This window comes from Capra hircus, chromosome 15, assembly GCF_001704415.2.
Source record: "Capra hircus breed San Clemente chromosome 15, ASM170441v1, whole genome shotgun sequence".
In the NCBI taxonomy this organism is placed as follows: domain Eukaryota; kingdom Metazoa; phylum Chordata; class Mammalia; order Artiodactyla; family Bovidae; genus Capra; species Capra hircus.
Genome location: NC_030822.1, coordinates 21127111 through 21271289, shown reverse-complemented (window position 1 = coordinate 21271289; position 144179 = coordinate 21127111). Strand labels below are relative to the sequence as shown.

The following is a 144179-nucleotide window of genomic DNA, read 5'->3' as shown; positions in this document are numbered from 1 at the left end:
TGCTGTGGGGGGCTGCAGGGCCCAGCCTGGAATGTGTTCTCTCATCTGTCTACACAAACAACTTGGTTTTCATATTTCTTCTCACAGCTTTACATCCCATCTCCTGGTCCTCCAAGCTTAAATTTCATCCCATACCTCTCTCTTTATAGTCTTGTACATTGAGACTTCCCTGGTGGTCTGGTGGTAAAGACTTCGTCTTCCAATGCAGGGGGTGCAGGTTCAATTGCTGATTGGGGAGGTAAGATTTCACATGGCTCGGGGCCAAAAATCCAAAATGTAAAACAGAAGCAGTGTTGTAACAAATTCAATAAAGACTTTAAAAATAGTCTGCATCAAAACATTAAAAAAAAAAATCATTTACAAAGCCTTCTATATCAACTAATGACTTGCAATCTCTTAATATCCAAAACATGCAAATCCAGTTCATCCTAAACTTGACTCTTCCCTCAGTCTTCCCTATGGAAACATCATCCTATCTTTTGCTTAGGCCAAAAACCTTGGCATCATCCTTGCCTCCTCTCTTTCCATATCCTCACATCTAATCTATCAGCATTTATCATTTATTCCGTTTTCAGAATGTCCCTCAGTTCCAACCTTTTATTCCTACCATTTATATCACTACCACCCTGGCACAAGCCACCACAATTTTTGACCTAAAAATTGTAATAGGTTCCTAACTGATCAGTCTACTTACCCTTCACCCCTTCCACCCCTGCCCTGGTTGCACAGAGAAATAAAAAAGATTCTTTTAAGATACAAAGTAGGTTATACAGCCATCAGCTCAACACTCTCCAATTGCTTCCCATCTCAAAGTCAAAATTTTCACAATGGCTTTAAAGATTCCCCCCGCCCTGAAAACAGTTCCTTGTCCCATTTCCTGCCATTTAACATCTGACCTCATTGCCTACCTCTCTTCCCCTTGCACCCTCTCTTCCAACCTTGTTGGCCTCTGTGATGGGCTTCAGACTCTCCGAGCATGCTTCTGCCTCAGTACATCTATCCTTGCTGTTCCCTCTGTGTGGACCACTCTTCCCTCAGGTGTCCTGTGTCTAGTTTGTGCCCTCATTTTCAAATGTCACATTAAGAGAGGTGAGAATAAGCTCCAGGTAAAACTTGGTTTTGTTCACTACTGTATCCTCAGAGCCTAGACTGAGGTCTCTTCTGGTGGCATCTGAGCACGTGATTTCTAAGGTAATTATTACCCAGCACCCTTCAAGTCTTCTGGCAGCCTCAACTTTCTTTTGTGTGATTCTGACAGTTTTCAGGGTGGAACATGAGACTCAGACCCGACCAATGATGACATTTCGCATCACTCCCTCCACACCCCAGTCTGCAATACACACAAAATGAATCTGATCAAGGATGATCATGTGACTCAGTCACAGAAGATGAAATGTGATGAAATTTCTCTGACTTGTGGGAAAAGAACACTATTGCTCTTTCCCATTGAACTTGAAGCTAACAAAACATGAAAGGGGCCAGGTCTGCTGCAATCATTTGGTCACTGTGAGGAGTCTGAGAAGCCCTTGAGATGTCTTGGTGAGGGGCAGCCACCCATCTTGAGGACGATGATTCTATAGATCATGAATTTCTCTGGAAATAAGACATGCAAATGACACAAAGCAAGGATATGCATTGTGGTATAACATGCAATGGGTAAAATCTGAAATTTGAGTATGGGTAGATCGTATGGGTAAACAACCATGGGTAAAACATGAAAAATGAGCCAATTTCAAAAACAGAATCTTTATTAAACATGTATGGGGTGAGGGAACCCAGAAAATAAAAAGTGTGATGAGAGGGGAAATTCCGGGATGACGTCTGGCAGGTGAAACAGGAATGGAAGCCAGAAGTACAAACGACTCACAGATTGGTTTATCTGGAGCAGAGGGGACATGTCAAGGAGAACTGTGAGATAAGGCTGGCTGTGTTCCACCTAGGACAGCATAATTGACGAGGGTCTTGAATGCTAGGCTGGAAAGGGGGTGTTGGATGCAGGCAGCACTATGGAGTCTCTGTAAGGTCTTGGGCAGGTGAGGTTGTAATAAGATCGATGTTGGAGGCAGATTATTCTGTCAGTTGAATCCAGGATGAATTGAAGCCGTGGGAATTGGTGGTGGGGAGGCTGGTTAGCATCCTGTTGCAGCGAGGAAATGCATTCTGGAAAATGTCTTAAGCAGACCTGTCATGAGTGTGACCACAGACTCCTTAGCTGTGTCCAAACCTGTGTCGTGGATATGTTTAGAGAACTTTCAGAACCTCCTTCAAGCTATCAGAGGAAATGACCTGAGCAATTGTGGAGGGTCCTTCATTTCAGTTTACTTGATGGTGGCCAGGGCAAGGAGCAAGGCAATTCTGGAACAGCTGTTAAAGATTCTGGTATAGAAGGAATTTGGTGCATTTTGTTATTGTGGTAGCACAGAGTTGGCTCAATAGGATCTCTTGAAGTTTCCACTGCATCTTGTAAAGGAAAAAGATGCTAATTATGCAGTTAACTCACATTAAGCGTGGGATGTATACTAGGGTCAGCCATGATAAGGGTGTGGAGCACAAATGCAGTGTTGGCAGGGTCCAAGCTGGTAAAGTAACAAAACAAAGCATGGTAGATACTGTGGATTCACTGTGGAGAACTGGAGGCCACATTCCAGAAAAGCAGCAAGTACTTAGCTTTCCCTGGCAGCTTTCATCCCCAAATGTGGGCTGACTACTTCACATTTTTACAGAGAAGTCCTCTGTCTAGGGTTGTGTATTGAATTTCCAGTGGTTTAAATAATCATATCTAATTTATTTCTCAAAATTAGTTGAATGCCCATTCAGATTCCCCAACTAAGAAACTTCACGTGTGGGTTTAGTCCCTAATATTGGGTCTCGCCCTTGATTCCAGGGAGGAAGAAGATGAGATTTGAAGCAGGAAGGCTGGGATAAAAATGGCCTTATCCCTCTGCATTCATGAGCAGCAGGCAGCTTCCATTTCATTATCTGTCAAACAGAGATAATCAGGATAATGCATTGATTTAGCACTTATACAATGCCAGGCACTGTTTTAATGGCTGTACTTGTGTTACATAATTTCATTCTCACAATAACCCTATGGGGCAGTTGTTGTTATTTTCCTAATTTCTCAGATGAGAAGACTGAGACACAGAAAGTTTAAGTAGTATTTCCCTGGATCGTGACAATAATAGATGGGACAAGTTGTGCTGTTGGCAAAGCACATTTGTAGGCACCAGTTACTTCCCCTACTTCCCCAGTTTTATTGAGATATAATTGACATATAGCATTGTATTAGTTTTATCTGTGCTATCTGATGATTTGATATGTCTTCATTAGAACATAGTCACCACGATAAGTTTAGTTAACATCCATCACCTCACAGTTGTCCTTTTTATCTTGTGATGAGAATTTTAAGATATGCTACACTCTTGAAAGTGAACATCGTTCAGTCATGTCCGACTCTTTGCTCCCCCATGGGCTATACAGTCCATGGAATCCTCTTGGCCAGAATACTGGAGTGGGTAGCTGTTCGCTTCTCCAGGGGATCTTCCCAACTCAGGGATCAAACCCAGGTCTCCCACATTGCAGGAGAACTCTTTACCAGCTGAGCCACCAGGGAAGCCCAAGCATACTGGAGTGGGTAGCATATTCCTTCTCCAGAGGATCTTGCCGACCCAGGAGTCAAACCAGGGTCTCCAGCATTGCAGGTGGATTATTTACCAGCTGAGCTATTAGGGAAGACCTGCTACACTCTTAGCAACTTTCAAATATATAAAGAGCTGTTCTTAATTATAGTCACCATGTTGTACATAACATCCCCAGAACTTGTCTTATAACTGGAAGTTTGTACCTTTGGCCACTTGCATCAGTTACTATTTTATTAGTAGTGTGATGAAGAAAAAACATGGCTTTCAAAAATCACAACTACTAGCAGCTGCTTCTGCTTCTATGGGTGCGGCATGCTTCCTTTCTTGAAAGGGTTCTTTATTTAGGAAAATCTGGAAAGTCTTTGAGTCCAAATGCTGACGCTTTCCGAGGAATGACTTAAAAGATGCATCTAGGCAAAGAGTGATGCTGAACCAGTCTGAAAAATAGTAGGAGTATTTGGAGGGTCGTGAGGAGTCTGAGCGGAGGGAATGAAGGGCTAGGAAGAAGGAAGAAGGAGGAGGGAGAGAGGAGGTGCAGAAGAAGATCAATTCAAGGCCTCTGGCTGGAGATGGGAAGACCAAGGAGACAGTCAGTGAGGTTGTTCTCAGCAGGACAGGCCAGGGAACTGCAATCCCTGGAAAATTAGGCCAGATTTTCATCTCTAGGACTGCTGGGACTTGAATCAAACACTTAAAGTTGCAAAAGCTGCTTCAGGAAAGCAGATGAAAATGGGCTATGTCTGTTTGGGAGAGTAATAACATGACAGTAATCTAAGTCTATGCCCCAACCACTGATGCTGAAGAAGATGAAGTTGAATGGTTCAAGAAGACCCATGAGAACTTCTAGAACTAACACCAAAAAGATATCCTTTTCATCATAGGGGATTGGAACACGAAAGTGGGAAGTCAAGAGATACCTGAAGTAATAGGCAAGTTTGGCCTCAGAGTGCAAAATGAAGCAGGGCAAAGTTTTGATGATAACACATACTGGTCATAGCAAACACCATTTTCCAACAACCCAAGAGATGTTCCTGCACATGGATATCACAAAATGATCAATACTGAAATCAGATTGATTGTATTTTTTTCAGCTGAAGAAGAAGTTCTGTACAGTTAGCAAAAAAGTAAGACCTGGAGCAGACTGCGGCTCAGACCATCAGCTTCTTACAACAAAATTAAGACATAAATTGAAGAAAGTTGGGAAAATCACTGAGCCATTCAGGTATGACCTAAATAAAATCCCTCATGATTATACAGTGCAGGTGTTGAATAGATTCAAGGGATTAGATCTGCTAGACAGAATCTGGTAGGCAGCCTGAAGAAATATGAAGAGAGATATGTAACATACAGAGGCAGTGACCAATCCCAAAGAAACAGAAATGCAAGAAGGCAAAGTGGTTGTCGAAGGGGGTTTGCATGTAGTTGAGAAAAGAAGAGAAGTAAAAAGCAAGGGAGAATGAGAAAGATATACCCAACTGACTGCAGAGTTCCAGAGAAGAGCAAGGAGAGATAAGAAGGCTTTCTTCAATGAATAGTGCAAAGAAGTAGAGGAAAACAATAGAATGAGAAAGACTAGATATTTCTTCAAGAAAATTGGAGCTATCAAGGGAACATTGCATGCAAGGATGGGCATGATAAAGGACAGAAACAGTAAGGACCTAACAGAGGGAGAAGAGATTAAGAAGAGATGGCAGGAATATTCTGAAGAGCTATACAAAAAAGGTCTTAAAGACCTGAATAACCACAATGGTGTGGTCACTCACCTAGAGCCAGACATCCTGGAATATGAAGTCAACTGGGCCTTAGGAAGCGTTACTACAAAAAAAAGCTAGTGGAGGTGATGGGATTCCAGCTAAGCTATTTCAAATCCTAAAAGATGATACTGTTAAAGTGGTGTACTCAATATGCTGGCAAATTTGGAAAACTCAGCAGAGGCCATAGGACCAGAAAAGGCCAATTTTCATTCTAATCTCAAAGAAGGACAATGCCAAAGAATGCTCAAACTACTGTACAACTGTGCTCATTTCCCATGCTAGTAAGATTATGCTAATGCTCAAAATTCTTCAAGCTTCACTTCAGCAGTACCTGAATGGAGAACGTTCAGATGCAAAAACTGGGTTTTGAAAAGGCAGAGGAATTAGAGGTCAAATTGCCAACATTCTTTGGATCATAGAGAAAGCAAGGAAACTCAGAATAATGTCTACTTCTGCTTCATTGACTACTCTAAAGCCTTTGTGAAGGATCACAACAAACCGTAGAAAATTCTTCAAGAGATAGAAATACCAGAGCTCCTTACTTGTCTCCTGAGAAACTTGCAAGCAGGCCAAGAAGCAACAGTTAGAACGCTGCATGGAAAAATGGACTGGTGCAAAATTGGGAAAGAGTAGGACAAGGTTGTATATTGTCACCCTGTTTATTTCACTTCTATGCAGAGTACGCCATGTGAAATGCTGGCCTGGATGACTCACAAGCTGGAATCAAGATTGCTAGGAGAAATATCAACAACCTCAGACATGCAGATGATACCACTCTAACCGTTGAAAGTGAAGAGAAACTTCACTTGATGAGGGATTTCACTTGATGAGGGTGAAACAGGAGAGTGAAAAAGCTGGCTTAAAACTCAATGTTAATAAAACTAAGATCATTGGCCTCCAGTCCCATCACTTCGTGTCAAATAGAAGAGGAAAAGTGGGAACAGTGGCAGATTTTATTATTGGGGCTCCAAAATCACTACAGACAGTGACTGCAGCCCTGAAGTTAGAAGACGCTTGCTCTTTGGAAGGAAAGCTATGACCCACTTAGACTGCATGCGTGCTGTGCTGTGCTTTTTTGCTCAGGTGTATCTGAGTCTTTGAGACCTCATGGACTGCAGCCCACTAGGCTCCTCTGTTCATGGGGATTCTCCAGGCAAGAATACTAGAGTGGTTGCCATGCCCTCCTCCAGGAGATCTTCCAAACCCAGTGATGGAACCCTAGTCTCCAGAATAGAAAGCAGATTCTTTACCATCTGAGCCACCAGTGAAGCCCACTTAGACAGCATATTAAAAAGCAAAGCTATCACTTTGCCTGCAAAGATCCATATAGTCAAAGCCATGTTTTTTTCCAGTAGTCATGTACAGATGTGAGAGTTGAACCATAAAGAAAGCTGAGAACCAAAGGATTGATACTTTCAAACTGTGGTGCTGGAGAAGACTCTTGAGAGTCCCTTGGATTGCAAGGGGATCAAACCAGTTAATTCTAAAAGAAATCAACCCTGAATACTCATTGGAAGGACTGATACTTAAGCTGAACTTTCAGTACTTTGGCCACCTGATTCGAAGAGCTGACCTTTTGGAAAAGACCCTGATGCTAGGGCAGATTTAAGGCAAAAAGAGAAGAGGGAGCAGAGAATGAGATGATTAGATAGCATCACCAACTCAATGGACATGAATCTGAGCAAACTCCAGGAAATAGCGAAGGACAGGAAGCCTTGCATGCTGCATCCATGGGGTCACAAAGAGTCGGACATAACTTAGCGACTGAACAGCAAGCAGGGCACCCAAGTAGCAATACCTGCTTCCCCAAGTGTGGGGAGAAGGTATTAACACCACAGAAGCCTCCTGCACATCAGGGGAGAGTGAGTGTAAAGGATGTTTAGAATGGGGGAGAGGAAGACACCATTTTAATAAGCAGAAGCCTGTCAGTTGCTTTCAAAGGCATAACTAATACCTAGATCTAAAAGGAGGAAATGGTGGAGCAGTCCTTAGGGAGGCTTTGATTTTATCTGATCATGGTAGAAAAGAGAGACAAAACTATTACACTGTTTTGAACTTGGTGAATTTGTGTAATGCACAGTGCTTATGTTCTTAGGAAGACAAAAATCCGCATGATGGACACTTTTTGTCCTTATTGATTTGCTAAGCACCAGGCATTGCAATTACCTTTAAGAAGCTATTTAACTTACAACAATGGGGAAAAAAAATCTTTGAATGAAAGTGCTATCCATCAAAGGTAAAAAAGTTAAGACTTTTCACAGAGAAAAAGGAGACAGGCATGATCAAAATGCAGTGCTTTTAATCCTTAAAGAAATCAAGTGATCCCAGGATGTGTTGTCTCTAACATTCTTTTCTTTCTTTGCTACCAATCCACCAAGCAAGTGTCAAAAGCTTATATTTCACTGATGATCCATAATCAACTTTGCCAGCATAGAAACAGCCTCCTTTTTTTCTCTCCTGCTTCTGCTTTTGTGTCTCAGACCTGACAGCGGAAACTGGAGGGGAAAGAAGGCTCACACCCATGAATGATGACTTCCTTGCAATATTCCCATGCAGAGCGCACTTACTTCCCAAATCTCTTTTTCTTTTATCAGAAATGCATTGCGTTTGCACTTAGCATACACTCTGCCTCTCCATTTTCTTTCCTGGAAATTACAAGAAGAAACTACAAGCGGCTACCGACCTGAGGGATTGGCATATGTAGAGGGTATTTACAGAGAATCAAATAAAAAAAGATGAGGTTCTTTTAGGTGGAATTTTGTTAGACTGATTGTGAGACGCTAAACTCGAGGCAAAAGGGAGGGAAGAGACTCAAAGTGAGAAAAAGGCACTTATGGAAGCTCAGAATTAAACAAAGAGGTCTTTTTGAGTATTAAGAAACAAAAACAATGGATCCAGAGCCATGGAATGGTGCCCAATGGCCCCAAATGCTCATTTGCTTTTAAGGTTGTTTGGGTTTTAATTAGTGAAGCTTCGCCCAGAGGGATTAAAAATCTTGAACTTTGAGAAGAAAACAACTTTGCCAGGCCAAATGGGAGGAAGGCTGAGTGGATGCAGATGGCAGTGCAGAGCTCTCAGCTTGTTTAGTCAAGGATTAGAACTCTAAGCTCTAAGGCAGGGGGGTAGTTTTATTTAAAAGAAAACTTCAGACAACTTTATTCTGCTTTAGGCACGAGATCACACTTACCAAGAATCAACTTACAGAAATGATGGTTTTTGTTGTTGTTGATTTAATCCTTTTGCATTTATCAAGAATCAGTAGCTCACATATCCCCAGCATTTGGTGCCCTGGATCGTATTGAATGTTACATCATTCTTCCGAAGCGCAAGTGTTTCATATTATCTAAGCCCTCTGCGCATAATGCTCTTCTCTGCTTTTACCTGTGGTCTCCGGTGTCCCCTCCTATCCTTTTTCTCTCTGACGCCTCACCAAATTTCTTGTCATTTACTTAAATCTACTTCTGTGGTTACACTTATCACATTGTGTTGTAATTATCTGATAGTAAAAGAATGGAGGCAGCATATAGGTACATTTTAAATAATAATACATTTTAAAACTTTTATGTACCAACCAAACAACTTCAATAAAAGAACATTGCCAATAACTTAAAACTTCTTTCATGACTTACCATCCCTCTGTTTACTTACACGGCAGAGATTATACTAAAGAAATTTTATATTTGTCAAACTTTTGCTTTTCTGTCTAATTTTTTTCCATATGTATGTATCTTTAAACAACATATTGTTGGGTGTTGTCTGTTTTGAACCGAATGTAGAGAACTACATGTGTTTCTAGGATTTATCAATCTTGATGAATACATGTTGCATTTTTAATGGGGTGAAAATTGGTTCTTGGAGGACATAAAACTTTTACTCTTTAATGTATAATGCAAATATATACATAGAGTATATAAATAGAGTTTGCCTGTAGTATTAACATTTTATGGGGGTTATTAGAAAAAAAGTCTGAAAATACTTTTTAGGGACGTGATAATGAAAAAAACATTGCGAAACAGTCTGTGAGTCATACGCTCTCATTGCTGTATAGTATTACATAGATGAGTAGACTATAATTTATTCTAATGTTGATGGACATACAGGTTGTTTACATTTTTAAAAATTAATAGTGTTGTGCCCACAAACTTGATAACCTAGATGACATGGACAGAGTCCATGAAAGACACAATTTGCTAAAATTCACACAGGATGAAATACACAATCTGAATAGGCCTATACCTATTAAGTAAATTGAATCAATTATTAATAACCTTTCAAAACAGAAAGCATCAGGCCCAGATGGATTTGCTGATGAATTCTATCAAACATTCAAGGAAACAATTATACCAATTATCTATAATCTCTTCCAGAAGATAGAAGGAATATTTCCTAACATATTCTATGAGGTCAGCATTACCAGTATTTGGCGTAATAACAAAAGAAGACAAAGACAATAGGAAAAAAACCCCAGATATTTCTCATAAACATACATATAAAAATTCTCAACAAAATAACAAGTCAAATCCAAAATATATAAAATCTTATATACCACAGCCAAGTATGATTTATACCAGCTGTGTTCAGTTCAGTTCAGTTCAGTCACTCAGTCGTGTCCGACTCTTTGCGACCCCATGAATCTCAGCACGCCAGGCCTCCCTGTCCATCACCAACTCCCGGAGTTCACTCAGACGTGAGACTGATTAAATATCAGAAAATCAATTAATGTAATACATGACATCAACAGACTAAAGAAAAAAATTCACATGATCATATCAATAGATAAAGGAAAAACATTCGACAAAATCCAACATACATTCATGAAAAAAACTTTCAGCAACCTAGAAATAGAAGGGAGTTGCCTCAACTTGCGTGGATGTAAAGAACACGTACAAAAAACCTACAGCTATTTTTTAAAAAAACAAACCTACAGTTAAATTTTTCTTAATAATGCGAAACTTGAAGATTTCCCACTAAGATTAGAAACAAAGCAAGGATCTTTCTTCTCACCACTGCTTTTCAAATACGTACTGGAAATACTAGCTAATGCAATAAGATAAAGGATGATTATTCAAAATATACAAAGAACTCTTAAAACTCAGTGAGAGAAAAATTAACAACCTAAATAAAAATGGGCCAAAGACTTTAACAGACACCTAACCAAAGAAGGTGCACAGACGGCAAATAGGCACGTGAAATGATGCTTCACATCATAACATGAGGGAAATGCAAATGAAAACAAGAATAAGCTTCTGCGTGTGCATGTGTGTGCTTACTTGCTCGGTCATGTTCAATTCTTTGCGACCCCCATGGACTGTTGTTGACCAAGCTCCTCTGTCCATGAAATTTTCCAGGCAAGGATACTGAGTGTGTTGCCATTTCCTACTCCAAGAGATCTTTTTGACTCAGGGATCGAACCCATGTCTCTTGGGTCTCCTGCACTGGCAGGCAGGTTCTTTACCTCTAGTGTCACCTGAGAAGCCACAGAGATGCTGCTGCTGCTGCTGCTGCTGCTGCTGAGTCGCTTCCATCGTGTCCGACTCTCAGTGACCCCAGAGACGGCAGCCCACCAGGCTCCCCCGTCCCTGGGATTCTCCAGGCAAGAACACTGGAGTGGGTCGCCATTTCCTTCTCCAATGCGTGAAAGTGAAAAGTGAAAGCGAAGCCGCTCAGTCGTGTCCAACTCTCAGTGACCCCATGGACTGCAGCCCACCAGGCTCCTCCGTCCATGGGATTTTCCAGGCAACACTGGAGTAGGGTGCCATTGCCTTCTCCAACAGATCTACTACTCCTTGCATATTAGGAGGCCCAAAATCCAGAACACTGGTGATACCCAAAGCTAAAAATGATGTGGCTCAACAGGCCCTCTCATTCATTGCTTGTGGGAACACAAAATGGCATGGTCCTTTTGAAAGAGAGTTTGACAGTTTATTACAAAAGTAAAGGTACTCTGGAGGAGGACATGGCAATCCACTTCAGTGTTCTTGCCTGGAGAATTCCATGGACAGAGTGCTGGCGTCCTGGTGGGCTACCGTTCATAGGATCCCAAAGAGTCGGAAACGACTAAAGCAACTTAGCATGCATGCAAATGTCCTCTTAACATACCACCCAGCAATCACACACCTTGGTATTTATCCAAATAAGTTGAAAATATATGTGCACACAAACCAGCCCACAGATATTAATATCAACTTTATTCATAATTGCCAAAACTTGGAAGCAACCAAGATGTGTAGGTGAATAGATAAATAAACTGTAGTATATCTAGACAGTGGAATATTATTTAACACTGAAAGGATATTTTGAGAATATTATGCCATTAAAAGATATGGAGAAACTTAAATGTGTATTACTAAGTGAAAGAGATCAATCTACAAAAATATTTTATATGATTCCTTTATCATATTGTTCATGGGGTTCTCAAACCAGCCATTCCTTATTCACTGAAAGGACTGATGCTGAAGCTGAAGCTCCAATACTTTGGCCACCTGATGTGAAGAGCCAACTCATTGGAAATGACCCTGATGCTGGAAAGATTGAAGGCGAGGAGGGCAGCAGAGGATGAGATGGTTAGATAGCATCATCAACTCAATGGACATGGATTTGAGCAAACTCTGGGAGACAGTGAAGGCCAGTAAAGGCTGGCATGTTGCAGTCCATGGGGTTGCAGAGATAGACACGACTTAGCAACTGAACAACAACATATGATTCCACCTATTATGGCGCTCTTGAAAAGACAAAACTATGGTAACAGTGAAAAGATCAATGGTTGCCAGGAGAGAAATGGATAAATAGGCAAAGCACAGGGGATTTTTAGGGCAGTGAAAATACTCCATGTTGATACTACAATGGTGGATACAAGACATTATACATTTGTCCAAATCCAGAGAATGTACAGCAAAAGTGAGCCCTACTATAAACCATGGGCTTTTGGTGATAATGATGTATTAATGTAGGTTCATAGATTAAAACATGCAGCCTTGTGTTGTGGGATGTTGATAGTGGAGGAGGCTGTGTGTGTTTTTGTATGTGGGCAGGAACTCCAGGTGACTCAGTGGTAAAGAAGCCACCTGCCATCCATCAATGCAGGAGTCATAGAAGCTGGAGGTTCCATCTCTGGATCTGAAAGATCCCCTGGAGAAGGGAATGGCAACCAACTCCAGTATTCTTGCCTTGAGAATCCTAGGGGCAGGGGAGCCTGGCGGGCTTTAGTCCATGGGGTCACAAAGAGTTGGATGTGACTGAGCACATAGGCACACACAGGAAGCATATAAGAACTCTTTGCTTCTGCTCAATTTTTTGTGAGCTTCAAACTGCTCTAAAACGTTGTCTATTGAAAAACAACTACAGTGTTTGTCTGTTCAGTGGGGAGTCTTGTACCAGTTCTGTTGGTGCCTATGTACATTAGGTAACTTAGGAAATGCTTAGAAAATGATTGATTGTTTATATGGTACTTGCATGTCCATATTTATTAAGCAATGCCAAATTATTCACCAAAATAGTTGTCTCATTGTACACTGCTATCAGCTGTGTATGAATTCCCGTTACTCCACAGTCTCACCAAAACATGGGATTGTCATATGTGAAGTTTGCCATCCTGTATGTCATATGGAAAATTTACTGTGGATTTAACTTAGCATTCGTTGATTGTTAATAAAATGGAAAATCATTTTATATGTTTACTCAAATGCAAGTTTCCTTGTCTGTAAACTGCTTATTTCTGTTCCTATTTTTAGTTGTGTAGTTTTAATGATTGGGAGGAATTCTTTGTGTTCTGAATACTGATCTTATTCTGCTAATAACTGCTACAAATGCTATTTCCAGCATGTGGTTCTTTTTTTTTTCACTGTATGGTATGAATAGAATTTATTGATTTTAATGTAGTCAAATTTATTAAACTTTTACTTTTAATATCTGCTCTTATTTGTTAACATTTTCCCCTCTACTTTCTTGGGGTTTTTCCTGTTCTAATTCGAAGGTCTTAGTTTTTAGCCTTCTTTGTGTTCTTATAGACATTTATAAGGTATTAAATTTCCCTCTAAATATTATTTTACTCTATCCATTATTTTCAGTTGTATTTTTAAACTTGCATTGTAATGTCTTTTACCCATGCCTACTCTCACAATGTATAAGGTTATTCTAATTATCTTTTTGTCATTGATTTGAAATGTATTGGCATGGTTAGGAATGTGGTCTGTAAGATACTCTGATATTTTATAAGCCCTCTTTTATGGCCTAAAATGTGATCTGGTGCCTAGGTGTGCTTGGGAAAAATGTACGTTCTCTAGTTATTGGTATGGTGTTCCATAATGTCTGCTAGATAAGTTTCTTAATTATATTGTGTAAAGCTTTCATATTTTATTTCTTGAATGCATGAGCTATCACTTATTGGGAGAAATGTGCTAAGTATCTCCTAGTCTGATGGTGATTTGTTGACTTCTCTTTTCAGTTTTGTTGGTATTTACTACACATATGTGATTGGTTATTAAGCACATACAATTTAGAATTACGTTATATTCTCCATCTCACTGTTGCTTTTTGCCTTAAAGTCTGTTCTGTATAATGTTAATATAATGACAGTATCTTTCTTTTTGCCACTATCTGCCTGGAGTATCAGTCACGGTTTGATTAGGAAAACAGAAACCTCCTTAAGTATCTGAACAGAGGGACTTTAGTTTAGGAAAAGAGCTATACATATAATAGAAAATCTGAAAAACCCAGCAGAGATGATGAGACAGCTTGGAGATCAGCAACAGCAAGAAGCTGCAACCACACATAGGGTTGGGAAGCCACGGGGGGATAAAATGGTATCAGAGCCCAGAAGTCATGGCCACTGAGCAAAAGGGGAACCACAAGGACCAGGAGGGGGCTGCAGCAACAGAGGAGATACCCTCACTGCTGGAGACTGTCTTAAGGAGAAAGTAGGGAAGAAGCCTCTGGGGACTGACTTTCACTGTCTGTTCAAACTCAGCTTCTCATTGACCAAACATGGACAAAACCCAGCAAGCCTGGAGAAGACAGCTGTATCACTCTGATTTGACCAGTGGGAGTCCCTTTCACTGGCTTCTGTATCTTTTTGACATGCTCCCAGTGTTCTTTGAGCACTGCCTTGATTTATGACACAAAAGATGTTCCAGACTCATCTCACTCTTTGCTGCTGCCCTCCAAGGAGATCTTCCTCAGCCTGCTCTGGCTCTGATGTCTCATGCAAGGCCCCTATCCTGAGTAGCACTCTCCTTACCTCCCTGGACCTGATACCTCTTGTTTCCCCAGAGCAGGAGAGTGAGGCCAGGAGTCTGAGGGGAACAGCTTGGGACATTTTCAAACCTTATCCCAAAGGTCTAGGTGTGGCTCCTGTGAACTGCATAGATGGAGTCTGTTTTTGAGTCCAATCTGATCATTTATCTTTTTTAAACTACAGAGTTTAGTTCTTTTTAAAATTGACTTTGATCACTAATACATGTAAATTCCACCATCTCAGCAGCAGCAGCAGCAGCTACCATTTTGCTTAGTACTTTCTATTTGCCGCCCCCACTTTTAAAAAATTTATTTCTTATTTTTTTCCTTTTTCACCTTTTCTTACATTGAGTCAATGTTTTCCCCTTTCCTTCATTCCATTTTTTCCCCTTTCTGCTAGTTTGGATGTTAAATATTCTATCTCTATCCTTTTAGGGATTACCCTGGAACATTTAACATGCATTTTTGGTTTCAGTTCAGTTCAGTCGCTTAGTCGTGTCTGACTTTGCGACCCCATGAATTGCAGCACTCCAGGCCTCCCTGTTCATCACCAACTCCCAGAGTTCACTCACACACACTACCATCGAGTCAGTGATGCCATCCAGCCATCTCATCCTCTGTTGTCCCCTTCTCCTCCTGCCCCCAATCCCTCCCAGCATCAGAGTCTTTTCCAATGAGTCAACTCTTTGCATGAGGTGGTCAAAGTACTGGAGTTTCAGCTTTAGCATCATTCCTTCCAAAGAAATCCCAGGGCTGATCTCCTTCAGAATGGATTGGTTGAATCTCCTTGCAGTCCAAGAGACTCTCAAGAGTCTTCTCCAACACCACAGTTCAAAAGAATCAATTCTTCAGCGCTCAGCCTTCTTCACAGTCCAACTCTCACATCCACACATGACCACAGGAAAAACCATAGCTTGACTAGATGGAACAAGATTTAAAAATAAAGTTCTTCTTTTTCCACTTCTTTTTCTATTTTCTCTTCTCTTCTCTCTCCTTCCCTCCTCTTTACTTCCTGTTTCCTCTGTTTTTCCTGCCTTCCCTTTCCCTTCCCTTCTCAAGCCATTGGTCCTAAATCTGTAAGGTGGCCATAACGAGACAGATGTTTCACTGGACTGGAAGTGGCAGAGCTCAAGGGAATAAAGACAGTAGCTCAATGGTTGTGCAGGGGTGGGCCCATGTGCCGTGAAGGCCCAGGTTGGAAAGAGTGTCCCTGTAGGAGGGTTTGCTAGAACAAGTCTTATGGTCTGCTCGGAATGAGTATGGTTTCCTTATGAAAGGGCAGTTTGTTAAGGGGTATTGAACTTGAGTGAGTGGGTTGGGTATACCCTCTGGAAGGTAACCTAAACAGGGAAAAGAGATATCTATGTAAGAGTCAGAGGTGTTGGGTAGGTAAAGATAGGATTTTTACCTACCCACCAAGGTATGTAGTTGAAATCTACTACCTTCAAGGTGTTGAAATCTGAGAGGGTGAAGAGGGTATTCATTGAAACGGGAAAGCAGCCTGCAAGGGTGGTAAAATCCTAGCTGTTAAAGAGGTTTTCCCACCAGGATGGGGGCTCTGCATAGGACATCAGAGCCAGAGCCGGGGGAGGAAGGTCTTTATGTGGGGGCTACAAAAAAAGAGAACACAGTAAGCCTGGAACATCTTTTTGTGCCATAAAGTAAGGAAATATTCGAGAATGCTGGGTACATTTCAAAACAGCACAGAAGTCAGTTTCAAGGGGCTCTCATTGATAAAATCGAGGACAATCTGAACGTCAAAATAAATAGTGAACATCATGGGTTTAATGAAATTTAATAAAAACTTAATAAAATAAGCCTAGGTCCATAGGACATAAATCACTGAAAATTTGATGAGGAATCTGCTATTTAACAGTTTTATTACACTTTCCAGCAGGTACTTATTAATCACCAAAGGAAACAAAAGTAGATTTCCACAAGCTTGGCATGTTCAGTTGTGTCTGACTCTTTGTGACCCCATGTCCATTGGATTCTCTAGGCAAGAATACTTGAGTGGGTTGCCATTTCCTCCTCCAGGGGATCTTCCTGACCCAGGGATCAAACCCATGTCTTCTGCATTGGCAGGCAGATTCTTTACCACTGAGCCACCTGGGAAGCCCACAAGCTTGGCAGATATCACTTTAATCAAATGATCAGATTTAGCATCTCTAGAAAAGGACAGCCACAGGACAGAGGGCAGTAAGAGCACAGCATCACTTCTGTGCTATTTCTGCCAAAGCTGCATTAACTTAGATGGGATGCTAAGGAAACATCAGACAAATCCAAATGAGGGACACTCTTTAAAATCACTTGTCTATAATTTTTAAATATCAAGGTCATGAAAGTTGGGGAGGAAATGATTGAGACCTAATAACTAAATGCAACCCATGATTCTGAACAGAATCATTTCACTATAAAGGATATTATTAGGACAACTGACAAGATCTGAACAGGTTTGAGGATTAGAATTGTAGTGTACTGATGTTAATCTACTGATTCTGATGGATAATTGAGGCTTTAGGAGCATATTCCTTTTCGTACAAACCACACACTTAAATCAGGGTGAATGAGGTATCAGGTCTACTACTTACTCAGAGGAAAATATTATTTATAGTGCCATTATAATTCTTCTATAAATTTGAAAATAAAATTTTTTTAAAGATAATTGATATTTTTACCCTTCTTTGAATCATTTTGCAAGAGTTTAAATTGCTAACTCCTTTTTTATTTAAATACTACTGTGCAGGGTTTTCATTATATTTTTTTAACCCAATGGATTAAACATTTTCATTACTTTATACATCAAGATTCCTTTAGATTTTCTGAAATGTTTATATTTTCTTTGCTACCAATTATGTCTGACACCACAGACCTTCCTTCTGAGATTATTTTCATTCTCTCAGAAAGAAATCTTTCAGGACCTCTTTTAGTGAGAGACCATCTGTTGGTGGCATCCATACTTTTTGTTTACCTGAAAATATTTGTACACAGTCATAACTTTTGAAACATAGTTTTGCAGGTTGTGGAATTCTAGAGTGGCAATGACTTTCTTTCAGCATAGTGAAGATATTATTTCTCTGTCTTCTGATGTCTACTGTTGCTTTAAAGACGTTGTCATTTTAATGGTTGTGTCTTTGTACTTAACCTGTCCTTTCTTTCCAGATAGTTTTAAGGTTTTCACTTTGTTCTTTGGTATTTTACAGTTTCACTTCAAAGTCCATTGGACTTTCTGAATCTGAAATTGATATCTTTCATGAGTTTTAGAAAACTGTCTCTCCCCAGTTGCTTCTGTTAGCAGCTGTGGAACTCCAATAGGCATTTATGCTTCACTGTTTTCAAATTTTGCATTACTAAAATTGTCAATACTCTTCTATTTTAAAGCATATTAAATAATATAATTTATCAGATATGTCAGATAACTCCAACGTCTATAGTCTTTGTAGGTCAGATACCATAGTTTGTTGTTTCCATTGACTTTCAATCATGGTGGCTTATTCACTCATATGTTTAGTCATTTTTCATTATTGGCACATGTTCCTTAGAACAATTTATCCATGGTAACTCTTTTGAATTCTTTAAAGTCTAGTCTTTCAAATAGTATTTCCATTGTTTCTGCCAGATGTCTGAGGATACTGTCATCTGAGACCTTTTAAACTACACTTCACCTTGTGGTTTTTTCAGGCTCCAATCTGGCAGAGTGTGGGTTTGTGGTAAAAGATCCTTAGGAGAAACATTTCTCTTACTTCTACCCAAAGCCAAGATCCAGAAATATATATACTCCTACAATTTCTGTCTTTTTAAAATTTCCTTTTATTTTTCAAGTTCACATCTTACAGGGTTTCTGTTGGATTTGTGCAAGAGTTAGAAGTCCTTCAAATCCTTCTCTTCCCATCCCCTTCCCATTTTCCAGATGAGGAAGCCTCCCATATAGGATGTTACTTTGTAAAGGAGAAAGAGCCTGGTAAATATCAAGACCAAATTCTTCACTACTCTAAAGCAGTAAGGTCTAGAAATCATACTTGATTTGATTTAAAACAAACAAAGCAACTTCCTTGTAGCTCATATGATAAAGAATCTGCTGCAGTGCAGGAGACCTGGGTTCGATCCCTGGGTCGAGAAGATCCTCTGGAGAAGGGAATGGCAACCCACTCCAGCAATCTTGCCTGGAGAATCCCATGGACAGAGGAGCCTGGTGGGCTACAGTTCATGGGCTTGCAAAGAGTCGGACACAACTGAGCGACTAAGCACGCACAAAGTAAATGAAATACTGCCTGAGGCCCTAATCAAGAAAAATATGATTTTTCTCACTTTCAGCATGAGGTAGTTACTTTTGCCTTGATCTTCTATAGCAATATGAATCAAAGAATCTAAACAAAAGAATAACAATAACAGAATAATAAACTGGGGAGATAAGACCTCTAGTATAAGGGAGCGGGTGATGACAAAGTACTTTCCCCCAAACCATCAGTAGCTATTATGCTTCCTGCTGTAATCTCTCCCAAATCTTTACACAAAGAAGACTTAAAAGTTGTTGCCAACTAGGTTGTAAGTTATTTGAAAGCAAGAATGATATCTCCTGGTTCTACAAAGAAAAGTGAAAACATACAGAATACTTGATTGATTGGTAGGGCATCTCCTGTAACCTTTACTTGAGAAGAGACTACTAAATGGACAAAAAGCATCCTGGCTTTGAGTCAGGTCTCCTGGTTTCAAATCCACACTCCATTTCTTGCAAAAAATATGACCTTAGGTGATTCTAAGCTCCATTTTTGAGCTATGAAGCAGCAGTGGCTTTGTAATGAGGGGTTCCTAAGCTAATTTGGGTGAAGTGATTATTATAGAAAGGACAGTTTAGAGAATCTGTCAAGGAAGCAAGTTGTAGAGAAGTTGCTCAGTCGTGTCCGACTCTTTGCGACCCCATGGACTATTATACAGTCCATGGAATTCTCCAGGCCAGAATACTGGAGTGGGTTTCCTTTCCCTTCTCCAGGAGATCTTCCCAGCTCAGGGATCGAACCCAGGTCTCCTGCATTGCAGGTGATTCTTTACCAGCTGAACCACAAGGGAAGCCCAAGAATACTGGAGTGGGTAGCCTGTCCCTTCTCCAGCAGATCTCCTGACCCAGGAATCGAACTGGGGTCTCCTAAATTGCAGATGGATTCTTTACCAACTGAGATATCAGGGAAGCTGTAGAGAAGGAAGCTCTAACTACAGTCTTGAAAAACGGTGAATATTTAGATTAGTCAGGAAGAAAACATAAGAAACTTCTCACATAGATACATTCAGCTTCCTAATTCCAGATGGATTAGAAGAGCTTCTCAAGCCACTCTGCATTTCAACTTCTCTCCGGATTCATGGAGGAAAACACCAAGTCTTACATTCTCAGACTGTGGATTCATTGCCTGGGGTCAAATCATAGAAGCAGAGGTCTACCTGGCTTATTGGCTATGATAAAAGAAAGAGGAAGCCTCAGATTTTTTTATCTGAAAATTGGGAGAATACTCACTGTACAGTTTTGAGAGGATTAAATGAAACAACTTATGCAAGTGTATAATATATACCAACTACTCAATCAATATTAAATTTAAACTCTTCTTATTACTAATATGATCACTTCCCCCTAATGTTTCCTCCTCAAATCCTCACTCTCTGGAGTGTGGCTGCTCCTGCTAGCTCTGCCTTCCTCATCCACCCTTTGCCCTGGGTGGAAGGACACATTCCCTGATTAAAGGGGGAGATCCTGCGAAGACTGACTATGGAGGCAAGTCCACAATAGACAGAGAGACAATGCAGTCTTGTTCAGGGCAACCACCAACAGTGATGACAACAGCCATCAATAGGCTGGGGTCAAAGATCAGCAGTCCCTCTGTCACTCCATTCTTTTTCTGGCTCCTGATGGAGTTCACAGGAACTCAATCTCAAATCTCAAATCCAATCAAAGCCCGTCCACACAGGTCCAAGCTAAGGACACAAAGTGAACAAATTCACAAGGCAAAACAAAGCCTACACTCAATCTTCTGAAAACTAAGTTCCCCATCCCTTTGGCAGTTGTGGGAATATGGTGCAGCCACCAAGCAAGTGGGAGACATGGGGGAAAACCGGTGATTCAGACCTTGGTGATAGGGATTAGGGATTAGCAAGAGAGCTAGATGGAGATGCTGGACACCCTCAGGAAACACCAGAGTGAGAGCAGCCACAAACCTCCAGGTGAGCATCTGAGGAAGCTTAAAACGCAGGATGTTTCTGACAAAGCTCCTTTCTTGTCTCTGCCTCTTGGAAAACAGGAATATCGGCTCCCTCGGAAACCATTAGTGTAGTTGATGCCCTTCCTATCCTCCTCAGGGCACGAGCATGACATTTGTCCTGGATGCAGCTGGAATCCATTCTTTATGGTGCATTTTATCCCTTGATGCCATTGTCTGCTGGGAGATTGCCCGGATACTGAACGTGTGCAGGCAATACTTTTCAATTACTGTACATACGTTCTGACAATCTGTGCGGCCTTCACCAATTTGCTGTACAATTTGTCTTGATACTACCCACAAAGCAGGCATCTTGATAGTATGGACAACGTAATGTCTCTCTTTAGTTGCCTGGGCATCCTTTTATAGGCTTCACTCTCTAAAAGAGCTATGCAGATCATCACGTGGAAGAACCCCGAGTGGTCTCCACTGAAAGAGGATGGGAATGGCAATGCAGAACTGTGGACAGGGCCCCTGGGGTGAGTTTGGTTTAGCAGACTTTCTCCTCTGGAAAAGGATGCATTCAGATCAGGGAAACCCAGCAACTGCATCAGTACAAACAACTCTGCTAGGTAAGCCTGGTACTCTGCTTCCCCTTAATGTGCTTGTTCAGTTTGTCTTGGGATAATCACATTGTGAGAGCAACTGTTTCCAACCTTTTTGCTCAATATTTTAAATATATGACCTCATTTAATCCTCACAGTAACTAGATAAGGTTAATAGAGTTGTCTCTACAGATGAGAAAACTGACACCCAGGCTTCAGGAACTTTGTTAGAAGGTAGAACTCCAACACAAGCTTGGGAGAGTCTAAATTATATGCTTTCAACCACATTGATATCAATCTAGGTTTCTCGAGATACCAAATCTGTCCTCCTCTCTGTTGCAGCTCAAAGAGGTCCCTCAATGGCTGAGGCTGCTACAAAGGGTCTTAGAAGCACAGAGGCAGATCTGGTCACTACTCAGAGTTGTTTGGATACAAAATGATGTATAATTTTCCTGTTACATTTCTGTACTTACGTTGTTTCAGACAAAGTTATTTCTCCCTGTTCTGACCTATCCCATGTATCATCACCAGAGGAGTCTGGTCTAGTCAGTTCTCTGCTTGGAGACTTCTCAATGCCTTCTGATCATCCCCAGGGCCAGGCCACTCTTGAATGTCTAAAGCTGGCCACATCCTGCTTTCCCAGGCTGACTTCCTACATCTGTTTCCCAGCCCTTGGGTTTCAACTCTGCTCTGTGACTCTCTAGAGCAGCCAGGGTATGAGACCAGAGAAGTTCTGCTTTCAATATTTTGTGGGTCTGCAGAAAGTCTGACTTCAAGAAGGGTTCAGAGGTTTTACAAAGTTTGTAAAGTACTTCTCTAACCCAACTGCTCTGTGGATCATTCGCCTGGATGAATGACTCTCCCTACTGTACGTCTCTGCTCAATCTCATTCTTCTCTTGAACTGTACTTCCTTCCAACGCTATCTTTCAATATCTTACAAGTCCTTCAAGGCATGGTTGGAATCTCACTGCCTCCCTGTCCTTGATGTTCTTCCATAGCTCTGTGCCTACGCTGCTCCTGTAGAACTTGCCACATCAAACCCTGCGGTGTGGTTATTTGTGCTCACCTCATCTTGTCTCTCCCACTTGACTCTGATGGTCCGTCGCAGGGTTGGGCAGACAAAGACCATGCCCCTATTTCCCTCACTTCTATGTGTCATCTGAGCATCTACTATCATGTTCTGATCATGCCCGGTAGCTAATAAATATGTGCTGATTTGAACTTAACTGATATTGGTGATTCGGTATCACTCGAAGCAGTGAGTTTTGTAAACTGATTGGTAAACACCATCTTTAGTTCTTGAAAACTTTCATGGTTTATTTAAGTCCCATTCAAAAAAGATATGCTGCAGTCCTAACCCCCAGTACCTCAGAATGTGACCTTATTTAGGGGTAATCAAGTTAAAATGAGGTCATTAGGATTAGCCTTAATCCAATACAGCTGATGTCCTTGTGAAAAGGAGATATTTGAAAACAGAGATGACGCGTATAGAAGAAAGATGATACGAAGACACTAGGGGGAAGATGGGCATCTATAAGCAAAGTAGAGAGACCTGGGATAGATCTTTCCTTCATAGCCCTCAGAAAGAACTTGATTTTGGACTTCTGGCATTTAGATGTGTGTGACAAATTTCTGTTGTGTAAACAGCCCATTGTGTGATACTTCGTTATGGCAGCTCTAGCAAAACACTAGAGAAGCCAAACGTTATAGGGACCAACAAAAGTAGCCTGTGCCAGCCCTTCTAAATCTTTCGAGCACTCAGCAGTAAAGCAGTAAGTGCTATTTTCATTTGCTTCCTTCAAAGGATCGTTAGCCAGGCATGGAGGTGCCTGCGGTTGTGTGTGTATTTACAGATATCCTTCAGCATATTGCTTTCTTCAACTGGTGGTCTGCTGAGGCATGGTGCTGAGCTGGGACATGGCCCAAGCTCATTCATGGCTTTAGTTTTCTCTCTTTCCAAGTTTCCAAATTCCTTATGCACAAGAATGGTGACTTTCATTCTCTTTTTCCCTCCCTGGCATGTCTCTATCTCTGTGGACACATTGTGAATGTCAAAATAGCAGAGACTCTACACCTCCTCTGAATTCCCGTATCCTGTCCATCCCTTCTGATCCTCGTCACTTTCTGAGTCTCCTTACAGCTATGTGTGTGTGCTTATTTCATCTTCCTCTCTAGATTATAAACTTTCTAGGCTGGAATCCATGAATGAACAATACCTAGTACTCAGTTATAAACGCATATTATACAATGACTAGGTAAGTGGAGTGGAGGAGAGAGAAGAAAGCAGCGGCTAGATCCCTACCTTGGAAATAATAGAGAGAAAAAGTTCATCCAAAAAGAAAAAAAGGAGGTGGATCATCATTCTTTGACTCTTGGTTTAAACACACGAGGCTGAGGTATGCCTGGGGCTCATTTAAAATTATTTACAGCCACTATGTCAGAATCTAATGGATAGAACCTAAAGATATATGAGGGAACCGATCGAATATTCATTTTGGCTGTCACTGACTACGCAGGACTTCTAAGAAAAACCACTCATATTAATAATAAGAACAATAATAATGATGATGATAATAATAGCTAATGTTTATTGATCTCTTGCTCTGGGTCAGCCTCTATTCTAAATGGTGTTTATACACATCATTTAATTTAATCCTCCCCAAAACTGTATAAGATAGATGACATCTTTAAAATATAGCTTCATGAGATGTTAAGTAAAATACTGAAGGTCTCAAGACAGGAACTGGTGGAGGTTCCAACTGGAATTCCAGTCCAGCTGGTACAAAGCCAGAGAACAGACTCATGACCTCTGCAACAAAGACTATTTGTCAAAGTTCCTTGACAGAAGCAGCCAAAAGCTTTAGTCCTGTTGGCAAGGTTGTCTTTTTGTGACAAAAATTATGAGAAAAATTTTGTTTTACAGTGTATCCTGTTTTGTTTTGCAATGTGTAATTTCCTATACATCTATCTGTATCTAACTAAAGAAAGAGAAGCAGAGATTTGGATGGGGACATCTTGGTGAGGATAGAATACCAAATATTTCAGGTAAAGTTTGGTTTTTCATTATCTACCAGTGTCAATAAATGTTCATTTAATTGAATGCATTCAGTTTTCTTGAACAGTCACGATTTATTTCTGGATGGCAGCCTTTGGATGCTGTTTGCTCCTCATGATGATTTAAATCAAAAGACCAGAATCACCATCATCATTGAGACTGGATTTGAGTGAGAGCAGGGAAAGGAGGAATAACTTCGAATTGTATCTCATGGAGTGGCCCTCACAAACAGTTTAGGGCTTTTGGTTTAGAAGTCAGTGCATTCTTTTTTTCTTCCCTAGAAAATCATTTGTTTATTCAGCAGATATTTGGGAGTACCATGCACCAGTTGCACCCTCCAGGGATACAGTGGTGAGCAAGACAGTCATGTTCTCTGTCCTCACTGAGCTTACAGTCTAGAGGGGGAGACGGTGCTAAACAGTGTAGTCCTGTGTAACAGGAGCAAAGATGGCAGAAATAGGGTGCAGCAAGAGCAGGTGGGGGTAATTTCCCAGGCCTACGAAGTCAAAGAAACCTTCATAAATTCTAGGATCCTTTGGTAAATTTTTTGAAGAACTAAAATTTTTTTAGATGAAAATGAAATATTACTGCATAAAGCATATGACTCAAAGATCCTTTTGTTAAATTTGAAAGATGGCAGAAGGTCTTAAATGTGTCCTCTTGGCAAATGGCTAGTTAATCAAATAGGATAACGCCCACCTCTTGGAGGGTCATTTCAATAGAATTGTCACCAGCTGAGGAGGGAGTGCACTTTCTTCCTCCACCAAATGGATGTTTCCTGAGTCTAGAGATGCTGAATGCTGGAAGAGAGTTTTATTATATATCTAAATCTGTCCTGAATGACACCAGGGAGCCTGTTGATTGCTTATTTAGATGCCTTTGCGTCACATTTTCTGCTGGTGTATTTATCTTTTAATCACATATCACAGTAACTGGAGTTACCTGGTAGGAGTTCCTCCATACCAACTTTTCCACCCTTGGATGCAATTTCAGAACAGCACCCCATCAGAAAGAGCAGCAGGACTCTATTAGAAAATCTCCTATCTAATACAGAAATGTAGGTCCTTCACCACAGAATCTTCCAGTTCACAAACGCTGAGCATTTCAATAATATTACAACCCAATAATTCAGTGCAATAATTCTAGTTTTTAAACAGTATAGTGGATTCATCGCCAATACATAGATCTGGCTTTCCGTGTGTTGAGATGCCACCTAGTGGACTGAATTACATACAAAAAGTAAAACTTATCTTTTATAAGTTAACAATCTAGCAGTTTCTTCCTAACATTTGAGGTCCCAGAGACAAATCTGAGCTAGGCAGAGCTCTTAAGTTTAAAATGTAACATCATATCTTCAGCATAGGTTCAGCTTGAAAGGGATCAGATTTGAAATTCCCTTTAAACATTCTACCAAGGGAGATATAAAAGGAGAGTATCAGAAAATATCGGCATCAAAAGAATTGGTTTTGAGTTATCATTGGTGGTAGTTGAAAGACACGCTGATGCAAAATAAAAAGTAGCCTATTTTATCTAAGGTGATAAAGATTTGGAGCAAATGGAAAAATCAGACTTCAGAATTCAAAGTAAATAACAAATTTAAACGATTCACAACCTCTTATAGGATTAGGCACCTCTGAAGTTCCTCTGTGTTTGGTGAGGGCTGATGTTCGAAGAATGTTTATTGACCATTCACTGTGCTGAGCTCTAAGCTGGAACTAAGAATAATGAACCAAATAATGGACAGAAAGCAGAGAGTTATTACTTCAGAACATTCTGGATTTTGCCACTTAATTCTACAGCATGATGTCACTGTTTCACTCATGTTTTCTTTGGGATAATACTAATGTAATTGATTGTTCTGTTCCTCAAGGACAAAGAGCACTCTGCTAGATGATATGAGCTCACTGACTTTCTAGAATTCTAGGACTTGTTGGAGGATTGTAGCATCTACAGCAGGAAGCTTGTTGAAGCAGTTTGATCTTTCCTTTGACTAAAGATCAACCTTACCATCTGCTACCAAGGGCTCTGGGAGTATTCTTCGTACTCACCTGGAGTTGGCTGTGAGTTGCTCACCTTTCACAGCTGGTGTGCTCAAATCGTTTCCGTAAGGACCAGGCCTCAAGCACTGAAAAAGGCTTATGTTAGCCACTGTCATGTCTGAGTCTTTGCAACCCTATGGACTATAGCCCACCAGGCTCCTCTGTCCATGGAATTCTCCAGGCAAGAACACTGGAGTGGGTAGCCATTCCCTTCTCCAGGGGATCTTCCTGACCCAGATATCAAAACCAGGTCTCCTGAATCGCAGGCAGATTCTTTACCATCCATGACACCAAGGGCTCCCTAAAAGACATAGTGCCAATGGAAAAGACCAATGTCCACGAGTGAAAATCCAGTGAACACCTTCATTCAGATCACCCCCGGGATTATTTGAGTGAAGGGGGAGAAGTTAAAGGGCTGAGCTGAATGGCTTACTTTTCTGTCATCCTGGTGGAAGAAATAATTGCCTTTTGGCTCCCCAAACCACTCCATGGAAAACAAATCAAAACTCCCAAGAAATCTGAATCTAAAGCCCAACCTGATGCTTTAAAGAGTAAAAAAAGAGTTCATGAAAGTGTAGGCACAACACTTCCTACTCCCCCACAACCTGCCCCTACTTTTGATACACTGTTAGTCCTAGGATCCAGCAGTACAATCTCTGTCAAAGATGTATCACGCAAGTGACACGAACCAATAATGAGAGCCCGAGCACTGCAGGTCAGCAGACAGGCTGTTAAAGGTTGGTGAACTCTTGGTGAGAACGGGTCAGGAAGAATAGCAAAAAAAGCAAATAGAGTGCCAGCAACATTAACAGAAGTACAGTGAAGTAGAGAGTATGAGAGCTCTAGTCTCAGGGACACCCAGGTTTGAATCTCATTGCTACCACTTACTAGTGGTGAGAATTTGGGGTGAGTGACTTAACTTCTCAGAACCTCTGTTTCCTCATCTGTAAAGGAGATAACAACAGAATCTTTGAAAGAGATGTACAGAAGAAATTAAGTATCATAAGTAAAATGCTTATCAGTTTTAAATTTAGCTCAGTTAGGTATTATTATATGACTTATGATCATTAATACTGCTGCTGCTGCTAAATCACTTCAGTCGTGTCCGACTCTGTGTGACCCCATAGACGGCAGCCCACCAGGCTCCCCCGTCCCTGGGATTCTCCAGGCAAGAATACTGGAGTGGGTTGCCATTTCCTTCTCCAATGCATGAGAGTGAAAATTGAAAGTGAAGTCGCTCAGTCGTGTCCGACTCTTAGCGACCCCATGGACTGCAGCCCACCAGGCTCCTCCATCCATGGGATTCTCCAGGCAAGAGCACTGAAGTGGGCTGCCATTGCCTTCTCCACCATTAATACTGTCATGGGCTTTATTTGGATGCTGCTTGGCTACTGCTAAATGACACAGTTTAAGGGAGGTACAGTGTGATAAATGAGAGAATTCAAAGAGCTTTTGACCAGCTAGCTATATCATGAAATTATGTTGCCCAAGGTCTAAGAAAGTTATGCTGGAAAATCATCACATTAGACTTCAACTATTGAAAGGCCTCTCAAGTGGAAGAAGGGTTAGGCTTGTTTCTTGTAGGCTCAGAGTGACTAAAAGTCAGAAGCATGTATATTTCAGGTAGCTAAAGAAGTTTTCGCCTTAGGGTGATCTGTCTGGGAAGGTGGTAAATTTCCTGTCTGTGGAAGTGCTTAAATCTGGATGACTAGTTGTCATAGGTATTATGTTGGGGGGAAGGAGAGAGGGCTACATTTCAAGCACTGGACAAGTATCTGGCCGAGGAGATTGTCCACATCTCATTCAATCCTGAGATTCTCTTGTTCTAGGATAATGAAGAAGAAGATAAATAAGAAGAAGAAGACAGAGGCAAGAGGAGGAAGGCAGCCATCCTTGTTTTCTTCCTTTACTCCTTTGCTTCTGGGTGATGTGGGATTTAGCAAAGGCCACCACTAGCCCCTAAAACACTTTGGTACAAATTAGAAAAGTGGTGCAGTGGTGAAGAATCTGACTCCCAGTGCAGGGGACATGGGAGACATGAGTTCAGCCCCTGGCTGGGAAAGATGCCCTGGAGGAGGACACGGCAACCCACTCCAGTGTTCCTGCCTGGAGAACTCTATGGACAGTGGAGTCTGGTGGGCTACAGTCCATAGGGTTGCAAAGAATCAGATATGACTGAGGGACTGAGCAAAAAGGAAGGAACTGCTCTGGGCTGATGTACTCTTTAATTGCAGGGCTCAGCGAGACATCGGTGTCTTCCGTGAAATTGCAAGAAGGAGCCTCCGCCTCTGGGCAGGAGTGTGGTGAGAGGAGATGAATTCCAGCCCCCGCTTGCCTTCTCAGCTGGGCACTCCTGTGTAGTGGATAGCCTGTGCCACTGTGTGTGGCCATCTGAGCTCTAATCGTCTGGTCCCTTCACTCAAGACAAACTGGCAGGTGCCTTCAAGTCTTCTGCAGCCCCGAGGACCTGGGAATGCGCCGCCAGCAACATGATCATTATGCTCGAGGACACGTGGCCTAAAGTGAAAATTCTATGGAATGTGTTACAGAAGGCTAGATCAGGAATGATGGACATTTATGGGCTTTGGCTGCCAAAGTAAATATTCCTTTATTATAATATCCTAATATCTTCTCGTGTCCATGATTGAAGTAAGAGTGTAATTTCAGGGCTGATCTTCTACAGATTTTCTTTTTTCTGCCCCCTTGCACAGTCAGGATTGGACATGTAAACTGAGCTTAGTCAAATAGGTGTCATCTCTTTGGAGACTTGGGATTTGGGCTTTGTGACGTGCGAATGATACAGAGCCACTCACCTGCCTGGCTGTCCTCGACGCCAGAGGCTTCTGTGTCCCCTTGCTCTGCTTCCTGCCTTCTGCTTCTTGGGCTTCCTATTTTCAAGGCCGGTATCCCCCCATCCTGTAAGGCTCCTGCTAATCTTCCAGTGATCTCCTGGTTGCTTATTTGTCAATAGTAAATTTCCATAGCTTGCAACCAAGAACTCTAACTAAAATACCAACATACAAGTTGATAGTAGCAGGCATTGATTAACAATATGAAGGGCTTCCCAGGCGGCACTGGTGGTAAAGAACCTACCTGCCAGTGCATGAGACGTTAAGAGATGTGGGCTGGATCTCTGGGTTGAGAAGATCCCCTAGAGGAGGGCATGGCAGCCCACTCCAGTAACCTGGGGAATCCCATGGGCAGAGGAGCCTGTCAGGCTATAGTCCATAGGGTTGCAAAGAGTCAGACACAACTGAAGCAATTTAGCACACACACGTTAAAAATATGAAAGTCTTGCAAGTCAAAATCTCCACTGCTAAAGGTCAAACTCTTTCCATGTTGGGATTATGTATCACCTGCTAGTCCAAACTCCATTCCTAGAATAACAGTAGTTATCATGTTAATGTTACATTTACAGAGCATTAATTGAGTGTTAGGCTAAGGGTTTTATATACATCACCTCATTTAATTCTCACCACAACTCTTTTAAAATAAATACCAATATTATACTCATTTTTAAAAGATAAGGAAATTGTGGTTTAGAATAATTTACTCAATATCAATTTAAGAAGTGGCAGAATCAGTATTTAAACCCAAGTCTGGGTCACTTCAGGACCTGTGCTTATACTCACTCTAATATTCTGCCTCTTGTTCCCCATTATTTACTTATACATAGTGAATACTTGATCATTATTTCTTCAAATAATGAAATAGTCACAATAAATCAAATAATGAAAGTGAAAGTGTTATTAGTCCCTCAGTCATTTCCAACTCTTTGTGACTGTACTGTCCGTGGGATTATCCAGGCAAGAACACTGGAGTGAATTGCCATTTCCCTTCTCCAAGGGATCTTCCTGACCCAGGGATGGAACCCAGGTCTCCCACATTGCAGGCAGATTCTTTATTCAGATACTAGGAAGTTGAAAAAAGCAGGTATTTACAAGCGATGAACTAGCTCTAAGAAGTCTTAAATTCAGCTCACGTACGTAGCCGTGTCTCAGCATTTGCTCTTTACATGTTCCAGTCAGGAGACCATGCTCCCCCATTCCTGGCGCTTGGAAGCAGTTGGACTACCTCAGCTGGTCTTTCCTGCCTGTTAAATATCCCCTGGACTGAGCCCTCTCCAAGCTCCCAGCAAGTTCATTAGTTACCTGAAAATACCTACCTCATCTGTCATCAACACTCAAATGGCCTGCGGGATTTTTCATTTCCACTCCATTTTCCAAACCCTTTCTAGCGTTTACCTCCCACATCTGGAATCAATCCTGACCAGAAGCAAAAAGCTGAACGGTTGGGCTCCTCCTGGGGCAGCCTTTCTCCAGAGGAGTGACAAGAATATGTCGCAGATGAATTAGCCATTCTCTTCTAGAGGAAGCCGCTGTGGCAGAGGCAGTTTTCATGCATTTTAATTTGCTCATTTACCCCCTTCGTCTTTACTTGTTTAAGCAAAATATTTAGTTTAACATTTTCAGTCATTACAGCCTAAAACACGCTCGTGCTTGAATACTAGATTTATTTGAGTTGCAAATTGTGAGAATCCTTTAAAAATACCTCAGCTCATTATCCTTTTATCTGTCTCTGTAGAAAAGATGTTAGATAGAGTCTCAGAAAACACTGCTGACTTTCAAGCCTCCTACCGCCGCCCACACCCCTGTTTCTGTCTGTCTGATACCCACTCCAGAGAGAGAGAAAAGAGTGTATCAGTTTGCCAATTACAACGAAGTCAATTACAGGATTTTGATTTTATGCTCTTTTCTTTTTCTAAGCAGCCTGGAGGCCAACATCATAGACTTCTAGAACTGCTTTCAGGTGACAATTTTCAGATCCTTGCGAAGAGAAGCTACTTTATTTGAATTTTTCTTCCTTCCTTCGTTCCTTTCCTCCCCCACACCCCAACTTCTTTCTTTCTTGGTGGGGACTGAATAAGAAAAGGCCACCTCAGGATATTAAATTCTTTGGAAATATCTTCACGGATAAAAAAAAAAATTAAAACCCCCAAAACAAATGGTGATGAAAGCTGCTTTCTGACAGCCCCTAGGAGAATATGCGTATGCATATGGAAAAAGTCAATCTCTTGATTAGATAAACTGCATTATTTTAGTAATATGGCACATCCTGTCCTTATTTTAAATAACCAAAAGATTGTTTTTTAATAGTTCTAGAGGAAACAACAATTAGAAACATCCAAGATGTCCAATATATACCAAGATTCAGCCCTCGGCACCTGCAGGGAGATTATCTCTGCTGATGAAGTGAAATATGACTATGGATAATAGAAAGTTACAGAAAACGTGAGAAAAAAAATAATGAGAGGCAATCAGGAAGCTCGAAGTTTTCTATAAAAGAATTCATGATTTAAGAGAGTGAATCTGAATATTTTTGTCCTGTTTTCTTCAAAGTCGGGAACTGAGCTGGGAAGAGGTTTTGAAGCAGAGTTAGCTTTACGAAATTGGAAAGGGTCTTGGCCGGTGCCGGTCAAGGTGCTAAGAGCCTTCTGTGCCGTGATGGCCTCCATTGTGCAACCCCGCACGTGTGCTAGGCACGGTGGGGAATGCAAACCAACGCCCCCACTCTCCTTTTCTTACACCACCGGGCAATGCAATGGGGAAACCGCTGAGAAAGCAAATCCAACCTCCGGATTGAAGGAACAAAAACAATGTGAACAGTGAGCTCTTTGAAAAGAAAACTGCTTCCCTATGGTAGAAAATAAGGGGCCGGGGGCCCAGGCACGGAGCCCAGCAAGCAAGGAAGGTGGGCCCTGGGGAGTGTGATATTACACAGGAACATAATGGAGTAGACTTCATACTTGTCTAATTACTGGAGCTATTAGAATCTCTATAATTTAGATTCAGGCAAAAAAAAAAAAAAAAAGCTTATATAAATGCACACACGTGCTCCTGATTGGATTTTATGAATCCACTCCTCTAGATTCTGAAAGGACACCACCCTGCTGTGTACATGTGGCCACTAAACCTGCATGACCTCCTTCCTCTGGCCCTGCCCCAGCCTCCAGACGAGTGTACTCTGTTACTGTAATAAGCAGTTAGGTTAGATAAGGCGACAGGTGATGGGATCATCTGTGTTGAAGCCAAATTAGAATGCCTCGGTCAACGGATTTAATCTAAACCAAATGTTTTGGGATTCTGAAAGCTCCAGCAACAGAGAAAGTGTAAGTTTTATATTCGCCCAAGTTCAAACAGAGAGCAGACAGAGAGCTTCCAGAAGCTCAAAGAGTGGTAGCAAAAAAAAATGTTGTTTCTCCTGAGTTCAATCAAAGAAACAAGTAGAGTTGCTCTCTTTTTTCTTCAGCCGTACTCTCTTTTTTCTCAACCCAGAGGAGGGTTATCCTCTGAATGTCAAACTGAACTTGATCAAAGAAGTTCTTAGCACATAGTAGGTGCTCAAATTAATTAATTAATTAATTTAAGAAATTAGTACTTCTCGAATGGACAAAGGGAGTGGTGGTCAGTGTGGGAGTTTAGGGCCCAAGCTTTCAGCATCAGGCTTTACTTTGCCCCTTCTTCAGTGCCTCAGTTTCCAGATCTGCAAAATGGAGCTGATACTACTTGTGAGGACTGAACTGGTTAATGAATGTAAAGAACTAGCATAGTGCCTTATACAAAGTGGGTATTTTCACAGCTGGTACTCACTGCCTCTGGCATCTGCACGTCCACCTGTGGGTGACATGTCCCCTTCTGACAGCCTGGTGGTGATGGTGGAGGTCAGTGATGACAAGGTTTTCTTGAGCCACCGAGAGAAAGAAACAGAAACTCAGCAACATTTCTGCAGACATCTCAACATTGGTCAGACTTCACCTCTTCCGGAAGCCAGCACACCGAAATGTTTAGAGTCTTCTGTTGAATCCGATAACATTTGCCAGGTTGTAGTCAAGATACAGATAGGATAGGTGAGTTTCTCAAGGTCACACAGCTTGATGAGAACAGCATACGTAATTCCTTACTTACTAACTCCAGGTCCACTGTGCTCTTCCCAGAATTGTAAAAAAGGAGGCTTTCAAAGTAGCAAATTAGCTACTATTCTCTGGAAATGATACTTTTATAACGCTGCTCCTCAATCCTCTGAACAAATTGTTTTTGACAGTCATGTGCATTTGGATATTAACTTGTCCAGTCACTTTCTATCCGTTTATCCAATGTTCATTTCTTCATAGCATTTATCCCCAGTTGTTTCCTTACCTCTTAATTTGCTTTCTTTTTAAATCAGTTGTGTGCCTTCACTAGGCCAGTAAGGTCTCCGAGAACTAAGAGTGTCTCATTCGATATAGCCTCTAGAGCAGTGCTGGAATATCACAGAAATTTCATTATCATTACATCAATAACCAATTCAAATTTCCTCTGAGTATAGGGTATTCCTTGCTGCTCGAATACTGAGTAAACCAGAATCCTCTAAATATATGTTATCAATACACCCCTTTAAAATAATTTTTGCTAACTTTCAACTACATAATTTGACCCCTTCTCCCCTAATGAGGCGGAGAAGGCAATGGCACCCCACTCTAGTACTCTTGCCGGGAAAATCCCATGGACAGAGGAGCCTGGAAGGCTGCAGTCCATGGGGTTGCTAAGAGTTGGACACGACTGAGCGACTTCACTTTCACTTTTCACTTTCATGCATTGGAGAAGGAAATGGCAACCCACTCCAGTGTTCTTGCCTGGAGACTCCCAGGGATGGGGGAGCCTGGTGGGCTGCCGTCTATGGGGTCACACAGGGTCAGACATGACTGAAGTGACTTAGCAGCAGCAGCAACCCCTACTGAGGATCAGAAGTTACCTTCTCCCAACTTACTTGACTGTCATATAACCCTTCCCCCACTGGCCACAGGGCAAGTCTGAGATGTCTTAGTTTGCACCCATGAATGAAAGCAAGCCCATAATTTTGATGCCTTAAGTCCTGGAGTGTGATGGTCCTTTACTTCTAGCAATGGAGAAGTCCCCTCCTTCATTTCAGCATTAAAATTCTATAAAATAAAAATTATCTTGGGATTTCCCTGGTGGTCCAGTGGCTAAGATTCTGTGCTCCCAATGCAGGGGGCCCGAGTTCAATCCTTTGTCAGGGAACTAGATCCCACAAGCCCCAACTAAGGATCCCGTGTGACACACGAAGACCCAGTGCAGCAAATAAATAAATGACAAATATCTTATTTGAATTATTAGTCTGTGAGCTCTTTCTCCTACAAGAATACAACGGTGCTTACTTCTTTTATATCTGCATGAGATTGTATGCCTAATTTTGAAGATTACTCCTTTCTTCAGGTCAAAAAAGGAAAAACTGATTTTTCATGCTTTATCTCATCTGATGCAAAAAACAGCTTTTGGAGGGTAGAAGGAAATATTATTCTCATTTCACAGATGAGAAAATAGATATGTCCCATGGGTAGTAAGAAGCACAGTAAGGGTTGAAACTCAGCTCCTCATTTGATGCTTAACAAAGATTTAATGAGCACCTACTGTGTTGCAGACTCCATGCGGGGCTCTGGGAACACAGCAGAGAGCACTCAGGGCACTGTGCAGGCATCTTTAGTTTCAGATCCATTGTCTTCTTCTAATCGGCGAACTCCAGCCAAGGACAGTGAAATTAAATCAGAATCCAACTTATTTTCATATAAAGATTTTACTGTTTTAAGGAAGTTTCTAAACAAAACCTTAAATGGGGGTTAAATAACATTTTAACATTGTTTCTGACTGTACAGCACACATTGACTAAATTGAGTGAAGTAGAGTTGTAACATGACTTGGAATAAAATAATCCAAGCATCTAAACATTTGACAATGTCACTATTTTATGGAAGAGGAGAAAGCACAAATGGGGGTTCTCAGGACACCGTGTTTCACTTCAGCTTAGCAGCAGTGACTTCGGCCACTCATCTGCTCAGTTTCAGCTCCCAACTTCCAAGGCTGTCAGCGTTCCCTGTTATTCTCCCGACAGACAAAAGGGAAACAGCATGTATTCCCTTCTGTCTAAAAGAGTAGCAAGTAAAAATGGCTTTGTGATTGTAAGAAACATCGACTTAATTAGCTTTTTCCTTCCAGGTAATAAGTGCTTTCTCCAAGGAATGCCCAAAATGAACAACACTGTTTGAAGAAGTTTATCTTTCCTTATCTTTTCCCACTTAAGATCCGTAGATGCAAAAACCACAGTCAAAGATGTTAAAAAATCATTGCGGTTTATCACTTTTGAATACAGCAAGGTAACATTACCACAGTGAAAGTTAGAATCTGCCTCTGCTGATGTTTTGAAATGTTCCACTGAGAGGTATGGATCCTATGTCCCCCTGCAAACCTTAAAGGTGTCAGAAATATTTTCTATCAGTTCCTTGTTTGGAAGTTCACTAATGTTTTTCTGGTGGGTCTGTGAACACCATGAAACGGCATGAGAAAATTATTTTTTGTATGTCATTTTGTAAGTTTATGGCTTTTCCAAAAATGCTCAAAGGAGTACATGAACCAAAACAGTATGACTCCTTTACAACCATCTACTGAGGTTTTGAATGTTGTCAATACATCCATAAGTCATTTCACATAATTTTTGGATGTTTCTTCTAACTTGGCATTTGAGACCAAAATGTATAATCATCATAGACACACTTTAAGAATATGTGATGCCTAGTTTACACCATGAAATTTATTTCATTTGCTCAATTTTGAAGTGTTTCTTGCCTCTGAAAAGCAGGAAGGACTAACTGTAACTCGATTTAACTTGACTCTGAGGATCATAGCTCCTCAACAGCTGACTGAAATCCAATTCTATATAGCAGACCCTCTATTCTTGTACTGCTGTAATTTTGGTTTGTGGTTTAGCACAAGGGTGGAAGTTGGCTGAACCTTGTCTTCCCATCACATTGCTCTGGTAGTGGGGCTGCTGGGCATTGTCACTGAGCCCTGTCCTGAGTAAGTAAAAATAAGGTTCTCAGGCGATGGCACCCCACTCCAGTACTCTTGCCTGGAAAATCCCTTGGACAGAGGAGCCTAGTAGGCTCCAGACCGTGGGGTCGCGAAGAGTCAGACACGACTGAAGCGACTTAGCAACAGCAGCGGCAGCCCTCTAGGCAATTATCATCTACTTGGAGAGAAAAAACATGTGCTCAGTATATAGACATCTTTTCCCCCAACAGTCCATGCTATAGAATGGAAAATTTACTGAGTGTATACAGGTTTTCACTAGAATACAAAATCCCTGTGGCTAACACTGCCCATTAATTATGTCTTAATGTGAATTTATGGATAACTAATCAGTGTCTGCCCATGAAAAACACAGTTATTTTGAAGGATAAATTCTAGCACTAAATTTTTAAGTAAACTACTCAGATTTCTTTTGGATGTTCCTGAATTCGAAGTCTTCAGCAATCTAAATAATTGGACTTTCTATCACGGTTTTCTGTTTCCAAGTAGGTGGAAAAAGTTTTCTTTCCTGTAAGGGGGAGAGGGAGAAAGAAAGACAAGGGGGGGAATAAATATATTGTACACATACACACATATATACACTTATTTATATACAAATGCACATATATATGAAGTTCAACAGAAGTTGCTACTTTAAAAATATTTGTCAGAATAGGTGCATTAAAAGTTGATAAGGTTTGTAAAATTTATAGAGGCATTGCCTTCAAGGCCTGATGTGAGTTATGAAATCTAATTTTGTTTTCATAGCTCTGTGATAAAATTTTATCATTGTTATAAAAGGGGTCTTTACTAAGACTGACCGGAAATCTGAACTATCTGGCCAGGCAATAAAAACACATTCCTTAGCTGCAAAGTGTCAGACAAGCAAGGTTTAACTGAAATTGATCGATAAGTCTTCCTTTCACAGTTGAGTGCATTCACTTTACCTCATAGGATAATAGTTTTCTTTTTAATGGTTTTTCCATTAATATCAGACTTCAGTGTTAGTAAGAAACAAGAAAGACATAAAAGGGAGAGAGACATGCCATCAAGAGAGAGTGTTGCAATCTTTAATGGTAGAGCACCTGTGCTCAGATGAAGTGCTTGTGTGAGTGAGGGTTCAGACTTTCATTACTGATTGTTATGGGTGGAATTGTGCCTCCCCACCAAAAATCCACATGTCAAAGTCCTAAACCCCAGTATTTCAGGATGCGCTCTTATTTGGAAATAGGGTCGTTGCAAATGTAATTAAAGAAGATGAGGTCCCCTAATCCAATATGAGTGGGGACTTTTGGACACAGGACATGTGGACGGTGCCACATGAAGATGAGGCAGAGATTGGGACGATGATTCTAGAAGTCAAGGAACACCAGACTGTCTGCAAATCACCAGAGGCCAGAGCAGAGGCAGGGGACAAATCCTTTCCTCACACCTTTCAGAGGAGCCAGTCCTCCTGACACCTGGAAGTCAGAATTCTGACCCCAGAATTATGGGAAGAGAAATTTCTGTTGTTTAAGCCACTAGCCTATGGTACTAGCCCTAGCATCTAATACACAGATGACTACAGCCATTAGATCAGAGAAGTAAGATACCCTAGCGGGCTTATCATGTCCTGATAAGCCAGTGAGGCTCCTCTCCTATGAACAAGGCAGTGCCCTACACTCCCTCAGGTTGGGCGTCCAAATGTAGCTCATTATGCCTAACTCAGCTGTCATCAGGGAAATTTTCTAAGCAGGCAGTGACTAAACCATAAAACTATTCTTTAAAGGCATCCAGTGAAGTCACTGAACCCAATTTTAGAATTGCCAATAACCATATCTGAAATTTCTACAGGCTATGTGATTAGACAGATCTGGGTACAAATATCAGCTCTTCCCTTGACCAGCTGAGGGCTTTGGCAAGTTATTTCACCTTCTCAGGAGCTCAGCTTCCCCATTCTTAAAATGTAAAAGTAGAAGCAGGAAAAAACCACCTATTTCCAAGGGTGGTCATGAGTATGGAATGAAAGCAACAACAACAGTATGAAATCCAGCAGGGTGCCTGGCCATGTGCATACGCTCTGACAGTGTTAGTGACCTTCCCCATCCATGTTTATAGTTGATCTTATTTGATGCTTATACCAACAGGCTTGCCCAACAGTGCAGGAGGCAAGATTCTACTCAGGTCTTGACACCAAGATCTTTTCCTGGAAGGAACCACCTCTGCTCCTCGGCCTCCCTCTGTCACTCTGGTGAAATCTGGGTTTGAACTCTGTGGGTGCGGAGAATCTGGATGCAGGTCCTAGTAAACACCTGTATAAAGACTGCCAAGCAGAGAGACAGGCTCTCTGGTCAGCTGGAAGAGTGGCTGGCACAACACTTGTTGCCCAGTCTCATCTAGCGACTGAATCAGAATCAGACTTCTAAAGCTGAGTGGGACTTTAGAGATGGAAGAATCGACTCTCCTTATTTTATGGATGAGGAAGCAGCAGGTCCAACGGTTCCAGCTGGCATCAAGTTGAATGGTCTTATGAACAGCAGTTGGTGTTCCTTCCATTCTATGGTTTCCCCTCCTCACAGAGCCAGCCCAGAAATGAAAGAACCAGAATAGATCCAAAGACATGTAAAATACCCTCAGAATAAACCTTTGCCTGAAGAGAAATGTAGCTTTCGTGGAATTGAGGCCCTTCCTAGCTCTATGATGCTTAGACCAAGCCAAGGTGAAAGTGGACTTCAAAACGGAGCTGGACCGCCGTTCATTCAAAAAAGGGGCAGTCAGTCTGCTCTCTGGTGGGGGCTGAAGCTTGCTCATCTTAGCCCTGAGCACTTAACAGCTCCTGGTGGAGCTCACCTCAGCAGCGGCAGAGTAGGCCGAGGGGCCAGGGGGTGGCGACTCTTGTTTGCAAAATCTCCTGAATTGGCTGACTCCCATTTACATGCTGTTTCTGGCAACAGAGATCAATCTGGGTCACCTCTCTGCCACTGAGTAAGTATACTGAAAATTATTACCATTTCAGACAAATGTTTAACTATTCGCAGATTATCTGTGACACCACAGGCCAAAGTCACAACAGCCTAACCTGGGAGTGGGGTTACTTTACCTTGTGATTTATGGAATGAGAATTATGGGTGCTCTGTGGGACTAATTTAATATGAAACATTCAGATGTCTGTCTTATAATGCCATTCATCTTTCCTTAGCCTGCCTGCACCAGGGGGCATGTGGTTCAGAGAGCATGCTCTCCCTTCTCAGCCACAAATCATCACACTTGTGCAAGGGGGTGACATGTCTTCTCTCCCAAGCTGGGCTGCCTGCAGCCGAGTCAGGCAAGCAGTTAAGGGTCCGTCTGGGTGATGATGGGAGAAGAGTGTTTTCCATTCTAGCAGGCCTTAGGAGTGTTTTAAAAGTTACAGTGGGCAAAGAAGGGAACATAATCAACGTTGCTTTGGTTTCACTTGTTGAAAAAAGAAATATAATCAGCCTATACTGTCTCATTGCGTACAAGACTCATTTTATAAGAAAGCTATGTGCTATATTCTGTAGGTGGATGTGATGTGTGTCTTTTCTCAGATTGCTATAACAAAGTGGTGGTGGTTTAGTTGCTAAGTCACGCCCAACTCTTACAACCCTGTGGACTGAAGCCCACCGGGTTCCTCTGTCCATAGGATTTCCCAGGCAAGAATACTGGAGTGGGTTGCCATTTCCTTCTCCAGGGGATCTTCCCAACCCAGGGATTGAACCCAGGTCTCCTGCATTGCAGGCAATATTTTAACTGGCTGAGGCACCAGGGAAGCCCTATAACAAAGTTCCATAAGCTTATAAACAACAGAAATTTATTTCTCACAGGTCTGGACCCTGGAAGTCAGAGATCAGAGTGCCAGTGTGGTCACGTTATGGGGAAAGCTGTCTTCTGTGCTGACCTCTCATTATATCCTCACAAGGCAGATAGCAGAGCAAAGAAGTAAGCTCCTTCGTGACTCTCACAAAGGCACTAATTCCATGCAGAAGGGCCCCATCCTTATGATCTCACCTATTTTTAATTATCTCCCGAAGATCCCACCTCCTCATACCATCATATTGGAGCATAGGGTTTCAACATACAGATTTGGAGTGGGGGACACAAACATTTAGTCCATAACAATGCATGTGAGGAGAAGAAAGTTCTACAAGCAAATCAAACTCTGATTCAATGCTTCTACTAAAAAGCAGGAAGTTTTTTTAACTAACCAGTTATCTTAAACCTTACATTCATTCAACAAACATCCCTTAATGCCTACTATATTCAAAGAGGAAACAGATAGAACAGGCTCCATCTTAAAAACAGGACTCCATCTTGGGCCGGACTGTGGACTTTGAGCTATATGCCCAGTATCTATGGAAATGACATACCAACTGAAAAACCAGACCCCCTGGATGGAAGAGCCCAAGGGCTCATACCTAGACTCTCTGTTGCCCAAGAGAATACCCTAATTATCTGTGTAACCAAACAGAATCATAAATTCTATTATGCTTATTGGGTATGACCACAGGCCTATTGATAATTGTCCACTGTTAATTAACTACCTAGGCTTAAGGCATATGAATCATGGGTTAACTCTGGCTGTATCTTTCTTTTCCTTTGTTCAGACTAGTTTCAGGGAATTTGGGGAGGTGGGTTTGGGCCAAACATACACTTAGAGTATATAAGGTTTTCACAAAAACTGGTCGGGGTCCTTGGCTAGGAGGAGACTCTGCCTTGAGCCCGCCGGTGTCATAAACTGCACTCCACTATCTGCATTGTCCTTCTGAGTGAGTTTGTTTCCCGGAACGCATGGCTACAACAATATGATATGGAATATTCAGGCACTGGAAATATAGATGTGAACAAGCTGGCCTTTCATTCGAGGAGTTTACCAACCAGCGGAAGAAAGGCTATGTCAACAGTAGTAAGTGCTACAATTGAGGTAAGCAAAGGGGGAGCACATGGAAGGCAGTTCCCAACAGAACTGGGTGTAAGGAGGGGTCAGGGACTTTTCCCCAGAAAGCTGTCGGAGGAGAATATGTATAGGTAACACACGATCTGAGGGAACCAAGGGCACTTTTACGATGAGTGGAATACAAATCTCTGTGAACACAGGAGTGACAAAACAGACTGCACGGCGAGGGGAGCATAGTCTTCCCAAGGCGTGGGAGGAGTGTATTCTACATTTAGATGACAGTCCAGGGCCACTGGAAGTTTTTAGGCAAGATAGTAACATGATTTGATTTTCATTCCAGAAAGATCATTCTGGCTACTACTTGGATAAAGAATTAGAGAGGAGTGAGGCTGGGGTTACACCATGACTAGTTAGAAAAACCACCAGAATTGTCCATGGAGGCAATGGCAGAAGTGTAAGTAAACAACTTTGAAGCACTTAAAAGTCCCACAGATGCATCCCATTTTTCTCATAAAGGCAGCTGCAAGTTGCTGAAATGAAAATTGACTTTTGTTGCCATGTCCGGAGTGAGACAGAGGGCGGGGCTGCAGCCTGCTGCTCATGCTGTCTTGCGCACTGTGCTGATTCTTCCCCACTGCCGCTGAGAATGCCTTCCTAGGATGCCTCTTAAACACACAGCTTTAGTCCAATACATCACTGTGGCCCATATCAACTTTTTCATGGGAACTGGGCAATATCTAACAGGGAATGCCACTCCTTGGGTGTCCTGGAATGTAACAAGGATTGGCAACTCAAACACACTTGATGACAGTCAAGTTCAGTGAGTAGAACTCACAGTTCAGCATTGAGGAAGTTGCTAGCCAGGCTGACCTTGCAGAGTGGAGAGAGAAGGACGTGTGATAACAAAAATCGAAATCCACAATGGAATCCAGCCTATCAAAATGATTGCATTAAACAAGAGGCAAGGAAAAGTCTGATTTAAAAAAAAAGGTATTTGATTTTCTGAACTGATTTGAGAAAATTCCCTAGATGACAGAGTGTCTTAAGTTTTGCCAGGATGTCTCTGCAAAATCCACTTCCTCAGACAGACTTGCTTGTATTCAAAAGTATAACTTAAGAGTCTATCCTGATATTGTAAGCAAAGTCACAGATTCCATCTTCAAGGTCATGTTGCTTGTATAGCGAAGACCACCAGTGTTACACCATCGAAGTCAAATTTGAGGATGCACCCAAGGACAAGCTTCTTATTGACTGAAGAGGAATAGAGTCAGCCTAGCGGATACCATGCTAATTTCATCCCTCAGGGGTGAAGGGAGAAAAGAATCATAACAAGAGCAGAATTATGGGTTTTATACTGCAAATACCATGGAGCCCCAAATGCCAGCCAGGTCCACAGCTTCCTGAGGAAGGATCAGCCCACACCACCATTGCCTACACAGGCAAGCTGTGCTTTGTATCATGGGATCCCTGACATCCTAATCTAACGGAATGAGTAAAAGGCAGCTACTGGCTGGCCTCCAACCATTCAGTCTTCCATCAGGAGACACAAAGGAAGTAATTCAGAGGGTAGAGTGGCCCTAGAGCCAAAAGAAATACAAAAGGGAGGCAGGAAACAGAAGCCGGGAGGCAGCAGAAGCCCTGAGAGAAGACAAGTGAGCGTCTTAGGAAACTCACAGATCAAGAAGGACAGGTATCACTTAGCTTGTAGTAGGAGAACGGTTCTCATTCTGAAGATGTAGTTAAAATTCTTTGAATCCATTATTGGAAAAAAATATATATAGCTCTGTAGAATACACTATTTAGGACAACTTTAGCTATTGTAAAACATAAAATCCCAAGTAAATACATTCCATTGACTTAGTAAAATTTCATTGACTTAAAAAAAAGTACAGAGGAAAGCAGAAGTGAGGAAGAGGAAGGGTGAACTACGAGGTGCCCATTTGGACAGAGTCAGGCTGTGTCTCTGGAACAGAAACCACCATGAAGCCTGTGTACTGGGCTCTCCCATGCTTTCCCCTTTCTTTGTTAATCCTCCTAACAAACCTCCACCTCTGGAGGTAAATTGAGTGTGTCTCTAACGTGTAACCTGAGCAAGCTTAATTTAACATACAACGTCTAGTGCAGCTTTCATGTTATTAATAGTTCCCTTTAACCACTGCACTTAAAATAGAAAAACCCAGACCAGTTAGCATGACCTACAAGGCCCTCCACAGTCTGGGCTGGTGCCCACCCCTCCCACCTCAACTCATGCTTGTCACCCCAACATCGCAGCCTGTTCACTGTTTAAGTAGTCACCCACCTACTTCATTCACCTTTACATGCCCAGTACCCAGAACAGTATCTGGAGGTAGAAACATATGAATTAGGTCTTCGAAAAGCTTATTTGCTTTACAGCTTCTGTCTTCTAACGAAAGTATCTCCCAACCTATATGGATTTCATTTATGGGACAAGAGAACTACTCTCAAAATTAATTTTTCTGAGAGCCCTTGTTATTGAACTGAAATAATATCCCATGGAATTGTACACTGTTAGATGAGCCTGCCAGGGATATGGGTGGCTCAGGCTTCTGTATTAACTAAACCTGGAGGAAACAGACAAGAGAGGCTCAGCCTTCCCCATAGTAAGCAGCTCCTTCACTGGAGAAAGGGTTGTATGTGCTTAGCTGCTTAGTCATGCCGGACTCTTTGCAACCCTATGGACTGTAACCTACCAGGCTCCTGTGTCTATGGGATTTTCTAGGAAAGAATACTGGAGTGGATTGCCATTCCCTTCGCCAGGGGATCTTCCCCACCTGGGGATCGAACCCATGTCTCCTGCCATCTCCTGCATTGCAGGCAGATTCTTTATCTGCTGGGAGAAAGGGTTACTTTGGTAAATAAGACCCCTGTCCCTGTTCCACAGCTCTCTCAGTTTGTACATACAAAAATGCATAAGAAAACCCCAGGAAGCTGGATATTTCCCCACCTTCAAAATTATTCTGCTCTTCGATTCATGTACCATAGCCCTGACATTATTTCTGTGACCTTTAAAATAGCAGATGTTATCAGCACTGACGGCAGCTTATTTAACATGGGAGGCTTCAGCACCTCAAACTCCCTCGTGTTTCCTCCAGTGTCTACGTCCTGGTTACCATCTCTGGGTGGTTAGTTTCCAACTCCTTTCTTTCTCAAGGAAACAGTGAGGAGTAAACCTGACAGCATTTAGACTCCAACCCCCACACAGGCAGTAATTGCTTCTCTGCCTTCATAGCCCCTGAACACCAAGGTAAAAGGGGCCACATTGTTCTCAGAATTGGTGTTTAGTGCTTGAGCCATGCCCAGCTCACAAGCACAGAACCCTGACTGAGTTTCCACACGTGTGGTCAGCTACCATCCTCCATGACTGGGGCTTGCTACCTGCAGACTCCTTGCTCCACTTCAGGGGTACAGAAGAAAAATTTCCGCCACTGAGCCTGGGACTCTGTATTTTATCAAGCTCCCCAGGCGACACATGCTCAGGAAGCTCTGAGAGTCATATTACGGAAGCATCCCTCGCTGATCCACAAATTGCTACGGGGAGAGTTATTGTTAAAATGAAAGACAGGATTTAAAGGCCCTCAGAAGAGAAAAGGGGCTTCCCTGGTGGCTCAGACGGTAAACAATCTGCCTGCAATGCAGAAGACCCAGTTCTATCCCTGTGTCAGGAAGATCCCCTGGAGTAGGAAATGACAACCCACGCCAGTATTCTTGCCCAGATAATTCCATGGACAGAGGAGCCTGGCAGGCAACGATCCACGGATTGCAAAAAATTGAACACAACTGAGCGACTAAGACACACAGAGAAGAGAAAAAGTAAGGGAGATTGAGGAGAAGACCGAAAGGCAAGGAGAGAGAAGCACTGGAAAGAAGCAGGGAAAGAGTGGGAGCGATGAACACAGAGAATCAAATCTTATGCTTTGGGGGTGCTAATCCTAGCAGTTCTGTAAGGCTCCCACCTCTCCTCCATTCTTTCTGGCAGAGTCTGCAGGGTAATTAAGGAGAACTGCTGGTGGTGGCATCTAGACATTGACCCCTCAACTGTTCTAGCTAGGGTCTGCCCAGAGCTGACATTTTTGGACAATTTTGCTGGGGTTAAAACCCCAAGTTTAAAACTTCTAGGGCTGCTAGAGACAGTGTTCATTGCTGGGTCATGTCCAACTCTTTGTGACCCCATGGACTATAGCCCGCCAGGCTCCTCTGTCCATGGAATTCTCCACGCAAGAATACTGGAGTGGGTAGCCATTCCCTTCTCCAGGGGACCTTCCCAACCCAGGGCTCTAACCCAGGCATTCTGCATTGCAGGCAGATTCTTTACTGTCTGAGCCACCAGGGAAGTCTCGGACTGCTAAGTCAGGACCTGATCGATCCAGCGGTTGACTGAACCATCTATATACCCCTAAACCAGCACAAGAATGCAGCGGACAATGAATGATAGCACATCCAATTCAGAATCACCACTGTACTTGCCGTATAAATATAATTTCCTGTCTCCTTTCTTCCTCCCTCCCCCAACCCAGTTGCACCCTGGGCATAAGCACTTCTTCTCTCCTCATATATTTCTATTTGCACACATGGCACAGGGTGACAGCCTATTGATAGTGTTTCATATTACAGACTCACAGACCTAGGAAATACTGTAGCTGGCAGCAGGCAACCACTGAATGTCCGTCATTACTTTACTCTCATCAGCACTCACCTGAGTGGTCTTTGTTGATTCTGCTTTGCGTTTGCTTTTGGCCAAGCAGCCCCAAACCAGGCCTTTTACTTAGAATTCTCGCTTATTGCTTTTTGAGAACAAAACTGCTGCTCTTTCTTTCTGCTAAACCCCACTTGAGGAAGCGTTGAGATCTGCTCAGAGGCAGGAGGGAACTAGAGCCACTGATTTAATAAAAACAACTGAGGATCACCACTGGGTCCAAATTCCATTTAACTGAGGACATTTACATCTGATTTGTGAAGATCTAGAATAACATGGACTTAAGTGGTTTGATCACTTCCTTCTAAATGATGTCAGAAAAAAACATACTGTTTGGGTGAATTTTAAGTCTCAATAACATTCAGCAGCACACGGGGCTACTAATAAAGGCTAGCTTACAAATGCTGCTGCCACTGGCCACAATTTCTAAGTGATTCTCTTGCAAAAGAGAGCAGAGGTATTTTTACCTTTTTGTTGTGGTTTGCTTGTTTGCTTTGTTTTCTTGATCCATACAAAAAAAATATTCAGTAATTATGAACAATCAAGAACAAAATGGAAATTCAGGGTTATCACGCCACCAAACTACATCTGGATTTTGAATCACTTCTAACATGTCCTGTTTTATAAACCTGCCATAAGTACACAGATATAACACTTATTTATAAGTGGTGCCATAATTTCAAAATGTTTGTCAAGCATTCAGACCCATTGTTTTCAGTTAGTTTACTTAAAAATATGCAGCTTCATCCCAACACTTAATCAGGTAACAAAGGCTAGAGGTGGGACAGAAACATCCAGAAAATTCTTTGTCCCAAGGACAATCACAAACGCGGGTACATGGTTGATTAACATCTGGATCAACTTAAGGGTGTTTGCAAACCAGCAGGAAATAAATTTTGGGAGAACACCACAGACTTGAGGATGGTTGCTTTAGTATTTAATAATAAATGATTTCCAGCTATAGAAAAATATTGAAATGTGACTTATATATATGAGGCTGATTCAAATTTGATAAGCATGTCCCCAAAGGAAATTACTGGGTTTATTAAAATCCTCGGAGGGTTGAATTGAATTAAAATAGTCTTATCCTATAGTTCTTGCTGAAGGTAGAGTAACTGCCCTCCAGTCCACATGGTTGGTGATCATAGAAGGGCAAAAGAGCAAACTGTTGTGTATGCAACTTGAAATTTTGCCTCAGTGTGCTCTGCTTTTAGTGGTGTCAGTCCACATGATCCAGGCGATCATAGAAGAAGGTCAATAATAAAGAGCAGCGCAGTTCTTAGTCTGAAGTTAAAAATGGCTACGAACTGCCAAGATACTCTGCGTAAGCCATCGTCAACAAAGTACATGTCACTGCCTTGCTGGTAATATGTGATGTGTTGATGACTGTTATATTACATCTAAAATCACATTTACGAGTAATAGAGAAGTTCAGTTAAGAGTTTTGCCTTACGTCTCCTGGTACACTGATACAGTGTTGTGTGATATTACCAATTTTCGCTTCAGACATGTTCACACACAACAGTGAAGACTTCACAAGAATCTGCGCATTTGATCCATGGTGAAATCACAGCATTTTCATAGCAAATCAACTTTTCCTTGGCAGCAAAATGATAGGTACTTTTTCACCTAGAGAAATGCCCTTCTTTTCAAGGAATCTGGAAAAAAATAAAACTAGTTCTATGTCTCTGGGGATTGTAATCCAGTTTTTATAAGAAGAGGCCCAGCAGGTAAGAATCCTACTGGCCCACTTTGTGACCAGGAGCATGTTCCTTAACCCTTCTCGTTCAACAAAAGGAAAAGCGAAATAGGGGCACATGCGATCTTTCTTTCATATGTATCACAAAGGTGTCCTGGAATGCCTTCACATCTCTAACACTGCACAACACATAGAGAAGAGGTCTGCAAAAGGGCAAATTGTTGTGTATGCAACTTGAAATTTTGCCTCAATGTGCTCTGCTTTTAGTAGTGTCAGAGGCAGCAGGAATTTATTCATGCGACCTGACTGATTTGCAGACTGGGAGTAAATGCTAGGCCTTTTGCAGCGATTACCAAGAGCCCCCTTCAGTAGAAATGATCTACTGCCTTCCTGCACCACATTACAGTGGTGGATTGAGGAGTGAGCCCAGATGAGCCATTCTGTACACTTCTAGCCAGGCTGCGATTTATACTCAGATGGAGATGCCAAAGGCTTTCAGAGGAAAAAAGAAGAGCATTTCTCTGGAACATTTTTTTTACCAGAACTAGAAACCAAACTCTGGTGTGTCACTGATATTTTTCTTAAAAAATAATTCTTTCTTCATAGCAGAAAGAAATTAAAAGGTAAATTATCTTCCTGTAGTATTGTTACATATGACTGCTAAGGATCTCCCTTGACCCCTTAAGAAAAATCCCCACGTGATTTTTTCCCTTCAAGTGGTGCATATATCCTTTCCTTAAGTTTCGGTATTCAGGACACAGTCCACGGCTTTTGGTTACTGAGCTTACGTCAGAAATGATCCAGCTTCACTCTGTGAACAACATCTAGCTGTGCTCGTGAGGAGTCCTATTACCACAGGCCAAACCAAGGGGAAGTGGGAAGAGGAGAAAGCAATTCATGTGGGGTTTGGTGGCCACCAGCCATTTCATTTTCATTTAGCAAATGTAGGATTTTAGCATGGAACCTTGAAAAATGAAGTGGCTGAGCCAGAAAAATGTCGGTTTGACTCAAATTTAGCATTAGGTAGTCAAAGAGTCTTTGTTACTATCAAATTATATATACATATATATATAATTTATATATGTAATATAAATGTATTTATATATAGTACATATGCTACTTGACCCTACTAAATATAACTATATATATATACACACACTACAATTATCAGTCTGTTTTATTATCAAATTATATATAAGAATAAAAAATATTTTGCTGTTGTTGTTTAGTCACTGTATCATGTCTGATGCTTTGTGACCCCCATTGACTGTATTCCACCAGGTTCCTCTGTCCATGGGATTTCTCAGGGAGGAATATTAGAATGGGTTGCCATTTCCTTCTCCAGGGACTCTTCCAGACCCAGGAATCGAACCCAGGTCTCCTGCACTGAGAGGCAGTTCCTCTACCCCTGAGCTGCCAGGGAAGCCCATGTAAAATGAATAATATAAAATTATTTCTATATATATAGTACATATACTACTCTTGATCCTACTAAATTTAAATACATATGTAAATATATATACACACACTACAACTGTTAGTCCATTTTATTATTAAATTATATGTAAGAATAAAAAAGTATATATAAAATAATATATGCTATTTGATCCCACAAAACTATTTTTCAGTAATAACAAATATTTTCCTTTTTCTTTTCCTGGGAGAAAATACACCTAGGATAGATCACTGTCATTGCTTTGTCGAGTTTTGTTGTCTTTCTAAGAACAGATTTGAGGCATCAAATGCCACTGTGTAAAATGGAGCGAGTATGGTATAAAATTAAGAACGATGGCTAATCATCATATCACATCCTAGCAAACACATAAGTTTGTCCACACACCTACCCCAGTGAAACAGAACACAAACTAGGATGGCTCCGCCAGGAATTCAGCGCGTGAAGGTACCAGGGAATGCAGCTTTGTGGATGGCGACAGCATGATGTCTGTGGCTTGAGGGCCCTGCTGCCTGCAGATTCGGGCATAATTTGCTCTGATCTCCACCAGTTGCTTTAACTCTGTTAAAAAAATTATTTTGAGAGACAAGTCAATGTATTTACAGCAAATAATTAAAAGTTCAGGATGACGAAAAACTCGAAGATCCTTCAGAAACCCTCAACTCCCACGCCAGACTCTCTCATTACACACTTGACTTGCTTATCACATCAGATATGTGTTAACATTCTTTGGATTTCTACAGAATGGCAGTTGCTAGAGAGGGCTTCCTTCCAAGCTTTTTATAAAGCCTGAATTGGAAGCTAACCTAGAAGTGGTCTAAAAATTGAACCCACTGAAAAGATGGTAAACACAGCATTGAGAACCATGTTCAGAGTTGAAGACAAATGGCATAAAGCACTCTTTTAATTTTGTTAGGGGTTTGTGTGAAAGGCACCATTCTAACAGTGTCTGATTTGTTTTGCCAAAACAAATCCATTTTTCAAAGACCAAATGTGATTCTTTGGTTACTTTCACATGCTGAATGTTTTTACATTATAGTACATAAAATAAGTTCTTACTAGGCGTTTAGTTTTGAAAATCCCAAGCTGCCTTATTTTCTACTACATACTTAAGTCAGTAGGTCACAGAAGAATTATGAACAGCATGATTCATTAAATGTCCCTTCACAAGAGTATATATATACATGTATATATATACTAGTAGCATTTCTCTCTTTTTTAAAGCATTCTGAGTGTTTAGACGTCTACCAAATGATTATTTCTCATTTAATTATTTCAGGAAAAACAATAAAATGGCAGTTCATATAATAAAATAACTTTCTAATAGCAACTAAGTTAGACTCTCTGCTATCAGTTAGATTTTCTAGAACATATATCACCCGCTGAAAAGATCTTAGACAACTGGGGGAAACTACTAACACTTTCACCATTAAAGGAATATGAGGACCCATTTTAAGAGGAGAAGAAACAGCTCTTTCACATCATAGTAATTGATGTGGTTAAAGAATTGAAGATGCAAAAATGAATGTCTATTTAGCCTTGTCAAAGGTCTACAGAGCTAACACGGAAGAAAATGGTAGGAAGAGTAATGTTTGCATTTTCAGTTTTCTCTTTTCCTTTTTCAGTTTTTATGTGTAACAAGCTTGGTTCTGGGAAGGTAGCCTACATTTCTCTCTGTGTTTTGGATACCTCTCTGGCTAGGTTGGAAAAGGCAATGGCAACTCACTCCAGTACTCTTGCCTGGCAAATCCCATGGATGGAGGAGTCTGGTGGGCTGCAGTCCATGGGGTCACTAGGAGTCGGACACAACTGAGCGACTTCACTTTCACTTTTCACTTTCAAGCATTGGAGAAGGAAATGTCAACCCACTCCAGTGTTCTTGCCTGGAGAATCCCAGGGATGGGAGAGCCTGGTGGGCTGCCATCTCTGGGGTCACACAGAGTTGGACATGACTGAAGCAACTTAGCAGCAGCAGCAGCAGCTGGATAGGTTTCCTGTTATTTATCTGAAAGGCCCAGTGAATACAGTGGGGCCAGGAGGGTGAGGTCCAGTTAATAGAAGGCCATCCCAAGAGTACAAAAGATTAAGCATAAATAACAAAAGGACTAGGAAGGTAGCTTCTACAACACCACTTACTAGTCAATTACTTCAAGTGTGTTCATATACTTAACTAGATCCAAAACTCTTTCAGGGAAGGAAACCTGGCTTACATTTCTTTTACTAGCTATGGAATACAGAAAGCTGTCAATTAGTACTTCCTGTTAAGAACAACATCACTGGTTCATTCTAAGTAATTCTTCTAAATAATTACATAGTGAGGGTCACCAAGAACTGGGGTGAGGTGTAATGGTGAATGATGGGGACAAATACAAAGAATATAAAGATTAATGCCCTTCTTTGATGTAGGATGGTGCTGGGGGAATCTGTGTGGTATCCTCAGAATAGTGTTAGGTATTTACATAAATCCTTGTCTTCCTGCATTTTAGTTTTCATTCCCATATTTTTGCCCTTTCTAGGCTAAGTGTAAAGATAGGATTGCAACTGTTTTAAATTTTTTTGGTTTATATATCTTATATATGACATAGGTCCATCTAGTCAAGGCTATGGTTTTTCCAGTGGTCATGTATGGATGTGAGAGTTGGACTGTGAAGAAAGCTGAGCACTGAAGAATTGATGCTTTTGAACTGTGGTGTTGGAGAAGACTCTTGAGAGTCCCTTGGACTGCAAGGAGGTCCAACCAGTCCATCCTAAAGAAGATCAGCCCTAGGTGTTCTTTGGAAGGAGTGATGCTAAAGCTGAAACTCCAGTACTTTGGCCACCTCATGTGAAGAGTTGACTCACTGGAAAAGACCCTGATGCTGGGAGGGGTTGGGGGCAGGAGGAGAAGGGGATGACAGAGGATGAGATGGCTGGATGGCATCACCGACTCGATGGACATGAGTTTGAGTGAACTCCAGGAGTTGGTGATGGACAGGGAGGCCTGGCGTGCTGCGATTCATGGGGTCTCAGAGTCAGACATGACTGAGCGACTGAAGTGAACTGAACTGAACTGAATAATAATTTTATGGTGGCTTTTAAAAGCGATAACCTAACATTAGTTATTTTTAAAATCCCAGGTAATTCATTTCTAATGTTTTTTTCCCACATCACGTGGCATGTGAGACCCTAGTTCCCTGGACCGAGGATTGAGCCTGTGCCCCCTGCAGTGGAAGTACAGAGTCTTAACCACCGGACTGCTATGATGTCCCCTGAATCTTCTGATTTCTTTTAAAATGTTATCAGTTTTTCAGGATATCCTGAACATTCTGTCTTTGTTAATGTAGACCTACCCCAGAAAGGGGTTTTAAATTCCTCAGGATAAGTAGGATGAAAGACAAGAATTGGTTTAATACCAAATGTTATATTCTCTTCCATTTCTAACATTTATCAAAAAAATTATTGAAAGATAGGCAAGATAATAAACAAGCATATATTTACTTATTAGTAAACAAAATAAATCTGTAAAGTGTATATTTGTGTTTTAAAGAAACATTAAGTTTTAAATAACTTGCAAAGTAGGAAATCAAGGATGCCTCACTTTCCTTGGGTCCATGCTAAAAAATGAATACCTTCAAAGGAGGCCTTTTAAAATTTCTACAACTAAAGCCCCTTGGATAAAACTCAAGACTAACAGAACTTTCATTGAATGCTTTAGATCAAACAGTGGTAACAGTGAGCTTCCAGCAAATAAATACATGGAATTTAACTTTGGTAATATGGCATACAAAAGTGTGGAGTAGGATAGTCATTAAAAATCATCATGATGGGATATAAAATTTAGTAAAAAAAAAAAAAAAAAGCTCTTTGAAGAAACAAGTGAATGCTTTAATTCTTCAAAAACATGATGGAAAAGAAATCATCACTCATACCTCGCTGCGTTCTAAAGCTACGCCCTGTAGACACACAGATGACCATGTCTCGCTCTACGTCATCCCACGAGTGAATTGGCTCTCCATCGGGGGTGTACAGTGCTCTGGCCGGGTGGGCCAGCTTGAGACGAGAGGAGCAGTCATTCAGGAGCTGAAACACAAAGAGACACATGCTGGGTGGGTGTGTGATGTCACAACATGTTTAAGTATTAAAGAATCAACTCCTTGAAGAGAACTATATCATGATATAAGTATTCATTTTATTTATAATTGCTAGAAAGAGGTATACTGAGTAGCAAAGGGAACTCTTCCCTATACTTTGTAATGATCTATACGGGAAAATAATCTTAAAAGAAGAAAGAGTGGATATATGTATATATCCTGATTCACTTTTCTGTATACCTGAAACTAATACCACATTGTAAATCAGCTATACTCTGATAAAAATTTTAAAAGAAAAGACAGAGGTATAGAAGGAGATGAGAAGGGTTTACAAATGTTCCCTAATGCAGTTAGACAGTGAGGAACTTCAGTGCTTGTCAGTGGATTCGTCCTTCTTGTTCTCTTCAGTTCAGTTCAGTTGCTCAGTCATGTCTAACTCTTTGCAAGCCCATGAACCACAGCACACCAGGCCTCCCTGTCCATCACCAACTCCCAGAGTTTACTCAAACTCATGTCCATTGAGTCAGAGATGCCATCCAACCATCTCACCTTCTGTCATCCCCTTCTCCTCCCACCTTCAATCTTTCCCCGCATCGGGGTCTTTTCAAATGAGTCAGTTCTTTGCATCAGGTGACCAAAGTATTGGAGTTTCAGCTTCAACATCAGTCCTTTCAATGAACACTCAGGACTGATCTCCTTTAGGATGGGCTGGTTGGATCTCCTTGCACTTCAAGGGGCTCTCAAGAGTCTTCTCCAACACCACAGTTCAAAAGCATTAATTCTTCAGCACTCAGCTTTCTTCATAGTCCAACTCTCACATCCATACATGACCACTGGAAAAACCATAGCCTTGACTAGACGGACCTTTGTTGACAAAGTAATGCCTCTGCTTTTTAATGTCCTGTCTAGGTTGGCCATAACTTTCCTTCCAAGGAATAAGCATCTTTTAATTTTGTGGCTGCAGTCACCATCTGCAGTGATTTTGGAGCCCCCCAAAATAAAGTCTGCCACTGTTTCCATTGTTTCCCCATCTATTTGTGATGAAGTAATGGGACTGGATGCCATGATCTTAGTTTTCTGAACGTTGAGCTTTAAGCCAACTTTTTCACTCTTCTCTTTTACTTTCATCAAGAGGCTTTTTAGTTCTTATTAGCTTTCTGCCATAAGGGTGGTGTCGTCTGCATATCTAAGATTATTGATATTTCTCCCAGCAATCTTGATTCCAGCTTTTGCTTCATCCAGCCCAGCATTTCTCATGATATACTCTGCATATAAGTTAAATTGTTCTCTATTTTTCCATATAGAAGAGACTCCTTTCTGTTTAAAAAATGGCTCAGTGTGAAAGATCTTGACTTGAAGAATCTAGATTTGTGAGAATAGCTCAATTATTTTTTTCCAATAAGCAATGCGTTAGAAGGACAAAAGCACTGACCTGGTTCTGGCCTCTGTCTGACCTCAAACAAGTCAGGCAATGCGCATACAAAACAGTCTCTTCAACTATAAAATCAAATTTTGGTCTAATACGTCTTGGATTCTATGATTCTATTATCATCAAAGGTTTTTTTTTTAATTGGTAAATTAAAAAGCTATCTGTTAGAGCCTGATTCAATTTCTCTCAATTTTCCCTGAAACAGTAAAAAAACACATGCACAGATGCAAAGTGTCAACAGTTTTAAAAAAGATCACTCAACCTGTTGCCAGACCCTGAAGAGTGGTTCCATTAGTGTGCAGAAGACTTTAAGACAGAACATATAAGCGAGCAGGAGGAAAGTAAGACATTTCCACACACCTGCCTGACTTCTACCTATCATCCAGGCCAGACAGCAGCTCTCCCAAAATGAAAGGGCCAGGTTCACATAGCTCCAGTCACCTAATACTTCTTTTTATACATCAAATTAGGGGCCACAGCTCACAGCAATTGAGTTGTAGAACTGGGCAACTTATGGTATCTTGCGTCTGGAAAATGGTTCAGAAATGTGAAGAAAGACAAGAGAGTGATGAGATAATGCAATTCAGAGACTGAATTTTTCACCCAGTATTTTGAGCAAGGGATGGATGCACTGAATTGAGCAGTAACAGAAATTATCCCAGAATACATTCCTGTTGTAGAGGGAGTAATCAGACAGGAGCAGTGGGAGGAAAGACTTAAATGCAGTCCCACACCCCTTGCTGAATAATAGCCAGTCAGCAGCAATTTGATTCTGATTCAGGATATACAGGAGGATCCTACAGCTCCCAAGTCAAAATTTAGGGGAACAAAAGAAAACTAATGTCTCCTTTCAATAGAGCTCTCCTTGTACAAGGAGATATAAATAGAAAAATGAACCTCAGCAATAAGAGGATTGTGAAAATATTCTACAACATAAACAGTAGCTGTACGCAAGGCGAAGAGGTTTTTTAAGATTTAGAGCACAAATACATTTTAGAGTATCTGTATTGTGCTCCCCCAAATTTTAATAAAATATGACTTCCACAGAGACACACACAGAGAAGTGAGATGACAACAGCTTAAAGGAAAGGAGCGTTGCTGAGATGTAGACAGAGATAATGATGGTGATGGTGACGATGGTCATCATAATAATAGCAGTTTAGATTTACTGGCACATTTCTATGGGCTAGAAACTTATTTAAAAGTTTCCAAGGATAACATAATTTTATTTTGTGGGAATAATTATTATCCTCTTTTTCTTGGTGAAAAAAATGGAGAACAGAGAGGCTAAATATCATAACCAAGGTCACACAGCTGGTAAGAGAAGAAACAGAGTTTTAAATCGATATGAATACAGAGCTAAATGAGAGGCAACAAAATAAAAGATTCAGTAGTAGAATCAAACTCTGCCTTACAAACAGAAAAAAAGCAGACTGAATAGTATAGAAAACCAAATTGTATTAGAGAGGACTAAGTTGAGAAAATCTCCTAGGATACAGAGAAAGAATAAGACAAAATTTATAAGAGAAAAGTTAAACAATGTCACATCAGGACATCAGATATTAAACCTATACAATATAGGTATTAGTGGAGAAGAACTCAGAATATATAAACTTAAGGAATTATAAAAAAAAAAAACAGACGAAAATCCTCTTTTTTCAAACATGTCTTCATATCAAATAGGTTAACCCAAGATACGGCAAAGTTAATGAAAAAATGACTAACATTTAACTTTAACTGGGTTAAAAGTATGAATTTCAGACAAGGGGGGAAAATTCAGTTATGTTTAGACCTGTTTTCTGTAATACTGACTACTAAAGAAAATGAGCCTTTTAGGGGAAAAGGTTTCAGTGTAAGAATTCAGTTTCCAGCTAAATTAATACTTTGGTTACAGGAAACAAAAGATATTCTTATATGTAGAAAAATTCAGAAAACATATAGCTCAGATACATTTCAGATTACTTAAAAAATGAATGAAATTCCTTCACCATGGAAAAGTCATAGTATAAAGTGACTAATATTAAGCAGTAAGATCACTAGAACATGATACAACTGTTATAAAAAATGGTTAGAAAATAAATCAATTAAAAATTTTAAAATAAGTTTTTATAGGGAAAGTAAAAATGTAAAACATCACTAAAAAGGGACATGGGAAAGGAAAAAATAAAAAACAAAAAATTCCAACTTTCTAGCTATCTATGGAGGGGAAATGATCCTGTTTCTTCTTTTTTTTCCATTGTTAAGAATATTTAAGACCTTCTAGAACTAACACCCCAAAAAGATGTCCTTTTCATTATAGGGGACTGAAATGCAAAAGTAGGAAGTCAAGAGATTCATGGAGTAACAGGCAAATTTGGCCTTGGAGTACAAAACAAAGCAGTTGAAAGGCTAATAGAATTTTGCCAAGAGAATGCACTGGTCATAACAAACACCCTCTTCCAACAACACAAGAGAGCACTCTACACATGGACATCACCAGATGGTCAGTACCAAAATCAACTGATTATATTCTTTGCAGCCAAAGATGGAGAAGCTCTACATAGTCAGCAAAAACAAGACTGGGAGCTGATTGTGGCTCAGATCATGAACTCCTTATTGCCAAAATCAGACTTAAATTGAAGAAAGTAGGGAAAACCATCAGACCATTCAGGTATGACCTAAATCAAATCACTTGTGATTATACAGTGGAAGTGACAAATAGATTCAAGGGATTAGATCTGATAGAGTGCCTGAAGAACTATGGACAGAGGTTCATGACATTGTACAAGGGGCAGTGTTCAAGACCATCCCCAAGAAAAAGAAATAAAAAAGGCAAAATGGTTGTCTGAGAAGGCCTTAAAAATAGCTGAGAAAAGAAGAGAAGCTAAAGGCAAAGGAGAAAAGGAAAGATACACCCATTTGAATGCAGAGTTCCAAAGACTAGCAAGGAGAGATAAGAAAGACTTCCTCAGTGATCAACGCAAAGAAATAAGAGGAAAATAATAGAATGGGAAAGACTAGAGATCTCTTTAAGAAAATTAGAGATATCAAGGGACATTTCATGCAAGGATGGGCACAATTAAGGACAGAAATGGTATGGACCTAACAAAAGCAGAAGATATTAAGAAGAGGTGGCAAGAATACACACAGAAGAACGATACAAAAAAGATCTTCAAGACCCAGATAACCACAATGGTGTGATCACTCACCTAGAGCCAGATATCCTGGAATGTGAAGTCAAGTGGGCCTTAGGTAGCATCAGTACGAACAAAGCTAGTGGAGGTGATGGAATTCCAGTTGAGCTATTTCAAATGCTAAAAGATGATGCTGTGAAAGTGCTGCATTCAATATGCCAGTAAACTTGGAAAACTCAGCAGTGGCCACAGGACTGGAAAAGGTCAGTTTTCATTCCAATCCCAATGAAAGGCAATGTCAAAGAATGTTCAAATTACCACACAATTGCTCTTATCTCACACGTTAGCAAAGAAATGCTCAAAATTCTCCAAGTCAGGCTTCAGCAGTACGTGAACCATGAACTTCCAGATGTTCAAGCTGGATTCAGAAAAGGCAGAGGAACCAGAGATCAAATTGACAACATCTGCTGGATCATGGAAAAAGCAAGAGAGTTCCAGAAAAACTTCTACTTCTGTTTTATTGACTATGCCAAAATCTTTGACTGTGTGGATCACAACACACTGCGGAAAATTCTACAAGAGATGGGGATACCAGACCACCTGACCTACCTCCTGAGAAATCTGTATGCAAGTCAAGAAACAGTTAGAACTGGACATGAAACAACAGACTGGTTCCAAAATCACGAAAGGAATATGCCAAGGCTGTATATTGTCACCCTGCTATTTAACTTATATGCAGAGTACATCATGAGAAATGCTAGGCTGGATGAAGCACATGCTGGAATCAAGATTTCTGGGAGAAATATCAATAACCTCAGATATGCAGAGGACACCATCCTTATGGCAGAAAGTGAAGAACCAAAGAGCCTCTTGATGAAAGTGAAAGAGGAGAGTGAAAAAGTTGGCTTCAAACTCAACATTCAGAAAACTAAGATCATGGCATCTGGTCCCATCACTTCATCACAAATAGATGGGGAAATAACGGAAACAGTGAGAGACTTTATTTTCTTGCACTCCAGAATCACTGATGATGGTGACTGTAGCCATGAAATTAAAAGATGCTTGCTCCTTGGAGGAAAAGTGGACATCACATTAAAAAGCAGAGACATTACTTTACCAACAAAGGCCCATCTAGTCAAAGCTATGGTTTTTCCAGTAGTCATGTATGGATGTGACAGATGGACTATAAAGAAAGCTGAGCACCAAATAATTGATGCTTTTGAACATCATTTGAAGAAGACTCTTGAGAGTCCCTTGGACTGCAAGGAGATCCAATCCGTCCATCCTAAAGGAAATCAGTCCTGAATATTCATTTTAAGAACTGATGCTGAAGCTGAAACTCCAATACTTTGGCCATCTAATGCGAAGAACTGACTCCTTGGAGAAGACCCTGATTCTGAACGACTCAAGGTGGGAGAAGAAGGGGGTGACAGAAGATGAGATGGCTTCATGGCATCACCGGCTCAATGGACATAAGTTTGAATAAACTCCAGGAGTTGGTGATGGACAGGGAAGCCTGGCGTACAGCAGTCCATGGGGCCACAAAGAGTCAGACAAGACTGAGCGACTGAACTGAACCGAAGGATATTTATTTTTACTACTATATTTGTTGTTGTTCAGTCATTCAGTCATATCCAATTCTTTGCAACTACTTGGACTGAAGCATACCATGCTTCCTTGTCCTTCATTATCTCCCAGAGTCTGTTCAAACTGATGTCCATTGAGTCAATGATGCCATCCAACCCCCTCATCCTCTGTCACCTGTTCCTCCTCCCGCCCTCAATCTTTCCCAGTATCAGGAACTCTCAACAGTCTTCACCAGCACCAGAGTTCTAAAGCAGTAATTCTTCGGGACTCAGCCTCCTTTATGGTCCAACTCTCACGTCCATACATGATGACTGGAAAAACCATAGCTTTGACTCTATGGACCTTCGTCAGCAAAATGATGTCTCTGCTTTTTAAATACACTGTCCAGGTTTGTCATAGCTTTTCTTCCAAGGAGCAAGCATCTTTTAATTAATCAATACAATAAAACAAAATCAAAATAAAAGAAATGGTTCTTCTGAAACAATAGGTAAAATCATCACCATATGAACTTAATATGATATCATTGTTAGAAAATTTATGTAAATGGATGAGAAATTAATAAGAAGAATGCTTAATAAAGTTGTCAAGCACAAAATAAATTCTAAAGCATTGATTGTTTTTTGTTGCTATTCACCAAAGATATGTATTTAAGAAATACAGTTCATTCCAACATCAACACTACTCAGAGTGACAATTAATTTAAAATATTAGGCCATTATAAAAATTTTAAAATTTTATTGAAGGATAAAAATATTTATATATATATAAAACAATGTCACACAATTCAATCTGGCTGTGAGGATTGAATATTCTAAAAGGTGTCAATTCTTATGAAAGTAATTAATAGCCTAACATAGCTATAGTCAAAACTTTTGTAGGATGATTTTAGGGTGCTGAAGTGCAATTACAAAATTCAACTATAAAAATCAACAGGGCGTCCCTGGTGGCTCAGTGGTAAAGAATCTGCCTGACAGTGCAGGAGAAATGGATAAGTCCCTACTCCAGGAAGGTTTCTCATTCTATGGAGCAACTAAAACCGTGTATTGAGCCTGTGCACTGGAGCCCAGGAAACTGTAAGGACTGAGCCCACAGGCTGGAACCACTGAGGCCCACGTGCACCAGAGCCCGTGCTCTGCAGCAAAAGCCGCCTCAGTGAGAAGGCTAGGCACCTTAACTAGAGAGCAGCCCCTACTTGCCACAACCTGAGACAAGCCTGGGCAGCAATAGCCAAAGACTCAGACCAGCCAAAGCACGTGAATAAATAAAGACATTTTAAAAAAGACCAGCAGACAAGGATGATTAAGTAGAAACCGAAAAGCACAACAATAGGAAACTCCTATCAGATTTTAAAATAGATTAAAGCTATAATAATTCTAAAAGTATCAGCTTAAAAGAAGACGCTAATTAGAATTCAGTATTTATAACCATAAAGTTTGTATTCCAACTCAGTGGGAAGAACAAAATGATTATTCGGGAAGTAGGGCTGAGATAGTAATTTTAAGCCCAAAATAAAGTAGAGAAAATAGCTTCACTCAAATTTTACACCAGAAAAAAGTTTTACACAGTTTAAAAAATAAGAGGGAAACAGACGATTATAAAAATCTTAAGAAAAAATCATATGAATCTTTTTTTTTGGTCTGTTTGTTGTTTTTATTTTTTATTATTATTTTTAATATAAATTTATTTATTTTAATTGGAGGCTAATTACTTTACAATATTGTAGTGGTTTTGCCATACATTGACATGAATCTGCCATGGGTGTACACGTGTCCCAATCCTGAATCCCCCTCCTACCTCTCCCCATCCCCTCCCTCTGGGTCATCCCAGTGAACCAGCCCCGAGCACCCTGTCTCATGCATTAAACCTGGACTTGTGATTTGTTTCACATATGATAATTACATGTTTCAATGCCATTCTCCCAAGTCATCCCACCCTCGCCCTCTCTCATAGTATCCAAAAGACTGTTCTATACATCTGGGTCTCTTATGACACAAAACAGTGAAAGTCGCTCAGTTGTGTCCGACTCTTTGCAACACCATGAACTGTAGTCTACCAGGCTCCTCTATCCATGGAATTCTCCAGGCAAGATACTGGAATGGGTAGCCATTCCCTTCTACAGGGAATTTTCCTGACCCAGGGATCAAACCCAGGTTCCTACACTGCAGGAGATTCTTTTCCATCTGAGCCACCAGGGAAGTCTTATATGATATAAGGATAGTAAAATACTATTGGAACTTGAAAAATTAAGAATAAACTGTAAAAATACATTAATTTCTGCACATTAAAAAATCTCTCAGACACCATGGCAAACTGGAAACTTGTCATAATAAATCTGACAAAGTTATGCATAGCTTATTGCCATAGAAAAAGAAAATTTATATTAGTGTGAAAAATATTTACAGACTACTAATAAATGGTAAAAACCAAGCAAAACAAATAAAAATCACTGTTACAAGTAATGAAGACATATAAATTGAAACACGGATATAACATTCTCTCCTGTCAACTTGCAAATACATATTTCTAAATGACTGCAATTAGCATTGTTGATTACTCATGTAAACAGCATGTTAGTAGGAACTCTCATTCAAACTTGTGGGAGCATCAGGTGCTGAAATATTCCTAGAAAACAATCTGAGGATAGCTGTCAAAATTCTCCAACACATCTACATGATTCGACCTAGAAATTCTTCTAAGAATTTATTTGGCAGAGATAATCAGAAATTTTAAAAAGATTTATGTGTAGATAATGTTATTTGGATTATGTTTTATGATAGCAAAATTAGAAACAATCTAAATGGCAAACAATAGAAAACTGGATGAGTAAGTAATAATCCAACCATTTGACAGAACATGATGATGCCATTGCAAATAATGTTTTGTTAAAGAATATTAAATTATGCAGGCAAAAAGTTACAAGAGCTTGTTTGATGAATAATAACACATATTAATGTAATCTAACATGATGACAATGGCAAACAAATGTATAAATATATAGAAACCATGTGAATAGATCTATTAAAATTGTAATAATTGTGGTTATTTGTGGGAGTCAGAATTTTCATTTCCTTCTTGGTGCTTTTTCTGTTTCTAATTTCAATGCAAAAATGACTGTATGCTGTTCTACAATTAGAAAATAGAATAATCTATTATTCAAATAATCCAAAACTTCATATTAATTACAACAGATTCATGTGGTTTCATACAGTTTTGCAGTTTTCCTAAATTTTCCATAGTAATAGTCGCTATCTTCTGCGTAGGCTGCCAAAACGAATACCACCATTTCCGGAGGCTGCTAAGTCAAGACCAAGCTGTGGTTTAATATGGTTTCTGGTGAGAGCTCTTCCTGGCTTAGAGACAGCTGCCTTCTTGTATTGTTCTCATATGATGGGAAAAAAGAGAGAAATTTCTCTTTTCATTCTTATAAACCACACATTATTTCAGGTTAGGGCTCCACCCTTAAGGTCACATAACATTAATTACCTCTTCAAAGCCCTGTCTCCAAATACAATCACATTGGAGGTTAGGATTTTAGCATAAGAACTGAAAGTGGGGGAAAGGGGGACCACAATTCAGTCCTAGCAGCTATTATTATGTGTTTTTTTCCGCTCCAAGGCAACCAAAGGGTACGATAACTGAGTTTCTACCTTGACTGGGAGAAGTGGGGAGCTGTCCTAGAAATATGTAGATAGGTCTCTGGAAGAAATTCCTGCAGCTTGAAAAAACCCTGATGTTGCTGCTAAGTCACTTCACTTTTGTCCAACTCTTTGCAACAGATTGTAGCCCATGAGGGTCCTCTGACAATGGAATTCTTCAGGCAAGAATACTGGAGTAGGCTGCCATTTCCTTTTCCAAGGGATTTTCCCAACCCAGGGATCAAACCCAGGTCTCCTGTATTGCAGGCAGATTTTTCACTGCCTGTGCCACTCCGGAAGGCCCTGAAAAAAATCCTACATAAGGATAACTCTTCTATTTTCCCCTACTTTACCACTAAAATGTCACTGCTGCTGCCGCTGCTAAGTCGCTTCAGTCGTGTCTGACTCTGTGCGACCCCATGGACGGCAGCCCACCAGGCTCCGCTGTCCCTGGGATTCTCCAGGCAAGAACACTGGAGTGGGTTGCCATTTCCTTCTCCAATGCATGAAAGTGAAAACTGAAAGTGAAGTCGCTCAGTCGTGTCTGACTCTTAGAGACCCCATGGACTGCAGCCCACCAGGCTCCTCTGTCCATGGGATTTTCCAGGCAAGAGTACTGGAGTGAGGTACCATTGCCTTCTCTAGTCTATAGAAATTGTGTTTCCTGTTTATAATTAGGTGGGTGCCCTCATGCTAAATTGCTAAATTCATGCTAAATTGCCTGTCATGTCCTACTGTTTGCAACCCTATGGACTGTAGCCTATCAGGCTCCTCTGTTCATGGGATTCTCCAGGCAAGAATACTGGAGTGGGTTGCCACACCCTCCTACAGAGGATCTTCCTGACCCAGGGATCGAACCTGCATCTCACGTCTTCTGAACTGGCAGGCATGTTCTTTACCACTAGCGCCACCTAGGAAGCCCATTATAATCAAGTGAATGAATGTTATTTAATAGAAACGTATACTAAATACAAATAGGAGTTAAATCTATAGCCGTTTCACTTGGTTTTCACAAAGATCTATTTTACACCAGACTCAGTTAATGAGTTTACAAAAATCTTTAAAAAAAATAAATTTGAGAGGAAAAAAAGACATTTCAGTACAATTAGGTTCTAAAATGTCCAGTTAACTTTTGACCTTTAATGATGTTCTTAATTCTCAGCTTTTCAAATATATGTAAATTTACTCAAGTTCCTCCTTTAAAGTGGGTAATATAAATTACATGTTTAAATTCGACAATAACAAAAGCTCATAATAAACGAGCAATGCTCTTTACACAATTCTTCACCTATTTTGTGAGTTCTCATAGACCCGGTACTCTCAGGGTGGTACACATGGGCACCACAGAACTATTTCATACTCCCTGAGGACATGAGGCACTGCCCTCTACAAATTAAAAACAAATGTTTCTCATTCATGCAGCTTCCACTCATGCATTCAGAACTCTGCTTGGCTGTGAGAGAGCACATTGGTTTTGAAATTCTGTGGAATCGGAAAGATATTGCAGGGATGGGAGAAGACAGATGCTACAGGGCCATAGAAGGAAGGGCTTGGACAGGCATAAATCAGAGAAATATGATGGCCCTGAAGAAAGAGCCACTAACCCTGTGGGGCAGGGGACACACTGATGACAAATGACCCTGCAGCAGCTGGAGATGAGAGATGCTCCAGCCACGTTCAAAGACTGGGTAGGAAGCATGTGGTTAAATCATCCAGAATAGCCACAGCAGTGAAAGAAGTTGAGGGGAAAACCTGCATTAATGGGATTCAAACACCATCTGGGGGTTTCATTGTAGAAAGTAGAGGGAAGCACTCTGAAAAGCATTCTGTTCCTCATTCTTCGGGTGAAAGTACCAGCCACTGAAACTCTGAGCTTCTCTGGAATTGGCATTGTTAGCCAGATTCACCCAGTAAAATCTGAACCCTACTCTTCCTGTAGTTTCACACCCACAGTCCATTTTCCTGGAGTATTCTTTACAGGCTGATGGCCTGAAAAGATACTTTTCTAATTGATCACGAAGAATCTCAAACAGATCCCTAAAAACAAAAACAGAATGGAAAAGGAAAGAAAAGAGATTAGAAAGAACATTTTTTAACAAAATGAAAGAGGAAATAATATGCAGAAAGCTTTCTAGACATTGCCTAAGTATCCTTCTATATACCAAGGCCACATTAATCTCCTCCAAACATTGCCTTTACTATGCCATTGCCTGATTCAGAGACAACTAGTGGCTCATGTCTGGGGTAGTGTAATGGACTTAGTCTGGGGTAGTGTAATGTCTTAGTCTGGGGTAGTGTAATGGACTGAATTGTGTCCTCCCCCAAACTCATAGGTTAAGAGACATTAGAGTGCGCTCTCTCTCTCTCCACGTAAGCACAGAGGAAAGGTTGTGTGAGCACACAGTGGTGAGAAGTCAGCAATCTGCCACCCAGAAAGAGAGTCCATATCAGAAACCAACCCTGATGGCACCTTGATCTTGGAATTTCCAGCTTCCAGAGTGTGAGAAATACATTTCTGTTGTCTGGGCCACTCAGTCTGTGGTTTTTTGTTATAGCAGCCCACGGAGAATATACAGAGAGTATATGGTGTCCACCATACACGCTTTTAAACAATTTCTCCAGTTGTCTGTATCTCTCCCTATTTCTTAGTTCAAGTACCATCTATTAATACGTATTTGGTTTATGAATCTAACACCCATACCTCTGTGTGTGCTGCTCCTCATCCTTACTCTGCCTAAATGTTGACTCTTCCCCATTGATCAAATTTCATCAGAGGTCCTGATCAAGTCCACTGTGGAGCTTTCTCCTTCACCCCAGGTGGGCACGATGTTCCCTCCTCTGAACTACTGTTGAACTTCCTGCATGGACTACTGATCTGACCTTCATCACATGCTGTTAGCACTTCTCTAAAAGGAGTGGCAGCTCCCTTAGCAAATGCATTCTTCTTACAATCTGGGTTCAGCATAACAGAATATGGTACACATAGAAAAACACATAATAAAGAAAGACCGTCTCTATTAGATCACCAGTAATAAGACCATCCAATAAACACTTCCAAAAATAAAATCCATTCAGTCTTTTTCTTTAATGTGTGTGCATACATGTTTATAGAATTCAACTCTATATGCTCTATGTTATGCTTCTTTCATTTAGTATATCTTCAACATCTTTATTGTCATTATTCTTTCTAAAGTTGATTTTATTTATAATATCCCATTCTACATACTATAATTCATTGAACCAACTCCCTATTTGTGAGATTATTTCTAATCTTTCTATGCTGTAAATAACCTATGATAAATACTATTATCAAATAACCTTTGCATAAATTCAAGAAAATATCCTTGGGATAGGATTCTATAATAGAAGTGCATTTTCATATGATTTGTATAGCCACATGGTCCTGCAAAAAGTTGCACTCCTATTAACATGAGAGTGCCCATTTCTTTACAAACCTAAGTAAAGCTTGATGTATTTTCAAATGTTTTGCCAATTGTAAATATGAATGCAATGAGAACAAGGCTCATGTGCTATTTTATGTCTCCTATTGCTACCACTACTATTGAGGTTAACCTGTCAATTATACTACACTATAAACTTTTCAAACTCTTTTCACACACATAAATTAGAGTAATACTTTTCAGCATCTAGCACAGTGCCCTTTATGTACAAAGCTCATAAAATAATTGTATGATCATGGAATAATATGTATGGAGTGCCTTTTACATGCTACATGAGAGTCACATAAATCCAAAAGTCATTCCTTCACTAGGTGTATGTAATTTTTTAAAAAGTTACTGTAAGTTTTTGCTCTCCTGAGTTTTAAAATCTATCTTTAATCCTATTGTCTCTGCTCTACTCTTTATTTACTAATCATTTCATATTCCCTCACTAACATATGAGTTCTTGTTGCAATGGTTAGGTACAATTTAATAAACCGTGATTTTCTGAGAAATGCTTCAGCTTTTTTACAGAAATGGTTCTAGGACATTCTCTCCTAAAAGAGCTCTCATTCATTTTTTAAAAATCACTTTCTTTTTCTTCATGTGTATAAAGTCCCTTTGCTTATATTCCTAGTTTTGAATGCATTGTCTGCATTTTTCTCTTTCTCAAGCACAGCAAATCTGTTGTCAACTTCTGAGATGTAATTGCTTTCACAGTTGTTATTCAAAGTCCTTGTCAAAGTAGAGTGGTCTCCCTCACACTTTGAAATCACCAACCGTGAGGGGCACAGCCCTTCTGCAGTGCCCCTGATACTCTAGGTGCCCCCAGCAGCCTCCATGAACTCCTCCAGGCTCATCTGTTGCACTGTCTTGCCTTTTCCTCCATCCTCCACCAATATCTCATCCTTATGTGACTTCCTCTTGTCCCAGAAAAAGTTATAAAAACATTTCACAAAATAATAATAAGAACATTTTTACAATGTAAGATATCACTACAACAAATAAGAATTTTTGAAATTCTACCAAAATCCATTTCCTAGGTACCTAAAGTTTTTATTTAAAGATGAAGACAAATATCAAATTTCAGAATTGTATCCTGATATTGCAAACAATAAATGAACTGTTACTCATCTTTTCCTTAGTCAGTCTTTTAATTTTGGAAAGCGGAAAGTCTGCCATAATTCTCAGACTCTGGGCATCAAGAATATGACAGGTTTCCTCTAGTGAATACTGTGGTTTTCCCCACAGAGAACATATCTAGAGGATAATCATGCTTTTGTGAACCAGTCTTAAAATGGAAGAGGAAAACTATTTTAAATTATTTTCAAGTTTAGACTTTACTCTTTGACTGCTGTGGGTTTAAACGTTATTGTTCTCTGCCAGCCAAGAATCATATTCTGGTGCACACATTAAGTCACGCAGAGTTGTACTCCAGATTTTCACACACATAAATTCATTCAATCATCATCTCAACCCTGTGAGGAAAGTATTACTCTCCCATTTTACAGATGAGAAAATGAGGTTTAGAGAGGTAAAATAATTTGCCTGATCTAACAATCTAGAAATGTCACAGTTGGAATTTGAACCTAGCCTTATGAAACATTCTCCTTTCACACTAAATTTACCTCTGAAATAGTTTTGCCCCAGGCATAAGTGCCATCTTCAAGTCTGCCTCCATTTAGGTAAATCCATACTCGTTTTGCATTGGGCTGTTTATACAGGTTGCTCTGCTTGAATGCTATACATTTAGGTGCAATGAGAGAATTTCTCTTGGATTGCAGTTCTTGGACTTCAGAAAGGTGTGCCTGTTAAGAAAAGTAGAGTGCCATGGTTAGAGAACTGTCTGTTTTGTGTGTGTGTGTGTGTGTGTGTGTGTGTGTGTATGAAGGATATGATGAAAGACAGGAATATCCTATCATTGTACATCATGTTGAAAAAAATTTAGGAAATACATTACCATCTCCTATCACTGATTCTTCTGTAATTCCCCTTGCTTCAGTGAATCACTATAGGCAATAATAGCCATTAGAGTAGTACAATAAGGCACTTACTTTGGCAAAGTACTTAACTTTCATTTATAATTTGGAGAAATGAATAGAGATGTGTTTTTGGATTTGTGCATGGTGTTTCTCCTACTGAGTGATTTCTCTGCATCTAACAAATGAGTTTTTTTATTAGAATCACAACATCATTTCCTTTAACCAAGAAACGCTTAAGGGAATGTACATGACTGTTGTTTAAATCTTTACTCTCTCTTTTAAAATACAGCAACCACCCTTATACTCTGCCAGATCCCTGCCAGGCAGCTTTTCATCCTACTTCAAGCATGTCCTAGTTCAATGCTTTGCATTCATTCCCTGGTCAGTGATTTATCCTTCTTAGCTTGGCAAGAAGTCATATTTCTAGCAATGTCAATTTCTTTTTTTTTCTAGTGACCTTGACTTGGGCACACGCCTAAGATTTAGATTGAACACATTTCACGATTTGAGAAACCCCATTAAATAAGAACACATCATTTTGATGAAAAACTTCACAAAGCAAAAAGTTTTTCCCAGTCTCTATCCCCAGCCCTCTCTCAACAGCTGACCTTTCTTGTCTTGACTTTTTTATTTCTGGCAATCCTGACTGATTAATCAATTGGACTCAAACTGCTTTTTTAAATTCCTCACTTCTGAATGTCTCCATTGCAATTAGTATTTTGCTCCTTCCTCTTTTTACAGATTGAGACATACCCTTAGGAGTGATGAGCAATGAAGCCATAAGGCTCAACTTGACTACACTTATTATAATTACCTTTGTACATATCCACTGGGCCTTTTTCTCGTCTTTGCTAAGGTCATAATTTCTGGTCTCCATTCAAACAAAACAGACTTTCCTAGGAGCTGGCTGTCTCTTAGATAGCTACTTTCCAAATGCCAACTCAATGCTTGGCATATGCTTATGTGGTCATAACTGACCAGATGCTAAGAATAAATTAATGGCATAATGTAAAAAAAATTTAATACTGTAGTTTTAAAAGCTTATAAAAGAGGCTGAGCCTTTAATGTCTGGAGTCCTAAACAGCATACCTCTGTATGTCTTATGAGGTCCAGGAGTTTAATTTCCTCTTGAGTCTGCTCAGTCCAGCCTCCTTCCACTACCACCAGCTGCACAGGGCTTTTGTTGGGAACCATGGTGGCTGGCTGACATGCTGCTACCCGCCGCCCTGGGGAAAGAAGTCACTAGAAATGTTGTTTCTGATGATAGGCGTTCAGATTTCAAATAAATTGGTTTGGCTTTCTATGCATAAATCATTCCACTTGGGAGCAGAGGCTAAAATACTAAATATATCATAAAAGCGAAGATGCCTAAGGTAATAAGATCTAACAATGGCTCTTCATATGGGAGCTGGAGGCTTTAAATAGCCAGGATATGCATACTCACTGTACAGATAGAAAAGAAAGATAACATGCTGACTTCCACACTGGCCCCAGCCTCTCATCCACGATATGGTTCAGTGGTAATTTAGTCAAATAGAATCCATGACCTATATAGCCCATCATCTCTTCCAGTCATGGAACATATGTTTTGTTCTCTTCACTAATAATAAGCCTTTCCCCCACAATTAGCTTAGCAGCCTGGGGATTAAGTATTTCTAAAATAATATTAACCCAAGAGACAGGAGGCCTTTTTTTTCCTATCTAATAATACCCTGCGAGCACGATTAGTTTCTGACACCTCTGCTGTGTCCTTTGCGCTCTTAAGAAGCTGTAATAAGAGAAAATATTTATTAGAGTACTGTATTCTAAAGAATCACAGGCATAAGTTAATAAGTGTGGTGATTTGTATTTATATATTCTTTCAGCTAGATGACTTTAAATCATTATAAAAGAGGTTTAAAGGTCACACTTATTAAATTGTTTCCTTTTTCTGGGTTGAAGATATACTCAGCACTGAGTCTCAGACTCAGAGAAGTTGATCTCCCAACTTCTTAAGGTACAAATAATGTTTTCTCTGGTATATCCCTTCTAGAAATTGATGTTGAACACCAGCTATGAGTCAGGCATTGTGCTAGATGGTGCCAATCCAAACATTTAGGAGACCAAGCCCTTACCTCAAAGGCTTACACTCTGGAAAGGAAGCCAAATGTCAAGGAAATGATTACACCAATAATTGATTGTAAGTGTGTTGCACCCCTGAAGTAAAGGGTGTGTAAAAAATCATGTAACAGGCCTTTCTGACCTAGTCTGCTGTGTCAGAGAAGGCTTCTTTGAGAAAGTAACACTTAGATGGATAAAATAATAGAAATACTGAAATGAAGTCGAGTCCTAATTTTGTTGCCAGGGGACTCTTAAAATGCAGGTTTTCATACCCTGACTATGAACACAGCCCTCTGGAAATAACTCAGTATTTGTAGAGGATAAAGCATTGGTGCTTTTATAGCTCAAGTTTGTGAAAATAGATCCAGCAATAAAAATAGGTGGCAGCAATGACTTTTCAGGGAAATCAGAACTCTATGTACCTTATTATCATTCATATGTAATTTATGGATGTGAAGAAAACATAATTGAATCAACAGCCAATGAATAACAGTGACAATGCCATTAGCCAGCATGCTTTGGAGGAGAACATAGTGGCACCAGAAAAATACATAACACACATTTATGTTAAATATAGTTTTTAGCTGACTCTATTCATAATGTGCTGGTAGCATTAATTTAGGACAGATAAATTCTTATGGATAATATCTCAATAAATATTTTATTTGTAATGCATTTTGAACACTAAAATTTTGCTTAACTAAAGGCAGTTCTCTGATAGCTTATCATTTACACTGTTGAGAGCCAGGATTTGAACAAGAAACAGCAAAAAACATTATGCATTATTTGGTATTTGCCAACTTGTTTCTAATGATCTTAAGAAAATGAAAGGACTTGCCAGTATCTTTAGCCAGCATGTTTTGGAGATGTACAATGCTTTAAAAGGACATAATGTCATCACAAAAGGTGTGGGTTTGGGGAAAGGTTTTCACAGCCAACTATTATTTATGTAGGTAGGAATAATAAATAGAAACCCCAAAAATGCACTGAACAAATTGTTTTTTATTTTTGTTATATTTTCCATATTTTCTGTTTTATTTACATGAGATTGGGGGGGGGGAGAATCATGTGTGTGTGCTGTGTGCTAAGTCACTTCAGTCATGTCTGACTCTTTGTGACCCCATGGACCGTAGTCCACCAGACTCCTTTGTCCATGGGATTCTCCAGGCAAGAATGCTGGAGTTGGGGAAGTCAAATCTAACTATTAGAGCACATGAGTACTTTGCTGTTCTTTCTGACTCTAAGTCTCACCTGAATAGCTCTCTTCGGGCCTCTTCTTTATTGGGAGGGCCCATTGTGGTTCAGCACCATACATGCCTAGAAGGATTAGCCCACCTCACTTGGGATTTCAGTTGGCAGTCCCATTTAGCTCTCACACTAAATACAATGTTCCAGCATTGCCTTTATATGTAACAAAGGTGATATTTTGGCCTGATCTCCCAGCCCCCAGTTTTGTTTATCAGTTTCTAAGACCCTAAGTGGGAAAATGGACAGCCTTCTCAATATTTATTGAATATTTATTCTGCGTTAAGCATGTATAAATATTTGACATCTATAACTTAATCATAAAAGCTGTACAAAGTTATTACTAGTATTTGATTAATATTAGCAAAGATAATGCTTACAAATGAAATGTAAAATCAGCTTAGTACAGTATATGCTCACTGAACATTTGCTGCATTTACCAATGGCTAAAATAGTAAGATATAATCAATTTCATCACTATTCATATCTTCCAAACCTCCTCTTTCATCCAATACTCAAGAAGCTCACAATCCAACAGGGACTGCAGGTAACTGAATTTAAACTTGTTCTTATCAATTCTCATAATCCCAACAATTATTAATAGAAAAGACCATCCTCAGAATAGGTATTTTAATAAGACCTATTCTGAATTTACATTTAATAGCAGAAAATGTGACAGACAAGATTTATCTAAGAGAAACTACATTAATGGATTCCCCCATAATGGAAACCATCTGACCAAATAGACTGTTTTCAACAGTGATATTGTAGATGATGCCAACTGAATTTTAAAATGTCTTTTTAATGCTGAATTATAATAAAAGTTAAAGACATAATATAAAATCAGAATTCAATAAAAGCAGCTCTGCCAGGTACTATTTTTAACGTTACTTTCTATTGATTTAATTGGATAAAAATTTAAATAGAGCTTAGAAAACTCACTGGGGTAAGTGGTTGAAATTCCGGTTATTCTTTAATTAAATAATTCCACAAATACTCAGAGGACAAATAAGAAGGGTATAGAAAAATTTATAATGTAACATAGGAGAAACAGTCATATGATCCAGTATGTAATAAAATGATAAGGGCTATCAGATGGGAGGTTTAAGATATGATAAACCATACTATTCCTAACCTAGAATGTTAGGAAAGTAAGGGGAAAAGTAAATTATGAGAAGCAATCCAAAAGAGCAGGAGAGAGCTAAATTGTGTCAAAAGGAAACTAAACTGTATCAAAAGTTCAGAGTTAAGAAAGCATATAAGTCTGCTGCTGCTGCTAAGCCGCTTAAGTCATGTCTGACTCTGTGCGATCCCATAGACGGCAGCCCACCAAGCTCCCCTGTCCCTAAGGACTCTCCAGGCAAGAATACTGGAGTGGGTTGCCATTTCCTTCTCCAATGCTTGAAAGTGAAAAGTGAAAGTGAAGTCACTCAGTCGTGTCTGACTCTTTGTGACCCCATGGACTGCAGCCTACCATGCTCCTCGGTCCATGGGATTCTCCAGGCAAGAATACTGGAGTGGGGTGCCATTGCCTTCTCCACCTATAAGTCTGGGGGACTGAAAAAAAAAAAAACTCCACATGGGTGGAGTGGAATGAATAAGGGGATGAAGAAGTTTCCAGAGAACCAGATCGTGAAGGACAATATTAAGGGCTTTCACTTTTGCCATAAAGATAATGAGGTACTTTGAAGGGTTTTATGCCTGGAGTAGTGTAACTCCTTTGCCTTTCTGCATTATCACTCCAGGTCCAGAATGTCACCTTTATGCATAGGATGGATACTACTATCAAGATGGGAGGCAGGGAGAGCAGTTAGAAAGCTGGTGCAGTAACCTAAGGAATAGGCAATAATAGCTTGAACTTGGATAACGGTAGTAGGAATTAAGGCCAGCAGAACTCATTTGAAAATAACATATTCAAAACAATAAGACTTAAGGATATTTGCTTAAAGATAGTAAGAGAGGGAGATGCCAAGGATGACTCCCAGGTCCTTGGGCTGGAATACCTCAGTGGGTTGTGGCAATGTATACAGAAGAAATAAAGGAGGCATTGGTGTGATATATAATATGATATGAAATAAAACAGTGATATGATGGCTTCCCAGGTGCTTCAGTGGTAAATAATCCACCTGCCAATGCAGAAGATGCAGGTTCAATCCCTGGGTCAGGAAGATTCGTGGGAGAAGGAAATGGCAAGCCACTCAAGTATTCTTGCCGGGAAAATCCCATGGACAGAGGAGGCTGGCAGGCTACAGTCATAGGGTCACAAAAGAGTTGGACACAAGTTAATGACTAATCACAACAATAACACGGTCATCACATGGGGATATGACAACTTTAGTTTTCATAGACATGTTCATGGTACCTTCAAATGAAGATATCCAGAAGTTAGAGTGGTAGAGGCAAGCAGTAGAAATAGATGCTTCTCAATTAGATGCAGCAATTCTTTTGGTAAAAACTGAAAAACAGCCATTTCAACCCAGAGTGCACTTAAAATGAATTGTCTTATTTATTGAAGTGAGGTTCACATGTTTCTGACACCAGACAGTACAAACACTCAGGAGCTGAAATCCTGCTATGGCAATTACAGAGCCTGAAAGGGAGTCCTTCTCAGACTAAGTCCAGAATTGCACTTTCATCCTCAAAGAATCATTTAGTGCTTCAAGTACTGGGAACAATATAAGATCAGAAACTTAAGATTCTGTGACAAAAAGAATGAAAGAAGAAGACTAATAGTGTCAATTTATCACTTTGTCTCTGAATAACATATCTTACGCTGCATAAGAGAGAGCCCTTCTGAGATAAAGACACTAATCTTTGAAGAACTTAGATTCAGTCCTTACTCAGATTAATTTAGCAAAACTTCTTCCCAAGAAATACTCAAGAAATAACAGAAAGCTTTGTTAATGACTAATTCCAAAGTCCACAAAATGTCAGTTCAGGAACTGTTTCAAAATCAATAAGCTGGTTACAGGATCCACACATCCTCCAAATTTAAAAAATGCATCTATATAAATCATGTGATATTCATATTAATATAAAATTTACAAGTATAAAAGTCAGTACTGAAAAGATATATTATTAAGTTTTAGACTCGCTCAAGTGATTTTTGTAATATAAAATATTCAGTTAAACATCTGGTATCTAACGGTAGAAAAAAAACTACCAGAAAATTGAGACTACACTTAAACATTGTGATACTTGATATAGTTCTTACTGACCTTTTAACTGTCTCATTTTGTGTTTCATGACATCTAGATCAGCCAAAATTTTGTCCTTTTTAAGCCAGTTCTGTTTTTCTATTTTTTCTGCCTTCTTCAAAGCTAGAATAATAAAAATACATGATGTTTTATTTTGCATTCTTTTTATCAACAATAATTTATCATGCAAGCCAATAATTTATAAAAAGAAGTTTCTGCTTCAAGAAATAGATTCAATTAGAAATAAGTAATTAAAAGGTAAGGGTCATTAAAAGAAACCTCATTTGAAAGATGACAGGGCTTAAGGCATTTTTTTATGGAATGCAGGGGGAAAAGAAGAACAGTGCTGTTTTATTATATAGATTTACCATATGCAATAGCCATATTTCATTTTCTACTTCCACAAACTATTTGGAAGTGATGAAAGCCTGGCTTGGAACCATTCATTTTTTAAACATCCACCTACTGCCTAAAGGGTGCAATTCTTAAAAATGAAAATGTGCAGACAGGTCGTCTTCAGTGTGAATTAAACTCATTTGTTATTTTCTAACGTATACCATTATTCTCAGTCTTATAGACCAAGAATCTCTTTATCAACGAAATTAGACATTTTCTATGCAGAATACTCCATTCCAGTAAGAAAAAAATAGGCAATTGTGCAAATATAAGAGTACAGCTATCCTTGTGCACATGTTAATTGATGAACCGCCTGTTCTTTGCATAGATGCGATGTTATTAGGTTGACATTGTACACATTTAATTTATTTTCCTATGGTGACAAAAAATTTCTCTCTCCCTTCATGCACTTGCTTGAAAGAAAGCAAAAACAAAACACTGACCATTTGGAGACAAAAATGGTTCACCACAAGATACCCAGATGGCAATAGGATTTCTGAGGATGAGGGTGAGCAAAGATGGATCTATACCATCCAAACTATCAGATGTCACAGACTTTGGAGATGATTTGGTTTTCACTTTCATTCTTGAGTTTCCTGGGAAACAAATGATACATTTATCATTGTTCAATGAATAATGAATAAATTTGCTTGCTGAATCATTTGTTTTTTCAAAATATTTCATTCTTCATTAATGACTTGATTTAAGCAGGTAAACACCAAAACCAGATGCAAATACATAAATTTTGATCAGAAACTTCAATGCAAGTAAATAATTTAAACTAATTGTATTGTAAATACACATTTTAATTCCTTTCTTACACTGTATCTAGTTATGAAAAAATAAGAGATAGCTTACCCAAATATCTACTCTGAAGTAGGGTAAAGAGATAAAAAAGCAAGGAAAGGGAGAAAGGAGCATAGGAATTGACCGAAGCCAAAGATAAGGGGCTTTAGAGAATTCATCAATTAAATGATTAATAGTACCTATCTCATTCTTTTGTTGGGAAGATTTAAAAAAGGGAAGTGCTTAGAAAATATTAGTCTATTTAATTAGTTTATTTAATTGTGCAAGCATCCAAAAATTCTAGATAATATTTTTATTATCACCATGATACTAGACATGAATACCACATTGTTTTTCTTTGCTTGAGATAAAGCACTATTTGGGCTCTGAGCATCCCTGTGGCTAAAGCAAAGAGGAGAACACCATTTCAAGATATGAATGGCTGACAGAAAGAGATGAATTCCTGAAAATACACTTTTCCAGGTCCTGAGATCTGAGAGAAACACTTCAGGATCTTCATAAAGGGGTTATTTGTCATTCAGCTAATAGTATCCTTCTATACAAATTAACACAAGCCGAGAATTTACTATGTACTGGGCATTTCACTAAGACCTCTACCTACATTATCTCATACAATTCTAAAAATGATACTCTGAGGTAGGTTCATTTCTCTTCTGCACAATAACTGAGACTTCATCACATAGCCAGGTGGGGGCAGAATCAGAATTAGAATCCAGGCCATCTACCTCCAGAGCCGGTGTCCTTAACCATCACCTTTATATTAATAGTAAGCCTGATACTGAGTTTTTGATTGATGTCTGTTTCTTTTAACTTCCTCAATGCAAACTAATGGCATAACTCCAAGTCATGATTCAGTAAAGGAGACGGCCAGCTAATCTAATGCACCTGAATGATTCAAGGATAACCTTTAGAATATGAGGGGAAGGGATGGTCATACCCTTTTGGTAGACCTGCTCAAAATCACATTACTTCCAACCAGGTTTTAAATAAGAATTTGAAAGAAGAATGTTCGAAATTGTAAATCTTCCAGAACCTGGAGAACAGATGTTCCATGTGCCAAATAAAGGCAGAACTATATACTTTAGTGATCAGACAGGCATTAAATGTTCACATAGTTATTTCTTTAAAACACATTAGAAAACAAAACAAATAACATCATTATAAAATCATTAGAAAAAAACATTGGTCTCTGCCTCCAGTTCCTGGCACTGAACTCCCCAAATTCTCGCATTTTCCTAAGTGGTAGAGAGCACTAGTGTCAGCTTTTGTTCTAATTACTGACATAGAGCTCCAGACTTCTCTGGAGTTTCCCGGATGCTAGCAGTTTCTCTGGTTCTAATGAGATGAGTCCTGGTGGACTCCGGATGGGGGCTGGTCACCAGGAAGTCCAAGCCATGCTCAGAAACTTGGAAGTGTCAGCCCTATTCCCTGTTCTTCAGAGAGGGACAGAAAGTGGAGTTGATGATGAATCCTGCCTACATGGCTCATCGTTAGTTCCACTTCTAGTCCCTCTCAGAAGTCTCCATGAAAAACCCCAAAGTACAGGGTGCAGAGAGCTTCTGGCTTGGTGAGCTCATGGAGGTGTGTGGTAAGTGGAGTGTCAGAGAGAACACGGAGTCTTCCTTACCCTATGCTTCTCTTTCATCTGGATGTTTTATCTGTACCCTTTATCATATCCTTATAGAATAAATGGACAAACAGTAAGTAAATGGTTTCCTTGAATTCTGTGAGCTGCTCTAGAAAATTAAGTGAACCCGAGGAGGGTGTCATGGGAACTTCCAATTTATTGTCAATCAGTCAGAAGCACAGGTCTGGACATCTGAAATGGGTGAGCAGGGAGCAGTGTTGTGAGACTGCACCCTTAACCTGTGAGATCTGACCTTATCTCCAGGTAGATAGTGTCAGAATCGAGTTAAATTGTAGGACATGCTGCTAGTGTTTTACAGTTGGTTGGTGTGGGGAAAAAATTTCACATGTCTTATGTCTGATGAATGTGATAGTAGTATGAGAATAAAGAAGAGACACATAGGCGGAAGAGCGGGTTTTCCTTCCTTAATCCCACACACAATAATGATAACTAACATCATTAAATTGGTAGAGCATCAACCAAGCATTGATCTAAATGATGTATATTCATATGTATATGTATTCATAATCATATATACTCTTGGGAATATACATTCATATTTATGAGCACTGAATGAGTATATATATATATATATATATATATATATATTCACATGTCTATTAGTGTTCTCATTTTACAAATGAGAGGACTGAGGGACAGAGAGTACCCGTGATCATTCAGCTAGCAAGTGATAGGTAGGAGCGGAACCTTGACAGTCTTAGGTCCAAAACCCACATTCTTAACCTTGAAGCCATGCCTCTCAATACTACAATGGATGATAACTGCTGAATCACTGCTAGCAAGACTCTTGTTCATGTAGCAATTATTGTTGGGGATACAGGCCCTGCCTTCAAGTTGTACACAGTCTAACGAGACGCACAAAGACGTAAAAAGATAAGTATAACACATTGGTCTAGGAGCTGCACTATGGGGACATTTGCTGGTGCTTCTGGGAGTTTCTAGGAGCAGTGGAGATGGGCAGAGGCAGGCTAGAGGAGTCAGAGAACAGCAGGTGTAGAGAGGATACTTTCTCTTCTAATCGTGGGAAGAGATTTGCTCTGATCTAATCCAGCTTTCTTAAGTGGTGTTCAGCTGGTTTTGATTCTGAATTTAAGAACCAAACCACTTAACAGCAGATTCACGTTGTTGTATGGCAGAAACCAGTATGACACTGTAAAGCAATTATCCTCCAATTAAAAATAAATTTTTAAAAAAATTATAAAATAAAAAAAAGGAAAACAGAACCTGCTCATGTTGCACAAAGTAGCCAAACTGTCAAACATATTTTATAAACACCAGGAAATTTGTTTATTGTCTTGATTCTGAAACCAAATTTGCATTAAAAAATTTTGTTCTTAGTATTCTGCAAGGTAAAAATGATATGAAAATTTCATAAAAGAGTAGCTTCCTGTGATTTTTTTAGTTCTCAAAGGAGTGACTGAATGAAAGACGTACATATAACTTTCATATGACCAACATAAGTAGAATCAGCTAAATCCTGTAGCATGTAACCAACCTTTCATACTTTTAACAGGTATCTCTTTGGTTCCAACAGGGTCTGCCTCTTCCTTTGGTTCCTCAGAATCTCTCTGAATAAAAGATTCATCCATAGCCCATAAAACCAGATTGCGCAAGGAACTTATGGTGGTTCCATCTTTGGTATATATTTTGGAGGCTGCTCTGGCCAGACCAAGTTGTTCTGTACATTCTGTAAGCAGCTAAAAACACGGACTATAAGGAACTGAGAAGAAACAGTGGTAGAACTGGGGATAATCAGGCAGAGTGTGTTATTTTTAGAATTCTGAGAAAATTCTTTAATTTGAGAAAATAGAAAGCAATAACTACCAACTTGATCTTTGATTAGAGATGATTTTTGATATTAGATTGTCCTATGTAATCTCACAAATTAGTCCAGTCCAGCTGTGAAAATTCTTAGCTCCAAAAATTGAATGCAGCAGCTGATGTGTGTTAATACATTTTATCATCAGAAGTATTTATTTCCTAAGAAATGTTAACCTAGAAATTGACTTTCAACCATGTTGCTTTATAGTGAATAAAATTATTCCAACACTTCAGATGAGCTGCTTTAAAATAAATGAGTTCTTGACTTTCAAACCAAGAACTGACATATTATTACTTCCATTTGGCAGATGGGAAATTGGGCTGAAAGGTTAACATTTTTCCCCAAGACCACAAAAGCTAGGGTCCCAGGGTGGATTTTGGAGCTGGTGACTTTTGTCCTTTGCCTAGACCATTGAGCAACAATATTTTCATTTAAAAAATCTCTTCAGACTCAATCAAAGGGGTGAGTGAATAATTGTGTGTATGTGTGTGTGTGTGTGTGTGTGTGTGTGTGTGTGTATGTGTTAATACTTGCAAAGAAATCTCCAGGGTAACTCCCCATCATATTTAACATTGCATATAAAATACATTGATAAAGGTATTGGCCAGAACCTACAGACATAAGACCATTACCAAGCAACTGAAGGACAAAGCTGGGTTTGGACCCCAGGAATGCTCCGTCCTCCCCAGGACCGTGGGGAACGGCCTCTAAGACAGAAGCCACATATCCCCTCCTAGCACAACTCCTGCGTCTCCAATCTGAAAATGACCCTGTCACCAAGCAAGTGCTCAGCTTCTCCAGATGATAAATGAGGTGGGATCTCAAAATATTCAGATGACGTACAACTTGAAGTGGGAAAGGAAAGGAAGGAAGAAAAAACTTTCTGTCTGTCACAAGAGTGAAGAAATTCTGGTAGCTTTGCCTTCCCCTTGCCTTTTTTTTACCCTTCTTTGCTCTGGAGCCAATCTGAAAACTGTATTCTGTTTTCTCATTTTTCTAAGTCTATAGCCAAAGAAATACAATCAAAAAGAACATCTTTAAGAAAACAGGGATCTTGATCTCATCAGCTTAAATGGGTAAAACTGGTCTAGGATATTTGTCACTCAATCCCGCTGCTTTTTTTTTTCTTGTCAGAAGAATCACCATTATCATTGCCTCTAAGGATGGGAGAAACATTTAAGTGATAGCCACTTACCATGGGGAATGTTCCAGCCACAATTAACTTTCCATTTCGATATCCATCTCCATTTTTGTATGCAATTATTTTCACTGCCTTCTGGTTCGTAACTGCCATGCCACAATGAGATACAACTTGCGTGCAGGTCTTCATCCGTAAAGATAATAGATGCTCTTCATAATAACTCAAAGTGTTTTCAGCCTCACGAGAAGATAAATCAGTCTGATTTTTTTTTTAAAGAAAAACAACCATAGATTGACTCAAACTTTTTTCCTTTTTAGTGTTATGTTGTTATACTTTAGCCTTTTAATTTGTGTTTGTACATGTATGCAGCATCTAAATTTTGAAATGCTCACTTCATATGATCATATATCATATAGGTATTTGATGCTGTAGTCAGAAGGACATTAGGTCCAAACTTCTTGGTTCTCCTCCCAGCCCTGTCACTGAGCCTCTAGGTGACTTTGGGACTCTGGCTTGTGTTTCTGGCCTTCTCCTGTTTTCTACTTTGCCTTGGAGAAGAAGGATGCTAGGGCCAGAGAGAGCCTGGGGATGAAGCAATGGACAGCAGGACAAAAGGTATTCTCTGAATCTTTAACTTTAGGATGATGTCATCCTAGGGTGGCAGATATAGATGTATGGGGAGGGGAATGAGCGTAGCCTTAACCACGTGGCAATCAGGGTGGTAAACACCACACTTCACCTTCCCTATTCATCCTTAGTCAAGAAGCTGGCCTGAGGGAAAAGCTGTGTCTGAGATGGTGTAACACTGGGGATTCTTTTCAATCAGCTCACCCACCCCCCACCTCCTTTACACCACCCCATTATCACCTCAGCAAAGCCAAATGCCTGCAGGCTTTCCCGGAGGACTGACTCCCCTTCTCCTTCAGAGTTACTGAGGTTTCAGTTGGTGTCTCTTATAACTGTGTCAGGTTTAGGGCAGAGAGGACGGCGATCTGGGAACAAGTTGGGCCAGCCTGAAGAGCAGACCAGGTGGAAGGTTCCTACCCATAAAGAACTGCTCCTTTTTATATAGGTGTGTAAGTTTCTCTTTAGTTCTACTTGCTTCTAAACTTGAAAGAAAGGATTTTTTTAAAGGTGTCATTAAAAATTTTTTTTGATATATCATTTTATTTTAATTAGCTAAAAAGAAGAAGAAGAAAAAAACCCCAAGATTGATGGCATTGAAAGAGAAGAAAGCATACATGGATAACTGATATGGAGACCAGAATGAAATACACATAAAAAAGCTACTACAAGAATCATTTTGATTAAGGACTGTATAATGTTGTTGTAAACTAGTGAGGTTTTGAAAATACTGTGAAAATATAGATTTTAAACAAGGCTCCAGAATGAAGAAGAAAGAAAAGAACTAGAAAAGAACTCACATTCATAAATACTTCAGAGGGATAGGTCTTGATAAGGGAAGCATGTTTTGTGTTTTTTTTTTAACTCTTTAAAAAAAACGTTTATTAATGCCAAATTGTCACTTTTAGTATCATGTTCTAAGACTTTGCCTTTGAGTTTTTTGTAGAAAATTTTACTTGTTGGTTTACAGTGTGGTGTTACTTTCTGCTCTACAGCAAAGTGAATCAGCCAGATGTAGACCTATATTCCCTCTGTTTTGTAATTCCTTCCTATTTTGGTCACCACAGAGCACTGAGTTCCCTGTGCTATTTAGGAGGTTTTCATTATTTATCTATTTTATACATAGCAGTGCATATAGATCAATCCCAATCTCCCAACTGAATGGTGCCACTTTAAATTAAGGAAACAGCAAAGCAGTAGAGACTTTTTTCCTCCATGATGTGATTAGTATCAGACACAAATGCACGAATTCAGGCATCCAACCTGAAGAGCCATTAACAACAGCACATCAAATGAGCCCTAAAATGTTCTATTATAGCATAAAAGGAGTTTACTCCATGGATGGAGGCAAAAAGCTGCTCCACCAAGTAAAGATTTGTAGTTACCTTCTCATCTAAAAGCAACACGGAGAGTAGTGCAAGGTGTCAGTAGATGATTAAAGCCTCAGAAGTGCCCAATTAACTTCAGAGTGTGTATCGAACTATTAACAGACAATGTATTTTAAGTGACGACGGGGAAAAGGAAATCAATGCAGGTGGAATGGTAAAGGGGCATCAGTAAAAGATGAATTAGATGAATTAGATGAGTGGAGATGAACTTGAGTGCAAGGCAAATAACGAATGCATCAAAGTTTCCAGACTCATGCCACACATGTATCAGCAGAGCTCAGATCATTACACACCTTGGCCACATCAATGACCTTGAAAGGCCCACGTGAGAAGGGCTTCTGGGTCTCGGAGGCCGAGGCACACAGGAATGGGAGCCCTGGAAGCAGCTGTTCCAGTCCCTTCTCTGCTCTCACAGATTGTCCACATGCCAAACAGAGCATCGCTTTCTTCTTTCCACTGGGTGATAGGTAATAATATCCCTGGAAAAGGATAAAGATGTTTTGATTTGGATGCATCTAAATTATGACAGCATTTTGTAGAATATTTTGCCATACAAATAAAGCACTGTTATAATCTCCAAATGCTAAATTTGAAATCACAACACGAGCACATTATTTCACTCCCTAATTATTATATTTTTTAAAACCACATTATTTCCAAACACTGTTGATTGAAAAAGCCTGGAGGCAATGACAGTTCAATATAGATGAGTATAATTATATTCAGAATCAGAGTTTCTTGGAGGAATGGTCCATTCCACATTTGGGACAGGATATACAGCAAGTCCTGTACATATGAACCTTCCAGTTGTGAACATTCAAAGGTATGAACGTGTTGCTGTATGCCAGCTGTTGTACCGTACTACTGTACTTTTCAAGGTACTGAACTGTAAGATTAAAAATGTTTCCTTTATTTTTTGTGTTTGTTTTTTATGTGTTATTTGTGTAAAAAGTATTATAAATCTGTTACAGTATAAGAATATATAGCTGATTGTGTAGGCTAACTTTGTTGGACTTATGAACAAATTGGGCTTATGAATGTGCTCTTGAAACAGAACTCACTCGTATGTAGGGGACTTACTGTATCCTAGGTCTCTTGTAGTATCCAGAAAAATAGAAGCCATCTCAAAGTAAAGGTATTATGTCAAAAAAGACACAGGAGCCACCATGATAAACATTCCACTGGCTCAAAGTGGGGCAATTTGGGGGCAAAATAAAATGATAACTGAAAAGCTTCAAATATGTTTGAATATGTAAAATCCCATGAGTTCATAATGATGTTAAAAATATAAGTAAAAAAAAGGCAATAAACAAATAAAAATAAAACCACTTCTTATTGGAGTCCATTGGAAGAAAATGCACCAATTTACAACTCTGAAATCAGCCTTTAGAAAGTACAGAAGATTATTTGCAAAGACGGCCATAATATAACCATCCTATTCTTGTATGTCCTTTTGAAATGTCATTTTGCTGCTCCTCCAATCAAGAAATAGTTTCTTTCTCCTTTCCTCTTTCTTTGAATCTGGGCAAGGTCACATGACTTGCTTTGGGTAATGTAGCATTAGCAAATGTGATGCAGGCGGATGCATAAGGAGCGCTGGCACACTGGAGCTTGTTTTCTTTTGGCTGCATTTGGAAGCCTGAGCCCACAATGTGAGCTCACTTGAGCTAGCCTACTTAAGAAGTCTTGAGGAGGGAATTCCCTGGCAGTCCAGTGGTTAGGACACTGCACTCTCACTGTCGAGGGCCCAGGTTTAATTCCTGAATGGGGAACAAAAGAAGCATTGAAGAGAACCAAGGCCCCCCAGCTGACAGCCTGTCAAACACCAGTCATGTAATTTGACCATTCAGATACCCTAGAACTGCCAAACTATTGGTATACGACCAAATAACTATAGTCAAATTAGTGACAGTGCAGAAAGACCAGCAGACCTGCCCAGTAAAATCCAGCCCAAATTGTTGACTCAGGGTATAAAATAGTTAAGTCACTAACATTTTAGGTGATTTGCTATACTATTCTAATAGGTAAGTTATATAGAACAAATATTTATCCTACCATCCTTTACAAACCATAATTCTAGGCAGTCAAATACCTAGCTGAAGAGGTAAAGTTCTTCCTTACATGAAAAATTTAGCTAATATATGTTGGGAAAAGTAATAGAATTAAACAAAATTGACCCTTTTGAAACTTCTAATGAAAATATTGATTTAGGCAATGATCACAGAAAGGCAACACTAAATGAAAAGTCACTGGGAATTGTTCTTTGATGTGAGATTAGGTTGTAATCACCTGAACCCGTGGATAACCGTTACCATTAAAAATGGAAAATCCACACCGTGTCCCTGCATAAGTGATAAATATGAAACACACAGTAAAATCTTTGAAGATTCATGGCCAAAAAAGAGCTGAATATAAATATAATTAAACTGCAGTGTTAAATCTCTCTTACAGGAGTTATGGGAGCCAGAGAAACAGGTTAAAGGATGTCACAGGAAGTGAACAGACAAATCCAAACAAGAGGAGGTCTTCTATAGGATGGATTCTGCGACCAGTAGCACATAGGGATTGTTTGAATCCTGACTCCAACTAACCATAAGAAGAATGTTTAGGAGAAACTGGGAAATTTCATTATTAACAGGGCATTAATCCCAGGGACGGAGGAGCCTGGTGGGCTGCCGTCTATGGGGTCGCACAGAGTCGGACACAACTGAAGCGACTTAGCAGCAGTAGCAGCAGCAAGAGGTCAAAAAACTTTTTAAAAATGAAACTGAAAGTCATTCAGTCATGTCCAACTCTGCAATCCCATGGACTGTAGCCTGCCAGGCTCCTCTGTCCACGGAATTCTCCAGGCCAGAATACTGGAGTGGGTAGCCTTTCCCTTCTCCAGGGGATCTTCCCAACCCAGGGAGCTAACCCAAGTCTCCCACACTGAAGGTGGATTCTTTACCATCTGAGCCCAGGGAAACCCTGGAGGCCAAAAAAGGTATCATTAATTTTGTTAGATGTGACAATGGCATAATGATTATAATTTAAGAAAATGTTCAAATTTTATAAGTGCAAGATCAAGTATTAGGAGAAATGATATCATGTCTAGGATTTGTAAACATTGCAAAACATTGATAATAGTTGAATTTGGATGATAGGTACATGAGAAGTCATTGAATTAGTCTGTCTACTTTGAAATATGTATGAATATTTTAAAATTCACTCTCTAATTTGCTTTGTTCCTCACAAGGCTAGGACTTCTCTGGTGGCTCAAACTGTAAAGAATCTGCCTGCAGTGCAGGAGACCTGCGTTCAGTCCCTGGTTTGGGAAGATTCCCTGGAGGAGGGCATGGCAACCCACTCCAGTGTTCTTGCCTGGAGAATCCCCATGGACAGAGGAACTGGGGTACAATCCATGGGGTTGCAAAGAGTTGGACATGACTAAGTGACTAAGCACGTCACAAGGCTAAAAGTTAAGTACAGCCAGAGTTAATAGCATCATTCTCAATTTACAGATGATAAAACAAAAGCTCACAGAGGGGTTTTTAATTCAAGGATACCCAAGTAGTATGCTGCAGAGCTGAAACATAAAGCTGTGACTTCTGACTCCAAGCTTTTGGCTTTGTCATATTTGTCTACTCTATTTAAATACTGAACATTACCTTAATTCAAAGCCAACATTTAGGTGATACTTTTGAAGATACAGTTCTTAAGTTCCACTATGAATTTCTCTACATGCACATCTGATTTCCATTTTCCTACAAATTACTTGGGGGCAGAAAATTAACATATTTCCTTTCAGATGGAATTCAATGAATACTCACACAGAATAATTTGTACAGAAAAACATGAACTTCATGATAAATCATGCGCCAATGATATTCCTTATTACACTAAAGAAGCCCATTGAAAGCATCCAGAAAATGTATTTTCAATCATTAAGACATCAATTCCCATGACTGTGGGGCTGCTGACTATTTTTATGTTACCCAAATTATTTTACTTTGGCAATGGTGCATATACACAATGTAAATTGAATTTTTGGTTAATTCATTCAAGCTTACTACAGACTTTAAACTGCTGCTGGAAAGGAAAAATGAAATATGTGGGGGTAGCTCCAAAGGATAGTCTGTGTCTACAGGATGCAAACGGAATTTAAAAGTTGAGCAAGTCAACAGCTGGCTCTGTACACAGAATACCAAGCAAGTGGTTTGCCTGATATTTTTCCTCTATAAAATCTCCATGACTTATTGAAATGACTAATTTGACCTGTTCATGTGACCTTATACAAACATGGCCTACGACATGGGGCTTGTTTGGTCAATAATGACTGGAAGAAACACAAGCTGGAATCAAGATTGCCGGGAGAAATATCAATAACCTCAGATATGCAGATGACACCACCCTTATGGCAGAAAGTGAAGAGGAACTAAAAAGCCTCTTGATGAAAGTAAAAGTAGAGAGTGAAAAAGTTGGCTTAAAGCTCAACATTCAGAAAACAAAGATCATGGCATCCGGTCCCATCACTTCATGGCAAATAGATGGGGAAACAGCAGAAACAGTGTCAGACTTTATTTTTTGGGGCTCCAAAATCACTGCAGATGGTGACTGCAGCCATGAAATTAAAAGATGCTTACTCCTTGGAAGAAAAGTTATGACCAACCTAGATGGCATATTCAAAAGCAGAGACATTACTTTGCGGAATAAGGTCCGTCTAGTCAAGGCTATGGTTCTCCCAGTGGTCATGTATGGATGTGAGAGTTGGACTGTGAAGAAGGCTGAGCACCGAAGAATTGATGCTTTTGAACTGTGGTGTTGGAGAACTCTTGAGAGTCCCTTGGACTGCAAGGAGGTCCAACCAGTCCATTCTGAAGGAGATCAGCCCTGGGATTTCTTTGGAAGGAATGATGCTAAAGCTGAAACTCCAGTACTCTGGCCACCTCATAAGAAGAGTTGACTCATTGGAAAAGACTCTGATGCTGGGAGGGATCGGGGGTAGGAGGAGAAGGGGACGACCGAGGATGAGATGGCTGGCTGGCATCACTGACTTGATGGACGTGAATCTGAGTGAACTCCGGGAGTTGGTGATGGACAGGGAGGCCTGGCTTGCTGCAATTCATGAGGTCGCAGAGTCAGACACGACTGAGTGACTGAACTGAACTGAACTGATATATATAATAGCTACTGTGAATAAATGATTCAGTTTCTTTATCAATCTTAATTTAAATAATTTATTGATATTATTGCCAACATCTGCTGGATCATCGAAAAAGCAAGAGAGTTCCAGAAAAACATCTACTTCTGCTTTATTTTCTATGCCAAAGCCTTTGTGTGGATCACAATAAACTGTGAACAATTCTGAAAGAGATGGGAATACCAGACCACCTCACCTGCCTCTTGAGAAACCTGTATGCAGGTCAGGAAGCAACAGTTAGAACTGGACATGGAACAACAGACTGGTTCCAATAGGAAAAGGAATACGTCAAGGCTGTATATTGTCACCCTGCTTCTTTAACTTCTATGCAGAGTACATCATGAGAAATGCTGGACTGGAAGAAGCACAAGCTGGAATCAAGATTGCCGGGAGAAATATCAATAACCTCAGATATGCAGATGACACCACCCTTATGGCAGAAAATGAAGAACTAAAGATCCTCTTGATGAAAGTGAAAGAGGAGAGTGACAAGCTGGCTTAAAGCTCAACATTCAGAAAACAAAGATCATGGCATCCGGTCCCATCACTTCATGGCAAATAGATGGGGAAACAGTGGAAACAGTGTCAGACTTTATTTCGGGGGGCTTCAAAATCACTCCAGATGGTGATTGCAGCCATGAAATTAAAAGACGCTTACTCCTTGGAAGGAAAGTTATGACCAACCTCGACAGCATGTTAAAAAGCAGAGACATTACTTTGCCAACAAAGGTCCGTCTAGTCAAGGCTATGGTTTTTCCAGTGGTCATGTATGGATGTGAGAGTTGGACTATAAAGAAAGCTGAGCGCAGAAGAATTGATGCTTTTGAACTGTGGTGTTGGAGAAGACTCTTGAGAGTCCCTTGGACTGCAAGGAGGTCTAAAGGAGATCAGTCCTGGGTGTTCATTGGAAGGACTGATGTTGAAGCTGAAGCTCCAATACTTTGGACACCTCATGCAAAGAGCTAACTCATTTGAAAAGACCCTGATGCTGGGAAGGATTGAGGGCAGGAGGAGAAGGGGCCAACAGAGGATGAGATGGTTGGATGGCATCACCAACTCAATGGACATGGGTTTGGGTAGACTCCGGCAGTTGGTGATGGACTGGAAGCCTGGCATGCTGTGGTTCACGGGGTCGCAAAGAGTCAGACATGACTGAATGACTGAACTGATACTGATTGATATTATTAATATTTATTATTTATGTTATTTATTATTTAAATGATATCATCTATGTAAAAATAAAGTTGCATCAGTATATAATATACAGTAGCTTTCTAGCATATAATAGTTACTTCATTTTAATTTTCTTTTTCTAAACTGGCCAAGCAAACATGGTCTAGCAAGGAAGCTCTTACTCTAAATCTAAACTGGAATTCAAGGGGGAGACTATGAACTCCCTGAATTCTCATACAAAAAGTTTTTGTTTACACATGTGCATTTTTGGGAAAAGAACATCCATAATTTCACAAGACTTTCAATGAGGTCTGTATCTCTGAAAAGGTTAAAAACTAACTACTTATTTGGAGGCTTTGGGCAGAGGGTAGGTTTCCCCAGACCTAAGAGAGATAAACCTTTCTTTTTTTTGAGAATCCCAGACTTGATATATTACTGTACTTTTCAAATTAACCACATTAATTCTATCAGATAGGTTATTACTTAACTATTAGGAAAGGAGAGTTCTCATCTTTTAGAAGAAATGTTGAAAATTGGAAGGTTTTATCCTTATCTAACAAATAAGAACTCTATCATACCTATAATATACCTAAACTTAATAATAAAACCATAATACAATCAGATATTCAGGTAGTATTCAAATTTCTACGATTTTCTCACTTTCTTACAATTTATTTGAAACAATCAAAATAAGGTCAATACATTATGATTAGTTAAATATCTAAGTCTCTTTGAACCCTTATGACCCTCATTTCTCTTTTTTCTTTTATTGTAATTACTCATTGCATATTTCCTCCAATTAGATTTTGGGGCACAAGAATGCTTCATAAGTGGTACAATGCATTTCTATCAAGGGGCAACTGTTACGACTCTTTTTGTAGTGTTAGTAGCTAATGATGGTCACTGCCTATATCCATTAATGTATTAAAGTTCACAACATAATGATATTCTGATTTTCTCATACTTTATTCATTTATTATCTGGGATATTTCTATGAAGTGAAGATTCTCCTTGTCAACTATATTGTTATCCTGAGGTATGGTTCATAAAGAAAGAAAAAAAAGAGCTTGATTCTTCATTTACTGGTTTTAAAAGTAATGGATTCATTTCTTAGCATCATCTAATTGTGACCACTTGAGCTGTTGCTGTTGCTTAATGTCAGCATGAACATATCTAATGTATGTCAATCCGATGCATTCAGTAGTCATATTGATGCTTACACTGTCTTATCTTTGGAGCCTTTTCAAGTTGACTCAATTTTTTTTTAACATGACATCAGCACTCTTTGCCTGCATGTTAGCTAACAGCTATGAGATCACAGACAAAGGAGAAAAAGTCAGAGGGGGTTAGCTTAGTGGAAACCAGAGACATGCAAAATGGTATGATACGTTTAACATCTCTTATTCAGGAGAGCCAGAGAACGATGAGCGAAGAAGCAGCAGGCAAGTTTAGCGACTTTTGAGGAGCAGAGTAAAGAGGGTCTTGCAGGGTCTTGTAACATGTATTATGAGATTTCAATATTTTGTAGGCCAGTGGTTATCAACCAAAGCAAGGTGCTTTGACCCACAAATATCTCAGACATCTATAAAACATGGTACAATTCCTTAATAGTAAAAACTAAAGTACCAAACTTTAGAAATTATTTAAAACTTAGAGTACACCATACTTAGCCCTACGCTTGGTATAATGTAATATAAAGTCACTTACAATCACTGGCATTTTTAAAACTTTTAATTTTGTATTGGAGTATAGCCAATTAGCAATGTTGTGATAGTTTCAGGAGGACAGCAAAGAGACTCAGCCATACATACACATCTATCCTTTCTCTCCCAAACTCCCCTCCCATCCAGGCTGCCACATAACATTGAGCAGAGCTCCCTCTGGTACACAGTAGGCCCTTGTTGGTTATCCATCTTAAATACAGCACTGTGGACCCCTCACCCCAAACTCCCTAACTATCCCTTTTCCCCATTCTTGGCATTTTAACATGCTTTCTGGAGTGGAGTGGTATTGAGTGTGACAAGCACACCTATGGAGTGAAGTGGGAGCCATTATCCTCCTTCATGCACGTTCTAGTGAGTGATGATGAACCGAAGTCAATGATGGTGAAGGGAGTCAGTGAAACAATATAAGTCGAGGGTAACATCAACATTCCTTCTTTCTTGACCAGAATCAGAGTCTGATTTCATTCACAAGTCAGTGTTTAATTTGTGTGAACTTAAGGTTTTCTGGGGAAAGAAGTTTCTTTCTTTATTAAACTAATCCATCCCTCCCTCCTCTTTTTTGTAGGAGGATGAACCACTTACTGGCTGATCAACCTTTTCTTCTCTAGTCACAGAAGATGTACAAACACCAGCATAGTTTGCAGCTGTGATCTCTTTATCCAGTGAAGTGCTATGAAAGGCCATAAAAGCTTTCGTACTTTTCATGTAATTCCACTTTTGATTAGAAGCCCCATTGTTATGTGGGTTGTATTTCTGAAAAAAAAAGGAGAGAGAAAAATATGGAGTCAAGTAGAAGAATTTATGATTTGTGTATAGCAATCCTAGTCTTCATTGCATAAATTCAGAAAATACAGACAATTACTCAAAACTCTACTATGTAGTGATAACTACTCTTGATATTGGATGATTATATTTCATATATACTTGCACTCTGATTTATAAAAAACAAATGGAATCAGAAAATACACAAAATTTGATAACTGCAGTAGTTTTTTTGGGTTTTTTTAAAGTATACATATTTTATTTGATCTTAGGGTATTTTACTTTACCAGTATTCAGCAGTTAAACATGTAGATTGTTTCTCAAATTTTCTTTACTATAAGCAAAAGAGCAACCAACAATCATAAGATAAATCTTTGTGTAAATCCATAACACTTTGAGAACAAACTCTTGAAGAAGAATTGCTAATAAAGGAACAGGATCATTAAAAAATTATGATGTATAATATAAAGCTTTATCATATCAAAATTTTTTCTAGAAAGGTTATTCTAGTTTACACTTCAATCAGTATTATATAAAATGGTCTCTTCACACTCTTGCCAAAGCATTGAAAATTTAATAAATGAAAAATAGTACCTCGTTGATATTTTAATTTACAGTTCACTGACTACCAAGAAGGTTTTTTTAAAAATATGAGTATACTATATTTTCAGGTGGGTAAAGAACCCACCTGAATTGTGGGAGAGGCATGAGACAAGGGTTCAATCCTTGGGTCAGGAAGATGCCCTGGAGAAGGGACTAGAAGCCCACTGCAGTATTCTTGCCTGGAGAATCCCACTGACAGAGAAGCCTGGTAGGCTACAGTCCACAGGGTCGCAACGAGTAGGACGTGACTGATGCGACTGAGCATGCACACACACTCTATTTTATGTATTAGAAACAGCATACTTATCCTGATTATAAAACTTGGTTTGAGCATAAGTTAAAAAATGAGTAGTTTCAATTTTAGGGAATTTAAACCAGTAGATTAGTTCTAACCAAACATATCATGACACTTCAAGGAACTTTATAATGAATAATACTTAACTTTACCTAAGAGAGATTGATAGTGAAGAGGAAAATAAATGAGTCTTAAGAATTGATTTAATAGGTCAGACAATACAGCATCCCTCAGAGGTATGCAAAACAAAGACTATATTTCAAGGAACAGGGAAAGGGTTTAGTAACATTAACCTAACAGGCGTCATTTTTATTATTTTACATGAACATTGATATATTCTTACAAACTGCTTCAAGAAATAAAAATGAAACAGCAAGTAAAGAAAAAACTCTTGAAAGGTAATACAAATTACCTTGAGATCAAACTCATTTCTTATAAAAATGAGAACCTTAGGGGAAAACCTCCATATCTATAATTTTATGAAACTGATTAAGGTACTAAATTGCATCTGCATGAGGTTTTACCTCACTGTCGTTCACGCCAAAGAGGCACCTTTCAGGGGAAAATGTGATGTTATACATACAGTATCTCACAGAATAAAATTTTAGACCCCCATAGACTGTAAGCTGCCAGGCTCTTCTGCCCATGGAATTTTCCAGGCAAGAATACTGGAGTGAGCTGCCATTTCCTCCTCTAGGGGATCTTCCTGACCCAGGAATCGAACCCGTGTCTCTTGCATCTCCTGCATCCGCAGGCAGATTCTTTACCATTTTCAAGCAGATTCCTGAAGCCCTATCATCAAGATAGACAATTTAATTAACCTTTCGTATTTGTTCAGATATTTTACCACTTGAGTTACAGGGAAGTTATTATTAACAATGTGAAAGTCGCTCAGTCGTGTCCAACTCTTTGTGACCCCATGTACTATACAGTCCATGGAATTCTCCAGGCCAGAATATTGGAGTGGGTAGAAGATCCCCTTCTCCAAGGGATCTTCCCAATCCAGAGACCGAATCTGCCTGCGATGCAGGAGACCAGGTTTCAATCCCTGGGTTGGGAAGGTCCTCTGGAGAAGGGAATGCCAATCCACTTCAGTATTCTTGCCTGGAGAATTCCATGGACAGAAAAGCCTGGCAGGCTGTAGTTTGTGGGGTCACAAAGAGTCAGACATGACTGACTGACTTATACACACATATTTGTTCAGATTGCTGTATCTCAGTTTTGGATTCAGGACCTGCAAAACAAGTTGCCTCACTGCAATTAAAAAATGGCATAAAACAAATTCTATTTGGAGACAATATATTCTGTCCAACAAAAACATGGCAAATACTGTGGAGGACACAGAAAGTAAATGCAGAGAAGGGACACTCCTAAACTTTCTCTCCTCCTGTGTATCAGTCGTCTGTGATTCTTTGCAAACCCATGGACTGTAGCCCACCAGGCTCCTCTGCCCGTGGAACTATCCAGGCAAGAATACTGGAGTGGGTTGCCATCTCCTCCTCCAGGGGATCTTCCCGACCCAGGGATTGAACCTGCCTCTCCTGTGTCTCCTACATTGGCAGGCAGATTCTTTATCATTAACACCACCTGGGAAGCCCACCTACCAAGGAAAAATTACATGCCCATCTAGGAGTGTCTTTGGTAAGTAAGGGTGACAGACAAACATGGGAGAAAAAATCAACTCCATAGGTCTTTACCCAAAATACAAATGAAGCTAGCCTTCTCTGGACTCTAAAAATTGCTTGGCTGCTCTAAATATTTGCAAAATGTTGAAAGTGTATTTCAAATGGGTCTCTTAGTAGAATTAACATTGATGAGCTCACATCCTCGGGAAGACTTCTCTGACCATGGTCTTTACTGCCAGTTGCCAGGTGAGAGGGAACTGGCTTATGTTTCCAAATCATTGAACTTAAAATATGTGCCTCTAACAGGCTTCCCAGGTTGCACAGTGGTAAAGAATCCACTTGCCAGTGCAGGGGTTACAAGAAACGCAGGTTTGATCCCTAGGTGGGGAAGATCCTGTGGAGTAGGAAATGGCAACCCACTCCAGTATTTTTTCCTGGAAAATTCCAAGGACAGAGGAGCCTGGTGGGCTACAATCTATGGAGTCACAAAAAGTTGGACACGACTGAACACACACACACAACAGCCATTCGCCTGACTGCACCCACTTCTGAGACACTATGAATGCTTTGGGGATAATCTCTCATGCTTGCCATTGGATTTGATTTGAGTAACTTGCATAGCTCCTGACATGCAGCAAGCCCACAGTCACCATCTGTTGGATTAAACTAAATTAAGGGCTACATAAACATGTTCAATTTGAAATCTAGGCGGATTATTGTAAATATTTTAACAATGGCATTCACGATGGGTTTCTATGACCTATCTTTCTCCCAACAAGGAAGCAAGGAGCTTTCCTTAAATTTAACCAAATAAAGGGTTGTAATTACTCTCTTAGCCTTTGTATATCTTACCTGAGCAATAACCGGGTAGCCACAGACTTCATCTCTAGCCTTGGTCATAGACACTGCCAGCACAAGATCTGGGTTACTCACCAGGTGAAAAGTCCTTGGGAAAACAGGATTAGGCACATTACATTACAGAGTAGCGTTACCAGTTTAGAGCGCCCCCTGTGCTACTTATCTGTGCATTGCTTCTTAGCGCCATAGAGTCTCTGTGATAATGGATGTGAATCTTCTAGGCATTTCTCCCTACCATGAGCAGGAAATTAAGCTTTCTTGGTGGAGAGTGCTGGAAGAATATGGAAGGAGAAAGGGGCTCTCCTGTTCTTTCTGGCCGTTGCCTGGGGTCAGTGTCTGAAGTGAAGTGAAGTAGCTCAGTCGTGTCCAACTCTTTGCGACCACCGTGCCTACCAGGCTCCTCCGTCCATGGAATTTTCCAGGCAAGAGTACTGGAGTGGATTGCCATTTCCTTCTCCAGGGATCTTCCCGACCCAGGGACTGAACCCGGGTCTCACGCATTGCCGGCAGACGCTTTACCGTCTGAGCCACCAGGGATCAGTGTTTGGGAGTGGGGATACCCAGGGATGCTCTGCCAAACCAGGTGCCCAGATGACATGGTCCCTTAAACCCTCACAGCCCCGGCCTGGTGATCATCCGCTTGTGGCCCTCTCGACATGGACACCACGAGCTCCAGGCCTTCTGCTGCACCAGCAACCCCATATCCTCTGCGTTGCCATGTGTCCAGCAACAGCTGTAGCCCACGTATGTTTCAGAGGGTTGCTTCCTTCTTACCCAGCAGCCACAGACCCGATCTGACCAGACAAACTGGCCGGTTTCTCTGCCATCCAGTGCACAGCACCCATGCTGCGTTCTGAACTCCAGGCTGGGGATGGATCCAGTTCCAAGTTTGTCCTCAACTCTCTCACCCCCAGAGTCCCATACAGAGGGATTTTTAAAAAATCTGATAGTCATTTATCACAGTTTAATAATTCTTTATGTTAAAGAATCCTGTATAAATTTTCTCTCTCTAGACTGTACCCAGACACTCTCCTCATCTGTTTTGCTGTTGAAGAGGTAATGCAGCAGAGAGATTAAGAACATGGATTCTGGAGCCACAATGCCTGAATTTAAATCTTGAATATACCTCAAGATTTGCTCAACAACATTGTGTCTCAGTTTCCTCATCTGTAAAATCAGATAATGGAGCATACCTCACAGGGCTCTCATCTTGGGAATATAATGGGTTAATGCATAGAAAATGCATTGAATATTGTCTGGCTCATGGAACTTAATATGAGCTACTATTATTGATGACTGATTTTTTTATAGCCTTCCCTCAAATTCTTCTTTTCTACATGAGTATTTCCTAAAAGTCCAAGATTTATGTTGAATATTTTCAAGTTATATTGGCGTTAAAAATAAAGCCTCCTTGACTGAAAAAACAGACAAAATTATAGAGCTACCCCCCCAATTCTTTTCCTTATGTCACTTAAAAGCAAAAATAAACCAAACATTCAAGGATATTGTCTGCATAGCAAAAGTCTGCTCTTTATGTCTGTCAACATAGTTGCATTACAGACCAGCAGTGGCATTCCTGCTGTGGAAAGTATAGCTAGTCCTGAGTATAAAATTTAATGATGTGGAAGTGGAAGAAAGGGGGAGAAAGTGGGGGTGGAGAAGATCTGTTGTAAAAATATAGTATTTTTACTTTCAAGACTTAAAAGGTGCTAGATATCTAAATCTCTGAACATAAAACATTCTCATTGTAAAGCATATGACCGACTCACATTGTTGTACAGCAAAAACCAGCACAACCTTGCAAAGCAATTATATTCCAATGAAAACATTTTTTAATAAAACAGATGAGATAGGAAATACCCCAAACTTAAAAAAAAAACCAGAATTTGAAACATCGTTTATATTCCTACAAGACTATCACTATTAAACATACAAAGTGTTTCTTCCTTCTATTCTTAGTTAATGAAGTGTTATTTTAAATCCAAAGTGGGTATTTGATTTTATTTGATTTTATCAAATACCTTTTTAGCATTTATCAAGTCTGTGCACGGTCCGAGTGCTGCTGTTCAATATTGTTCATCTCCGTAGCCTCAGCATGTGGCCTAGCTTGCATCTTGCATTTTCATTGGCACTCAGTAGTAGTCAAATGAATGAATGGTTCTATATTTCCTGCAACTACTTATTGAGGTGGTACCTAGATGAGTTACCTAGCTTTCTCTGTTTCTGCTGCCTAGAACAGACGTTACCACTTGTGTGTATCAGTTCCATGCTCAGCCATGTCAGTGTTGATTTTTTTCTTTCTTCTTTTTGGACAATAGAACGTCACTTGCTCATAGCAGGGGTGCTTACATTCTGCAGGAACTCTGAGCTTATGGATGTCTACATAAAACTCACTATATGCCAAACAACAGTGTGAGAAATTTGTGTCCCAGCAACATCCAGCATAAGGTACAGCCTCTTCTACTAACCAATGGCACAAGTTTGTGCAAACCAACTCAGCCCCTTGAGCTTCAGTTTCCCTAGCTTTAGAACAAGTGAGGAGGATTTTCATCCCTGAGTGTTTTTTCATATTTCCCTTTAGAGACCAAATGACTCACTCAGATTGTGCCAGGGTTGAAAATGGAAGAGAGATACCAGATTATCTCTAAAGTTGACCTGGCATTTTTTTCTGTGTGGCTGGAAACCAAGTAAATGTGTCTCTGGCAATTTCCTCCCTCCTGTTGGTGCCCCTTTACTCATTTCTTGCTGACTGTCCTGGACCATGTGGTCTTCCAGCTAGGCCTTGTTCTCACAGTCATAATTTCCCTTAAGAGGTTTTGCTGATAATTGCTTAAGACGTCAGATTTCCTAGTTGTTTTCTATTTTAAATAGGCCACAATGAAAAAGCAATTCAAGACCCAAAGGACCGAATGAAAGGTAGAAAATTCTAGGCACGGAGATAGCACTTGGTGCCTCCCACCATGCTGGCAAACTACCGGGCCAGTGCTCTATTGGTACAAATTCTGATTGGGCTGTTGCCTCAAAAAGTGCTAATTTACTGCCTGGGAAAAATATGGGTGATCAAAAGACTATGGTTCACATAAGTGGGATTTTCTATAAGTTTTGCTACATACTGTAACCCAGGGTTCTCGAGGCCTCACCAGCTTATCAGAACAAATGGGTTTCAATAACTAATTACAGGGAAAAAAGCAAAAGCAAAATGACAAGGCAAAATGTAGAAGAAAGTTCAGAATTTCTGTCACTATACAGACACATTTTCGCCATGGGACATTTATTCCTCTGAATCAAGCCCATACCTAATCAGCAAGACTTCTGCAAAACCTCTCCTGCCCACGTGCTTAGATGGTGACCCACATGTTCATGAGCAAACCCGGTCCCAACACTGCTCCCCATCGTGGCTCCACTTCTTCTCTCTAGACTCCGCAGTTTCCAACCAGGGATCAATCGATACTGCCATCTCCCTCCAATTGTTCCTCTCTTCTACAGTTTGACATGGGGAGGCCTCAATATGACAGTGTTGCGGAGTGTTCTGGAAAGTGGAAGGAAATTGGAAGACACCATCCCCTTTTGTATTACACGTGGTTAGATTTTTCAAAGCAGTGATGGAGTGCATAGAGTTATAGGCAAGCTTCCCCTTGTTTTTACTTAAACAGCCTGTCCTTCCCCTCTTCCTGATTTCCCAACAGCACTCAGAATGGAAACAAAAACCAGTACAGACACTGAACGAGACTGAGCAGGACTCAGAACTTGTCCCCTCTTTTGATGACCAAGTGTTTTTTAATGAAACATCAAGTGTGGCTTGGGGTCACTTCTCTCATCTCCCATGCCTGACAGCTCCAGTTCTTCCGCCATGCTCAAATTCCAATTCTTAGGCTCAAGGAGTATGACTACTATAATACAGAAAGCCAAGGCAGTAAGATGCAGCTCTAAATTCCAGAAAAGTAGAGATGGGTAGCACTAGCCTCATGAGCAAGAATTTTTATCTGTTTAGTTCTTTGCTGAAAGTGCCAGCACCTAAAACACTGCCCTTGATAATCCTTTGCAGCTAAATGAATGAATTCTGGTCCCATACAGAAAACTATTCACAGGGACAAAAGCCTGCTTCTTAGCTCCCCCGTCGCAAAGACAGCTTAGCTAGGATGAATGGGGCGAAAGAACACACTCACCAGGTCTGTCTACATGTTGGCTTTTCAGCCGTCTCTAAAACAAGGCCACATGTGTTCCCTGCTGGCGGCTCTGAATCTCAGACCAGGGAGCAGAGGAAGGCTAGTTCCTTTCCGGTCCATGCTGGCCCCTCTGCTGCCGCCTGCTGAAGCGTATACAGTCTCTCTAGAAGCAGCGGTCCCCTAAGCCTTCTGCATCAGACACCCTTCAGAATCCAACAAAAACCACAGCTGTTTCCCAGGAAAAAGAAAAAGTATTGCACAGATATACAAACACATTTTCTGTATGTAGTATTTCAAGAGAATGAAGAGGGCCCTGGAGCCCCCACGATATAACACGAATGATAGACTTGGAAGCAAATCATCTAAAAACCAAGGAGTTGTTCTCTCTCTTGCTAAAGAAATGTTCAAGTATGCACAAAACCAGAGAGAAATGTAAAAGAAACCACCACAGACTCAACAGTTATCAACATTCTGCTATTCCTGTTTCATCCACTGCCCCTTGCCCACTTTAAAAATTTTTGCTTTGCTAGAATATTCTAAAACAAATCTGAGCTTTCAGGTTTATCTGTAAATACTACAATGTACATCCAAGTGATCAGGACTTTTTTCTAAAGAACATAACCACTAAACTATTATGACACCCTACAAAATTAAAGCCTTCTTTAATATCACGTGCTACCCAGACTGTTTTAAATTTCTTCTGATTGTCTAGGAAATAACCTTTCCGACAGTGGTAAGCTTCAAGCTAGATCCATACAAGGGCCAGTCATGGCACTTGGTTGATATATTTGATTAGAGCAAGAATTCAGTTCAATTTCACTGTGTGAGTAGAAGCCACATCAGTCAGTTATCTGATGGAAGTGGTGGAAGGGAGGGAGGGCATGCATGTGAGGAGGTACAGGAGACTCTGTTAATGAAAAGTACCTCACAGTTTTTAAAATAGGACTTTTTAGAATTCTTACTTGATTTTATGATGTTTTCAAATCATAAAATCAATTAGACAAGCACCTAGTTTTCTCTTGACCTTGGCTCATTAAAACTATGAACCCAATAGGTTAGGCTTCACGTTCCTTATCTGAATCCAGAGTGGATGGGTTGCATGTAGACTACTGAGCACTTACATTTGATTTCACTTTTTCTTCCTTGAGTAGGTTAAGAAAAAAATCATTGGCTACATTAAAAAGAAAATCCAAAGTCCTCAAATATACCCCTGCCTGCTCTGTGGGGACCATGCTGGATCTCTTTGGCTCGCATTCACCTCTTGATATATTAACGCCCAAATATGATGGGTTTACCTGCTGTCTTCCTTGCGCATCCAGCGTTGATGACTATCATCTGCTTTTTTCTCCACCAAAACCACCTCCACGCCTGAGCGCAGGTTGGGGCCTCGCACCCCCAAGACTAGATGAGGAGCAGCGTAGCTTATAATTTGCCCATCTCTGTATTCAAACTGCTGGTGGCAAAGTTTCTGCAATTTGCTCTGTTTTGGAGAATGGCTGAGATAAAGAAAATCCCATTAGTGGCAGAAAAATGTCCTGTGTTCTGATGTGCTGCAGATTGCAAGTTCTGTTGGCGAGAGACCTGCCGTGAACCAAATTCACTTGTAATGGGGAACATTATCATCAGGAGAGCAGCGAAGCCATTTGCTTTGCATTGTCAAGCTGATGTAAAAAGTAGAATTCTGAGTTTATTTTGTAATAGGAATATATGTTTATCCAAGAGAATATGAGAAATTCATCAGCAAAGAAAAAAAAATCATTTTAGATCATTTAAAGAGAAAAAGAAGTAGGAGGCAGAACAGGGCAAATAGAAATCAAAACAGAGAGAAACAGAGGAGTTCTGTACGAATGATGATCATTTCTATCCTCTGTCTACAGAATCCCTGGCAAATAGAATCCCATTCTCCAAGCTTTTTTCATCTTCCCTAACCCTCATAGAATATTATAAACCAAAATGATGATATGCTAACAAGTTAAAAGAATGTCTTACTTAAATATCTCTTAAGGCATTAGACAGACTTAATAAATCTATCAAACATAACAATGCATTAGCAATTAATTTATAAATGTCTATTAAGTCCCTACTTTGTGCATGGACCAATGCTAAGCACTGAAGTGCTGAAACTTAAATTTATGTAAATTGCTGTAATGTTAAGTAAATACACAAAGATTATGGAATAATAAAAAGTACTATAGATTTCTGTCATTTCACTGGACACTGACCAGAGAAAAAAATAAAATTAAAAGGCAAGAAATTGCATTTTACTAATTTCTTAAAGACATTGGGGGATTTTACACGCTTATTCATAAGTTCATTCACATACTCATTTCACTAAAATACAGGCTCTGTCCTAAGTTCTCAGGAGGCAAAGATGGGGGGGCTTACCTTTTAAAAGAAAACACACAAGTGAACAAGAAATTACACTATGCAGCTAAAGCGAGAAGGTACTTCCCACCTGTACCTGTAAATACTTCAGTCAAAATCACAGTAAACACAGAAATGTGGGTGTGGTGTAGACAGCGACTAACAGCGACTAAGTCTTCAGGAATAAAGTGAGTGACCCCAAGACCAGGTATAAATATTTAACAGGAACCTTACAATTTTTTACCTGTATTTCTTCTCCGGTTCCATGTTTTCAAAGAGCTCGTCTTCCATTTTCTTTGGAAGACTGTCAGTCTCATCAAAGTTATGAGAAGGTTCCTGCCAGGCATACCTGAGAAGTGTGTGACAAGCCTTCATTCTGAGATGGGCTCTTGCATGTGAATCTCTATCAAGGTTGAGAAGTAAACAGAGGTCTGAGAATTCTGATTTATACTCACAGGATGTTCTCTGAGGTGCAGTCTGATTGTATCCCAAAGGATGTTAGAGGATCTGGAAATCATATTTCCATAATGGTTCCTAACATTGCAAAGTCACATCCTACTAACACACAATTTAGAATTTTAATACAAAACTACCAATAAAATTTCTCAATCACATAATGAACAGCATTCATCTTTGTCATATTTACTCAGGAAAAAATGGGGCCATATGTATTATATTTCAAAAATAAGATTAGGACTACTCCATAGTTTTAGAAATTCTTAACAAACAGGTAACGAGACTCTTGCCTACTCCATAAATGTAGCATAATTCTGTCTGAAACAGACAGCCTAAATTACTAGGTTTCATAAAATTTACTCAGTAGGCAATGTTAAGGAATCTTAATTAACTTTTCCTCTCAGTAGAAAAATCTAGAGAGACTCAAATAGCACCAGCACAAACATGCCAGGTTTTGATAGAGAATAATATACAAAAACACTTAAATAGTCATAGTCTGAATAACTGAGTAGGCCTCCTGGCTTCTTATTTAGATGAAATCGTGAACAGACACATAGCCACCATGCAGATGTGACTGTATCAAGTTCCCAGGCACAGTTCAGGGTAGAGTTGCTTGCGTGGGATCATGATACAATCCGAGGACCGCTCTGCTGAAGGCAGGATACATTTACAGGCAAAGCAGCTTGCATACTTCAGTACTCTAAATGTGCATAAGTGTAAACAAATTCTCTGGGGGAAGTTGTGGTCACCAAGGTGCTTGTGGTAATTTGATGTAACTGCAAGCAGTATCAAAGTACCCAAGTCTCCAGGGACAAGTCCTGCTTTAGAAGAGCAGGCCATACACTTTTCAAATGTAGCAAAAGTATTACATGTGGATATGAAATCGGTGGGTAACAACTGCCTCATTCAGAACTTCAGCAGAAACAGCTTAAGTAGAACTATCTCATTAACAATTAAAGAGAAATAGTGCCATCTTGTGTTGAAAATAGAAATTGCAGCTTTCCCACCAACTTGATCTGTTTGATGAAAATAGACCAACAACAAAAATAAAGTCAGTTTTAACACAGTCAGCAAGGTGTAAACAAGATTTTCCCTCCAAGTTGAGATGTTTTATCTTCTAACTTGGGCAGTCTGTATGCTCTTCAGCTTCCAAGCAAATGAAGTACAGTACAGTCAATTTTAGAACAGCCATTAAAACAGACACCTAAACAAACATCTTGCTTTATTGATTCATTTATGTCCGCTAGTTAGAACCGGACATGGAACAACAGACTGGTTCCAAATCGAGAAAGGAGTATGCCAAGGCTGTACATTGTCACCCTGCTTATTTAACTTATATGCAGAGTACATCATGTGAAATGCCAGGCTGGATGAAGCACAAGCTGGATTCAAGATTGCTGGGAGAAATATCAATAACCTCAGATATGCAGAGGACATCACCCTTATGGCAGAAAGTGAAGAAGAACTAAAGAGCCTCTTAATCAAAGTGAAAAAGGAGAGTGAAAAAGTCTCATGGAGCTTACATTCTAGTGGGAAGAAGAGAGATAATAGACAAATAAATGAATAAATAAGCAATTTAAGTGTTACGGGTAGAATAAAACAGGAAATTGTGATAGAAATTGGGTAGGGTGGGGTAGGACCTACTTTAGCAATGGAGTCAGAGAAGGCTCCTCTGAGAAATGATTCTAGAGTTGGGACTTGGACAATGGGAAGGAGCCAGCCATGTGAAGACCTGAGGGGAGAACACTCGAGAACAAGTGGAAAGGCTCCAAGGCAAGAACATACATGGCTCATTGAGGAACAGAAAGAAACTAGTGTGACAGGCATATACTAAGTGAAGGGAAAGGTCATACATTAAGGCTTAGGAAGTGACCAGGGCCTGGATACAAGGCCCTGAGGAAATGAGAAAATTCCTTTCAAACTCCAGGCTCCGAAGGCCTTTTCTTCCACAAAGCATCAATGCAGAGGTTAGTGCCCTCAGAGTTTCTTTTCCATTTTGTTTCTTATCATTCTTATCAGAAATCTTTTTACCAAACTGAACTATCAAAAGTGTTCCTTCCAGATTTATGTTCTAGCCTCTTGCTTTACAGATGTCCCTCCTTAAATTATTCCTTCTCTTTTTTAAATATGTGAAAATCTCCATACAAATGTATGTAAGAAAGTCTAGGGAAATTTTGTGTTTGCTTAAAATAAGATGAAAGGGGTTCGAGTGATCAGAAATGGTTCAAAGAACAAGTGAAAGTTAGCCTGGAAAAGAGACAACCCAAATTAATGACACTGAGTTCCAAATACTTCAAACAGGTGAACCCATAGAACAGAGACACTCTAAATCATTATTTCAACATTAAAATGGGCTGCCTTGTGAAATAGTGATCTCCCTATCAACTAGGAGTACTCATGAAGAGACGTACAATGTACAGGACATTCCTACATCATTTTTTTTTTTAACCTGAGGTATAACATATAACACTATCTTAGTTTCAGGTGTGCAACATAATGATTTGATATTTGTATATATTGTGAAATGATCGCCACAAATACATGTAGTTAACATCCATTCCTGCTGATAGTTACAAACTGTTTTTCTTGTAATAACTTTAAGATCTGCTCCCTTAATGACTTTCAAATACACAGTGCAATATTACTAGGTATAGTTACGATGCTTCTGCATTGCGTTTGTCGAATGGACTCAACCACTTTTAGATCAAGGATTCCAGGCCTTGATGAAATCTATGAATCAGAACAAGAATCTTTGCTCTCAAAGATATCACTTTTTTTTTCTTATTTTCTGTTTACTTTTCCAAAGTACAGTATAATAACTCAGAGGCTAGATGATACATTCTTTAGAAGAGCAACAAGAGGGGATGTTAGGAAAGTTTGTGGCCCATTCCCTAATGACTGAGCAAGATATCATATAAGTCAAATCACTCTCTCGGTGAAAGGCTTTCCTTTCTGGTGCCTTTTTAGTGTCAGGATGTAGGACCAGATGAATTACCCACTAAAATGAGGAAGTTTGATTACTGACATAAAAGTTAATATTCTTATACATGAGGATAGAAACAATCTCTTAAAATAATGGGTAACGATGATGTATGAATTAATTCTCAATCACTACAATGGTAATTGACCAGCTATTTCTGGTTTCATAATTTGGAAACTCATTCGATGATTCCTTCATTTATTCAGTAAATGATGACAAAAGTCAGTTTCCCTGGTCTTCGCAGAACACATGTGACAGTTTCTGCCCTCAAGGAATTCCCAAGTTGGTAGGTGTTGGTGACGGAGAGGATAAGGATCTGATAAGTACATTGCTAGCACAATCATTGTCATGATTGATTTCAATGATAAAGAATCCTTCCACCAATGAGGATGGGGCAAATCAAGGTGCCTCAGTTGGAGAGAAATGAGTATGTGGTCAGGCCTACAGCAGTGCGTCAGTGGAGTAGGCAATGTTTAGCTGACAGCTTGCAGCTGCTGAGCTGAAGCGTGGAGTTCACATGGTGGAAAGAAAACGAATGGGGAGGAGATGGGCATGTGGGCACGAATGAGGGTTACCACAGGCCTGGAAGAGGGTCAGAAGGGCTTGGAATTGCAGACTAAACATTATTTTCTGTGTGCAGTAGGTAGCCATTGAAGAACTGTATAAAAAGGATTGTGCTTTAGAAAGATGATTGTCCACAGATGAAACTTCAAGGTGAATTGGAAGGAGGAGATTATGGAGATAGAAACCAACCAGAAAGCTATTCCAGCAATCCAGGATGGTAACTTACATTAACATACATTCAGCTGGAATCTCCAGTAAGGAAGAAACACGATTGTTCCTAAAGTCCATGCTGATGGAAACAAAACATGATGAACTCCTCAAATAAATATCCCCAGTTCTAAGATTCTAGTCTTTTAAAAAATAGTAGCATCAAAGGCTTTTTCTGCATCTATTGAGATTATCATATGGTTTTTGTCTTTCAATTTGTTAATATGGTGTATCACACTGATTGATTTGTGTATATTGAAGAATCCTTGCATCCCTGGAATAAACACAACTTGATCATGGTGTATGAGCTTTTTGATATGTTGCTGAATTTAAAATTTTGTTGAGGATTTTTGCATCTATGTTCATCAGTGATACTGCCTGTAGTTTTCTTTTTCTGTGTTGTCTTTGTCTGGTTTTGGTATCAGGGTGATGATGGCCGCATAAAATGGGTTTGGAAGTGTTCCTTCCTCTGGAATTTTTTGAAACAGTTTTAGAAGGATAGGCATTATCTCTTCTCTAATGTTTGATAGCACTCTCTCATGAAGCCATCTGGTCCTGGGCTTTTGTTTTTTGGGAGATTTTTTATCACAGCTTCAATTTCAGTGCTTGTAATTGGGTTGTTCATAATTTCAGCACTGCTTCATTATTAAAAATCTTCAAAAAATGGGCATAGAAGGAACCTACCTCAACTTGATAAAGGCCATACATGATATGCCTACAGCAAACATTATTCTCAATAGTGAAAAACTGAAAGCATTCCCCCTAAGATCAAGAACAAGACAAGGGTGCCCACTTTCCCCACTATTATTCAACATAGTTCTGGAAATCCTAGTTACAGCAATCAGAGAAGAAAAAGACATAAAAGTAATCCAGATTGGAAAAGAAGAAATAAAGCTCTATTTGCAGATGACATGATACTGTACATAGAAAACCCTACAGATAGTATCGAAAATTACTAGAGCTAATCAATGATTTAGCAAAGTTGAAGGATACAAAATGAATACACAGAAATCATTTGCATCTCTATATACTAACAATGAAAAATCAGAAAGAGAAATTAAGGACTCAATCCCATTCACTGTTGCAACAAAAAGAATTAAATATCTAGGAATAAACTTACCTAAGGAGACAAAAGAACTGTACACAGAAAAGTATAAGACACTGATGAAAGAAATCAAAGATGACATAAACAGATGGAGAGATATTCCATGTTCCTGGGTAGGAAGAATTAATATTGTGAAAATGACTATATTACCAAACACAATCTACAGATTCAATGTGATCCCTATCAAATTATCAATGACATTTTTCACAGAACTAGGACAAAAAATTTCACAATTCATATGGAAACACAAAAGACCATGAATAGCCAAAGCAGTCCTGAGAAAGAAGAATGGAGCTGGAGGAATCAACCTTTCTGACTTCAGATTATACTACAAAGCTACAGTTATCAAGACAGTATGGTACTGGCACAAAAACAGAAACAGACCAATGGAACAAGACAGAAAGCCCAGAAATAAACCCATGCTCCCTTTGGGTACCTTATATTTGACAAAGGAGGCAAGAATATACAATGGGGCAAAGACAGCCTCTTCAATAAATGGTGTGGGAAAACCAGACAGCTACATGTAAAAGAATGAAATTAGAACACTTCCTAATACCATACACAAAGATTAACTCAAAATGAATTAAAGACCTAAACATAAGACCAGAAACTATAAAACTCTTAGAGGAAAACATACACAGAACACTTGGTGACATAAATCAAAGAAAGATCCTTTATGACCCACCTCCTAGAGTAATGGAAATAAAAACAAAAGTAAACAAGTGGGACTTGATTAAACTAAAAAGATTTGCACAGCAAAGGAAACTATAAGCAAGGTGAAAAGACAACCCTCAGAATGGGAGAAAATAATAGCATATGAAACAACTGACAAAGGATTAATTTCCAAAATATACAAGCAGCTCATACAACTCAATACCAGAAAAACAAACAACCCAATCAAAAAGTGGGAAAAAGACCTAAAAAGATATTTCTCCAAAGACAACATAGAGATGGCTAACAGACACATGAATAGATGCTCAACATGGCTCATTATTAGAGAAATGGAAACCAAAACAACAATCAGATATCACCTCATACCAGTCAGAATGGCCATCATCAAAAAGTTTGCAAACAATAAATGCTGCAGGGGGTGTGGAGAAAAGGGAATGTTCTTGCACTGTTGGTGGGAATGTAAATTGATGCAGTTACTATGGAAGACAGTATGGAGATTCCTTAAAATACGAGGAATAAAGCCACCATATGACCCAGCAATCCCACTCCTAAGCATATACCCTGTAGAAACCAAAATTGAAAAAGACACATGTATCCCATTGTTCATTGCAGCACCATTTACAATAGCTAGAACATGGAAGCAACTTAGATGTCCATCAACGGATGAATGGATAAAGAAGTTTGGTACATATACACAATGGAATATTACTCAGCCATAAAAAGGAACGCCTTTGAGTCAGTTCTAATGAGGTGGATGAACCTAGAACTTATGAAGTAAGTCAGAAAGAGAAAGAGAAATATTGTATTCTAACGCATATATATGGAATCTAGAAAAATGGTACTGAAGAATTTCCGTACAGGGCAGCAGTGGAGAAACAGACATAGAGAACAGACTTATGGATATGGGGAGAGGGGAGGAGAGGGTAAGATGTATGGAGAGAGTAACATGGAAACTTACATTACCACAGATAAAATAGATAGCCAATGGGAATTTTTTATATTACCACATGTAAAATAAATAGCCAATGGGAATTTGCTGTATGGCTAAGAAACTCAAATAGGGGCTCTGTATCAACGTAGAGGGGTGGGATTGGAGAGAGATGGGAGGGAGATTCAAAAGAGAGGGGTTATATGTATACCCATGGTGGATTCATGTGGAAGTTTGACATAAAACAACAAAATTCTATAAAGCAATTATCCCTCAATAAAAAATATATTCAAAAAAATAGTAGCATCATAACAGAATTATTGGATATAGATCATTGTGATGGTTGAAAACTGAAGCTCCAGCTCTATCCTTTTGCCAGGAAACTAATTAAATACCAGCTCTTCAAATGCCATTAGTTTCACAAACTTGACGTGGGTTCCCTGCATGGGCTCTGCACTGTTACCGAGCTAATGAGCTAAGTTCAAATAGGAATAGGTAGCTTTTCTGGCCACACTGATTACTTACAGAATTTCACTGGAAGCATTTTCTGATGTTAAAGCATTTTTTTGCATTTGCTTTTCCTCTGGTTCTATAATTTGCTTCTCTTTTCCAAAAATTGGTTTCCTCACAGCAAGCTTGGCTCCAGACACAATGTCACTTTGGACTTCTAAAACAAGAGCTAAACAAAAATGCACAAATTGCAAGGACATATTAGTTATGATCTCAGAGCTTTAGGATTTTGAAAACACGTGTTAAAATAAAAATGCAGAAACTTTCCAGCTGTTGTGTCTAAGAGAATACATTCTAAGTGTAATTGATAGCTGCTCTTTAAACTAATAAATTGAATTTCACTTAATTTAATTTTTGTAGATTCTTTCCTTTCAAGATATTTTCAGTCAAAAGTGCTAAAAATAGGTCTTTCCAAAAATGAGCTAGCTATTGTAAATTGTAACTATTCAAATGGGTTACATTATCTAGACATATGCCTTTAGATCATTCTCTGGGATCCCAGACACCTCAGTGAAAGTTCCCAATGCCTTGAGAGACACATGAAAGTGTAATATATGGTGTTCAATATATGCAATAAGATACTATATTAAATTTTATTAATGAATGTTCTCTTTTTCCTTTCTATGTTTAGGATCTTTGTCCTGGTCCTGGGGTATCCTTCAGGGAAGATGGAAGACCATGAGGAAATGAGCAACATTACAAGAGGAAAGCATAAGTACAAATTCAGTTTTGACATTCAAGCACAAGACTATGGCCACGCAGGTCAGGATGACACTGTCATGATTTGGGATTTTTTTTTTTTCTAAAGGCCTTTAGCTCCCATTTAACTCATCAGAGTTTTAATCTCAGAGTTGAGCTGGAGGAACCCTGACGTTTCTGGACCTGAGGGAATCTGTGGTGGAACACAGACAAAGGTGGACAACCAGCCCTGGGTGTCAGGATTGCCTCCCATAGGCGTCTGAGCTAGGTGAGGAAACACCGACGACACCGCCCATTGTTCAGGACACGGTGATGAGTTGCCTCTTGAGCTCTCCTCACCCTTTCAATCTACGTGAAGCTGAATCTGGTTTCTGGGATGTGCAGCCATGACCCAGGATTTACTGACAGCCACGCGGGGGAGCTTTGCAGAAGTGGCTGCCAGCCAGGGGTTGAGAGGTTTTGTGGCAAGGTTTGCAGAGACAGCTACCCAGCCACAACCAACCTGCAGAGAGCATAGGAGAGGTGGAGCCAGGTAGGAAGCACTACCCCATCCAAAGCATTGTCTGGGCCAGAAGAATGGCACTGTCACCCACCCATGGACTTCAGCCAGCAGGGCCCAGAAAGCAAGAGGATCTGCACCCCCAAGTTCCTTCCTTCCATCCTAGAGAAGAACTAAAGTGAGAGTCTGGAGACTGGGACAACTGAAAGCCTTCCCTAAAGGGCCGATTTAATTAAATGGATGGGACAAATGTAAACCCAACAGTACATTTAAAGTTTTCCTTGTTGGGGGTGTACCTGGGGTTCACAAAGAAGGCCCAATTTGTTAAAGACAAAATAAAGTATGCCTTCTTTGCACATTCAAAGTACAGTGTGAATTAAAACTGCAACTCTTAAATATAAAAATTAGCCTAACACTAAATAGTAAGATGCAGGGGTGAAATATAATCTGTATAAACAAGCAAATTTCTTTCTAAAAAGCCATATCATTAAGGGTTTTTTTTTTTTTTTTTGGCTGTGTTTGTGTGTATATATATAGAGAGAGAGAGGGAGAGAGAGAGAAGGTAAATAATTCCAATACTTACCCTCTATCTTATGCATACTGCAGAAGGTTTGAATTTTAGAAATATCTGATGCTAGGTTCCTTAGGAAGATTTGCTTCTTTTGCTGAGCAATGGACAGGTCAGGATTGATCCAATGTTCGCCACATGAAACATACACCTACCAAAGAAATAAGTCTCTAATCTCATACAATTGCTCATGGCAGCATCATTACATCCCAGACTGGAAACAATCAAAACATCCTATAATCAGTGAAATACGGTGAAACAAACTATGGCCCCATACTCAGTGATAAAAGGAATAATGCTCAGTGATAAAAAGGCCCAATCTATTGATAAATGCAACAAAACTGATGGATCTCTATGGTTTTGTACTAAAAGAAGTACTTCTCCATATATCTTTGCAACTTCCTATGAATCTCTATGAATCTTTAATTAATTCAAAACATTAATAAGAAGTTGTAGAAAAAATAAAGGAGATAAAGAAAAGAAGGAAGGGAGGGATGTGGGGGAGGATAAATAGGTATAAATCAGGGGTTTGTAAACTATGTTGTGCTAAGTCACTTCAGTCTTGTCTGACTCTTTGTGACCCCATGGACTGTAGCCTGCCACACTCCTCTATCCATGGGATTCTCCAGGCAAGAATACTGGGTCGGTTTGCCATTTCCTTTTCCAAGGGATCTTCCTGACCTAGGGATCAAAGCCGCGTTTCTTATGTCTTCCGCATTGGCAGGCTGGTTCTTTACCACCTGGGAATGAATGAATGAATGAAAGTTGCTCAGTTGTGTCCGACTCTTTGTAACTCCATGGACTGTCCATGGAATTCTCCAGGCAAGAATACTGGAGTGGGTTGCCATTGCCTTCTCCAGGGAATCTTTCTGACCCAGGGATCGAAGCTGGGTCTCCTGCATTACAGGCAGATTATTTACCATCTGAGCTACTGGGAGGGCTGAGGTCCAAATCTTGCTCACAGCCTGCTCTTGTAAATAAAGTTTTATTGGAACACAGCTATGCCCACTCATTTGCATATCTGTGACTGCTTTTGTGCTACAGTGGCAAAGTTGATATTTCAATAGATTCCATATGGCCTGTAAATATTAGGAAGTGTCAGTTCACAAAAAACTCCAACAACCACTGGTATGAATGAACTTGTAGTATATGCATCAAACTGTTAATGGACATTTCTAGATGCTGAGATGATGGATGATACTTTTACTTTTTGCTTATGTGTACTTTTTAAATGTCCTCAAATAAATACATATTTCATTGAAGTGAGAAAAAATAGAGTAATATATTGAGAAAGACTTGGTAAAAAAAAAAAAAAGAAACTCAATTCTGCCTTTTTTGAGGTCACTTGCTGATCATGCATACTTTCTATGTCGACCCAGCGGAAGTTTCCTGAAAAATATCTTCTTTCTGATATACAAGGTTTTTCTTCTCTCACAGACACACTTAATCATGTGACTGTTCATGTTTCAACCTCCATGTCGGTGTCTCAGAACAGTTGGACAGATTCATTTCTAGCAAATGTGTTGGATCTTTTAACAATCACTCCTAACTCCATCTCATTCTCCTTTCACTCCGGCACCCTCTGCCCTGGTGGCCTCAATGACTTATCTTTAGATTTATCTTTTTGCATCGTATGCTTTATTGCATCATCCTTAAATTCTTTCCAAAACAACACAATGAATAAGCACAGCAGCAAAACCAAAAATATTAGAAGGAAACAAACAAGACACCTGGCAGGGATAGAGTCAGGATTCAAAACACAATCTAGCAAGCTCCAAGAACAGAGGCTCTCCACTCCTCCATGCTGCCTCTAATATTAGTCAATGGTACTTGGGCTTAAAACTCTTTCAAGGGGTCTTGACATTCAGAGCCTGAGTCAAGTTCTAACAATTTGGTACAAGCTTGGTTCTCTGTTCACAGAATTTCAGGCATCCATCAAAGTGGGTTTTCTTCTCGAGCTGATACTTCAAATTCCCTAAGTGGGAGAAAAGGCTGGGCAGCTAAAATCCTTTCACTCCTTAGCATTCTTCAATCACTCAAATTGTTGTTGTTGTTGAAACGTTTCGTCACTAAGTTGTGTCCAACTCTTTTGTGTCCACATGGACTGTAGCCCACCAGGCTCCTCCATCCATGGGATTCTCCAGGCAAGAATACTGGAGTGGGTTGTTATTTCCTTCTCCAGGGGATCCTCCAGACCCAGGGATCAAACCCTTGTCTCCTGCATTGGCACGCAGAGTCTTTACCAGTGAGCCACTTGGGAAAGCCAAGCACTCAAATAGTGTGTGAGAAACTAGATACAAGGTTTTTTTTTTTGTTTTTTGCTTTTTTTTTCCCCCGAAAAGGTGAAATTATCATTTAGGAAGAAACTGTTTAAAAACCACATTTTGAAAACCTCAAAAACAACATAGAATTTACCTCCTTAAAAGAGCAGGGCAGAATTCACAAGTGGGTAATAATTTGGTTCTCTCCACTTTCTGCCTTCATTTATTTATAAGGTGGTTGTGATGTGCATTAAATGAGTTCTGTCATATACAGCCCTGAAAATCAAGCCTGACACATAGAAAGCACGCAACAATAAGCTATTTGTAGTACTTTCTGATGTTTGCTGAATTAAGATAATTGTGAGAAAAAAATAGGAGGAAAAGATGGTGCTTGAAGTCTTATATCAAAAAATATTTTTCTTTTAATAGTACCAGTATAATAATATTCCTAGTTTCATGGTCATGTTTTTACCAGTTCATCTCTTTGAAGTTCTTTTAGGGTGAAGATTTCCTTCCCTTTTTCATTGAACAATCTCCGAGCTGCAGAAGGTAAATTTAAAATTTCAGTGCACCTGTAATAGAGACACAAAAATTGACCTTGTATGTGGAAAGTTTCCAGCAGAGAAGAGAGTAAATCAAAGAAATCAAGGTGGGTCATTAACTACAACTAGCTTTATAGGACTGTGGGACAGTTGAGAGCTCAGTCCTGGAATCCATCAGATGCCTTTTGAATCTCATTCCCTCTCTTCAGGTGTAGGACTTGTGCATATTATTAAACTCTCTAAGCCTAAATTTCTTACCTGTCAAGGTTGTTGTGAAAATTAAGGGTTGATTATGAAATGTCCTTATTAGCACAGTGCCAAGCATGATTGACAAGCAATAAAAAATATATATATCATTATTGACTTTTCACTCCTCACCACGCCCCTGTGAAATGAAAGTCGTTCAGTCATGTCTGACTCTTAGCCCATAGAATTCTCCAGGATAGAATACTGGAGTGGGTAGCTGTACCCTTCTCCGAGGGATGTTCCCAATCCAGGAATCGAACCCAGGTCTCACGCATTGCAGGCAGAGTCTTCCCACATTACAGGCAGATTCTTTACCATCTGAGCCTCCAGAAAAGCCCCAACATGCCCCTATACTTTCCTATTTGTGGGTCTTTTCTCTTGTTCTTGTTTCCATAGAAAACACCTTCCTCAGCTTTTGCTGTTGAAGTTCTGCTCTTTTTCCAAAGTTACATCCATCACCCAGTAGGTCCTCATCTCTCTCCACAAGAAGTGATTCCTAATAGCCCTTTAAGTCCCTTTAAAATAGGAATTTTTTGCCAGGTTAAACATTCAATAGTGATATTTTTCCCCCCCTCAGACAAGCACTGAGCGAGCCTTGTTGATATCGAGATGAATGATACAGCTGCCCTGTTTCCTGGGAGGCTTCCTCTCTAGTCAGGAGGAGAGACTGGTCAGTAACTGAAGTGTAATATGAACTAGTGGAGTTGTCAGAGGCACCTGGCCAGGGTGCTGTGAGAACACAGAGGAAAAACAACAGATTCCTCCAGGGAAGCCTCAGCAAGGGAAGTGACATTTAGCGGTGGACTTTGATGAATAAGGACTTCCCTGGTGGCTCAGAAGGTAAAGCGTCCGCCTACAATGCGGGAGACCTGGGTTCAATCTTTGGGTTGGGAAGATCTCCTGGAGAAGGAAATGGCAATCCACTCCAGCATTCTTGCCTGGAAAATTTCATGGATGGAGAAGCTTGGTAGGCTACATTCCATGGGGTTGCAAAGAGTTGGACACGACTGAGTGATTTCACTTTCACTATCACTTTGATGAATAAACAGGAGTTCACCAAGTATAGGATTAGGACTCAGAGAAGTTTTACATGGCTGGAGCTGGGTTTGTGGACAGGAGGTGGAGCCAGATAAAGCTGGTAAAGAAGATAGGAAACAATTGGGAACCACTTAAGATGCCAGACTAATGAACGTGGCCTCTATCCTGTAAGTATCAGGAAGTCACTGGGGGTATTATGGCAGAGGAATGGTGCAGTCAGATCTGCTTTTTAGAAAGAGAACTGTCAGAAAAGCGGAAGCTGTGCTGGAGGTGGAGAGGTGGAGTTCATATAGTCATTTACGGTAGAGGTAAGGAGGTAGAATTGCGGGGAAGAGAAAGAAGAGCTAAACAGAATGATGGGGCGTGCCCGAAGAACGCTGTTTTCTATTAAAATGTACTGGCTATAGTAAATGAGTTAGAAGCGACTTTGTGCTCATCAAGAAAACCCAGTTGTATGAAAAATATTTCTCAATTTTATTTCCTTAGATGGCATAAAGAAATTTAAGCCAGTAATTAGGCTCCCATTTTTCTGAGAGGTCTTAGAAGAAAATAAGCCAGTGGGAATTCAGTCTCTGCTTCTCCTGTCACAACCCTGGAGGCTGATGGATTGGTGAGGACTGGGCTAGGTTTCTCATCCACAGGAGTTGTTGGGGTGAAGGGATGGGTGGGGGATGGGGGACTGTAAGAAGATTGAGCCCCAATTGAAAGATTTGCTTAATTTTCTCTGGATGGTGCCCAAAGATTCTGCTATCTACCCTAGATTCAAGCGTGACCTAAGAAGAGTTACCATCATCATAACCTGCTCCCACTCACATTTTCCTGGGAGAATTTTGGACTACGGCAGTATTTAGTTTAGGACAACTGGGAAAAGAGAGTGAATAGGAAGTTGGCAGATTTTTCTTCCTTCCATTCTTGGAAACCCTATTTTAATAGTGCTGAATTTAATTGGTCTGAGTAGCTGTGTTTGGGGTTGCACAGAGTTGGACACAACTGAAGCGACTTAGCAGCAGCAGCAGCAGCAGCTGTGTTAGAGATTAGCTGCTTCCTCTGTGTTGAATTCCTCTAGCTAGTTCACATGCCAGCCAGTATCAACGGAGAGAAAAGAAAGGAACTGACTCTTAAGTGCCTAAGAAGGAATGTGGACTTTGGAGTCAGTTTGACTGGGTTCAAACTCCTGCCTTCTCATGAATAGGCTCTGTAACCTTGGAGAAGTTACTTAACTTCTCTGAGCCTAATTTTCCCCATCTAAGGTAGACAGAGCAGTACTTCTGTCATAGGGATATCATATAGATTAAATGTATGAATCCCTGTAAAGCATCTGACACATAAAAGTCAGCAACATGTTGTTAAAATGAGCCATGCACTGCAAGCACTTCATATCTGTTCTCTTGCTTAATTCTCACACCCTTTCTGAGAAGCCCATTTTATGGATGATGAAACTGAGCCTGGAGCTTAATCAAGTTCCTCACCCAAGGTCACAAAATTAGTGAGTTCAAAAGCTGAAATTCAAACCTGAAACTCTCTGGGTCTTTTTACTGCAGCATATGGCCTCCTGAGAGGGCATTATCATAGAATAACAGGGAGAAATTGAGACTGAGATGCTCAATGAGGGGTTTGGGATTTCTCTGCTGCATGAAAGCAAAGGTGAAATCCTCTGACTCTGACACCAGAAGTTAGGACTGATAACCATGTGCTTTGATTTACAGAGAATCTAGAAAAGCAGAGTTTTATCTCCAACTTCACTCTCTCAGGACTGGTTTTTCCCATAGTCCATGTTGCCTGCAAATTGAGATATCAACAAAATGGTATATACCTATTATTTTTAAATGGGGATTATTATGCTTATTATATTAGATTTTCCTTAGGCTTTGCAGATGAAAGAGTCACTAGCAACAAAGATTCCCAAAACTGTCTAGAGTGAATTATTAAATTACTGAAGGATGGCATAATTTTCCTTAAATTCTGTACAACTGTCATCTCATATTGAAGACATATTTTACAAAAAGTTTATATCAAGTATTCTGCTATTGAACAGTTATCAAAGTCTATGGGAATAATTCTTATTTGGGTAAGAAGACACTGATCAAAAGAAAATTACAATGTACTTCACAAACATGATATAGATTCAGTTCAGTTCAGTTCAGTTCATTTGCTCAGTCATGTCCAACTCTTTGCGACCCCATGAATCGCAGCACGCCAGGCCTCCCTGTCCATCACCAACTCCCGGAGTTCACTCAGACTCAACGTCCATCGAGTCAGTGATGCCATCCAGGCATCTCATCCTCTGTCGTCCCCTGTTCCTCCCGCCCCCAATCCCTCTCAGCATCAGAGTCTTTTCCAATGAGTCAACTCTTCGCATGAAGTGGCCAAAGTACTGGAGTTTCAGCTTTAGCATCATTCCTTCCAAAGAACACCCAGGACTGATCTCCTTTAAAATGGACTGGTTGGATCTCTTTGCAGTCCAAGGGACTCTCAGGAGTCTTCTCCAACACCACAGTTCAAAAACATCAATTCTTTAGCGCTCAACTTTCTTCACAGTCCAACTCTCACATCCATACATGACCACTGGAAAAACCATAGCCTTGACTAGATGGACCTTTGTTGGCAAAGTAACGTCTCTGCTTTTCAATATGCTATCTAGGTTGGTCATAACTTTTTTTTCAAGGAGTAAGCGTCTTCTAATTTCTTGGCTGAGTCACTATCTGCAGTGATTTTGGAGCCCCAAAAATTAAAGTCTGTGACACTTAAGTGATTTAAATAGACAACTAGTCTGTCCTCGGTACAAATAAATTCAAACCAAAGTGCTATAAAATTGTGAAATATATTTTTAATGGGAAAAATTAACATTTATAGAGTTGGTAGTTCAGAAACTAGGAGAAAATCACAAGACCTAGAAATCTGGGGGAAAAATATTATCATGTATTCACATAGCTTATAAACCTCACAGAAAAAACTCCAGAATCATTATATTAACAATTGTTTTCCTATGTAGGTACATATGTATTTTGTGTTATAATCATCCAGGCACTTGAATGGAGTATACCTTTGCGTTTAGGCTATTATTTACCTCTCCAAAAGCTGGTGAAATCCAGTCTGGTTTGTTTCTGCTTCAGAATATTTAGTGACAAATTTTTTCACATTCCCTTTCTTTTTAGGGTCAACATATCTGGAAAAAACAATCCAAGATTAGACTGATATGTCAGTATACATTGCCATTTATCATTCAGCTTGTTATAGTATGTGAATAAATCATAAAGTTTTAATTTATCATGATTTACCCTAAAAGGAGATCAGCCCTGGGATTTCTTTGGAAGGAATGATACTATTGGCCACCTCATGTGAAGAGTTGACTCATTAGAAAAGACTCTGATGCTGAGAGGGATTGGGGGCAGGAGGATAAGGGGACGACAGAGGATGAGATGCCTGGATGGCATCACTGACTCAATGGACGTGAGTCTGAGTGAACTCCGGGAGTTGGTGATGGACAGGGAGGCCTGGCGTGCTGCGATCCATGGGGTCACAAAGAGTCAGACACAACTGAGTGACTGAACTGAACTGAACTGAACTGAACTGAAAAACCAACAGTTAAGAAGCAACAGTTAGAACCAGACATGGAACTTGGAAAAACAAACTGGTTCCAAATTGGGAAAGGAGTACATTGAGGCTGTATCCTGTCGCCCTGCTTATTTAACTTATATGCAGAGTACATCATGAGAAATGCTGGGCTGGAGGAAGCATAAGCTGGAATCAAGATTGCCAGGAGAAATATCAATAATCTCAGATATGCAGATGACACCACCCTTATGGCAAAAAGTGAAGAGGAACTAAGGAGCCTCTTGATGAAAGTAAAAGAGGAGAGTGAACAAGCTGGCTAAAAACTCAACATTCAGAAAACTGAGATCATGGCATCCGGTCCCATCACTTCATGGCAGATAGAAGGGGAAACGATGGAAACAGTGATAGACTTTATTTTCTTGGGCTCCAAAATCACTGCGAATGATAACTGCAGCTATGAAGCTAAAGGACACTTTCTCCTTGGTTGAAAAGCTATGACCAACCTAGACAGCATATTATAAAGCAGAGACATTACTTTTCTGACAAAGGTCTGTCTAGTCAAAGCTATGTCTTTCCAGTAGTCAGGTATGGATGTGACAGGTGAACCATAAAGGAAGGTGAGCTCTGAAGAACTGATACTTTTGAACTGCAGTGTTAGAGAAAACTCTTGAGAGTCCCATGGACAGCAAGGAGACCAAACCAGTCAATCCTAAAGGAAATCAATCCTGAATATTCATTGGAAGGACTGATGCTGAAGCTGAAGCTCCAATACTTTGGCCATCTGATGCGAAGAACTGATTCTTTAGAAAAGACCCTGATGCTGGGAAAGAGTGAAGGCAGGAAGAGAAGGAGACGACAGAGGATGAGATGGTTGGATGGCATCACTGACTCGATGGACATGAGTTTGAGCAGGCTCCAGGAGTTGGTGATGGACAGGGAGGCCTCATGTGCTGTGGGCCATGGGGCTGCAGAGTCAAACACAACTGAGCAACTGAACTGAACTAACCCTAAAAAATATGCCTTTCTTTAAAAATAGGGTTTCAAATACTATCACAATTAAATATTAAACTTCACAGTTATACTATGAATAATTTATATAAGAAAATAAATTTTCAATATCTGAATCCTTTTCCAATAATGTTGAACACTCAAGATGTGAATTTATCAACAGTGAAGAAAATGCAGAAATTACGTTAATTTTGCCTTTGATGTTTTAGTCATACACTGTTCATATTCATATGTTACTCAGATACTGTTTCAGTATCAATCCAAACCTAAAATGTTTTCAATTAAAAATTAATAATGATGATCATAGAAAAAGAATTGGAATACACATTGTTCAAATTTTTAGGTAAGACTGTTCTGTAGTATTAGAATCTTTATATTATATTAAATGAAAGATACAGTGTTTAGATATAGCTATTCATTCAGTCATTGATTTGAAATGTAATCAAATATAAAATGTTATGTTAGTCACTCAGTCATGTCCAACTCTTTGCTACCACGTGGACAGTAGCCAACCAGGCTTTTCTGTCAGTTGAATTCTCCATGCAAGAATACTGGAGTGGGTTGCCATTCCCTTCTCCACGGTATCTTCCTGACCCAGGGATCGAACCCAAGTCTCCTGCATTTCAGGAGATTCTTAGCCACCAAGAAAGCCCAATCAACTATAGTCAATTATTAATTTATTTACTCATTCAACAAGCACTAAATTTGTGAGCCCTGAATCATATGGTGAATAAAATAGCTTAATGATCTATTAACTGAGACACACAGTTCCATGACCAGAGCAGACAGCACATATATGGACGAACAATACACACCCCCTGTTCTCTCTCTCATGGATGGAGACATAAGCAGATAATCACAGCACAGATAATGCCAGAAGCAACCCTGGTGAAAAGCCCATAGTAGTCAGAGCAACAGAGTTCAGAGAAGCTACAGGTAACTCAGGAGTGGGGATGGGATGTCAAGTTTAGAGTCAACAACTAGAAATGAAGTCCAAGCTCATTCTCAATATACTTTTATTAATAAGGCAAATGAGAGGTGTTAGAAGTTGAGAGGATTTAGGAATGAGAATTGGGGGTAATGGTGATAAAGAGCTATACAAATACATGGAAACAGGTCATAAAGGGTCTTAAAAGCTATATTAAGGAGTTTGAGAGAATCCTAACTTACTAATAAGTAATATCTCTATACACTGAAATTTTATAATATGTAAAGTTTATAACTTATGCTGAGCCTTTCCTTTAACAATTCACTAAAGTATTTATGTTTAAAAACTATAAAATTTTCCTTGTTTAAGGTTCTGAGAGATGAAGTTTACCTGAGACATAAGAAATCATGATTCTTACTTTATATGAACTTGACACTGTTATCAAGAACTAATGGAGAAGATCTTGTTAGTAAGATCATGACAACTCAGTATCTTCATGATCTTCCTTTGTAGATGGAGGAACCAACAACAAACGCTCCCTCAAAGCTGTCTAACATGAAGTAGTACACAACTAAAGAATAGCATGCTACCAGAGCAGAATTGAGGCTTCCCTGGCGGCTCAGCTGGTAAAGAATCTGCCTGCAATGCGGGAGACCTGGGTTTGATCCCTGGGTTGGGAAGATCCCCTGGAAAAAGGAACAGCTACCCACTTCAGTATTCTGGCCTGAAGAATTCCATCCACTGTACAGTCCATGTGGTGGCAAAGAGTCAGACACGACCAAGCGACTTTCATTTCACTTCAAAGAAGAATTCAATTAAAATGGATCTATGTTTCATCATTCTAACCTGATTTTGCTAGTGAAGACAGTAGACTGCCCAACTCTTTTATAAATAAGTTTCAGGTTAATGCAAGTAATGTATGCTTATGTATCATATCATTTATTTCTTTTAGAAGCGACATACTGCATGGATACATTAAAAGTAGCACAGCAGGGCTTTCACCTTGCCCAACTCTGGGATACTATTCACAGAGAATACGTAAACAGTGCCCTCTGGAGCTGGGCAACACAGTCACCCTGTAATGTTAGCCAAAACACTCCTTATTAAATCTTTCTGTTACCAGTGCCTACATATAGCTTGGAGAGAAGTTAAAGGAATGCTATTGATGATCCTGAAGAGAATTTTCTGAATCAGTGAAGAAAAATGAAATGATATTCAGTAGAGTTTTAATGTCAAGTGTATGCCAGCATATTTTAATCATTTAGGAATAATTAATTCATGTAGTGGAGAAAGAAATGGCAACCCATTCCAGTAATTCATGTAGAGAACAAAGTGAATATTTGATTAACCAGGACACACTCTTCCATGAACATAGCAGAGAGTTTCACATACTCTTTACTAGAATAGCTGTTCAAAGTAATAAATCTCTAAAATTACGTCTGTATCACCAGATTGAACCATGTATTTAAAAATATAAATTGGTCAGATCAAATCTGTATATAATTTTGAGACACAGTTAAAGATAGGAAAGGACAGAAATTATTTGTTAGTTTTTATGTTAAAAAATGTCATATATACTTGAAGAGCATTACCCTCACATTTTACATTTTAGTAGAATGAACTAATTATGAAATGAATGCGTCAAAGATTTCAATTTCAGGGTTGACTTTACTTTAGTCAAGATTAATTTTTTACTTTATCATCTATACAGGCAGTTCAGTGGACAGCCAATCTGAATGTTACTCATTGTTCAGCGATGTATGAAGTATCTTTAATCAATGTGAAGAAAGTAATATTAAACTATTATCAGCAGCCTCAAATATTCTAAACATATCAAAAGAAAGGTCAAGAGGTAATATCACTGCTAATAATATTAGAAACAATGTATTTAACTCATTCTTTACATCAGAGTTTGCACTGATACGTGATTCCTTTTGTCATAAAACATTATGAAAACATAGCAGGTGACTTTTCTCTAATCTTGGAGAAACACTGGCTGTTTCAGAAGATTTTATTCCAACCTTGTAACATAAGTTAAAGTGGAAACTGATGCTTTTCTAGAATGGCACACTTTTAAAATGCTATTCCAAGGCAAGAATATAGATTATGTAAAGCTATGCTTGTTCATTAAATATTCCAAAGGTGTAAATCTAAAGAATTGTCTGTAATAATAACTTAAATAAATAATGTAAACAATAACTAAATACAAACTTAAATAAGAAATTATAAAATTATATTTAAGAAGCAATTAATGAGCTCAGTTATTTCAAAATACATTAATGAATGCAAATAATAATGCTAATTCAAAATAGATATTGATCAGAAAACTTTTCCCATCAGAGCTATTTATTTGCAACTTGTTATATTCCCCCACAGCCAGCCTGAATCAACAGTGCTCAAGTTCAGTTCCTGATAAAGGAGCTAAGTGAATCTAGCCATCGGGCAACTAAACCTGTGCGCCACAACCACTGAGCCTGCACTCTAGAGCCGGAAAGCTGCAGCTGCTGAAGGCCACGTGCCTAGAGCCTGTGCTCTGCCAGCAGAGCAGCCACCGCAGTGAGCAGCCTGCGCGCCACAACGAAGCGCAGCCTCTGCCCTCCACAGCTAGAGAAAGCCCACCGGCAGCAGCAAAGACCCAACACAGCCAAAATGAAATTAAATAAATAAATCAAAAAAACGAAAGGAATCTTAGTATCTATTTTTACCTCTGTCGACTTGAAAAAAAAGCACAACCTGAGAACTGTGAGCTAAGTTTTATTTAGGGCAAAATGAGGATGATAGCCCAGGAGACCCCATCTCGGATATCTGAGAAACTGCTCCAAAGAGGTAGGGTGATAGGTCAATCTACATGGGATTCTGGTGAAGGAAGAATACCTGTAATCAAGCACATATTTTTTTGTAGAAGGTTATTGCTAGTCATGAGGAGCAGATGTCATTACGAACGATTTTAGTGTTTTTCTAGATACGAGATGAAAAAGAATTACGCTCATAAAATCATCTGAAAATAGCTATCCGAAGACCTGTTCTGCCAGTTTTACCCAGAGCACAGAGTGTCTCATTTCTGCTCTCCACCCTGAACTCCTTTCACAGAGTGTCGAAAGTCAGCAACTGCAGCCACTCATGATTTAATCCTTGTAGAGGTAGATGAGAATTAAAGAGGTAGACGACGGAGAAAGCAATGGCACCGCACTCCAGTGTTCTTGCCTGGAAAATCCCATGGATGGGGGAGCCTGGTGGGCTGCAGTCCATGGGGTCGCTAAGAGTCGGACATGACTGAGTGACTTCCCTTTCCCTTTTCACTTTCATGCACTGGAGAAGGAAATGGCAACCCACTCCAGTGTTCTTGCCTGGAGAATCCCAGGGATGGGGGAGCCTGGTGGGCTGCCGTCTCTGGGGTCTCACAGAGTCGGACACGACTGAAGCGACTCAGCAGCAGCAGCAGCAGAGGTAGTCGACAAGTGCCAATTGATAGCTGACACTTTCAGATATCAATACAGAAGCCTTTTAATAGAACAAACACAGAACTTTCCCGGGGCGGGGGGGATCTCCTGTAATCAAGAAGACTAAAATCTGTAGAAATGAGAAAGTATGCTTGATGAGAAATATTAACAAGCTGTTCTTACTGCATTTTCCGCCCAGGTGAGATGTCTGGACTGATTATAATATGGGCTCTGGCTTTGTTCTTGTCTCCATTCCGCAAAACTCTGAGTCTCACAGGCACATACTGCTCCGGTGCCTTATGGATGGGTTTCTTCATGGGAGGACTGTTTGGAAGAAGCAGTCCTTCTATTGGCCAATCAAACTCCTTCAGAAAAAATGACAAGAAAATTGATAATAAGTGAACAGGAAGAGTCATTTCTGTATATATTTTTAAAATAAGCCCACTTGCTTATACCTTTAATCTTTTACTCATTCATCAAATATTCATCATCATGTATTGGGCACCTAAGATGTTCTAGATGATTCTAATTAATGTTTCATTTTAATGAAGAGGAAAGGTGTTAATTTTTAAATTCATGAACAACTTGTGTTGTGTTACTACATGAAAGAGTTTTTCCCTTTCAGAAAAACATCATTCTGGAAATACAGAGCTGAATTAACTTGGAATTGTCTTTTTTTTTCTTTCTGTATAAAATATCTCTAGTCAACATGAAAAAACGAAGAATGTATGAAAAGTGATTTCACAACCCAAATAATATCTTAAACTAAATCTATTTGGCAAAGAAGAATATATTTGGAACTGAAAGTGTGAGTTGTTCAGTCCTATCTGACTCTTGGACTGTAGCCAGCCAGATTCCTCTGTCTATGGGATTCTCCAGGCAAGAATATTGGAGTGGGTTGCCATTCCCTTCTCCAGGGAATCTTCCTGACCCAGAGATCAAACCCAAGTGTCCTGCATTGCAGGCAGATTCGTTATCATCTGAGCCACCAGGGATATTTGAATAATGCATGAATAAATGAATAAATGTAATGGCAACCCACTCCAGTACTCTTGCCTGGAGAATCCCATGGAGGGAGGAGCCTGGTAGGCTACAGTCCATGGGGTCGCAGAGTCAGACACGACTGAGCGACTTCATTTCACTTCATGAATGAATGAATGAATGCAAAGTAACCAAATTCTACAACTGAAACATCTGAATTTGTTTAAACCTTATCATCTCATTCATCTCACTCTGTTTTACAGAATATCCCCCAAATATATTTATTTGGCAAGTAAATACATTGGTTCTTTTCTTTTTGACACACAGCCCCACACATCTTGAACTGTAAGCTCCATGAAAGTAGGTATCATGTCTGTCTCTTTTCTTGCTCTGTCTTCATTGCCTAAATGTGTAATAAACAGTGGTTAGATAAGTAATAAAGCCAGTAGATTAAATCTGGAATAAAATTAACATATACGTTTACAGTGATCAAAGTGTTCTGAACCCCACAAGATGAATGTCATATTTCCTAATTACAGTCTATTTATATGTAGTCTTTCCAAGAAAAAATTAATTCTGCTTAATTACAAATGAATAAAATCATCTTTTTGCTTTAAAAGTCAATTATGTTGAAATGGGACTGGAGAAAATATGGTTCCCTCATATTAGATGAATTCAAACTTGAAGTCAAGTAGAGTGAATTTTGTTTGACTGAGAACTATGTCTGTTCCCTGCTTGGTAAATATTTTTTTCTCTTCTGCAAACATTTCAAGAAATAAGAGGACCTTTAGGCTGAGTCATTTTGAAGTACATGGTCAATTTGTATCATTTTATCTAATTTAGTTGCCTTAGTCCTTTCTGTTCGGTTTATAAGCCAAGGTCAGGGTTTTGTTGGACTATAGTGACTTTGTCCACCCAAAATCTACTGTTCCTGTTTAAATGCCTGGAGAACTGTGAGATGATCCATTTTCATTCCCAAGATCATTTAGTTGTCAAATTCTAGACTATTGATGGCACTATGGTAAAGAGATAAGGAACCCTCCTGCCCATGTAGGAGATGTAAGAGACTCAGGTTCAATCCCTGCATCAGGAAGGTCCCCTGGAGGAGGACATGGCAACCCACTCCACTATTCTTGCCTGGAGAATGCCATGGACAGAAGAGCCTGGGAGGCTACAGTTCATCTATAGGGTCAGAGTCAGACAAGACTGATGCAACTTAACACACACAGTAAAAATGTTATTGTTTTAAAAGGTATGTGTTAAAAGGAACATGGTTAACTGAGGTTTCCTAATATAACTACCATTCACAATTTAAGTCAATTAATTAATTAACTGAATTACTCTATCTGTATACTATGTTGAAAAAAAAAAGTAAGCACAGTATCTGTGAAGTCTACCATAATTACCTTTTTCTCTCTTTCTAAGAAAGTACACTTCCTTATGAGGCATCCCTGTCACCCTTAGGTGGGAGGGAATCTTGGTATTCCAATTAGAAGTGTCCCCTGTTTCCATCAAGTTGGAAAAGCCTTTTTTTTTTTTTGCCTGATTTTTAGCACTGTACTGTTTGATACATATGTAATCAAATTAAATGTTCAAACTTTTTATCAAAACTATTATTTCTTTTCAAGGATATGCCCTTCCTTTCCCTTTCTTCAGTGTGATCTCTGGGTGTGGATGAAAGTTCAAAAAACTGTGTACCATTGGGAAAAAGGGGTTTGTGGTCTATAGGGGAGAATTTAGTCACTCAGTCATGTCCAACTTTTTGTGATCCCCATGGACTGTAGCCTGCCAGGCACCTCTGTTCATGGAATTTTCCAGGCAAGGATATTGGAGTGGGCTGCCATTTCCTACTTCAGGGGATCTTCCCAACCCAGGAATCGAACCCAGATCTCCTACAGTGCAAGCAGATGCTTTACCGTCTGAGCCACTAGGGAAGCCCTTCATGGTCTATATGTGATACTTGTCCTTGATTTTTAAAGATTTGTGTCTCTTCTCATTGGCCACTGGGGCAACCTGCTGACACTCGTCCACCTCCAGTTGAGAAGTAAGTTATCCTTTCTGCTTCTCTTGGTTTTAGCCTCTGCCCTTTCTGGACCTCTGAAGAAAAGCCTACAATTAGCATAACTCACATTTTTTCCTTGGCCTATGTTGGGCTTGTTTGTCTCTGTGCTATCCCTCCACCCTTGGCTCCATGATAGTTCTCACGAAGCTGTGCTCTGAATCTTAGACACGTAATTCATCTAACCCCTGGCTCAGGCTACCCAAACCACAGCCCCTGGTATTTTTAAGAACTCCTCCTTTATCTTCAAAACAAAACAAAAACAACAAAAACCCCTCAGCTTTCTAGACCGTTGCTTCTGTGTGCTGTGTGTTCAGTCTTGTCCAGCTTTTTGTGACCCATGGATAGTGGCCCACCGGGCTCCTCTATGCATGTGGTTTTCCCAGCAAGAATACTGGGATGAGTTGACATTTCCTCTTCCAGGGGATCTTCCTGACCCAGGGGTCGAACCTGTGTCCCTTGAACCTCCTGCACTGGCAGGCGTATTCTTTACCACTGAGCCATCAGGGAAGCCCGGATGTTGCTTCTCCACAATCTAAATAAAAGGGCATATTTGGGCCCCTAAGCAATGACTTCTTGGTTTCAGCCTACATCTGTCCTTCCCTTAAAGCTCTGAGACTCATTGTTTCAATCACTGAGGAAGCATAGGGAATTGTGATTTAAAGGCAAAGAAAAAACTAGATTGAGACCAGAAAATGTGACAAAACAACTAAAAAGGTAAGAATACATTAAAAAAAAAATCTTTTAGAACATATCACTGACCTAGCAATAAAGCAAGGCATACTACAGACCCAGAGAGATAGAGTACCAAAACTGAATTTTACTATGAGGGAGTTTTTCAAACCCAGCAAACTTCTGCTTCCATGGGCTTGAGAGAAAGGATTCAGGAAACAAATTTCAGGGCCCAGCCCTGGGAAGTCTAACAGGAGCACTCCTCTCATAAAACAAGAATCACAAAAGGATAAATTTCATTGAAGAGGCAAACCAGAGAGAATGACTCTCAGGTGGTTGCAAGTAAAACACACCATCTCAAACATTTTCTCTGGGTTGAAGAAAAAAATCATTGAGAATTCACAACATGGGCTGACCCACGCTTGAACTTTCAGCACATTAGATAAAGACGTAGAGAAAATTAATAATTTGAAAGAAAAATAAATTTGCTTCATAAAAGAAAATATAAAAATAAATTTTAAAATAAACTAAGATAAGTAAAAACTGTTTGACACCAGTGACTAAAAGAAAGGCATATATTAGGCAAAAGGAAAGTAATCTCAGTTGGAAGGACTGAGATGTAACACTGGAGAAAAATGAAACAGAGGAAAGGTACAAAATAATCTAAATATATGTCATTACAATAAATAGAAAATACTAAAACCCTTAGTTTAGAGATAAAGATTGTCAAAATTGTTTTTTAAACTTAAATGTATGCTGATTACTGGAGAGCCATCCTAAAATAGAAGAATGTACAAATATGAAAAGTAAAAGGTTAAAAAGAAGGTATACAATGCAAATAGCAACAACAACAACAATAAAAGATATTTCTACTAGTGTTGGATAACTGAAACGTTTACTAGAGCTAAAGACAGTCTACATGTCAGGAGTTTTAATTCAGCAGGATGATAAAATATTTCTGGACGTTTGTGTGTCTAGAAGCAAATTTCAAAATATATAAAACAAAACTTGACAGACTACAAGAAGAAATAAATTCCATATCCATCCCATAGTTGATGACTTAAGTACTTTTTTCTAATTAATTGATGGAATGACAGAATCAATTGATCACTTGCATCTAGCAACTATAAATCAAAAACTACACGGATGTTTTCACACACATTGATCACATACTGGACCTTAAAATAAGTCTCAACCACAATGGCCTTAATCTAAACAGTACCTCATTAAGTTGACCACTGGGAAGGACTGGCCACATGTAGGTAAGTTTATTCCAGAGAGGATTTTCAACTCTGGAATGTTTCCATTGTCCTGGCTTACTGGTCCCTTCATGTTTTATGGCCCATCTGAAATAAAAGGCAAAGAATTTAGCAAGATTAAATATCACTATAAAATAATCATTGAGCACTTCTTACTAGGTGGCAAAAACTCAGTGTGAATTTTAAAAAGTCTGGTAATTTACTGTGTACAAGAGACATATGCTCAGTCACTCAGTCACGTCCAAATCTTTGCAGCCCCATGGACTGTAGCCCACCAGACTCCTCTGTGGAATTTTCCAGGCAAGAATACTGGAGCAAGTTACCATGTCCTCCTCCAGGGGACCTTTCCAACCCAGGGATTGAACCAACATCTCCCATATCTCCTGCACTGGCAGGCAGGTTCTTTACCACTAGCGCCACTTGGGAAGCCCCAACAAGACACGTAAATAAAAGTAATTTTTAATGAAAGAATACATTTATAAAAATCAGGAAAAATTGGCAATGTTATAATCAACAGTGAAATTTGAGCCAAAAGGGAAAGTAGAATAAGAGTCAATTTACGATAACAATGACATCAATAACATACTAACAGAAAAAATTCAAACAAAACTTTTTAGACATTCAAAGAGAAACCAACATAGATGTAATCAGTGTGAGAGACGTTATTACATCACCAACAGATTATGGACGACTAGGTAAACTGTTTTAAATAACAAATAAGGATAAAATATCTGACTGCTAAAACCAGTGAATATAACCATGACCACTTACTTATAGACATTTTAGTCTGTTAACAGGAAATGTGTCTTTCTCGATAATTCTTGTAACATTTGTAATATTTCCACACACTAGTAAAGCAAACTTCCATGTTTTGAAATGAAAACTGAACAAGCTATACTTTGTGGCAAATGACAGAATAAATTAGATATAAACGAAAGTTTAAATTTTATAATTTCAACCATAAGATAATTTTAAAATCCCATTCTCTTTCCCAAGATGCTATTAATAATTATCCCAGACAGGCAGAGGGAAAAATAACACAATCAATACCTATTTAGAAGCAACGACATAATAATCACAAAGACTTGAAGAATACATTTAGAATCATAGTCAAAGATAAATTTATAATGTTAAATGCTTATGTATTAAGGGCTAAATAGAGAAGAGAAATTTAAAAAGCATTCACTCAATAATTCATTTTAGATCTATCCAATGGAAAAGAGATGAAAGAAAGTAGCAAAGATTCAAATATAAATAAATATTCAGTTCAGTTCAGTCGCTAAGTCGTGTCCGACTCTTTGCGACCCCATGAATCACAGCGCAGCAGGCCTCCCTGTCCATCACCAACTCCCGGAGTTCACTCAGACTTGCGTCCATCGAGTCAGTGATGCCATCCAGCCATCTCATCCTCTGTCGTCCCCTTCTTCTCCTGCCCCCAGTCCCTTGCAGCATCAAAGTCTTTTCCAATGAGTCAACTCTTTGCATGAGGTGGCCAAAGTACTGGAGTTTCAGCTTTAGCATCATTCCTTAGAAAATAGAATAGTAAGCCTGGCATGTTGCAGTCCATGGGGTCACAAAGAGTCAGACACAACTGAGTAACTGAACTGAGTAGAATTTTAAAGAAAATTTTTTTAAAAATTAAAATTAAAATAGAAAATCTCATGCAAGTAAATTTAGATTAAAAAATACATAGTAGATAGAAAAATCAAGCTAAATATTCAGCACTGAGACAATTAGGAGTATATTATGTATGTCAGTTCAGTTCAGTTCAGTCGCTCAGTCGTGTCCGACTCTTTGCGACCCCATGAATCGCAGCACGCCAGGCATCACTGTCCATCACCATCTCCCGGAGTTCACTCAGACTCACGTCCATTGAGTCAGTGATGCCATCCAGCCATCTCATCCTGTGTCGTCCCCTTCTCCTCCTGCCCCCAATCCCTCCCAGCATCAGAGTCAACTCTTCGCATGAGGTGGCCAAAGTACTGGAGCTTCAGCGTTAGCATCATTCCTTCCAAAGTATGTATATGTTAATAAATGCAAAACTTATGAAATAATTTTTTAAAACCCTCAAAGATCTGAAATAGAAAATATGCTCTTACTCATATAACTTCACAGGGCATGGAACATATCATTTTCATGCTATAGAAACATTCTAAACCATAAAGATGTGGAAAACTAGCTATCTCATTCCATGAATGGGAGATAGGCTTCATAATAAAGTCAGTCACTGGTAATTTAAGAACTAAATCAACAATCTTACTTAAAATCAAAGATGTGAGATTCCTAATTCAATATTAGCTAGTAAAATTTAACACTATGGCAAGAGAATAATCACTATAGTTAAGTAATTGCCTAGAAATGAAATGATGGACATTTACTAATATGGTAAGTTACTGATTACTGAAGGACAATAAGGAGCAGCCCATTACACATTATTTTCTAGCACACGTGAAGGTCATCTGAGCCTAAACATTTTCTGAGCTCAGCCAGCCTCCTCAGAAGCATCTGTAGTGTCCAAACCTGTGTTCAAGGAACTGGCTTTCCTGTTGAAGCTTGCTGAGAGTTTTGGGGGCCTGGATACTGAGGGGTGGTGGTGGCACGAAAGACTTCCTCTTTCCCACCTAAGACCCTGATCTCCAGTTACAGTAGAGCTGTGTGCTCCAATCTAAGACCAACACTTCTGTTTGTGTCTACATCCTCAGCTTCTCTCATCTAGGACTTTGTCCTGAACTATTAACTTTCCTTCCTTTCTGGTCATTCCATCTGCATAATGTCTGACAGCTTGAAATCTTTAAAAAAGAAAAACAGTTTTAAAAAACACTTAAAAAAAATAAAACACTTCCAGTTGTTGCCTTATTTCTTTGTGCTCTTATACAGCATATTCCCTAAAATGCTCATCTCGTTTTCTTTTTTTTTAATTTATTATTCTTATTTCTATTTCCTGTCTGTGCCACAGAGCACGTGGGATCTTAGATCCCTGAACAGGGATTGAACCCATACCCCCTGCATTGGAAGTGTGGAATCTTAATCACGGGGCCACCAGGGAAGTCCCTCATCTCTTCTTCTCCTCCCTTTTTCTCTTAAGCCAATTCCAATTAGGTTCTTATCTCTTGAATTCCAGTGAAAATGCCCCATCAGTGTTTTTCCATCACCAAAGCCCAAGATCATTTCTCAAGACATAAGTGAACTAACAGCAGTGTTCAACATGATCCTTCCCTCTTTTTCAGAACACTTTCTCTGACTTGACCTGACTTTATTTGACTTCCATGAAACCGTATTCTCTTCCTTTTCTCCAATTAGTAGCCAAAAGTGTGAGTCTTCTCTTGAGTGCCAAGGGCTTCCTGGTTCTCAGATGGTAAAGAATCCGCCTGCAATGCAGGAGACCTGGGTTTGATCCCTGGATTGGGAAGGTCCTCTGGAGAAGGGAATGGCTACCCACTACCCACTCCAGTATTCTTGTCTGGAGAATTCCATGGACAGAGGAGTCTGGCGGGCCATAGTCCATAGGGGTCACAGAGAGTCAAACACAACTGAGTGACCAATACTTTCACTTTTCACACTTTCTTGAGTTCAGAGGGTGGGAAATACAGCCTATGAAAATCCAAGATCTGTTGCATCAATTAAGTTTTTAGATGCCGTTGGTCTGATGCATGTAGGGCAATTACTATTCCCTGTAGCTCAAGTGGTAAAGAATCTGGTTGCAATGCAGGAAACTGGGGTTCAATTCCTGGGTCAGGAAGATCCTCTGGAGAAGAGAACAGTAATCCACTCCAGTAATCTTGCCTGGAGAATCCCGTGGACAGAGAAGCCTGGTGGGCTACAGTCCTTGGGGTCACAAAGAGTCGGACATGACTGAGCGACTAACACACAAAGGACAGGTTGTTGATGAAAAGATTCATCCTTTTGATTCCAGTGCCTATATAACTTCAGCCTATCAGGGTGCCTTTAAAAAGACCTGGTCAAATTCAGTTTGCATTGTTAATAAACATTAACATGGAGCAAAGGCCATTCTACTGCAGAGTTCCAGCACAGTATGAGCTTTTATGTGAAAGCAATAGACCTCTTAATATTATGTCTTATAAATGAAGAGCTGACAGATCCTTAACTGTAATGGCACTAGCTCGCCGCACTATAATGATTGTACATGTGCATAACATAAATTAGAACTTTACAGCATCATTAAGGACTCCGGAATCTTAATTCCTAGAAGTCAGCACTAGGTGGAGACAGTGATTCGTACAATGTTAGCAGGCAGCCTTTTTCTTGCCTTTCTGAGAACTTATTTTTATTTAATATTTTCCATTCTTCTCTTCAGTATAAAAGAGGGTATTCCTAAACAATTGTCTTTTATTATTGAAGCATTATATAAAACAAAACAGCTCACATTTTGAAAGGACTTACTTGATCTCACACACACATACACACACACAGGTACACATGCTACAAGGTAACCAAATAAGGTTCAAAAGCAAGTTTGTTTATTTAAAATACTATCTTTATTTGTATACTGCCTTTTCATTAAAAGTAAAATTCTATTTATAATATTTCACAAGTATCTACCCCCATGAACAGAAGTCTGACCAAAGTTAAAATATTTTCCTGGATTCATATAAACTAAAAGATTTAAGAAAAACCCAGGATCGTTCCTCAGAATTTTAGTTGACAGATACCTCTTCTCTCAAAAACTAAGTTCAGAATTGATCGTATTTTGATTGGGTTTAATAATAGTCCAATACATTGCCATAGATTTGAACTATTTGAAGCTTTCTAAGATTCTAGTCCTCTGGACAAAGAAATCATTCAAAAATCAGGAACCACACACACAAGCTCTTCTTAAACATTGTATAAGGGTTCAGAGATTAGATACATAACTGAAATCTGAATTCATCAATTATTAGTCTTTAGGTTTTTACCAGTACCTCTGTATCAATATTATAGATATTTATTTTGCAATTTACATTGAATATTAAAGCTAAATAGTTTAAGCAAATTGTTTTTAAGATTTAAATTTTAAATAACTTTACACTAATAGAAACAAGGCACCGAGGACTGATAGTACATTAATTTACAAGCCAAAATGTTCAAAGATCAAGTAATTTCTGCATATCAGACATTATTCTACTCATTTTGTTTCTGGAATATTTTGCAGAAACTAATGAATACACATGGAATTTGTTCTTCTGTTTTATATATCCCCATTTGCTCTATCTCTTTACATTATTTTGATAACTAGAAAAGTACTTAAAACAGAGACTGGATTTTAATGGCAAATAAAAGCTAAGTGGGGGAACTCAATGATCATGCTTCCATCTTGCATAACTGGGAATTTTTAAGAGTGAGAAATTGTTCCAACAATTACCCTGAAAAGAATACATATTTCATAATAATTTCCATAATTATATATTATATTCATCTCAATTTAAAATTATCAATTAGGATTTTTAGCACATTTCAAAGTTGTTCTTAAAAACATCAATTGTTAAAACACAGTGGAAACCTAAAGTACATTAATGGTAATTGCCAGGAATATGTATATATTTAGTTTAGAAAAATAAAGGGGTATACAGATGGATATAAAGTCACAGCTGACATCTCCTTGCAAGTTTTTTTTTCCCCAACATTAAGTCTTTGACCTGCTCTATTTTGTTTTGCTTTTCTAGTTGGCTGAGCTTCCTGGTTATTTAGATTTTAGATACATAGAAGGAATCTATATTCAGTACTAAAAACCTATCATTATCTCCCATAGTCAGAGAGTTTCAGAGTTGTGTAAAAGTAAAGCTCTCTTTGCAGGTACAGTAAAATCTCCATCAAGTACACGATTTGTAAACAAACATAAAAACCCATTGTTCCTTCAGAATACTTGCCTATTGTGGAGTCCTATGTGATCTTTGAGTTCTTGAATCTTTTTATTACCTATTTGGGCCTCACAGACTCGCTTTGGTACCTGAGATCTTTGGGGTATCCACTACCTGAAGTTACTGTATCAACTTTCATGCAAATAAAACAAAGTAATAACTGTTTATGGAGCACCTGCCCTCTCTCCCCTGCACTATGCTAGGCACTACAGGGAACACAAAAGAAAGGGCTTCTGCCCTCAGGAAAATTACAGCATTTTAGGAAGAAGCAAAAATTACATACCTGGGAAAGTTTTTGAAAACAATACAATATGTAATGGAAAAAAATAGCACTTTCAATAAGAGTTATAACAGGTAGACCTAATGGAAAGAAAATAATATGAGCTTCCCATTACAGAAAGAAACTGTCAGGGTGGGAGAAGAATCCTCGCCAAGCATTCATGAATTTTGTGTACATGGAGAATAAAGAGTTTGGAATAATGAGAGGGAGGAAGAAAGATGCCATTTCAAGAGATGGAAAAAGAATATAATCATTTGGTGTTATATAATAGCTCCAATAAATATGATTTTTAAAGACACAGAGTTCCAGTTAGAGGAGAGTCCTTCACGTTACAGCTTTTCATTCCCCAGTCTCCGTCAGGCTGAGCCAACTCTTTTGCTTAAAGCAAAGTGCTTCACCATTTAAGGCTCTTGATTGCCTTATTTATTCATATCAAGAAGGGATAGTTGTCCTCCAAATCAATTCTCCCTTCCTTTAGTAATAATGGATTTCCAGATGGACACATGGCTACCCAGATAAAGATGAAGTTTTCTTGAACTTAGGTGTAGCAGCCAAGTGGGCTGTGCGTGGCATGACGCATAGCACTCAGACTTCACCTTTAAAACAACCAGACCAGTGCTCCTCGGGCCCCTTCTCTCCATTCCACGGACTGGGAGATAGCAAGAGCTGGCACAGTCAATTTAATGCAGAGAAAAATGAACTTCTGTATGAGCCTAAAAGTTTTGGAGTGCCTGTCGGAGCAGCTTAGCCTATATGTTTTCTAATATAGTCTTGGTCATTTCCATGGCTCCAGTCTTTTACGTTTTCCTGTGCTTCCTCTGAACTTTTTACTGCTTTCTCTGCTATTTACCTCTGAGGAACTTTCCATAGGTTGCCATCACTATTGATAGCTCATCTCTTTCCTAATTCTCATTGCCATTTCACCAATCCATATGTAACAAAGCTTCTGTATCAACTGTGGATCGATACAGATTGGTTTGCCCAGTGGTCACTTTTTGTGACTTCTAAAAGAAATGCTCTTAGAGACAGTGACAGGTAGCTCTTCAGGAATAGTGACATTAAGAAGATAGACCCCACTTGCCTGATCTAAGGTGGTGCTGCGGGGGTTTCCAGGGAATCATGTGTGGACTTTAGCTATCACAGTATCACTATTCAGAAAGGGTCCCAAGATATCAACAATCATGAGAAAGTGAGGGGTAGCTTTTTGTAGTGATTTCCTCTTCAGGAATATTTTCCCAAACATATTTTAAGGTCTTTAGATTGACAATTGTGAGCCATATTTTAGTTCTGCATCAAATAAAAATATCCTAGGATACAGATGAGAAAAAAGAGCTAGCAACTGAGAGGGAAAGAAGAACACAGCAGAGGCTCCAAAATCAAAGGAAAAAAGCAGTTAACTGAGAAAAAGAAGTGATGAGTTGTAAAAGCACTGGGAAAATAATAAATATTCATAGGAAGTCCCCAAATGTAATCAAGTAATAAGGATCTTTTGTCTAAAGTTGGTCTTGGGAAGCACCATCTGACATGTTTTCAACATTTGTGCAGCTGGGTGCCAAGGACCCAAGGAACTGAGACAGTTTCTGTCCATGAGGAATCCTAGTTTGGTGAGAAAATAGACCAGTGAAACAAATAACAGTGACATGGGTGATAGGGGCAATCATGGGGGTTTATACAAGGTATTTCAGAAAACTAAACAGAGTCATTGAGTCTTCCTGGCCCTTAGGGCATGCTCTGTCCACTTACTGAATACAGGAATGAATGGGTGAGCTAATCTGGACTGTATTTAAAATCATCTAGTGAATCTGGGTTCTCAATTCCCCATCAGTTGATGCCAAAATTCTTGAATTCTTAAATCTGAAGTGAGAGAATATAAGTAACGCTCAAGATTCCTCCTAAATGTGGGTAGAGTAAGAGATAATTTGCAGAATACAGTTTGGTAGATAATAGACTAGCCCCCTATTAAAAATTATTTCTCAAAACTAGGTCCTGAAATTCCATCATTACCAATTAATTTCTTTATGCTCAAATAAACATTGCAGGATTTGCAAAACAAAGAGTCAAAACTTTATGATCTCTAGTAGGCTGTAAAATGAACCTTCAATAGAGATCCATGTCCTGCTCCCTGGAACCTGTGAATGTTACAAGGCAAAAAGATTTTGCAGGTGTGATTAAGTTAAGGATCTTGACGCAGGAGATTGTCCTGAATTATCTGAGCAGGTTCTATACATAATCATGCATCATTAGACAAGAGAGGCAGGGAGAAAGTCAACGCTACAGAGGAGAAGAAGAAGACAACGTGCCCAGGGAAGCAGAGGCTGAAAAGATGAGGCTACAAACCAAGTAAAACTAGCAGCCACCACAGGATTCTTTTCTTGGATCCGAGAAGAACTTGTGGGCTACTTCATCTCACCTACCATTCTCAAGAAAGAAATGAGATCCGGTAAGACTTACCCACCTGGTTATAAGAAGGGTTTGTAGTAAAATCAGAGCCCTGTGGCTCAGTGAATCACCCAGTCCACATGGGAAAACATACCTTTAGATGAAAACAGCTTTGACAGTCCAGAAAGTCTGTGCAGTGGTTCTAATAATTCAGTTCAAGTGTTACTGTCATAAAGAAGGTGTTTGTTGAATGAACTGTTAAAATCAGAATGCAAGATGGCCCCATCTCTGTTCTTTCAAAGAAAACAATGGGTTTTCTCAGAGAGACAAGAAGCAATAGGGACTTCCCATAGTCTTCGAACCTCTTGAAAAATGGCCTTCTATATTTTTCTTCTAATGCAGAGAATTATACAAACGAAACTCTTAATAAACACACATGTGAACAATCCTATGTTTGTCAAGTGCTGATACTGTGAGCAGCATACAATTCAGTGTACAAGAAACAGCATCTATTTATACTAGCCTGTAAACTTCATGGAGATTTTGTCTGTTTTGTTACAGAGCATCCCCAGTACCTAGAACAGCATCTAGCACAGAGCCTGTACTGAGTAAACAGTTGTAGAGTACAGCACCAGCTGGAGACCTGGGCAACAAGCAGCCCCGCCCTGGCCCTCACTTCTGCCCTCCTCTCACTTCACTCAGTGCGCAAGGGGAGGTGTCCACCTGGAGTCCATGTGCCGCCCCCTAGTACACTTCTCCCTAATACAAGCAGTTTTCTGAGACCTCAGGGTTCTCTGGCCAAATAGTCCCAAACTTGCTTCTAGGGACTGGAATAGTCTCCACCCCAAATCTAGCCTGATTGCAAACCTCCTGTGTGCAGTTCTTATTATTGAAAGGTGGCCAAGGGACTGTTCTGCTTAGGGTGGATCAGACATTGGACATGGGAGTTGGGGTGCCTACCTATTCATTTTGTGTGCCATTAAGTGTTAGATACAGCCGGGACTGTGAAGAGAGGATGAATAGGCCATGGGCAGGGAGTCTCTATTGTATCACGGGATAAAAGGGCTGTTTTTATCCCAGAAACCTGCAAATTTAAGAGGAGGTTGGGTTTAATAAATAGATGGATGGATGGATAATTGCATAGATCAATACATGAATGAAAAAATGCCCTACCATGAACCAATGAACTATACCAGGGAAAGAGAAATGAATGGAGGCACACAGGTTTCCCAGAGATTCTGGCAAAGCCAAGTCTGTCAAATTAGACAAGGGCTCTTTTAGTGCTTCTAATGATTCATCTCAACAGTAACAATGTTGTTCAGAAAAATACTGTTTATATCTCATGATCTTCCAGTGACCAAAAAGATTGAGTCTAATGATGACATAAAATGTAACTTTTTAAGATAAAGTTCTTCAACCAAATAAAAATTTTAAATGTGTCACTTGACACATTTTGATGTCAAAATATATTCCAGCTTCAATTATATAAAGAAAGTTCTAAAGTCACAAAAAGAATGCATTTTCTCTTGCCAAGTCCACCTGGCAGCAGTCCTAGAACCTAGAGGTACTCACCAGACATTTGTCAGCAGAGCAGAGTAGCTTGTGAGCGCAGGCAATCTGATGCCAGGCCACTTGGAATAATCTTGGCTTCACCTCAGACTAGCTGGGTGACCATGGACATGTCACTCTTGGGATAACAAGATACCTATTTCAGAGAGTTATTATAGAAATTAAACACCTCATTATCTGCAAAGGAACAGAACAATGTCCAACTCATAGCCAGAACTCTGGAAAGGCTGATGTCCAGAGTTAAATGTTGCTGCTGCTGCTGCTGCTGTTAAGTCACTTCAGTCGTGTCCGACTCTGTGCGACCCCATAGACGGCAGCCCACCAGGCTCCCCCGTCCCTGGGATTCTCCAGGCAAGAACACTGGAGTGGGTTGCCATTTCCTGTTCCAATGCGTGAAAGTGAAAAGTGAAAGGGAAGTCGCTCAGTGGTGTCCGACTCTTAGCGACCCCATGGACTGCAGCCTTCCAGGCTCCTCCGTCCATGGGATTTTCCAGGCAAGAGTACTGGAGTGGGGTGCCATTGCCTTCTCCGAGAGTTAAATGTTATGTTACTATTAAATGACATAAATGATATGTGACCCATAGTATTAGCTATTCTTAGTATATGACAGATTATATTTAATTTCTAAAACAGGCATGGTGTCTAAGTGTTGGCCAACTTAAATTTTAAAGGCTATTCTCTAGGCTAACTTCAAAGCAACTCTAGTAATAACAGATTCAACCATCTCAAAATATTTTTAGTGTTTTGCCACCGTCGACTTTGGCTAATGTAATATTAATTCAGTGGGACTTTTATAGGTCAGCAGGTAGAGAGGCTATGTTTTAACTGTGTCTTCCCTGGGTGATAAAGATGTAGTTGACGTTTCAATCATTTAAATCTATGCTAAAGGTATAGAATAATAAGAAAGAACCTAATGTCCATCTGTGCTAGGAAGCTTCAGGTAAACTGTATGCTGAAAAACCAAAGAAGTACAAAGGAGACCTAACCAGAAACACAGTTTAATGGATTGTATAAACTATAAAAATATTAATAATAAGGCCTTCTACCCATCTCTTGGAGTGAAAAACACCACCACGTATACCTGTTTTTGTTTAAGAAAATTTTAAGGTTTTATTGTTTTCCTTAAAATAGCTACATACAAATTCTTAATCTCAAATATACACATATATTACATGTGTGAAAGCTCATGAATGTGAATGGTGACTAAAATGGTCGAAAGAATTTCTATTTGAGGGAATCTCACAAATAGTTTCTATTTCTCCCATTATTAGTATTTTTTCTGTTGCTCTATTGTTTTTCTTAAAGCATCTTTTGTTAAGAAAATAGTCCACAACTTCTTCCATGGTAAGTTGAAGTTACATGTCACTGGGGGAAAAAAACCTTCACATTTTAACATTACAACTTTAACAGGATCTGCGAAGATATTATCTGAAGTGTCAGCAGCACAATGAAATGAAGTTAATACACAATATTCAGCAAATTTCATAACATTACCTCTTTTTTTTCCCACACAAATCAGGCTGATTTGAAAGAGAAGCATTTGTTTGAAAATTAATAGCAACATTCTTTTGTTTCATTTTATGCAGCTTTAAAGACCTGAGGAGCCTTAGGAATTAATTGCAGGCTTCTAATAAACACAATGATGTAATGACGTATTTAACATTACTGTTTTTTGTTTGATTCCAAATAAATTGCAGATTTTTTTCTGGTGTGATAGTAAAACAATTACCATTTTGCAAAAAGGATAATTAATCTGCAATTTTTTCACATTAGATCATATATCTCTAAAGAGTGCCCACGGATTTGATAGTCTTCAGCTGCTGTGTATTTATTTTTCATTTTTTTCTACTGATGTACCGCCCCATCAGTGCTGACATTTAAATGAGTGAGTATTCAACACAAATGTGATCATTTGTACAGCATCCAGTGCGGCCCCATACTGAGATGATTGCTTCTGGGAGCCATCCATGGGTTCTCAAATAGGGGGAAAAAGCCAGGCAAAATTTTATCAATTTACATTTTTCTGTGATTAATTTTTATGCAAATAAGGGCCCGACCGTGCTCCCATCTCACCTGAATCATCCGGATCATCAAAGACAAATTGAGCATCACTTATTTAAAAAATAGGCTTTAAACTACTCTACAGCTGTGTTGGAAAATGCTAAGAGCAGGGCATGAACTTCTCTAATATAACAGGAATAGATAAGAAAATGTCTTTTATGTGCATTTTGTACACAATGCCACAAGCATGGAACTTAACACAATAAAAAATTGCCTTTGCCTTGAATATTCTCTGGTCTTTGTAAATAGTCAGCAGTGGGAATGACAGCATACAAAGCAATATTTTCCCAATTTCTGAATGCATAATCAGAAATGTTTCCCATTAAACAAAAAATACTGACCATTACATGTCTTTGCCAACTTTCTATTGCTTCTGGATGAAAGTGTCCAATAAAAAGAGTAAATATGTAGGGGCAACAAAATTTCACAGAACTAAATGACAAGTCTTAGTTTGTGATGGGGGTTTATGGTGTCGGTATAATGTTGCATAAAACTGACATAGCACTTCTGGGTCTATACAGTCTATTTCTCAAGACATCTACTAAAATAATATAATTATTTAGTTTGCATTTGGGGTCCACTAAAAATTATAAAAATCATATTGGATTTTTTAAAATAATAATATCCTCCAGATTTATGAACTACAAGTAAAGACGTTTGCCATGATATCTGGGATCAAGTTAACAGTGTGATTCATATAGTCACGGCTTACAAATGCCACCTCAGCAGTAACTAAGTTCAATTTACTATTTTTTAGCAAAAGCTATATTTTCTCACATGGTATCTTTCGAAAGTGTGCTTAGAGTTTTATGTACATGACTCAGTTATCAAAATCTTCCCAGATGTCTCCTTTTCTCTCACTCACAAAAATAATCACCAGAGCAGAAATAAATTGTTGACAATTCTCAGAGAATGGAAACAGACCACAGGGGGTAAAAATCTGGTTATCTGAATGGGCGATATAATCGAAGGTTCAGCTAAGCTAAGGGAATTTCAACATAAACAATGCTCTTATTTCCAAGAACGGATTCTCCTTTATATACAATAGTGGAGGAATGCCAATCCTTTCCTTACTGCTGTGAGAAAAGTGCCGGACAGGAACAAGATTAGAATCTTAAAAGCTGTCCTGGAGAGCTAAATTACTGTGCAGCGTACAGGTGAGGAGGTAAAAAGAGCAAAAATAAATGGAGTTTATTCCATGGTTTTTAGAGTTTATTTCACGAAGACAGAAATAAAGATATCTAAATCCATAGTTACAGTCACCCCATGTGAGATGGCTGTGTGTGTGTGAGTGTGTGTGTGTGTGTGTGTGTAGCCATGTGTGGAACTGTGTGGAACTGTTCATGGAACTGTGTCATGGGCCTCTTCTCTCCCTCACCAACAAAAATTTGCCACTCAACACCAACTTCCACACACAAAAAAGATTCCTGTTTACCTTCTCACTGTCTTCCTTCAAAAATAACCTGGGAAATACAGGAGTTTCTCACACAAAAAAATAATTTTAGCCTGGTAAGCAATTGCTACGTAATAGGAGAATAACTAGATTTGTACAACTTTGGACGCACACACACACACATCTGTCTGGTCTGACTTTTGGCTTAAACTAGCCAGCACAGAACATCTGCTGCTGCGGTTCCATCAGGAGTGGAAGCAATTGTTCGTAACCTGGACATATCATATTCTCAAACAAAGGTGGGCATAGAGAAACTTGCAATGCCCAAGGATTTACAAACTCTACCCCTGACTCTTTTAACTGTGGTGCTGGAGAAGACTCTTGAGAGTCCCTTGGACTGCAAGGAGATCAACCCAGTCAATCCTAAAGGAAATCAATCCTAAATATTCATTGGAAGGACTGATGCTGAAGCTGAAGCTCCAATACTTTGGCCAGCTGATGCAAAGAGCTGACTCATTAGAAAATACCCTGATGCTAGGAAAGATTGAAGGCAGGAAGAGAAGGGGATAGCAGAGGACAAGATGGTTGCATGACATCACAACTTGATGGACATGAATTTGAGCAAGCTCTGGGAAATGGTGAAGGACAGGGAAGCCTGGTGTGCTGCACTCCATGGGGTCGCAAAGAGTCAGACATGACTGAGTGACTGGTTAGCAAAAAAAAATCCCCCTGACTTTAAGCAGCAGCTGTTTGGTTTAAAGCAGGTCAGCTGGCAACCACACAGCTGTTTTTTTTAAAGTTCAGAATAGTTAGTTGCCACTGTAATGTGAAAACCAGGCCATCTCTCACAGAAGTAAATGGCACCTCCCAAATGATGGGGGAGCTGCTTCAACATGTGTCAACTGAGCACATTTGGGGAGAGTGGGACAAGGAACTGGAGGAGAAAATCATTAGGGATGACAACTCACAAACTTAGGGAAGAAATAAAGTTAGTCCTAAAAGGAGTGAAATGGGAAACCAGAGCTCCTGGAAAAGGTTGCAGGGTCTTACACAGTGCACACATTTACCCTTGGCCATGGTCTTTATTTCTAACACAAAATAAGAAACTCCAAATATCTTTAAGAATACAAACAGCTCTGCTCTTAACCAGCATGCATTGTATCGAAAAATACTACCAAAAAGAAAGGCATTCTTTATGAAATGACTCACTCTCCACTTTTACTTTCATCAAGAGGCTTTTTAGTTCCTCTTCACTTTCTGCCATAAGAGCGGTGTCATCTGCATATCTGAGGTTATTGATATTTCTCCCGGCAATCTTCATTCTGGCTTGTACTTCTTCCAGTCCAGCGTTTCTCATGATGTACTCTGCATAGAAGTAAATAAGCATGACAACATACAGCCTTGACGTACTCCTTTTCCTATTTAGAACCAGTCTGTTGTTCCATGTCCAGTTCTAACTGTTGCTTCCTGACCTGCATACAGGTTTCTCAAGAGGCAGGTCAGGTGGTCTGGTATTCCCATCTCTTTCAGAATTTCCCACAGTTTATTGTGATCCACACAGTCAAAGGCTTTGGCATAGTCAATAAAGCAGAAATAGATGTTTTTCTGGAACTCTCTTGTTTTTTCCATGATCCAGTGGATGTTCTCAATTTGATCTCTGGTTCCTCTGCCTTTTCTAAATCCAGCTTGAACATCTGGAAGTTCACAGTTCATGTATTGCTGAAGCCTGGCTTGGAGAATTTTGAGCATTACTTTAATAGTGTGTGAGATGAGTGCAATTGTGCGATAGTTCGAGCATTCTTTGGCATTGCCTTTCTTTGGGATTGGAATGAAAAATGACCTCTTCTAGTCTTGCGGCCGCTGCTGAGTTTTCCAAATTTGCTGGCATATTGAGTGCAGCACTTTCACAGAATCATCTTTCAGGA

General features: G+C 39.6%; 1 protein-coding gene across 1 annotated transcript; it reads right to left on the bottom strand.

The window, feature by feature from the left end:
* On the bottom strand, positions 49571-128768 carry DCDC5 (doublecortin domain containing 5). Its single transcript, XM_005690107.3, has 18 exons — positions 128681-128768; positions 123930-124111; positions 113462-113561; positions 110744-110879; positions 108978-109131; positions 101785-101943; positions 100472-100672; positions 95005-95098; positions 91450-91620; positions 83085-83270; positions 80834-81037; positions 79321-79513; positions 75805-75957; positions 74987-75088; positions 69513-69649; positions 68070-68249; positions 53076-53226; positions 49571-49728 (listed from the first exon to the last, which is right to left on the bottom strand). Exons 1-18 carry the CDS (start codon positions 128714-128716, stop codon positions 49580-49582), a joined length of 2688 nt encoding a protein of 895 aa, XP_005690164.1. The 5' UTR covers positions 128717-128768; the 3' UTR covers positions 49571-49579.

What these genes read in the sequence shown, in the direction of transcription:
- DCDC5 (XM_005690107.3), bottom strand. Translation starts at nt 128,716, where the DNA reads ATGTGGCCAGTCCTTCCCAGTGGTCAACTTAATGAG. An exon ending in AACTTCAAAGAGATGAACTG is followed by an intron (nt 110,880 to 113,461) that starts GTAAAAACATGA and finishes TTTCTTTGGTAG; the next exon opens with GTGTATGTTTCATGTGGCGA. An exon ending in CAAAGAGATACCTGTTAAAA is followed by an intron (nt 75,958 to 79,320) that starts GTATGAAAGGTT and finishes TTTGTTTCCCAG; the next exon opens with GAAACTCAAGAATGAAAGTG.